The following is a 144,179-nucleotide window of genomic DNA, read 5'->3' on the forward strand; positions in this document are numbered from 1 at the left end:
GTAACAGCAACAAAAACATGAACAAACACTGAACGATTGTCTTTTTATTTATTACCATTAACAAAGATTAATAAATGTATTGTTCCATGTTATGCCGTGTTTCCACCGAAATTACATTTACAGAACTTTTTTCCCAGGGACTTTTTTCCCCCCAGGCCTGTTGCTTTCTGCATTTCCACTGTGGTGTAAAGTACCGGGAAGATTAGGCAAATAGTCTGGTGATGTAGGTCTGCACGCGTTTCTCAATACGAACGAAGTATGCTGATTTTGGACTTGCATCCTCGGTAGTTTAGACTTTGTGCATTAGACTCTGGAGTGTGATGTCCGCGACGACGCAAATCCGGTAATTCTGCAAACAGCAACGTACTTGATAACATCAGTCAGCTGACCATGGCTACTGCAATTTTCCTCTCTGTATATTTACAATAAAACGAAATAGGATATCAAATACCACAGCCATTACAATGAAACAAAATATTTTATACATTTGCCTTTTTTATTTTCATTTTAACATATAGATAAATTTAATATTTATGTTTAACCACTAAAGAGACATCAGAGCCAGTGGCACATATCAGAAGGTCTAGCCGAGGTGAGGCTGCTCTCGGCGGATACATGAGGAATGAGCTCCCGCTGATTGCGTGGAGCTCACTGTCTCAGAGATCGGCGAAACACATTTTTAAAAAGGTGCTGTCTTTATAAATAAACCACAGATTTGAGTTTTAAACAACTACATTCTCGCCTGAAATACTTTTTAAAATTACATTTCATGACACAATAACAGTAATATTTTGAAAATGATCCGAATAAATGGTGGTTGAACCCAACCAATGCTGCGTGAACTCAACCAATCAGGATGTTTAGCGCCCATGTCCCGCCCCCGAAAGTTCTGGAACTTTGAAAAAGTACTACCTCGCCAGCGGGAACTTTCTGAGGGGCATTTTTTTACCCGGAACTTTATTTAGTTCCTGGTTCCTGCAGTGGAAACACTAGGCCAAAGGCACTAGTTCTTGGGTAAAGTTCCTGCGGTGGTGTATACCACGTTTGTATTAGTTTGTATACCACGCACAAGGTTTATGCACATAGTCCAAGTCTTCTTCCCTATTTTTAGTCTATCTCTGTGGCAGAATTACAGCGCCACATGCTGGTCTGGCATGTATACTACATCGTTTTGTGGTTTTGTGGACGCAGATATTTCTTGAGACGAGGAAAATAAAAAAAGATTGTTCAATGTTCAATGAAGTTAAGAGATTTAGGCTACATCCACACGAAGCCAGAGCTTTCCCTAGGATGTAGCCTAAATCTCTTAACTTCATTGAACAGTGTGCAAGGAACAGAATAAAGTAGTTTGCTAAAAAACATTGCCTTCTTTTAATTTCATTTATATTTGCACATATTCAAACCTGGCACAACAAGATATGTTGCACCAGGTTTGACGTCAATGATTTCAAACACTGTTAGTTCTGTATATTATTCCTACTGGTGTAAACTTATGTGGAGCAAAAACGACAAAGAGAATAGCAAGATTTTCTGCAAATAAAAGGGCGAGGAATTTTTGCACCACCAAACAGATGTGCTTAAATAATGACTATTTGATGAATTTGCCAATGGTTAGGAAACCAGATAGTCCTGCCCCTAACTCATGCAATTGTTTCATCCAGAAGTTTACATTGTTACATTGTTGTTTCAAAAGTGTTATGTGCAAGACTTTAAAACAGCAAACTTTTCTTGGTTTAGATAGAAACATTTTATTTCCAAGATCTGTGAGTCATCGCTGGACGGCTGAAGAACTTTAATGGTCTGGAAACTTGTCATTTTATTAAAGTCACTTTCTTCAACAGTCTGAAAAGGCATCTGATGGTCATAAATCCCACACACATGAAAGCGTCAGCCTATGTGTATCCACTCCTCTGTTATGTGGCTTTCCAGTGTATGATTTTATTGCTTAGTGGTTGCTCTTGCATATTTCACAAGACTTCATGTTCTCATTAGGAGTTTCTGTAAAGATCTCTGACTTTGATTTGGAGAATTAGGAAAGTTCTGCAGTTTGAGACATTGGTGGGATCTCTTGTAAAACTTCAGAGTTAGATTTTGGAGAAGTCAGAGAAGCAGCAGATATCAAATATATACAGGTGCATCTCAATAAATTAGAATGTTGCGGAAAAGTTACTTTATTTCAGTAATTCAACTTCAAATTTTAAACTGAAAAAACTCATGTATTAAATAAATGCACACAGACTGAAGTAGTTTAAGTCTTTGGTTCTTTTAATTGTGATGTGTTTGGCTCACATTTAACAAAGACCCACCAATTCACTCAACAAATTAGAATATGGTGACATGCCAATCAGCTAATCAACTCAAAACACCTGCAAAGGTTTCCTGAGCCTTCAAAATGGTCTCTAAGTTTGGTTCACTAGGCAACACAATCAGGGGGAAGACTGCTGATCGTATTGCATTTGGAAACCAAGGTCCTAAAGTCTGGTGGAAGGCTGGAGAAGCTCATAGACCAAGTTGCTTGAAGTCCAGTGTTAAGTTTCCACAGTATGTGATTATTTGGGTTGCAATGTAATCTGCTGGGCACTGCACCCATTTACCAAATTTTTTTGGTGCACTTCATGTTTCCTTCTGCTGACCAGCTTTTTGAAGATGCTGATTTCATTTTCCAGGATGTGGCACCTGCCCACACTGCCAAAAGCACCAAAAGATGGTTAAATGACCATGGTGTTGGTGTGCTTGACTGGCCAGGAAACTCACCAGACCTGCTGCACCTGTATGTATAAGTCTCAATTTGCCATTAGAGTGCCTGCACACTAGAGAAATCTCTGAGAGTGCATTTGACGAAGAGGAATATGTAAAATCCATTTGTGTGTGTGAGGATGATGGCATGACCCACATTATTTCCATGTTGTCATCTGCTGATTTTGCCTAGCTTTCTATCAAGTGATGTATAGATATTGTAGAATTTGACTGGATCCATAATCTTTTATGTCAGCAAAACTGTCGAGACCCGTTTCCAATGGGTTATCCAGTGCATATATGTTTTCTGAGGTAATGTACTCTATTTGATGTTAAGAAGACTTTCTGTCAAAAAGGTGTGTGTGAGCGCGCGCGCGCTTTAGGCCTCATTCTGCAGCAAAAGCTGCAAAAGCTTTGATCACACTACTTCAGTGTTTTGTGGAATTACATAACAATCTCTACTGGCTCCTTCTCTCTGTCTCTGCGTGTTTGCAGTTTTTCATGCCATCTTCTCTTTTCTACTGCTTGTGTCTGTCTTTCTCCTCTTCATTCCGTCTTTTGTCCCTGTTAAAAATTCCTGTGCTAAATTCCTCTTTTATTCTGCCTGTCTTTCTCTGCCTTTCTATCAGTCTCATTTTTGTGTTTAAGGGGATACTTCACTTAAATTCTGTCAAAAATGATTTACTCATCCTAATAATGATCCAAATTAGTATTACTTTCTTTCTTCTGTGAAACCCTAAAAGTGAAATGAATACTGAGATTGTTGAGATCCCAAAAAGGATTTAATAATAATAATAAAAAAAAAAGAAAACCAAAAGGGGGCTCATCAACTTTGGAAGTAACAGACTTAAAGGTGTTGTTCACTAAAAACTGACCCTCTGCTATATTTTGTAAGTCACATTTATTTGTTCATTCATTTTTTTTTTTTTTTTTTTTACAATTTTATGTAATGATTAGTGCTATAGCCAAGTTTATATTGATTAACATGACTAAAATAATTTTCAAAAATGTAATAAAAAATAAACACTTATAAAACTTATAAAAATAAAAGCTTATATTATTGTAACTAGTTGCTAAGGCAACATTTCTAATTTCCGTTTTATTTATTCTGTTTAGTCTAAATAAACTACAATTCAATACAAATGATGTAATTTAAAAATGTGTATATATATATATTAACTTATATATATATAACTTTAACTAAAATATAAAGTAAAAAATATTAAATAAAATTTCTGATATAAACATAAGCTATAATAGTAAATCAATGAAACTAAAATAACACTGGCTACAACATGTCAGAAACTAGTGTTCAGTTCACATTGGCGGCACGCTCTGTTTTGATTGGCTCAAGTTTCAGCTGCTGTCCACTGTGCTGGAATGACTCTCGGCACGGTTGACCCTTGATCCCTGAGGGTCATCGTCCATTACCACATGAAACATAAATGTCAGCAGCCCTCCTGCTAAAAGCATTTGTCTTCTAGTGGGTCATCGGTCACAGCCCACCTGCTTTTACCAGGTCTACCTCACATACACACACAGATAAATGCATCCAAGCCAACGAAAGTCTTCCAGGGGCTTTGAACTACAGCAGACACATGTTTAAAGAGAAAAGTCCTGTGGACTGGTGTCGGTAGTATACAGTCAGAGACTGGGCAATAGTCAAGAAGTCATTAGTGTGAGAGAGATTTTATGTATATTAAAAAAGCTACAGTAATATATATGCACGGAAATCTTCACTTCTACCAAGTGATATGTTCAAAAATTTCCAAGAACAGATGCATTAAATTTCAAACATCAGGTGATATATTCAGCTTTGGTTTGTATTTTGAGCGGTAATGGATTAAAGTCATCTGCAGAGTTGGAAGCTGATTGGTTTATCTTAATGAATGGCCTAAGAGGATGGAATTACACGTGGAATTGCGACTAATGATGCCTTGGAGTGTTGTGGTTATTGACCCATCAATCCAACAAACACTCTTTCCCTGGAGCATGACTACAGTGCATTCACTGTCCATTCATCTGCCTAATGCTTTCTGTCAATACTCACACAATACTACCAACAGGTTGATTTGATTGTTGGAATGTTTTGCGTTCCGTTGCATTCTAGATATATTAATGGTTTAAGTGAATACTGCTCTGACTTGTTTGTTTTACTCTGAAAATCATTGAAAAGCAAATACATACATAGGTTATATAATCAAAATGCTTGAGAAGTGATTTTTGGAGTTCCAGTTCTTGCAGTTAATTTCTGTGTTACATAACTGTTCAGATCATTCTGATATTTGTTCACAAATATAATCAGGCAAACTAATTTGAGTTTTGACATTAAAAACATTATTTTTCAAATTGATTAAAGCCATTGTCCTTTATACAGTAAAAGAAGATATTTTGAGATGTTTCAGTATGATTTTGTATATAATATGTTAAACAAAGATGTTTGGTTACCATCATTCTTCAAAGTATCTTCTTTTGTGTTTATGCAGAGGAAAGAAAATCAAGTTTGAATGCCAAGAAGAGTGTACTTTCTCCAGTTCAGAGAACCACCTATCTAGGCGTAGTCTGGGATTCGACCGCGATGCAGGCACGATTGTCCCCTGCTCGTATCGAGTCGATCCTCATCTCAGTCGAGAGAGTCAGAGAAGGCCAGGCACTCACTGTCAAACAATTTCAAAGATTGTTGGGTCTGATGGCAGCTGCGTCCAACGTGATACCTCTTGGCCTGCTGTACATGAGACCCTTACAGTGGTGGCTCAAAACCAAGGGATTTTCCCCGAGGGGCAATCCACTTCGCACTATCAAGGTCACACGGCGCTGCCTCCGTGCCTTAGACATGTGGAAGAAACCTTGGTTATTGAATCGGGGCCCGGTGCTGGGAGCTCCTTGTCGCCATGTAATACTAGCGACGGATGCATCCCTCACTGGCTGGGGTGCAGTCATGATTGGCCACCCTGCCCGTGGTCTGTGGAGCGGTCGCCATCTGACATGGCATATCAATTGTCTAGAAATGCTAGCAGTTTATCGTGCACTGAAGCACTTCTTCCCAGACCTAAGGGTTCACCATGTGTTGGTGCGCACAGACAACACATCGGTGGTCTCTTACATCAACCACCAGGGAGGTCTGCGTTCGCGCCCCTTGTACAAGCTGGCGCACCAGATCCTTGTGTGGTCTCAGAGCAAACTCCTCTCATTAAGAGCAGTATATATTCCTGGGAAACTAAATAAGGGAGCAGACTTACTTTTGAGGCAGGGGCCGAGGCCCGGGGAATGGAGGCTTCACCCCGAGGTGGTGAAGCAGATATGAAGAGTTTTTGGCAGGGCTCAAGTTGACCTTTTTGCGACTCGAGACATCTCAATGTCCCCTTTGGTTCTCTCTAGTTCATCCAGCTCCTCTGGGACTGGACACTATGGTACAGACCTGGCCGATGCTTCATCTGTACGCCTTTCCCCCTATTGCTCTGCTCCCGGGAGTTTCTGGCGAGAGTACGCCGGGACGGGGTCAGTCTGTTATTAGTAGTCAACTTGGTCCTGCCAAAAACTCTTCATATCTGCTTCACCACCTCGGGGTGAAGCCTCCATTCCCCGGGCCTCGGCCCCTGCCTCGACAGTATGTCTGCTCCCTTATTTAGTTTCCCAGGAATATATACTGCTCTTAATGAGAGGAGTTTGCTCTGAGACCACACAAGGATCTGGTGCGCCAGCTTGTACAAGGGGCGCGAACGCAGACCTCCCTGGTGCTTGATGTAAGAGACCACCGATGTGTTGTCTGTGCGCACCAACACATGGTGACCCCTTAGGTCTGGGAGGAAGTGCTTCAGTGCACGATAAACTGCTAGCATTTCTAGACAATTGATATGCCATGTCAGATGGCGACCGCTCCACAGACCACGGGCAGGGTGGCCAATCATGACTGCACCCCAGCCAGTGAGGGATGCATCCGTCGCTAGTATTACATGGCGACAAGGAGCTCCCAGCACCGGGCCCCGATTCAATAACCAAGGTTTCTTCCACATGTCTAAGGCACGGAGGCAGCGCCGTGTGACCTTGATAGTGCGAAGTGGATTGCCCCTCGGGGAAAATCCCTTGGTTTTGAGCCACCACTGTAAGGGTCTCATGTACAGCAGGCCAAGAGGTATCACGTTGGACGCAGCTGCCATCAGACCCAACAATCTTTGAAATTGTTTGACAGTGAGTGCCTGGCCTTCTCTGACTCTCTCGACTGAGATGAGGATCGACTCGATACGAGCAGGGGACAATCGTGCCTGCATCGCGGTCGAATCCCAGACTACGCCTAGATAGGTGGTTCTCTGAACTGGAGAAAGGTACACTCTTCTTGGCATTCAGTCTCCAACCCAGCTTCCCCATATGTGCGAGAACGACATCTCGATGCCGAGCCGCAACCTGCTCTGACTGAGCTAAAATCAACCAATCATCGATATAGTTGAGAATGCGGATGCCCTGCATGCGCAGGGGAACCAGAGCCGCCTCTACACATTTTGTGAACGTGCGGGGCGAGAGTGCAAGGTCGAAGGGAAGTACTCGATATTGGTAGGCTTCGCCCCCGAAGGCGAACCTCAGAAACTTCCTGTATTGTGGAAGGATGGATATGTAGAAGTATGCATCTTTGAGATCTATTGTGACAAACCAGTCTGAGCTACAACATGCTTTATCGTGAGCATTTTGAACTTCAATCTCATAACTGAACGATTTAAGACCCTCAAGTCTGTAATCGGACGCAACTCCCGCATCCTTCTTTTGAACTATGAAATACTGGCTGTAGAACCCAGACTCCCTGTCTTGAGGAGGGACCACCTCGATGGCCTCCTTCTCTAATAGGGTTTTCACTTCCTGTTCCATAACCAGACCCTGCCTGGGGCCGACTATCGTCGGAATGACCCCGTTGAATCTTGGCAGTGCAGAGCCGAACTGAATACGGTAGCCTTTATCTACTGTATGCAGGACCCATTGAGATACTTTTGGCAGTAGTTTCCACGCTGCTAAATAATCTACTAAGGGAATCAGTCTCTCGAGACTGATCTCTGGTGTAAGAGGCCCCGAAGGGGCGGCGAGCATCTCAGCTCCGCTACGCACGCGGGTGGAAAATACTGAGAACATTGCTCGCTGGAGGCCGCTGCGCCCTGGTACTCTGGCAGGGTTGGCAGACTGGCCCCTAGAAGGCGCTGAGGCGAGACGGGCACCGTGTAATGCGGTGTACGCCGCTCTAGCCCAGTAGGGGCCGCCCTCTGCAGTCGTGACCGAAACGTATCAGGACTTCTTAACCGAGGGCCTCCCAGCCTGAAGTACGGCCCTCAAATCCGCCTTAGGCTGGGAAAACCCTGGTTCAGAGCATTGCTTCAGCCTCCAGTCCCGACACAGGGGGAGTGCGGGCGGCAACACTCTGACTATAGACTGAGAGGGCTGCTCCCGCCCAGCAGCCCCTCCAGTATATACAATTTCTCAGAGTGAGATAAATGTCATTTTATATTCCTCAGAATTTAATGCAAACAAACAATCAGACGAGTAAACACGGTCTGCCTTGTTAGTATAATTCATATCTAACTTCTCATAGTCAGATAGATACTGAATTTAATTCCTCAGAATTAATGCAGTTAACCAGTCAGACGAGTAAAGACGGTCTGGTTTTGGTAAGGTTCACATCAAAACTGAAAATGATGTAATACACGCGTTGCCTCGGCAACACGCGAGCCGCTTAGTCACACAAACAATATTAATCTCCTCGGAGATAAGCAGCTGCGAGTTCACAGAGGGGGAAGGAGCCGCTGGGCGTGCTTCCGAACCTCGAGAATGAACTCTAAATCTAGGGAATACGGGTGGAGATAGGCAGAGCCGTCTTCACCCCGTCCTTAGATATGCGAGAAGCACAGTCAGCCCCCTTATTTTTTCCCGAGAGCTGACTGCGTGAGCTGCACTACTCATTAATGCTGCTCGTTATACAGTGAAACTGATGCTTGTGTAACTGTTTGTCTGTGCAATTGATGTTTATGCAGCTTATGTTTGTGCAGAAAAAAAGGCGGTGCGTCACGGCCGTCACCTGAAGGGGAAGGACCGCAACATTCGGGCTTCCGAACCCGGAGATCAGGCAGATCTGGCGGGTGAGGTAGGAGATAGGGACACGCCCGTCTCCATACCCTCCAGCAGATCTTATCTGCGAGTGCAGGCGCCGCTCCGCCTCGGCGAAAGCGGGACTGACACCGCGAGGAACACTGGCGAAGACTCCCCCTTGAGAGAGTCCTCCGGGATCGAAGCGTCCACACTGGCTTGTACCAGTGCAGGCAGTCGGCTCCCTCAAGAGCGCACAGACCGTGTATTCCCACTCATGATGAACACACAATCTGAAACGCGATCTGGATTTGCCTTTCAGATGTCTCGTCTTAGCTTTACTCTTTGACTATTGCTTACTCTATGAGGAGCTTATAGTGACAAAGAGCGCTTGCTGAAATACGCGAAGCTGAAGCCAGCTGCGTGGCTAGTGCCTTTATAGCTTCCTGGTTGCTTACGTCACCCTGCCTATGACGTCACACTCTTCTATTAGACAGATTGGATATGATATTCAGCGTCGCTCACGCTAAACGCTTTCCCCAAAGCGTTTTCGACGCAGCTCGAGTTCCTGAAAAGGAACTCTGCATTTGAGCATTCAATAGGTAATACTTAAACTAATAACAAAAAATACTTACAGTAGCTGATTCAGAAGCGCCAGATTGTCGTAGCAAAGTCAGAAATACCTCCTCTCCTAGGTTCACAAAATGGTTGTCCATAAAATGTTGCTGTTCTGTTGTAAGTAATCTTAAAGATTCCTAAATGCATCTACTTTCGGAAGTCCAAAAAGTGCTTTTGCTTATCGCCTAGAAACACACAGCATCTCCCTGACATGACTGCTTCAACACTAACTTCTGTTACTGAAACTACGCTTTCTTTCTTTGTGTGAACATTTGGGACTGCCTTTTGCAAATATGTCCATATAATGATGTAGACATGTTGGAATGAGTCATTTTAGGGGGGCATGTCAGAGTCTTAACCTTTATAAAGAATTTGAGACCTTAGTCTTTGCAACTTTTCAGATCTTCTTTGTGCACCTAGACCTTGTAACACTCCAAAAAGAAAGGAAAAATTGAAATCGCATCATACGACCCCTGAGCATGTTTTTTTTAACAAAAGTATGGTATAAAACTGGTTTCATAAAACAGTTTTTTTTTTGCATGAGAAAAAATTACTCCCAGTCTTTAAGAGTTCTGTAATAGTTCTTTAATATCTTTTGTCTTGTTTGTAAGCATCATTAAATGTCCATTAAATGTTTCTGTTGCTTTTTTCTTCTCTTAATGAACAGAGTGTGTGTTTTCAGAGGGGGTCCTCTTAATGCGTTTTTTTTTATACAGGACTAATGTTTAGGCAGTGTGCAGGGCAGTCTTCGGTCATCAGAGTAAGGACCTCACCTCGAAACCTGACACCATTAGTGTGGGCCGGTGATTTAGACTCAAACACGCAAATCTACATGCAGCAGTTATCAGTATTCAGAGAGATCTGCTATTTTCAAATGTACACCCACATACACACACATGTATGAATATGATATGCAATTTTTTTTTTTTTTCATGACCATAATCAAGAAATCAGATCGGATATTATCATTATTCTGCAGAATGCCACACACACACTTCATGACCCCAGCATCATTTGTCTGATAGGGTCTGTCTGTTGTGTGTGTGTGATGGAGAGGTAATTGTTCAGCTCTAGGCTGGAGGGGTTGAGAGGCAGTTTTTTCCGAAACCTAAGGCAGCTGCCTTTCTGCCCAGTTAGTCAATGACTTCACAGGCAGAGTTTTTGTATTAAGGCACCTCCTGAGGAAACAGCTTTCAAACTGGTTTTGAAGGCACCATAATGCCACCTCTAATGATCTAGAGCAAATCCAAGTGGGCTTTAGATATAAACAAGCCAATCTTTAATGGAAACAATGCCAAGCCAGGCTCACTGGAAATATGTGCCTGTGGTGCCATTTCTACAAAATGATATTATGTTGCTTCTGGCACGATTTGCGGCACTTTTAGTGTAAAATATTTAGTGAGTGGTGCAAAAGGAGTGCTTCGTTTCATTCAGATGAAACTGAAACTGCTTTATTACATTGTTTTTTTGTAGCATTTCAGAAATTAAATGTCTGGTAAGGTGCTAAATGGTTAATGTACTGTCGTTTAAAAAATATACTGCCGCCTACCTTAAACCTAACTGATAGTGTTAGCTTAGCTAACACAAATGTGATGTACTGTAAAATTTAGCTTACTTCTACCATGTCTTTTATCACAAGTGCAATGCTGTACCAGGTGAGCGTCTGAGCACATTTACTATATCATACAAGCCATACATATGGAGCTGGTTATGTAAAGAAAATGCTAATTACATAACCCCGTAATCAGAATTTTGAAAAGGAATACATTTTGTTGCCATTTTGCTGCCACTAGTGTTTATTTTAGCTGGAAGCTGATGTGAAATGTATGTATAGGTACTGTCTGTTTTTGACGTTTGCACTAAAAAGCAGGCATGTAATTCCAGTAATTTAGAATCATAAGTTGAATTATTATTATTATTTTGTGTGTGTGTGTGTGTGTGTGTGTGTGTGTTTGAAAATCGACATTTAAGAATTAATTATTTGTTGTTGTTTTTTTTTCTACTAACTGCCGAACTGCATGCACATGAGCTATGTTTCCATCCAGAGATTCAAATTAAATATATGCGCAAAACTGGAATAATTTGCATAAAACATTTGCGAAAAAAGCACAGTTTCCATCCAACGAGTCAAAGAGAACAAAATCACCCCTTCCTGGTAAACTGGCAGTAAATATCACTAAGAAAGCTAGGAGAAGCCACTGAATAGAACAATGTTCATATATTATTACTTGCGCCTTAGATGAAACAGTAAATGCAGTCATTGATTTTGGAGGTGGATGCCAACTGTTTAAGAATGGAGTCATGTAAGACAATTATACAGAAAAAAACTTTGATGGCAGACTTTGATCAGGCATTGAGAATGACCATAACAACATATAGATAATGTGAACAAGATTAGTCTGCTGCTAGTCAAGTTATCGTGTCTCATAGCGAAATTCACGTGACTTTTTCAATGCACATGGAGGAATTTATTCTGTAAATGTGTTTCAATCTTAAATTATGCATTTTTGTTTTCTGATCGGATAAAAAAATGATCCTACTCAAATCCTACTCAAAAAATGTTTTATCCAATATTCCATAATGTGCATAAAAATAGGTGGATGTACACATAGCTACTGTGGGATATCTTTGATAGCCAACAGTACATATACATAGGCTACATATGTTGATAAAACTTCTTAGTATGCTCCTTATACAGCTTTTATCTCTTTCTGGAGTTTGTGTCTCTTCATGTCTGTTTGTATAGTAGTTATTTGTCTGTGTTTTATTTGTGTGTGTGTGTGGAAAGATTTTTACATATCTCATATATGGCCCTGCATTAACACACATACACACAAACACATTGGGAAGGCAGGAGATGTGAGTCAGCAGACAAAGAATGAAGGTAAAGGAGGATATCTTAGAGTACAGATGAGATGAAATTGTAGCATAAAACAGAACCAGATGAGACTCTATGAGAATAATCAGCACAATCATTTGTTCACATCAGTTTGTAATCAAAAATGACCTTTTAGTATATTACATCGTTTTTGGGCTTATTGTATCATACATGATTCATCAGTGAACATTAATCCCCCAAAAATGTTTTCATAATCTGTTTAATTTTTTTTTATACATATATATATATATATATATATATATATATATATATATATATATATATATATATATATATATATATATATATATATATATATATATATATTATAGAAAAAAATGTCAAGGAGTTATGGAGTTACATTTTAGCTGAATTATTTTCCTTTTTTTTTTTTAAAAGCAATATAAAAATAAATACATACATACATACAACCATTGTACTGCAAAATAAATAAAATGATTTTCTGGTGGAGCCAATGAAAATATGAACAGGAAAGTAAAAATCAGACCTACTAGCAGAAAACATCATTAATGTTGAGCATTGAGATGAATTATATATTTTTTCTGAAATATATACAGTATATTTTTTTCTTTTCAGCTGATGTCACAATGGCTAGGATAATATTAACCAATATTACCAGTGCATAATGTATATAAATACTGTAAACATAGTCATAATGGTTTAATAACGTTAATAACAATTGGTCCTTAATGTATTAATGATGTAGTAATCCCTTTTATAAAAGTAATACAGCACTTACAGAGTCTTTGAAGGGCAAATGGATGATGCAATCACATAGTGTAACTATGGTGAATGTAAAAAAAAAAATCACTTTTTGCTAATTACTGTCATTGTCACTTTAACACTCCTGACTAGCACATGAAACCGAAATCCAAGAAAGTCTAGAGAGCTATCCCTTACATTCCCATTTGTCTCATTGACAGTTTCTCAGCTGGTGTGTGACCTCCAGATTTATGTGACCTGCATTTACTGCATCTGCATTTGGTTTACTTCATCTAAACTTCTAAATGTTGCTTGCAAAAAAAGAAGGTAGTTCTTTAAAATACATCCATTTAGTCAAAAGACAGAGTCTCTACGCGAGAAACAGCTGAGATATTAAAAAGACCTTATTTGTTGTTATTCTTCTTACCTACGGGTTCACAGTGGTGATGGATGGATTGATGGCACTGACAGAGGAGTGTCAGGAAAGAGAAGAGAAAAAACAGGCAGTAAACTAAAGAAATGTGTGTTTGTAAAGGTATTTCCTTCTGGAGAGACACCAGCTCACTGAATCTAAACCACATGGTCTCACTGACTGGCATCAACAAACACACACACATGTTTGTTTTTGTGAAAAGTGGAGACATCCCATAGCCGTAATGGTTTTTATACTGTAATACTAGTATTACTAGTATACTATACTTTTAAACTCATTCTGTATGGCTTATAAGCGTTTAAAAAAATGGGGACATGGGTTATCTCCTCATAAGTCACCCTCTCCTTGTAATAACTGTGTCATACCCATGTCATTATACAGAGTTGTGTCCTGATATGTCACAAAAACATGCCCACACACACACACACACACACACACACACACACAAACACATATGTGTTTAAGCACATGTTGGACTCTTGTCCACCCACACATAAAACCAGCAGCAAGTAAACACACATGCACACTCAGTGTATAATTGACTGTGAGCTGATGTATTATTCTGATCACATTACTCTAAGGGTGTGTGTGTGTGTGTGTGTGTGTTTGTGTGTGTGGAATTGACTGTACGTGACACTGTGCCCAAACAACACTCAGCGAATGATAGTTGGACTAATACAGATTTTTTTTGAGTCTCATAAGAGCTCTAGGACAGGATGAGTGGATTTCATTCCAAAATCAAGAAAAAGTTTGGAGAAAGACCTTGGATTTTTTAGGGTGTGTGTGTGTGTGTGTGTAATAGATTTGATGGACTTGGCTTGTGCTGAATGCTGTATAATGCTTCAGCACACAGTCAATTCTCTCATTCTTTGTCTCACAAACATGCTTCTGCCCATTTCTTTGACACAATTGTAGGACTGAAGATCATTTAATTGGTCATTTTTTATTTATTTATAATTATTATTATTATTATTAAGTTTCTAGTTTAAAGCTACTAGTTTTCCAAGCATATAATTTATCAGGTGAGCTAAGTACTAAATAAAGCTACAGTATAATAAGCAACAAAATGTATTCTGGTCATGATTTTACCATGGTTAAAGGAACACTCCACCGTTTTTTGAAATAGGGCTTATTCACATTATTTCCTACATTTAGATAGGTGGGCAAATGCATTTTTGCGTCAGTGCATGCATTGTTTTAGTTTGACTGGGTCGGCGTTAGCTTAGCTTAGCTTAGCACAATGAATGGAATCCTTTGTTGCCAGCTAGCATGGCCTGAGTAAAAGTGATCAAAAAAAATAAAAAAACCCACCTAATTACTTATTGTGGCCTGCGTATTCACAACGAGTACAAATAGCGATCCAGATTAACACTAGGCGATTTCCTAGGCAGATACTGACTTGGGACTATATAATGGGGAAGCACAGGCGAAGCACTGCTGCTTAGGCGAAGCACTGCTACTTCGGCGCAGAGATATCACGCAACACATGAAATCCCACGAATTCTGTCAACATAGCGGCGTGCAACGCGTCAAAAAAACAGAAGAAGAACAACATACCGGCGTGACCTGCACCGAGTGTCTTCGCTTTTGGATGATTTATTTTGAGAAATTACAGCAAACATGGTTATTACCTGCATAGCAAAAGGTTGTGAGAACAAGCAAAGGACATACACGAATGTAATGTTTCACAGAATTCCATCTAATGTGGAACTGAGAAATAAATGGCTAGCAGCTCTGGAGATCTGTAGTTCAACGCTTCTCAACAAAATAAAGCAGTATCGTGTTTGCGAAGAACATTTTGCACCAGAGGACTACTTTGAAAAAATGGAATATGGGTCCAGAAAGACGGTACTAACGTTACGTCTGAAAGATACGGCCGTCCCATCTATTTTCAAACACAGGAAGAACAAAGTGCACATGTAAGTTGTCTTTTATTTCTCTTCCTATATAACCTATATTGCCTGTGAAAACATCAACTCTATGTGAATACAGGTATAATATGGGTCGATCTATACATGCGTCATGATTAAAATAATCACTTACTCTGTGGACAGCTGTCCATTTGGTCCATTCGGCGTGCGGCGTTTTTTCCAGTTCACTTTGTCACACCGAAAAAAAAAATCGAGTACTGCAGAATGGATCAGCGCCGTGAAATCCTCTGTAGATGTGACACAACTTCGGGCACGCTCATCTTGATCTGACGTGTTGAGTCTGGTCATCAATGGCAAAAACATGTCCCACTCTCTACAGCACAGACACTCTATTTCCGTCGGCATAGATTGGCATATTCCCCCACATTCACACCACCAGTTCATGTTGGCTCTCATCACGAGCGATCGCAACCTCCTCCTCCTGTCGTTCTATTTCCAAAGCACGCAGCTCGTCTTCTGTAAACTCTGGTTCAAATAGGTATGGTTCTGGTTCTTGACTGTCTGAGAAGTCACCCTCTTCGTCTCTCTCAAAATCAGCCATGTTCATCGCCATTCGTGTACTGTAAGGAAAATAGCCAGGCAGCTACTATTCACGCCGGTATGTTGACGGAAGTCGTGGGATTTCATGTGTTGCGTGAAATCTCTGCTCCGAAGTAGCAGTGCTTCGCCTGTGCTTCCCCATAATATAGTCCCAAGTCAATATCTGCCTAGGAAATCGCCTAGTGTTAATCTGGATCGCTATTTGTACTCGTTGTGAATACACAGGCCACAAGAATTAATTAGGTGGTTTTTTTTTTATTTTTTTGATCACTTTTAGTCAGGCCATGCTAGCTGGCAACAAAGGATTCCATTCATTGTGCTAAGCTAAGCTAACGCCGACCCAGTCAAACTAAAACAATGCATGCACTGACGCAAAAATGCATTTGCCCACCTATCTAAATGTAGGAAATAATGTGAATAAGCCCTATTTCAAAAAACGGTGGAGTGTTCCTTTAAGAGGAGTTCTTTGACACCACTAAAACCCTTTTAACCATATTAAAATATTGACTGCGTGCTTGGACTATGGACAAGAATGGGACCTTGATCATGTCACTTGTCGAGTAGAGGTGTTCAACTACTAGATGAGATTTGTTTTATGATTAAAATAAACAGTAAATTAAAAAATGGCCTGTGGAGTAACATAGCTTAGTAGCATGCTAATGAAAATCAATTTTGAGGTTCTTCTCTGTATGCAGGGTGGCACCTCACTACATTTTGTAAGAGTCTGTCTTTACAGAAGAACTCAGCTTGGATAAAGCAACATGCTAGACTCTTTCTCATACACAGAACACAAACAAACACACACACACACACACACACACACACATACTCAGACACAATGGACATTAGTCTCTCAGCTTGTGTCAGACTAAAGGGGATGGATGAATGAATGCTACAAGGGAGGAGGGATGAAAAATGGACCTCGTCCTGTTTTTTTTCCCCCAGCCCCCTTCCTCTCTTTTTCCCCTACCTCTTCCTCTCCTAACTGCTTTGCTTTTCTTTTCTCCTCCAAACATTTCTCTCATACATGCACAAACATATTTTCACCATTGAAATATCCGCTCTGTCCCACTTGTCTTGCTGTCTAGGCAAGTGCAAAAAAGACTTGTCTCACAATTGACTTTAATATTAATTAAATTAATATTTATTACATTTGCATTACACTATGCATTATGGGTTTTTCTTTTCCGTGAAGCATACACAAGATGCTGTCCCAAAATTTGCCCAAAATAAGGTCTTTTAAGGCAGAATAACTTTTTTAACTACATTTTGGAACATCCTTCAAAACTGGAAGATTGGAAGAATTTGATGTGAAGTATTTTAGTTCATATTGACATTTGGGTTTTTGATTGCAGACTTTGATATCTTGGCAGATCTGCACACAGTTTGAAACATTGTTGAGATATGTTTTGAAACTAGATGAGACGCATGACATTACTTGTCTCTTTTTCTCAGGAGAAACTTGAGAAACAGAGTACTTAGCTCTCCATTTAATCTTGAAAGACACAGAATTTAAAAAGATATTATTTGTTATATTTCTTTTTGAAGGGAAACTATCTATCTATCTATCTATCTATCTATCTATCTATCTATCTATCTATCTATCTATCTATCTAAGAATTAAGAATTATGCTTTTATTGGTCACAGAGCTAATTTTCTTCAAAAATCCAAAAGCCAGTGAACAAATACTATTGGATTTTCTTTGTCAAGGGAACCAGGGTGTTAACTTCTGGCTTTGCCTATAATATTACGTTATCCCTGTGTTACTCTATTATTTCATTATTACAACTAATGCAGTACAGTACTTGGCAATATTTTTTTTCAGTATTGTACATTATGATACAACCCCACAAACAATAGTGGTGTTTCCAGCTTCGGGTAGCTGTAAAATATGAAATAACACATCAACATTCATTCATCTCGTTTGACACCTCTGCCAGCAATTAAATCAAATTTCTGATTGAATATCATGTTGTATTTGGAAACTATAGCAGTAAAATACCTTTTATTGTTGACTTTAGTTGTCCAAAACATTACCTTCCTAATTTCTTTGACCTTGTTTCTGAATTGAGGATAAGGGGTCTGTTACTGGGGACAGTGCAGTGTCATGATAACTCTTTTGATATGCTATCCTGAAAAATACATGCCAAAAACTCTAATCTAAGTCTTAAAACAGCCCTTGTCACACCTAGTTTTATAGCAGTCATTTTTTTTATTATGGAAAGTTTTAAACATAAGCATTGGGCCATGCAAACGAGCCCTTAGTGTATACTCATATGTGTCTCTGCAGTGCTGTAACATAATATCTTACTACCATACTACTCATACTATTTCTGCAGTATAAGTGTGCATACTGTTCTGAATTTGCTAGTTTTTCAGTATGCGTACAATTCCCAAATGACCTAATATATACAGCAAATTGTGTTGTAGACCTATACAACAGAGCAGCCTGTGTGAGATACTGTATCCCACAATATGCTGGATTTTCTAGCCCCAGTGTGATGAATGAACTGGAATGCATTAGCAAAGTTTGGAGGGATGTATTATGTTACCAATTATGGTCCTATTTTGTATTTCTACTATGTACTCACATAAAACTTGTGTACTTATTGTGTACATACCTACATGTAGTTCTACAAAACTCTTGTGAGATTTACATTTTAGAGAAGAGAAATGTCTGTTAAATAGCCAGTCAGGCAAACATTTTTGGGAAGAAAAAAAAGATACAATATTTCAGTCTATTATAAGTTCTTTGTGCTCTGTGATACTGGTGCCATTGTGAATCATTTGCTTATTGGAGCGGTTTTAGAATTGCTTAATTTTGTTATATGATCTGATATTGCGAGTGTTGTGGGCCTCACTCAAATACCGTCAACCCATGCTGGGAGCTTTTGTACGCAATGCTGTGTGTATTTCCCAATGGATAAGCCATGCTGTTTGATTACCCATGATACCGCATGTGTGTAGTATGGTCACGCCGTGTGTATTGTTTGATAAGCCATAATCATAAATCCTAAAAGCTAATCACTCGCCCACTCTGCACCCAATCACAACACAGCCACATTACCCAGCGCTGGGCACTATTGAGCTATCCATCAAGAGTTGTATCAGAGAGAAAGATATTGTTTCCTGTTGACTTTTTTATGGGGCTGTCAGCTTGTGGGGGTTAGTTTTGTTTGTAACGTGAGGTTGGGTATGTGCTCAATTCCAATTTTTTTTTAATTATGTCATAATTTACTCACACTCGTGTTCCAAACTCTATATTTTTAACAACCTTGAAGGTGCTCTTTTCCACGTAAAGAAAGTATATATTGACCAGGGCCAATCAAACTCAAGAAAAGGAAAATATAAAATACAATTAAAATCCATTAAAAATAGAAAAGGAAGGTTTTTTTTTTTTCAGGACATTTTCTATTAAGTTTATGGATATTAAGTTATTACAAGTGTAATTACACAAATTAGTACTGAATAATGTTAAGTATATGTACTTAGGGTTAAGGTTAAGGTTTGGATTAAGGTTAGTTGCTCGTAATCATGCATAATTTGCTGTTATTACTATGACAAAGAGTAGTAACATGTAACTGTAACCTTCAAATAAAGTTACCATTTTGTAATTCAAAACAGGGGAAAACATCTGTGGAAAAAAAGTCTTCTAACTAAACAAAACACACCAAGTCTGACTAGCGGCAGTTTCGATATGATTGTTATTTGGAAAAGAGCAGCACTAATATTCTGCTAAAACATCTCTTTTTGTGTTCGACTGAAAAAAATCATAGGAGTTTGCAATGATATGAAATTGTAATGATGACAGAATGTTCAGTTTTGTATGAATCATCCCTGATGCTTTTTATTCTGGGCTCAGTGCTGTTCTGCAGTTTTGTTTTGTTTTGTTTTCTCTCTCCCCTTGGGTGGGTGGGGCTTGTATGCAGCAGTCTGCTTATCCCTTGACCAATCATCTGGCTCATCTGGGTTGGTGCGGGGGCGGGCAGGGCGGGTGGTGTAATGACAGACGCCAGTGCGTGTGAGTTAAGGGTAGCGCTGGCGATGGCAGTTGCGGTGTCATTAGTGTGCGCCCTCGAGGAGAGATTAGTCTGATTTATGGTGAGCGACGCTAATGGAACAGATATGGCTGCTCTCGCACCCTGCCATCCACGCTAATGAAAGTTTTGTGCAAATGTGAAAGAGAGCGCGGCAGAGCTGAAGCTTTCACCAGCACAACATCACCTCTTTGTTTTAGTGTAATTCAGTCTTTATGTAAGTGACTTCAGGTCGAATATTTCACTCTGTCATTAGTGCGGTGTCCTTTTAGTGTGTGTTTTTCTGTCTTGCGTCAACTTTTAATAAAGCAATAGGTGATTTTGCTACAGTTTAAAAGAAGAAAAAAAACCCTCCATGATAAAATCGTTGCAACTCTGGCAAAATTGTATTACATTGCTTCATATTTCTCTACACTTTCCAAGTGACATGTCCAGTGAGTTGGGCTAAAAGCGTGTTCAGTTTAGTTGAAACTCATTGATGAATGTGAATTTGACAAAGTTTTATTACGCTAGTTCTTGCACATGTAGTGGAAGTTCGTAAATTAAATGTACAATGACTGGTGTTAAAAGGTTAATGCTTAGAGCCCGACCGATATGGATTTTTGGGGGCCGATGCCGATATTAACTCGAAAAGAGCCGATTTATAAGCCGATATTTTGATTTTAAAAATAATCTGGATATTAGACCCATTTCCTATAAACTGCATTTACACAACATTCAATAGCAAAATATCTGCCTGTTCTATGTATGTGGGCTGTATAAACCATTTTCCAGAATGGATTATGTTAAAAAAAAGCCTTAGATTACAGTCTCAATGACTAAACAATTGCACATCAAAAGTATATATTTTTTAATGATCAAAAAACAGTCTGGTTTTAAACATTTAACACTTTTACTTTCTTCCAGTTGAAGCTGGTTTTAACAGTCTGTGTGTTTACTGTAAATAAATTATAATACTAAAGTTAAAGTATTTGCAGAAGTAGTCCCACACTTTGCTGCTACAGCATTCACCTTTTTCAGCCATCTGTAGGCAGAAAGAGAGACGGAGAAAGAATAAGCATGTGTATTAATAATATCACCATGTATCATTACTCATGTCATCATTAGAATTATAATAATAATAAACTGGGATCTCCTACATAGGCAAAAATGAGAAATATATATATTTTTTTTTATTTGTCAAGCAATAGGTATTACCTACTTATATTTAACAATATTATTTCAACATTTTCCTGTTATGTCTGTAAAGCTGCTTTGAAACAATATGTTAAAAAAAAAAGCGCTTGTTCAGCTCACATTTATTTACATGTCCCCTCTGGTTTAATCATTTCTGACGCACCTACTGTAGTTACTGTAACTACACTATATTTGCTCTCACAGACACATTCACAACAGACCCGTATATCTTCTCCTCTTCTCTTTGTGCAGTCTGAATCAAAACATCGTCTTGCCTACTATTACCGGAAGATTACGGAATCAATTCGAAGTTGAATGGTTAACGTTAGTGCCATGAACACACCGCTGTCAATTTTGAGAAGAACCCCCTTCAAACAAGTTAATAGCAAGCATTTAAGGGGCCTGCTAAAAAGGAAGCTATTAGTGTTAGAGTAACGTAACCAGCCTGAATTCACCAAATTGTTCTCTGGACCTGAGGGTAGCCTCTTCTTCCTTGCTTCTCTCTTAATTCTCATCAGCAGGACTAGCGCTATCGCTCGCTTCTTACAACGGGACAGATACATGTTTGCTGCTGACCGAAAGGAGGAGGAACAGACTATGAAAGAGCTCCCGCTAAACGTTTTTAAAACTCCGCCTATGCCATAGCGCAGCGCAAATCGCGTTGTATCTGAAGGGCAACGCTGAGCCCAGCGGCAAGCGCCGTGCATACCGCGTCCTGTGTGAAAGGCTCAATTACGCGGTCATTATGTGGGAAACACACCGCAATAGAATAAGAATAAGTTAAACGCTAACGTTATAGTTTGACCTCCTATTAACGTTCGCGCTCTTCCACTGATAAACATGGTATTAGCTTTGTGGCTAATCTAATATAGCAATGCATTAGCGGCTGTAAGTGATGTTACAGAATATTTAGAAGTAATAATGATAGGACCGTTAGCTAGAACTACCACACAGTTTTTATATACAGGGTATGAACTAAATCTACAATCATTTCACATGACGAACGACAGACTCACCGTCAAAACAGTTGATCGCTTTCTTCTGTAGTGGACTTCTGGCGCTGTTGTTAACTCTGGAGCTGCAGAGGTCCCTCTGGTGGGCACACTATGCAACACTCATAGCATGAGTGAAGCATGAGACTCTGTTTCTCATGTTTCATCGGCCGTTATAAATGCCGATGTATTTTAAATGCAATTAGCTTATATCGGCCGATAATATCGGCCGGCCGATATATCGGTCGGGCTCTATTAATGCTCTCATATGTTTAAAAGTAACACACTGCCTACATTAACCCTATGTTACCTATACCACAGAGTGAAAAGCAAATGTGAGATAAAAACAAATTTAATGCAGAAACCATGCTATTTTATCATTTTAGCTAGTATCTAAATGTGTTTGAGCTTGTTTATTGAGTCGTGTTTAATGGGACTGGTTCATCATAGCCCTCCACATTGCAAATAAAGCATTGTTCCAGGTGCACTACCGGGCAAGTTTACTATATCACAAAAACCATGTACTGTATATGGAGCTGGTTATGTGATGCAAATGTCAAAATGTATTTGTTGACCTATTCTGCACTATGGTTAAAAGTGTTTTGGGGGGGTCAAAACATAGTATTGTGCAAGGAACCATGTGAAAATAAGCATTTATTAATTGTTAATTAATTTGATAATCTGAAAAGCTTTTAAAGTGTTTATTTCAGCTGGAAACTCCATCGTATTTGGAGTTTTGCAAAAACTGAAGGTGAAGGCACATTTTTCTAAAAAGCTTGTGTTATTATTGGTCTCCATGCTGATTGGTCAAAACAGAATGAACCTTTTTCAAAATTTACCAATATCACAATATTATGAGGCTTCCATTATGTATATGAAACAGAACATATGGGTGGGACATGCTGCCGCAAACTTTCAAGTGAAAGAAAAGTAACTGGCCATAACTATAAACATATAATATAACTCTTACTACAGTATATAACTATTTAAAAAAAACTACATACTGAAAAAAATGAGTTATTTATATTGGTCAGCTGACTTTAGAGACAGAACTTGATTGGTTCTCATGGGTGCTGAATATAATGTATGTCTTTTGTGTTTTATGTTGGATGTATCAAGTTGTTTGGAGGTTGTAGCCAAAAGTGACTCTTCTGTTGAGGGAACGTGGACAAAAAAAGGTGGGGCTTAAAGCATGATCAGTTTTTCCAGCTGGATGAGATGCGTTAAAAGAAAAGTATGCTGGAACTTAAAGAGAATTTGATTGGCTGGTGTGCGAGTGTGTGTGTTAAGGAAAAGGGTTGACAAGAACAACCGTGTTTAGTCAATTTGAGAGTCCTTTGGGTTTTAAGTCCTCATAGACGGGATTATTTTCTCATTCTGTTTTTCCTCATCTGTCTTTTGCACTGTGTGATGTGATTTTGGGATGTGTGGGGGAGTTGGACGTCAACAAGGCTGATGGGAATGTGATGGATTGTCATCGCAGTGTCAGTCGTGGTCACATGATGAGTATGTGTATGTGTGCATGTGATTGATTAATCTGTATCCTACACAGAAAAAATACACAGACCAAAGCAAGTCTCCATCGCTCCAGGCTTCTTCCTGATTAAAGTTCAGCGCTCCATCCATCTCCCTTTCCACCACTCTCTCTAGGATGGATGAAGCTCACAGGAATGCAATATTGTTTGCGGCGAAAAGCGATTTGCATCTTAGCCGTCACCCTCTCTGCACAATACAATACAGATAGAGACACACAGAAATGCATTTAGAGGCAATAAACCGCTGGCCCATCTCTCTGCTTTATCTCTCACATACTTCCTCCATTATTGTAAATTTACTTCTCACTCATTCGCTTGCGGCTTTTTGCTTTCTTTATTCTTTTGTTCTCTCTCTCTCTCTCTCTCTCTCTCTCTCTCTCTCTCTCTCTCTCTCTCTCTCTCTCTCTCTCTCTCTCTCTCTCTCTCTCTCTCTCTCTCTCTCTCTCTCTCTCTCTCTCTCTCTCTCTCTCTCAGAGGATCTGTTTCAAAATCTACTGAGCTGCCTATTTAGACAGCTATTTAAGGCATTGTGGACAGGATTATTATAGAAAAAAATACTTAAAATAGAATAAATGATTACTGCAAAAATAGATAGATAGATAGATGGATAGATAGATAGATATTTGTAAAAATCTCATTTTCGTCAAGTTTAAATTTAAATAGAAAATTAATACAACTATGTAGACACTAAAAGTAGAGAAACTATATATATAATTTTTATTATATATATATATATATATATATATATATATATATATATATATATATATATATATATATATATATATATATATATATATATATATATAATTTTTGTAATTTAGTTTTATAAAACTTTTTTTTAAACATAAAATTCTGTTAATTTATTTCTGTTAGATATGAAAAAAAATCTACATTTTACAACCTGTTCAAGAACCTTGGTTGGGAAACACATATATGTTGTATGTCTGACTTTGATAAAATGTTTATACGTGCAGAAAGATTTAAATGTGTTGTTAAAACTACACTTATATTGTAGCTGACTAAAAATAACAAGGCTAAAATTACAAGAGGTTCACCAAACATTTCTGAATGGTTCATAACCCTGCCACAAGCCCTCCAAAAATAATTATTATAAAAAAATACAGAGGAGCACAGTGAATTAGGAAAAGGAAGTGCACAGATTTGGACAGAAGAAAAAAGAGATAGAGATTCCACGCGCATGCAGTGTTCTAATCACTTATGCAGCAAGATTACCGTGGTAAAAAAGTATTTTACATGAAGACAGGCGTCCTGCATGATGTCATCAGACACTCTTGTTTCATTAGCTGACATGAGGGCAAACCTCTTAACTGTATGATCTCAAAACAAATGCATACATATAGTGGCAAAATAATAAACCATACACCTGTTATTCAGGTCATGCAATCTCCTGTTAAGACAGCATAGCGCTCACCCTCCCAACTGTGTGATCTCTCATCTCTTACACGCACATGCACTATATTTTATATACTGCTGAAATTAGGTCATTCTTCTCTCTCATCTTCTGTTTCACTCGTTTTCAGTGAATTGTCATGAGATGGGCTCTCCCACACACACACACACACAAAATAAACTATTTAAAAAAAAAAATATCAGATATGATACATCAGGCTTTTGAGGAATGTATATTTATTCATATCTCAGTCATTGTTGTATTGCATTTATATATTTAGTTGAGATGTAGAATATATTTGTGTGCATTTTATGTGGTGCATTTCAATAAATTAGAATCTCATCGAAAAGTTAATTTATTTCAGTAACTACTCAAATTGTGAAACTCGTGTATCAGATAAATTCAATGCACACAGACTGAGGTAGTTTAAGTCTTTGGTTCTTTTAATTGTAATGATTTTGGCTCACATTTAACAAAGACCCACCAATTTACTCAACAAATTAGAATATGGTGACATGCCAATCAGCTAATCAACTCAAAACACCTGCAAAGGTTTCCTGAGCCTTCAAAATGGTCTCTCAGTTTAGTTCACTAGGTTACACAGTCATGGGAAAGACTGCTGATCTGACAGTTGTCCAGAAGCCAATCATTAGCTCCGTTTCCACCGCAGGAACTTTACCCAGGAACTAGGGATTTTGGCCTGGTACTCGGTGTGTTTCCACCGCAGGAACCAGGAACTAAATAAAGTTCCGGGTAAAAAAATGCCCCTCAGAAAGTCCCCGCTGGCGAGGTGGTACTTTTTCAAAGTTCCTGAACTTTCGAAGGCGGGACTTGGCCGCTAAACATCCTGATTGGTTGAGTTCATGCAGCATTGGTTGAGTTCAACCACCATTTATTCGGATCAACATTTTCTAAATATTACTGTTATTGTGTCATGAAATGTAATTTTAAAAGTATTTCAGGCGAGAATGTAGTTGTTTAAAACTCAAATCTGTGGTTTATTTGTAAAGACAGCATCTATTTAAAAATGTGTTTCGGCGATCTCGGAGACGGTGAGCTCCACGCGATCAGCGAGAGCTCAGTCCTCATGTATCCGCCGAGAGCAGCCTCTCCTCGGCTAGACCTTCTGATATGTGCCGCTGGCTCTGATGTCTCTTTAGTGGTTAAACATAAAATATAATTCAGCTGCGGGGTAAATCTAACAGGTTTTCTTTGGTCTGTATTCAATTTATCTATATGTTAAAATGAAAATAAAAAAGGCACATCTATATAATATATCGTATCATTGTAATGGTTGTATATCCCTGAACTAAGTACATTTATGCAGCTGTTATTATGTTTAAATGAAAACGAAAGGAGGCAGTGGTATTTGATATCCTATTTCGTTTTATTGTAATATACTGAGAGGAAAATTGCAGAAGCCAAAGCGAGCATTGTTCACGCAGCATTGATTGAGTTCAACCACCATTTATTCGGATCATGTTCAAAATATTACTGTTATTGTGTCATGAAATGTAATTTTAAAAGTATTTCAGGCGCGAATGTAGTTGTTTAAAACTCAAATCTGTGGTTTATTTGTAAAGACAGCGTCTATTTAAAAATGTGTTTCGCCGATCTCGGAGACGGTGAGCTCCACGCGACCAGCGAGAGCTCAGTCCTCATGTATCCGCCGAGAGCAGCCTCTCCTCGGCTAGACCTTCTGATATGTGCCGCTGGCTCTGATGTCTCTTTAGTGGTTAAACATAAAATATAATTCAGCTGCGGGGTAAATCTAACAGGTTTTCTTTGGTCTGTATTCAATTTATCTATATGTTAAAATGAAAATAAAGGCAAATCTATATAATATTTCGTTTCATTGTAATGGCTGTATATATACACATATCCCTGAACTAAGTACATTTCTGCAGCTGTTATTATGCTTAAATGAAAACGAAAGGAGGCAGTGGTATTTGATATCCTATTTGTTTTATTGTAAATATACAGAGAGGAAAATAGTAGCCATGGTCAGCTGACTGAAGTTATCAAGTATATGCTGCTGTTTGCAGATTTACTGGACTTGCGTCGTCGCGGACATCACACTCCCGAGACGAATGCACAAAGTCCGCACTACCGAGAATGCACGTCCAAAATCAGCGCACTTGGTATTGAGAAACGCGCGCAGACCTACGTCACCAGTCTATTTGCCTAATCTTCCCGGTACTTTACACCGCGGTGGAAACGCAGAAAGCAACAGGTCTGGGGGGGGGGAAAGTTCCTGGGAAAAAAAGTTCCTGGTACAAATGTTCCGGGTAATTTCGGTGGAAATGCGGCAATTGACACCCTTCACAAGGAGGGTAAGCCACAAACATTCATTGCCAAAGAAGCGTGCTGGTCACAGAGTGCTGTATCCTAGCATGTTAACAGAATGTTAAGTGGAAAGAAAAAAGTGTGGAAGAAAAAGATGCGCAACCAATCGAGAGAACCGCAGCCTTATGAGGATTGTCAAGCAAAATCGATTCAAGAATTTATGTGAACTTCACAAGGAATGGACTGGGGCTGGAGTCAAGGCATACAGACATGTCAAGGAATTTGGCTACAGTTGTCTTATTCCTCTTGTTAAGCCACTCCTGAACCACAGACAATGTCAGAGGCGTCTCACCTGGGCTAAGGAAAAGAAGAACTGGACTGTTGCCCAGTGGTCCAAAGTCCTCCTTTCAGTCGAGAACAAGTTTTGTATTTCATTTAGAAACCAAGGTCCTAGAGTCTGGAGGAAGGGTGGAGAAGCTCATAGCCCAAGTTGCTTGAAGTCCAGTGTTAAGTTTCCACAGTCTGTGATGATTTGGGGTGTAATGTCATCTTCTGGTGTTGGTCCATTGTGTTTTTTGAAAACCAAAGTCACTGCACATGTTTACCAAGAAATCTTGGAGCACTTCATGCTTCCTTCTGCTGACCAGCTTTTTGAAGATGGTGATTTCATTTTCCAGCAGGATTTGTCACCTGCCCACACTGCCAAAAGCACCAAAAGTTGGTTAAATGACCATAGTTTTGGTGTGCTTGACTGGTCAGCAAACTCACCAGACCTGAACCCCATAGAGAATGTTTGGGGTATTGTCAAAAGGAAAATGAGAAACAAGAGACCAAAAAATGCAGACGAGCTGAAGGCCACTGTCAAAGAAACCTGGGCTTCCATACCACCTCAGCAGTGCCACAAGCTGATCACCTCCATGCCACGCCAAAGTGAGGCAGTAATTAAAGCCAAAGGAGCCCCTACCAAGTATTGAGTACATGTACCGTAAATGAACATACTTTCCAGAAGGCCAACAATTCACTAAAAACTTTTTTTTTGGTCTTATGAAGTATTTTAATTTGTTGAGAGTGAATTGGTGGGTTTTTGTTAAATGTGGGCCAAAATCATCACAGTTAAAAGAACTAAAGACTTAAACTAATTCAGTCTGTGTGCATTGAATTTATTTATTTATTTTCACAATTTGAGTTGAAATACTGAAATAAATGAACCTTTCCACAACTTTTTAATTTATTTAGATGCACCTGTAGTCTGCTTTAATTTTATAAACAGCTCATCGATTTAAAAGATGAAATGCAAACTTTTCTTATAAATACTCTTGGCAAACTTAAATAACTTTTAAATAAATTATTTTGCCTAATAATTTTTTGGAAGAAAAAAAATCTGACTATTATTTCATATGACAATTTATACAGGGTTAATAAATGACAAATTATGTATGAATGTATGATGAATAAAATATTATATCATAAATAAAGTGATGGCTATAAGGTGTTTGGCACAACACAGTAGTGACTATATTAACTACATAACAAAGCCTCAGATGTTATGGTTATTAAATGGTTATTACATGATAGTAACTGTTTTATATTCTAAATTATTATTTCAAAAATATTATTGCTACTGACTAGCCAATAATATAGTATTTATATGTAGTCTAGGTTCTTTCAAAACTATGAGATATATTTATTAATATTGATTTAGTTATTTTCAGATTTTTATTGTCCAGTCAGGCAAAAATTGGTTAGTTTGAAATATAGAGCCTCTCTTTAATAAAACACTTGATATGAGATATCATGTTAACAAAATCTGCCAATAAATGTAGTTAATTAGCATAAGTGTTGCTAATATCTGATAGACTATGCATATTAATGTAGAAATTAGGTTATGTTATACTTCACAATGACTTTGCTCATCCAAACACATTTTAAGAGCTGAAGCTCTTTGTTTAATAAATTAGCATTACCAATTTTCAAACATGAGCATGCTAAAAAATCATTCTACCCCAGGCGCTTTTGCCAGATGAACTAATTATCAGATTTTTGCTCAGGAGGTGAAAGGTGAGGATCAAGGTTCCGCCCTCCCTCTGGTGTTAATCTGTGTCAAAATATGAATCCCAAAAAACATGCACACTCGTGATCCTCATGTAAGTCACGGGTCGTGAGCTGCGACCATCACATTTAATCACGTTCCTCCCAGAGTGTGAGCGACTAATGAGATGCAGCCATCGCCAGAGGAGTTTGACCTGCAATCTGCCATAATGGCTGCTATCATCAGCGCACTGTACGGATGAGCAGGGCTGTCGGGTGAGGAACTGGGCTGAGACATCATTTGATTGATTGATTTAATCAGAAACGTAACCGTTCTACTTATGATGGGGGAGGGACAACATCAATGAGGTTCTCGCGGACCAATCAGATTAACTGAGTGGAGAGGCCAGAGGTCAAGATAAGGCTTAATACTTTCTGTGTGAATGTAAATTATTTTAACCTTTGGTAAAATCTCTGGGATTACAGTATTCACACACACACACACACACACACACACATATATATATATATATATATATATGGGCCATTACAGAATTGGTCCAAAGTCAGAGTTGGAAACGTCTTGAAAAAAATGTGTCTTTTCCCAAAATCTTCAAGTTTTGGAATATTAGATCTCTTCCCAAATTTGTCACTACCAAAACACAGTAATGATATTTTAAATACAACCCGAATTCCGGAAAAGTTGGGACGTTTTTTAAATTTTAATAAAATGAAAACTAAAAGACTTTCAAATCACATGAGCCAATATTTTATTCACAATAGAACATAGATAACATAGCAAATGTTTAAACTGAGAAAGTTTACAATTTTATGCACAAAATGAGCTCATTTCAATTTTGATTTATGCTACAGGTCTCAAAATAGTTGGGATGGGGTATGTTTACCATGGTGTAGCATCTCCTTTTCTTTTCAAAACAGTTTGAAGACGTCTGTGCATTGAGGCTATGAGTTGCTGGAGTTTTGCTGTTGGAATTTGGTCCCATTCTTGCCTTATATAGATTTCCAGCTGCTGAAGAGTTTGTGGTCGTCTTTGACGTATTTTACGTTTAATGATGCGCCAAATGTTCTCTATAGGTGAAAGATCTGGACTGCAGGCAGGCCAGGTTAGCACCCGGACTCTTCTACGACGAAGCCATGCTGTTGTTATAGCTGCAGTATGTGGTTTTGCATTGTCCTGCTGAAATAAACAAGGTCTTCCCTGAAATAGACGTTGTTTGGAGGGAAGCATATGTTGCTCTAAAACCTTTATATACCTTTCAACATTCACAGAGCCTTCCAAAACATGCAAGCTGCCCATACCGTATGCACTTATGCACCCCCATACCATCAGAGATGCTGGCTTTTGAACTGAACGCTGATAACATGCTGGAAGGTCTCCCTCCTCTTTAGCCCGGAGGACACGGCGTCCCTGATTTCCAACAAGAATGTCAAATTTGGACTCGTCTGACCATAAAACACTATTCCACTTTGAAATAGTCCATTTTAAATGAGCCTTGGCCCACAGGACACGATGGCGCTTCAACGACCATGTTCACATATGGCTTCCTTTTTGCATGATAGAGCTTTAGTTGGCATCTGCTGATGGCACGGCGGATTGTGTTTACCGACAGTGGATTCTGAAAGTATTCCTGGGCCCATTTAGTAATGTCATTGACACAATCATGCCGATGAGTGATGCAGTGTCGTCTGAGAGCCCGAAGACCACGGGCATCCAATAAAGGTCTCCGGCCTTGTTCCTTACGCACAGAGATTTCTCCAGTTTCTCTGAATCTTTTGATGATGTTATGCACTGTAGATTATGAGATTTGCAAAGCCTTTGCAATTTGACGTAGAGGAACATTGTTTTTAAAGTTTTCCACAATTTTTTTACGCAGTCTTTCACAGATTGGAGAGCCTCTGTCCATCTTTACTTCTCAGAGACTCTGCTTCTCTAAGACAAAGCTTTTATAGCTAATCATGTTACAGACCTGATATCAATTAACTTAATTAATCACTAGATGTTCTCCCAGCTGAATATTTTCAAAACTGCTTGCTTTTTTAGCCATTTGTTGCCCCCGTGCCAACTTTTTTGAGACCTGTAGCAGGCATTAAATTTTAAATGAGCTAATTAAGTGGATAAAAGTGTAAAATTTCTCAGTTTAAACATTTGCTACGTTATCTATGTTCTATTGTGAATAAAATATTGGCTCATGTGATTTGAAATTCCTTTAGTTTTAATTTTATTAAAATTTAAAAAACGTCCCAACTTTTCCGGAATTCGGGTTGTAGAGGGGTTACATTGATTTATGAAGATTTTGCTTACATCTAGGTTGTAAATAAATATATTTGGCTATTTTATTAAAATGTTTTCAGAGATAAATCCATACCAATTACTTTTTTTTTTAAGTGTAATTTATGAGTTGTTGTATTTGGAATCCAAATTTTCTTTGTAAAAGGCAAAAAGTTGATCATACTGATTTCAAAGTTAAGTATTCATTAGTTTAAATTTGCATTGAACCTAAAATCATAACATCCTAGTTGATAATCAATATACTTTATTTTTGACAAAACATCCCATTGACAGTAGTGCTTTGGTAGCAACCACATCACATTACAGAATTTTAACTTGCATACTAAAATACTACTAAACTAAAATCATAACTGTACTAAAATTTTGTTTATCTCTTGCAAATATGAGGATTATGAGTTCCCTTTTTTCACTACCGAAACAATGATGACGTTTCGTTGTGACTGTTTCGGTAGTGACAATTCTATGGGATAACACCCCCCCCCCCCCAAAAAAAAACAAACAAACAAAGATGCCACTACTCGGTAGTGACTGTTTCGGTAGTGTAAATTTCTGATACTTCTAAACCTAGCTCAAAGATGCTAATCAGCACATGTTTAGCTAGCAGTTCAGAACAGTGGTATACATAAAAAAAACTAAATGTTATGGAATAACTCTCAAAAAAGTGTGCTTAATTGCAAAAGAATGGTGTGCGGTAGTGACATTCCTTAAAATTACACACATATTTTTCAGACTTTTGAACGCATTTACCTCAAAATGATGAGAACTATCTACTCACACCTTGTAGTTAGAAGAGAGGAGGACACGGGAATATAAAAACTTGCTGAGAATTTGTTATAGCACTTGCCTATCATTGTTCTTTTGTTGATTTTGATTGCTTCGATAGTCCTTATTTATAAGTCGCCTTGGATAAAATTATCTGCTTAATGACCAAATGTAATGTAAATGCAAATGTAATATATGAAATAAATATTGAAAAAAAATGAAGTACATATGTTAATTGATGAACCGAAACATAATGCCCCAGAGGTGTTCTATTGAATTTAGGTCAGGCGAACATGGGCCCATTCAATGGTATCAGTTCCTCCATCCTCTAGGATCTGCCTGCATACTCTCGTTACACGAGGTCGTGCATTGTCGTGCTCCAGGTGGAACCCAGGACCCACTGCACCAGCACCATATCTGACAATGGGTCCAATGATTTCATCCCGATACTTAATGGCAGTCAGGGTGCCATTGTCTAGCCTGTAGAGGTCTGTGTGTCCCTCCATAGATATGCCTCCCCAGACAATCACAGATCCACCAACAAAGTGGTCATGCTGAACGATTTTACAGGCAGCGTAACATTCTCCAAGGCCTCTCCAGACCCTTTCATGTCTGTCACATGTGTTCAGGGTAAACCTGCTCTCTTCTGTAAAAAGCACAGGGTGCCAGTGGCAGACCTGCCAATTCTGGTGTTCAGTGGCAATTACCAATCGAGCTCCACGGTGCTGGGCAGTGAGCACAGAGCCCACTAGAGGATGTCTGGCCCTCAGGCCACCCTCATGAAGTCTGTTTCTCATAGACATTCACACCAGTTGCCTGCTGGAGGTCATTTTGTAGGGCTCTGGCAGTGCTCATCCTGTTCCTTCTTGCACAAAGGAGAAGATACCGGTCCTGCTGATGGGTTAAGGACATTCTACGGCCCTGTCCATCTCTAAGGACTACAGACTATAAGGGTTTTTACAGACACTAGGATTAATTTCAGCTTGAAACTGCAGTGTATTCTAGGTATGTTTTTGTAGTTTTACAGAAATATAGGTATAGTGGAGGCATGCTTTTCCAATGTTATAATGAGTATTATAACAGAGCAAACGCTTCAGGATAAATTGGTGATATAACACTCCGAAGTTTCCCTTGTCTTCTGTTCACTATTGTCTCTTTCTTTCTCTCTCCTCTCTCTCTCTCTCTCTCTCTCTCTCTCTCTCTCTCTCTCTCTCTCTCTCTCTCTCTCTCACACTCACACACACACACACACACACACACACACACACACACACACACACACACACACACAATGTTAACAGGACTCCCCAGTGCTGGACCTCTTCCTGTCTGGCAGTGCTCCACTGTGTGTCTTTAGATACTAGTGTAAACAAACCAAAACACACACACAGGTCTCCATATCTGTTGCCTGAATGAACAATATCATTAGACTGATGCAACATTGAGATACATAAACAGTATTTGCAATATTTACTTTGTCAGTACAAATGTATTTAATTTCACCAAAATGTACACCCTACAGGTAGTATTTTGTGTTGGTTCCCACGGTTTATTGCATTTAGGGATGTGGCAAATGGTAGAATGTGACAGTCATTCAGTACACAAGTTGAGTAATTATTGGTTGCACATAGATTACTTTCTATTTCTCAGAACAGATGCATATTAGTGCCATTTTAAGCACAACACATTTTCAAGAGCAAGCTGGATGCTTGCTGTCTTACACAGCAATTACACAAGACATGCATTTCTGACTAATATTATTAGGATGTATAAAAAGGCCTACAGTGTAGCACAGTGCTTCCCAAACCTGTACTGGAGGACCCCCTGCCCTGCAAATTTTGTGTGTCTCCCTAATCAAACATACCCAATTTTTTAGTTCTTGCAGTCTCTACTAACGAGCTGATGAGTGGAATCAGGTGTGTTAGATAAGGGATACATGCAAAATGTGCAGGGCAGGGGGGCCACCAGGACAGGTTTGGGAAGAAATACACAGGGTGTGTGTGTGTGTGCGTGTGTGTGTGTGTGTGTGTGTGTGTGTGTGTGTGTGTGTGTGTGTGTGTGTGTGTTAGAAGAGCAATGATATTGTTGACTCTACAGCTTACATACAAGAATCAATCAGTTAGCTAATTAATAGTCCCTACTTGGAGCCCTGGGGATATGGGAACAATGGAGTCTCACATACACACAACACATACGCACAAGGCACACACATACAAGGTACATGGGCTATTTAATAATAATATGAACTGTTCATTTAGAAATGTAGGTAATCTTTTCTTTGACGTGAAATACATTGTGCACTGGGAACAGTCTTAAGTGTTTTAAAAGCATTTGCCCTCAATGTTCATAGATATAAATGAATCTTGATTCTTGTAGTGATGATGGTTAATTAAAACAAATCAAAAGTTATACATGAGACAACTAGTGGACATTTAGAGGTTGATTGTACATAAACGTGTATTATTCTTAAAAGGAACACTTGCGTGTGTGATGGGGATGGGGGTCTTACTGAAACATGTTTTTCATTAACAAAAGGGGCCTCGTCTTAAGACTATGACGGACTGTGGATACGCCTTCACACTTCTTTTCCTGGAAGAGTGCGTATGTGTACCGCAGGTCAGTGCCCTGTTGCTCAGCTGAAAAACATCATCTTTATCACTTCCAGACAAAAACACAACACATCTTCTGCTTCCAGACCATCTATGTGGTGTTTGCGTATGCTCTCAAAACATCTTCATTGGAAAAACTTGTCACTACACTGTAAAAAATGACTGTGATTTTAATGGTAAAAAAATTGTGAAAATGCTACAGTACAAACCTGTTAAATGGTTAACTGTAATTTCCTGTAAACTTAACAGAGATAAAAAGCGTAAACTCGTGTTCCCAGAATTCTCTGCGTTGCATTTTGCAATTTGATATTTTTTCTTTGAAATAACTATGTTTCTTCTTATTTTTTTTCTTATCTGTTATGTTAATTAGGGTTGTATGTTACATATAATGTTGTTAAGTTAATGTTTATTGCATATTTCAGTTTAATGAGTCTCACCATGATGGTATTTAGTGTCTGTGTGAATGACACTGTGCACCTTCTATGTATCTTATTATTTAAAAGCTGCTTGTGATGGGCTTTGTTTCATCACGTGACTTTCTCATCACCACCTGCTTTTGGTGGTTACCAGTTTAATACAAAGGTACAAAACAGGTTTCAGTACTTCAGTAAGTTGGTATAATAATATTATATCATTACCGTTAAATTACGGTATTAAACTGTAAATTTAAGGTAAAACCGTTAAACCTAAAGCGGTGTAGTGTTACCGTATTTTTTACGGTATAATTCTGGCAACCACAGCTGCCGGCTTACAATACAAGGGCATATTATTGAAAAATAAACAAGTATTTATTTTTTTATTTATGTTCTTTTCAAAATACAATGATACAACACTTTTAACATAGTGTATCTTATAGATTTTAATGCTTGCATCTCATAACCAGCTCCATATGTATGATTTTTCTGACATAGTAAACTTGCTCGGGACCTAACCTGGTACACCATTGCAATGCATGTGCAATGCATGTACAAGTCCTGTAAAACACAAGTCACAACACTCAACACTCAATAAAAGAGGTCAAGGCTTTATAAAAGCAAGTTACAATGGAATGTTCGCTTCAGCAAATGTGTTTTTACCTCTTATTTGAGTTTTTAACACTACTAGGTTTATGGTAGGTTTACTGTAGTTAGTACACTATTTTTACAGTTTTAACTGCACACAGAATCTTTACTTGTCACACAATTTCTGAAACCTTACACTTGAATACCAGTACCACACACCAAATCTGCAAAGCCATACACTAATTCACTGCCTTTGATTTAATTATCAAATTAATAAAACACTTTTTGCAAAACACAACACAGTTCTCTATGTAACACACACAAATCTAACAGGAATGAATGTTATGGCAAAGGTGCTTGCAAATGTTTGCATTTGAGTTTGAGCATTTGTTTGTGGTATTTTGAATGCAGTGCTTAATTTAGCAAGAGATGTGAGGCATTTTGCATATGCAATTCTTGGATTTGTGTTGCAATACATACAGCAACATACATAAAATATTGACACACAACACTTGAAATGACACTATACAGACATGTAAATGTGTTGTTACTTGTATTCAGTAAAGCGCTCTAGCTTATAATTTTATATCTAGTGGATGATAAAACCGGGAAAAATTCCAGGAACACGCTAGTCACATTTTTCAGAAAATATAATAATATATTAGAAAAATTGTAAATACAACAACAGTTTCAAATATACGATTTGATGTACATTTATAGTGAATTTAAACTGTATGGAGTCTGTGTGAGTGTGTGTCTGTCTGAAAGAAACAGATATGGTTTGCTTTTTCTTTATCTCTGTTTGCTTTCTTTCCGCTCTCTCCTCATTTTCACCTCACAGATTTCCTAAGATTTCATGTTAAGCAATATTTTCCGTTCAGCCAGCTGTGTCAATAGCCACGCCAACAGAGCATGTTTTAACACACACACATACATCACATACACTCAATAAGGTGGAGTGGTAAATATCGGAGAGCATTTGACACCCTGTACCTTGTCCTGTTAGTGTGCGTGTGTGATTACACTTCCCGCCTCAATCGCAAACATTGACCTTTTCAAATGAGTACAATATGTGATCTGTGTGACAACACAAGACTTCAGGTCAAAAGCTCTCTGTGTCATTCTGTATACAGTGAGACAGGCAGCAGAAATCCGTTTTTGAAAGCCTCATTGACATTTCACTGTTTCAATAAAGAAAGCGCTTGAAAGAATGATGAAGGACACACAGAGAAAAATAAAGACATAATTAGTCAAAGTGACCTACATAGTTGTGTGTGTGTGAGAGAGAGAGAGAGAGAGAGAGAGAGAGAGAGAGAGTGTTTATACCTGCTTAATTATTGTTATTTACTTTTATATATACTGTTGCTGTTCTCACTTCTTGGTTTCATTGTTTATTTGCATTAAAAAAATTATGTTTATGATATTTGTGTTGAATGCATGATAATATTTCACAGTACAATTCAAAGGTCTGAAGTCTGTATTTTTTATGTTTTTGAAAAATAACTTTCCTTTGGTTATCAAGGCTGCATTTGTTTAATCAAAATACAGTAAAATAGTAATATTTCGAAATATCATAAAATAACAGTTTTCTATTTTAATATATCTTAATGGGATTTATTCCTGCCATGGCAAAGATGGCAAAGAAATATGACACTTCAGAAATCATTCTAATATGTTGATTTTGGTGCTTATTATTATTACATTTAATCATTTTTTTATTATTATTATTATTATTATTATTATTATTATCATCATCATCATTAAAAATGGTTGTGCTACTTAACATTTAATCTGAAAAATAAACATAATACATTTTCATCATGGTAAATAGAAAGTTAATAAAATAGAAATCTATTTGAAATGGAAATAATTTATAACAAGACAAATGTCTTTACTGTTACTTTTGATCAATTTAATGCATCTTTACTTAAGTATTGATTATTGCAATTAAAAAGTATTAATTACTAAAGGAATTACATGTATTAATTACTTAAAAATAAATAAATTCTACTGAGCAGTACTACTGATACAGGAGATGGTGATGCTGATGAAAGCTTTTTATCAATATATAATGCGACATTTTGTCCAGAGCTGTTAAATTCAGTCCGGTGTTGCTAAATTCAGTCCAGACCTTCTGTATCTGGTCCTGAGATGCTGAATGTTGTCTAGTGCTGCTGAATTTGGCTCAAAGCCGCTGAATTGCATGCGATACTGATAAATTCAGTCCAGAGCTACTAAATTTAAAATTGCTGAATTCAGTACTATATACCTGAATAAGTTGAATAAGGCTCTCTTTTTGTGTATCAACACCCAGATTGCCTCTAGACCTCTAGTGATCCTGCTGCGATCATTCACACACATCACAGATCATGTCTAGTGTGTTTCTGCAGGTGCATGCGCGCTGGCATTTCACGTAATTAAAGGTTGACCTTTCTAATAGAGGCACAAATGTCAAGGGGTTCTTCTCATCTGACAAGCAGGAGTGCCTAGAGGGCGTTGTCAGTGTGTGTGTGTGTGTGTGTTGAAGATGTTGGGAGAGCATCGAGATTTCACACTGCCCTATATTCGCATTTCCTGTTTTGAAGGCACTTTCAGTTATTATAATGACAAGTGCAAACACACACAAATGCCGGAGTGCAGAAACATGTGCAATCTATATTAAAACACATGACTCATATTTGTTTATTTGATCTTAACTTCATGATATGCTGTGTGTCCAGGATTCTGGCTGAGTGCTAAACATAGCTCGCAGTGTGTTGTGCGTGCACACTGCACAGACTGTGTCCTTGGCTCTGATCTGAAAGGCTTCAGCAGTGCCCAAATGAATGAAATATAAGTTTGCATGCAACTGTGTGTGAAGAACATGTGGCATGTGAGTGGGTTGTTCCCTGTAGACACAATTTGGACACTTTTACAGTCTCAAGGTCTGTCGGTGGTATTTTAATTACATTTCTGGCTTTTGCTGTGTTACATCACTTATATAAACTTACATCAACTCGACATGCGGCCTTATTCAAATAAATATAGCTTAATTATTTCTCATTACAAAATACAGGACCGGACTGATAAATAAATAACATGCATTAGCTTCTTTCAAAACATTTTAATTTAGTGCTTGTTTTCCAAAACTTGAGTTTCCTAATAAGGATTCGTAAGTAGATTAAATAATAAAAATGTAAGACAAAATATGAATAAATAATTAAAATATAAAGATGTAAACGCTTACATTTCTTTACATTTGATGTCAACGTTTATTTCTAGTAACAAAAGTTTTTTTTTTTTTATGGTTTTAGTTTTTCATATACATATATCATAATTAAATTGATGTTTTACATTGAAGGTGTTTGGCTGACAAAAAATTTGGGTACTCCAAATTTAGAATGTACTTACTGATCTCAAATTTTGAATCTTTATGTTTTATGTAATGGCAAGTGTGTGGAGTTGTTTGACTAGTTGTATAGTTGCTTCCTTAACATCACAGCACAGGTTCATGACCTTATTTTTGTGTAATTGTAGAGTAGTTCCCACATAAAAAAGACAGGCCTATAAACATGTTCTCAAATTGATGAAATATCTATGACCACACCTGGCCAACATAAAAAAGAGGAACACATGACTTGGTGTCCTTTGGACATGTGTGTGTGAGGGTAAGATTAGCGTAAGCACTCTTCTGAAATGATGTGGTGTTCTGGAGAGAAATGATCTTTCTTATGGTGTCTGCAACACCTGATGCAAAACTCAGTGCTCTGACGGCATCACACACATCGAATATAATTTATTTGAATTGCAGGAGGGGTGTTTAATTTGGGTGTTTATTAGGTCCTTTGTTTATTTTTTCAGGATACCGTTAAGGGATAAAAAAGTGAACCACAACCTTACTTTGTACAAAAGCATTCCATATTTTACTTGCAATTAATCTCACTCTCTCTTTGTCAACCTGTAGGAGATCTAACAGAAGAGGAAAGTGGAGCACATCACAAATAATGACTCTTGGATTCATTAAACGGAATCAAATCATTTTGGAAATAAACTCAATAGGCCTGTGTGACATGGGAAACAACCCCTAAAGAAAACCCCCTGGCAACAAAAGAGAGTCACTCCTCCATTGATCTGTCTAGAGACACCGTTTTCTACCAGTGTCACTGGGAATAAGCACATCCACTCTCTCTTCTGAACGCTCTTATGGGTCAATAATCTCCAGAAAGCATCAATTTGAACATCATTTTGGATTCTTCTGTGTGATTGTGGGCGAACTCTAGTGGTAGCCATGTCTGGTAAGGGCAACCCCAGCCCACACCTGAATGGCTTCCCAATGGCCCACTATTCCTATTTCTTTCCACACATGCTGGGGGGGCTTTCTCCAACCTCTCTGCCCACCCTACCCCTCAGTGGATACAACACACCTTCACCAGCCAGTAAGTATGACATCAATCCCTGCTCAATGAATCGTGATTGATTGATTGATTGATTGATTTTAATGTGTTGGGATTACATTTTGTATTGAGAGTTTAGATTAAGACATTCTTTTGTTGAGTGCATCACAATTAGTTTTTACATGACATTTCTTTTTATTTGTAGTATATATCCTAAACTTTCAAATGTTCGCAGTACATTTTAGCATTAATGTAGTACTCTGTCTGGAGTCTGAGTCCATATTTTCAAGGTCTTGGATTTATCATGGACTTTTTGGCATTTGGACTTGACCCTGGACTGTTATCTGTGATGGTTTGCATGTCTCTAGACTTAAGCACAGTGTGTGTGCACTGCAGAGGTTTGCATGACATTGACATGAAATGGGGATTTATTAACCATCCTGATCCATTCATTATTGATTTTCATTATTTTTTTTAATTATGAAGAGGTCTCATCTACTTCTAGCTTTCTATATGCTTTTAAATATAAAGGTTCTGTATTGTCATCTGTGGTTCCTTGAAGAACTCTTAACATCCATGGAAACTTTTAATTGCACAAAAGTCTCTTTATATGGTTGAAAAGGGTTCTTTACAATATTCTTCATACTAAGAAAAGATGGTTCTTTGGAAGATTCATTGGTAACCTAAATGGTTATTCAGTGTGAGGGCTGGCCAATCCTGATCATGAAGATCTAAATTCCTGCAAGGTTAAGCACCATTCTCTTAAAATGTGACACCAATGCCATAGAAGAAACATTTTTGGTTCCACTTTCAGTGAGCAATTCTTAAAAGAACCATTCTTTTTATGTGGTCTCAGTCTGATCCAAACAAACTCTTGAAAACAGGCCAAAGACATCTAAATGCACCAAGAACATTATTAATGAATATTCAGTTCTTTACAGAACCATTGATGCCAGTAGAGAACCTTTATTGTTGAGAGTGTAAGCCTGATAAAACACAATTCAACCAGCTCATTCAGATCTTCAGGAGCACTTAATAATTAAAGACACGAATGTTGGAAAAGGGTTGTAACTGATCTCTGCAAGAAGGTAGATCTCCAGGAGTGTAACTTCTGGATTCTGCTGCTTTCAGTTGTTTGTTTGAAATGAACACTTTGGGTTTGCCTGAATATCTTGAGTCATGATTTGCAGGTAATGCTTCTTGTCAATGTATACTCATTGTAACTCTGCCGAAACCTCGAAAGACTATGGGTTAGCTGCATGGCGCCTGACTCCAGTTAGCTTTCTGAGACATCATTATCCTAAGGATTCACATTTTTTCACCCTGCACTGTGAACGTTTACAGAGATTATGTACTAACAAACAAGTACAGTGCTGCATGCTGCCGCTGTGATCCAGACTCAGGCTGCTTTGAATGTTTGTGATGGTTAATTGAAAACTACAGGGTCAGAACTCGAGCTAGAATGATTTGAATGACGTGACTTATTGAACTTCTGGACGATGAATCTCGTATTGGCGGCTCTTCAGAAGAAACAGAAGTGCGATACGAATCACTTCCTCTTTGAGGCAAAAGAGTGTGTATATGAGGCTTTCATGGCAAATGATGTTATGTGCAGTGTTTACCAAGTGAGGTGCTTCCTTCCCTTTCACAGAACAAACATTTCCTGCCTGTAAACAGCAGTTGGAGTGCAGGACACAAGCTCTTCCTGTGTGCACTGCTTTGTCTTTCACACATACGTTCACTCTCACTGTTATATCACTGTTTTTAACCTATTATTAACCATTACACTAATACATTTTTTATATATATCTATTTATATTTTTGGTTGAACTGCACATTTAATGAACTGTGCTAGTTTTATATCTCTTCTATCACTCCACTGTATCTTTTTTCACACCTACATTATAGCACAGTAAGTATATTTAACTACTATGTACTAACATTTACATACACATCTCTAATTAATTACAGTATAATTACACTGCTGACCTAAACCCAACCTTAAACCTTACCATAAAACCAGAAAACTATTATAATATTATCATAATTATTATTATTTGATGTAATTACATAGTAATTAAAATACATTTTATTTATTGGGGAAGTCGTGGCCTAGTGGTTAGAGAGTTTGACTTCTAACCCTAGGGTTGTGGGTTTGAGTCTCGGGCTGGCAATACCATGACTTAGGTGCCCTTGAGCAAGGCACTAAACCGCTCCCTGGGCGCCACAGCATAAATGGCTGCCCACTGCTCCGGGTGTGTGTTCACAGTGTGTGTGTGTGTGTGTGTGTGTTCATTGCTGTGTGTGTGCACTTTGGATGGGTTAAATGCAGAGCACGAATTCTGAGTAAGGGTCACCATACTTGGCTGTATGTCACGTCACTTCAGTTTTAAACATTTTAATTTTTTTTATTCATGTTGTATTTTGTACTTTTTCCTGCCTTGTTACACTTGTATTGTTCCCAGTCAAAAATGTCATGCCACAAAAATTACCATCTTTTATCTTGTACCAACTATTGGTTAAATATTTATTTTATTTTATTTTATTTTATTAAATTTTATTTTTCATTAGCACAGGTGTTGTATTTCTTTTTGGAACTGACTGATCAGAGGCCACACTGATCAATCATTGACATTGATTGAGCTTATGCAACTCAGTTTGAGCGAACAGTGCCAAAATTATCGCCAGTTTTATCACTCAAAAACTGAAAACACAAGCATAGATCATTGAGGCCTACAATCCCTTCCAAAATACAAGTTGACAAAAAGACAGAATTCAAGATTTAGTCATAATATACGTAGCATAATGAGAGATTTACAATACATTTTTTTTAAAAGGATGGTTATTTTTGACTGGGAACACCAAATTAGATCAATGGTTTTCAGCACAACACAAGCGATAAATGCAGTTTAACTATTAAAGCTTGTTTAGTTTTAAAGTAGCTCAACATTTTCATGTTGTAATATAAAACTGTTGCAAAAGTGTGTGTTATTTGCTCTTTTTGGTTGGAATGTTCTATGTGTCAATACTGGTGTGGCAAGGTGGATGTGGTGAAAGTGGTCACCTTAAGGTATGTTTGTGTTAGTGGAGCAGGTGGTTTTGCTCGGTCTTGGTGGTCCCTGTTGAGAGGGGGTCCATGTGGGTGGTTGAAACCAGACTAAACGTGAAAAGGAACTCTAACACACAGTCACGATAGTTTACTAATATTGAAAAACTCATAGCTGTCACAGCAGCTCCAGTGTGCTTTGCGTTTTTGTTTTGTTGTTCTATTTATTCTTAGAAGCAGACTGTTTTTGCATTGTGTAAATTTTTTTTAAAATGGATCTGAATTTTTGAATTTGACAGATTTAGTATGGTATGTGGGGAATTGTGTTTAACAGCTGCTGGGTGTGTGTTGTGCAGAAGTGCAGAAGCATCGAGAAACGGATAGCTGTTTTTTTTTGTGCTGTTTTTATGTACGGCATATGGTATAACTTGAGACACGTTGCTGCATATTCACATTACTCATATTTCACTCTATATTTCATTTCATCCATGTACATATTCATCTGTGAGCACTGCATAAAGAGTGTCAGGTTTGCGAGACCCTGGCCCGTGTCCAAGATTTACTGAACAACATTGCATGTGTAGGATGTGGTGGTCTTCTTTAATGAGATGCCGAAATACTTTACCCTCTCTGGACATTTTAAATGTTTTTATATTTTTTCAAATTCATGTCCTAGTTCCATATGACGTTTACATATTTTCTGGATTACAGGCATGTGGATCAGAAGATAAAGCAACTACCAATTATATGTAGGCTATTTATCTATTTGTGCTTCAGATTATTTTCTTCTGTAAATCTGTGACTGCTCACCCATTTCACACAAGTGTACGTCAGTGTACTTTGCATTGGAAAGAAGATCCTGATCAGTTTATTTTTTTGTGTTTGATTTGGATCAGTGTTAATATTATTCAGGTAATTTACTGTGTGTTACCTAACTACTTTATAGTGCAACCATTAACTCAACTATATTAACAGTTTTATGATGTTATAAAGAGGTCTGCTTAAATAACAGGTCAGGGTCAGGTCTTTCTCTCGCCTAATACATTAACAACCACAGAGGGCGTTAACTAACTTGAAATGTATTTTAAACACCATTTTTTATGTTATTTAGTCCTTGTGTGAGTATCTAGTTTTTTAGTGTTAGTAATTTAATAGTAAACATTCAGTTAAATACCAATGTTTATCCCTATGCTTTTAGCCACATCAATTAGCATGTGTTAGTATTTGTATTATAAATTATATTCAAGCCAAAATATGTGTTTTATAAATTATAAATGATATATAATAGTTCCGATTTTTACATTTATGCTTTACTCATTATACGTATTGCTAAAGTAATATTTTAAATATTTTTTTTTCTTGAATATTTAAATGCTCAGTTGCTCATAAAATTGACTGAAATCATTTTTTAAAGTATGCATTTCACAGTTTATCAAAATCTTCTTTTTGTCCATCTTACCAAGTTAACAAGCCACGTTTTTCAAATTTATGACCAATGAAATCCATTTAAGCGTCAAAAATAACTGGTCTAAACTATAGTAATTTGTCCTGGTGAATAGACCTCAGTCACCACCACACAGAGCTTTTGACCCAAAGCAATATTACTCAATTATAAACATAGCTGAAGATGAACAATGTTGACAGTGTCTGTCCACAAAAATACCCAAATGCAAATGCATTGGAATGCAGCACTGAACGAGTATTTATTTATTTATTTTATTTTTTTATTTTAACATCTAGTATGTTCTAATATTGCCAATAACAATTACTTTTTAATTTGAATAGTTAAGTGCAATTTATGTGGAATCTTTATTGTAATTTAGCATTTTTGGTTAGATACAGTGTAGATACTGACATAATGATCATACTTAGAAATAAAAAATTAAGATTTACTTTCAAACATTTCATAAGACCCTGTGATGTAAACCAAACATTTGCAGCTTGTAGCCATGGAGACTGATATTGTTGATAATAGTATAGTTCTACTATATCAATGCAAAAAAGCTTATGGAAATGATTGGCTTCATTTTATAGAAATAAAAGCTAATCAGAAATCTCTTCAAGATAAGAACTGCAGTTTATTTTCCCTGATGTGTTTATCTTGCAAGCTGACAGTAGCCACACACACACACACACACACACACACACACACACACACACACGCTGATCCTTCTATACTGGCCTTTCCTCCAATGATTATGCAAATTGTCCTATGCTCTCCCTCCTGTCCTGTCTGTGAAAGAATGAGCTGTCTTTCTGTAATCCTAGATGATTCCATTCAGTGGTGAATCATTCTTCCTCTTTCTCTATCTCTCTCTCTCACACACACACACACACACACACACACACACATTCTCACACACAGACACAGGCCTTATGGGGATTTAGCTGTAAATATAGCATAAATACGCTATCAGAAACTTCAGTGTACTGGCATTAAATACAGCCATACTGAAGCTACAGCAGAAAATATAAGTGCTGATTTGGTCTATTTGGGATGTAGTACAATGTCCATTTTTTATATTGCCTCTCTGCTACTGCAGCAGATTTTTCAGAATCTGACAATTTTATCTGCAAACCTATATTGACCCCTAACTGCCCCCCAAAAAAATCCCCTTAAAATCACTCGCTGAACTCACATTTCAATAGCATCTTCAATCAGAAAATGTTCAGGTTGGTCCAGCCAGTGCGCATGTGCAATGTAGGCTAGACTACGTTTCACATAAAGAGTTTCGTGTAAAGACCAAGCAGCACAGAGCGGCGATTTGTACTTTTGTTTGAATGGTGGTGATTTACTTTACTAGCGACTATATATTTGGTGTTAATAATACCCGTGGTCAAAACTGATGTGTAGGTTTGTTTGGATCACCGTCCTTCTTAAAGTTTTTCTGTAAATTTGTCTTCAGAGTGAGTCATTTCATCGTCTTTTCTGCGCAGTTGTAGGCCACTCCTCATTGGTGAAGATCAGGTGAGCTTGACTTTACAGACCTAAAGGTGAACGATCACTCCGAGGCTCTCATAAACCTGTAGAGCTGTCTCTCTCTCCTCTCATCCATCATTTGACCCTTCCCTTCAGAGACAGGCAGTGAGATGTGGGACGAGTGAGAGACGAGAGCTCCGAGGCACTCTAAATCTCCAGCCCCCTTCACTGAAGAATCAACCGCCAGAGGAAGGAATTTTCTCTGTCAGTCTGCTCTCCCTTTCCATTCATTTTTTGTCCACACCTTCCTCAGGAGTGAGGGTGTCCTGCAAAAATGAGAGAAAGAATAAGAGATGGAAACTTTCAGAAAGGGGCCAAAGCAAATAGTCCGAGTGTGGAATGCTGGGAAAACTGATGTTTGCACAGGTCTGACTCAAATTCTCCAGTCTGACTTACTAACAACAGTCAGACGAAACAAAGGATTTGGTAGTGACATTTGCTGTATAGTTCATTCAGCTCGGATTACATGTGTCCTTATGTTCCAAAATGTGTTATTTATAATGCGTTTTCAGCATTGCCACAAATGCGCACACGTAATTTGCAGACATTAGCATAAAGTCTTTCACTTCAGGTCAATTATTGTCATGGTGGAACAACAAAATGAAGACAATTTTGCTGAACAAGTTAGTCATAGTTAAATTGTCAACCTTACTAACCTTACATATAACTGCACTTTAGAATGGAACTGTGCGCTAGCATTCTTGTTTGTGTTTGCATACTAGTGTGAAATATGTTTCTGGCCTAACACTGGCTGTCTGTCCTCTTAACATTTGTAAAACATCTGTTGTGTATCTGCAAAAGTCATGTGCAGTCTTTGTTAGTTTAAGCCCTTGAAACAAACTTTGCAAAAAACGTATTGTTCTTGTGCTTATTTGATAAGATCGGGAAAATGATTGTATCTTGATACTGTTTTAAATATTGCAGATAACAAAGTTAGTACAGCATACTTAAAGCTATAAGAGAGTTTGATAGTACATGCCAAAATGGTCATGGTTTTTGGTTAGCTATTTTCGTTTGACATCTGTTGAACCCTTTTGCTAAGGGAATTTTGGGTTCTAAATAAAGGGTATCTTCAAAGCTTTATGTTTACATGTCGTGTATGTTTATTTAATCTGATTTTATGATATATGTATATGTGGTATATGATCTAGCTCTAGGGCAGTAAATTAAATAGATATTCTGTAGTTTACCCAAAATAAAATGAATCACCCTTGGCCTATTCACCAGACGTTCTGGTACATTTTATACACTTAAGCCCAAAGTATACTTCGATTATTATGTGTACACTGAATACAGTGTGCGTAAATTTGCCTTGGCCTATGTTTATACTTCAGTATTGCTAGACAGTTGTCAGCATAATCGTACTCGGTTACTAAACGTAACCTCGGTTCTCTCTAGAAGAGCGAACGAGTACTGTCTCTTTTCACGAAATACTGAAGCAAAAAATTATCCTTAATTTTGTATTTTTGTAAAGCGCATTTGCAGCAGTACACAGCCTTAGGCGAGACGGCTCGTTCGCTCATTGGCTTGTTCTGCGGCAACTGCACAGCCTATCGAGCGTAGGCTGATGCAACATCAGACCAATAAGGGCGCTTCGCGCCCTTCTTGCCACTTCCCGCCGAAACGGGTGTGGCCCAACCTATAAAAGGAGCTCGAAAAGGCTGACTCACCTGATTTATTTCATCGCCGAAGCGAACCAGAGTGAATCGTGCGCACGGCAGAGAACGCAGTACTCGTTCGCTCGTCTAGAGAGAACCGAGGTTACGTTTAGTAACCGAGTACGTTCTCTTACGAGAGCTCTCTCGTACTGCGTCTTAGCTAAGACGCTACGGGAACCCAATGTAAAACGCCGTGCGCGCAGGGATCACACACCAATAAACCTGAAGCAACGTCCAGGATTTACAGTGCACAGTCACCTGAGGGAGTCACAGAGAGTCCAGGACAGAAAAGGGAAAAAGCCCTCCGTCCTATATCTAGCAGCATCCGTAGATGCGGCAATATGACATCACACAGCCGAGGCAAGGCCTGACCAATGTGGCAATGCGGGTCTTACGCAATACTGCCCATATAACAGTCAGCAGCGCATAGCGCTCGTGAACTCAGAATTCCCCTCAGGGCCCTGATTCAACTATACCGACAACAGCCTTGCTTGCAAGGCGGGGACCTCCAGGTTATAGAACCTGATAAATGTAGACGGCGAGGCCCAACCTGCCGCCATACATATATCCTGCAAAGAGATCCCAGTAGACCACGCCCACAACGAGGCGACGCCTCTTGTGGAGTGTGCTCTGACGCCCAACGGGCACTGAAGGCCCCTGGAAGCATAAGCTAACGCTATGGCGTCAACTATCCCTCTGGATAGAGTCTGTCTCAAAACAGCCATTCCCTTGGAACGTCCACCGAACGAGACAAACAGCTGCTCCGTCTGCCGAAAGGCAGCAGAGCGAGACACATAAGCTCTTAAAACCCTGACAGGGCAAAGAAGACTCGAGTCTCCATCCTCCCCTGACACCGGCAGGGCAGACAGGGAAATAACCTGAGCCCGAAACGGTGTGTTGAGGGATTTCGGCACATAACCGTGCCTAGGTTTGAGTATGACCCTTGAGTCATTGGGCCCAAACTCCAAGCACGACTGGCTCACCGAGAGCGCGTGCAAATCACCCACACGCTTCACAGAAGCGAGAGCCAACAAGAATACTGTCTTGAACGACAGATGCTGAAGGCTAACCGATTGGATAGGCTCAAAAGGGGGACCCTTCATGGCCTCCAAAAACCGCCGCGAGGTCCCACATAGGGACTGACGGAGGTCTGGGAGGATTCAGCCTCCTAGCTCCTCTGAGGAACCGGATGACTAAATCGTTCCTTCCTATTGATTGACCGGACGCCGTTTCAGAAAAACGCCGCGATGGCCGCCACATAAAACTTTGAGCGTGGATGGGGCTCTGCCCTTATCCAACAGCTCCTGTAGGAAGGGGAGGACCTCCGTCACCTCACAACTAAGGGGTGAATAACCTCGAGCTGTGCACCAGCTGGAGAACACCGACCACTTCGAGGCATACAGACGTCGTGTCGACGGAGCTCTAGTCTGAGTGATGGTATTTAGCACTCCCACTGCGAGATCAGCGGGTAACCGTTGAGCGCCCACACATGGAGGGACCACAACTCCGGTTGAGGGTGCCAAATCGAGCCCCTGGCCTGCGAGAGGAGGTCCCTCCTCAACGGTACCGGCCACGGGGCGACATCTGCTAACTGCATCAAATCTGGGAACCATGGTTGGTTCTTCCAAAGAGGTGCCACAAGCAGTATTGAACATCTCGTTTCTCTCACCCGTTCTATCACCTGTGGAAGGAGGGAGACGGGAGGGAACTCATAAAGCGGGCAGCACGGCCATCTCCGTGACAGCGCGCTTTCGTTCTTGGAAAAGAACGCGGGGCAGTGAGTGTTTTCGTGGGACGCAAAGAGGTCCACCTCTGCCATGCCAAATCTCTCCCACAACAGCCAGACTGTTTGCGGGTGTAGAGACCATTTGCCCGTAGGAACATTGCCTCTGGACAGCCTGTCTGGACCCAGATTCTGCAGTCCAGGCACATGCACTGCTCTCAGCGAGCGCACGTTGCGCTGAGCCCAAACCAGGAGGCGTTCCGTCAGCCTGCACAGGTTTCGGGACCCGAGACCGCCCTGGCGATTTATGTAGGACACCACGGACATGTTGTCCTCACGGACTACGAGGTGGTGATCCTTGATATGGGGACAAAAGCGCGTCAGCGCGTTCTCCACTGCCAGCGTTTCCAGGCAGTTGATATGATGGAGCTTTTCCCGTTCTGACCATAGGCCAAAGGACGGTCTGCCTTCGAGCAGCGCTCCCCATCCCGAAGTGGAGGCGTCTGTCGACACCATTTTCACACTCGGGGAAGTCCCCAGGCTTACACCTGATCGGTACCAGCCGTTCGCTGTCCAAGGTGCTAGAGCCGCAACACAGCTCTGATCGACCTTGAAATGCAGCCGGCCAGACGCCCACGCTCTGCGCGGCACCCGAGCCTTCAGCCAGAACTGCAGGGGGCGCATACGGAGCAGGCCCAGCCGCAGAACCGGAGACGCTGAGGCCATGAGACCCAGCATCTTTTGACAGTGTTTGAGCGACACGGTCGCGCCGCAGCGGAAAGAACTCGCTGCGTGCTGACGCCGTCATGGAACACGAGTTCAGAACTATACCCAGAAACAGGATTGTCTGACTGGGGTTCAGCGAACTCTTCGCCCAATTGACACTGAGGCCGAGCTTCTCGAGGTGATCGGGTAAAACGGACCTGTGGTCCACGAGCTCCGCTCGTGATCGGGCCAGAACCAGCCAGTCGTCCAAATAATTCAGCACTCGTATGCCTCTGAGTCTGAGAGGAGCGAGCGCTACATCCATGCACCTCGTAAACGTACGAGGAGCCACGGAGGACTGTAAACTGGTATCTCTGGCCCTCGAAGGCGAATCTCAAATATCGCCTGTGGTTTGACCCTATCTTTATTTGAAAATACGCGTCTCTCAGATCTATTGACATGAACCAGTCCCCTCTGCGAATCTGCGCGAGGAGTTTCCTGGTCGTAAGCATTTTGAAACAGCGTGTTTTATCAATGCCTTGTTCAGCTGTCTTAGATCCAGTATGCGTCTGAGACCCCCGTCTCTCTTGGGCACCAGAAAGTATTTGCTGTACAGCCCCCCCCCTCGCTTTGAGCTTGAGACACAGGCTCTACAGCCCCTTTGCTCAACAGTTTTGATATTTCGGCCCGAAGTATGTGTGCTACCTCTGTTTTGACCGTAGTTTCGACGCGCGCTGAAAAGCGCGGAGGGTGTCAGAAAAAACTGTAGCGAGTAGCCTCTCTTTATAATGCCTAGCACCCAATCCGAAACCCCTGGAAGCGCTGACCATGCATCTGCATGAATGGCTAAGGGCTGGATGCGAAGCGCGCTCTGTTGACCGGGCAACGGCGGCGCTCGGGTGTGCTGCGCATTTGAGGCGGGGAGCGCGCTGATCACAGCGGGCAGATCACTCCTCCTCGACCCCGTCCCGGTGCTTAACTGACTGGGGGAAGGCTGAGCAGGTCCCGTGGGACTCGATATGTCTGCGAGTAACAGTGGGCTGCATATGTGCACATTTACCACTTTCAACTCGCTGTCTGCCTGTGCAGAGCGTACGTGCACGGGCCTCGTTTTTACAGAAGCCACGCGCCGTATGTGACATAGTGTATGTGGGCACTGGGGAGTGGGCACGTTTACTATGCGGCGCGCTTGACCGATCTGTGTCGATCTTACGTGTACGAGCCCTGTGTGCAGGGCTGTGCTTACATGTGGAGATGGGCACTGAGGAGTGGGCATCGTCACTGCATTTATAGCACCATCGGCCGTGGCCGGACAAGCGTGCACGGGTTTTGTTTTTTACAGAATCCACATGACGCGTGTGACATAGTAATTGTGGGCACTGAGGGGTGGGCACGCTTACTATGCAGTGTGCGCGATCGACTTGAGTCGCTTTTATGGGTGCAGGCCCTGTGTGCAGGGCTGTGCTTACATGTGGAGATGGGCACTGAGCAGTGGGCATCGTCACTACATTTATAGCACCATCGGTCGTGGCCGGACGAACGTGCACGGGTTTCGTTTTTACAGAAACCACATGACGCGTGTGACATAGGGATTGTGGGCACTGAGGAGTGGGCACGTCTACTATGTAGTGCGCGTGATCGACTTGAGTCGCTTTTATGGGCGCGAGCCCTGTGTGAAGGGCTGTGCTTATATGTGGAGATGGGCACTGAGCAGTGGGCATCGTCACTACATTTATAGCACCATCGGCCGTGGCCGGGACACCAGAAATTACACCTTTTTCGGGAAATATCTGGGTAGCCATGATAACGGTTTTCGTGTGCAGGCAAGCGGGCAACCGTACAGGCTTGCGCATTGCAAAAAACGCTGAAACAGTCACAATCTCTGGAACTGAAACAGCGGCTCGCTTAGGTGAGAGCCCGCCCACAGCAGAACTCGTACACCGGCGCTTCGATGAAGCAGCCATCGTGTGTAGTGGCGACGCAGCGTCATGCAGCATGCGTAGATGGCTTTCCTAGGATGGCTTCGGGGCTCCCGGCCTCACCGTAATCCTCTGCCGCGGGCCCCGCGGCGCGGGGAGACGGCCGGTAGAGCGAGAACGGGGGTCTCGAGCTGCGTTGCTGAAGCTGTTGTGATAACGGCTTTTGTGTGCAGGCAAGCGGGCAACTGTGCAGGCTTGCGCATTGCAGAAAACGCTGAGACAGTCACAATTCCTGGAACTGAAACAGCGGCGCGCTTGGGTGAGAGCTCGGCCACAGCGGAACTCGTACACCTGCGCTTCGATGAAGCAGCCATCGTTAGTAGTGCCGACGCAGCGTCACACAGCAGGCTTTAGATGGCAACACCGCTTTTGCCGCCGTCCAGCAGAGGGCGGACAAAGGTGCGTCGCTATCGCCTGTTCCACCGGCGGAAGTGAGTGGTAGTTCCTGTTTTTAGCATCATCAGTGTGGAGAATGCTAGTGAGACAGACGAACGAGTTCGTGCTGAATATGGAGCGTTCCAAGCCTTCACCTGAAGACGGTTCCGGAATCCCCTGGAAGCGATGCTTTTACGGCGCCTCAGCGCAGCGGAGAATGCAGGCTCAGAGAAAAAGGCCAGGTGAGTCCTCAGAGTCACCATGGCAACAGCTCGCAGTGGGGGCATCCGCCGTCAGCGAGCGCGAGCGCTGCATGATCTTCACCCAGGCAGGAGACACAGATGACGAACCGGTCTCCCTCGCTGAGTGGGGCTCTGACGAGCCGCAGGAAGGCATCTTAAAAAAGACGCAAGCTCTTTTCGCAGAACAAGCCAATGAGCGAACGAGCCGTCTCGCCTATGGCTATGTACTGCTGCAAATGCGCTTTACAAAAATACAAAATTAAGGATAATTTTTTGCTTCAGTATTTCGTGAAAAGAGACTTTTCCCATAGCGTCTTAGCTAAGACGCAGTACGAGAGAGCTCTCGTAAGAGAACTAGCTAATATTTCTATTAAAATTATGTTTGAAATAATGTCTGTTGCTGTTGGTAAATAACAGAAGTGACATTTTACAACACAAGTACGTTGTCATATTGTCACAAACTATATCCTAATATCAGTGTTGGGAAGGTTACTTTGGAAATGTAATAGGTTACAGATTACAAGTTACCCTGTTTAAAATGTAATAGTAGTGTAACTTTTTCAATTACTTTATTAAAGTAATGTAACTAATTATTTTTGAGTACTTTTTGATTACTTTTCTAAATTTGTGAAAATTAAAGAATAATAAATAAAAGCATATACATCAACTTAAATACAGTTATCTAATAAGCATGTGACGTATTCTTTGTACTAAACTCCTGAAACATTGGTGTTTTTTTTAACTGCTGTCTCTTTGTATATGATTATAGTTTTCTCAAAATAAGTAAAATGCACATGAAGTGACACAGAGCAGTTTTAGAAATTATGCTTATGTGCTCGTGTACTCCTATATTAAGACGGCAGAGGTTGAAAACACTGCGAGCTTCAGTAGGCCTATGTGTAGTAAATGAAACCATGTCTTTGCCATTCATTTACAGGAGGGGCGGACTGGGAAAAAAATTCAGACTGGAAAATTCAAACTCATACAAACAAATTCATGGACAAAACAATTTTTTGTATGGACCTGATCTAAAAAAAGGTTTATATCTTTAATTTGGGGACATGCAAAATAATTAAAAGTTCTCTCCTGAACTGCACCTTCATTTTTTCTATTTTTCTCTTCAGTCTCTTTATTTTCCCCTGTTATCCATCTCTCTCATTACTTTAATACTCAAGATTGAACAAAACTATACTTTACAATAAAATACTCTACAATACTTCAATATCTTTATAAAAAAATCCTAATACTGTACACAAGTCATGTTTTCCCTTACAAAAATTTACCATGCTTTTATTAGCCTATATAAAAGTAAAATAACCTTGTTTTGTTTGTTTTGTTTTTTTGCAAATGGATTTGTATTTATTTTTAAATAAATACATTTTTAAAATAATTTTAAATTTTTGGTTACCACAGTAAATCAATAGTAACCATTTTCTCTGGATTTATAGTTAAATATTAAAATGTAAATTTTCGTAAGGGTTGTGTTGTTGTCTGTATAGCTCCCCCTAAACCTATAAAAAAACTGATTTTTTTTTTTCAGCTAAATTACTACTGTAGCATTAAAACATGTAATAATGATGTCCTTTATATAGTATTTTGAGTGATGACTGATGAGCAACGTGCTGCTGCTTGATTAAATAAATAAAAAAACAAAGACATAAAAGCATCTTTACAGATGAAACTGACCTGAAACCCTGAACAGTAGTTCTGCTTCTCTGCTCCAGCTGTGCGCTTCCATAGTCTCTCTCTCTCTCTCTCGCATGTATTACTCTGAGTCTGATCCAAACCATTTGGCGGAGGCGCAGAGAGCGCGCGAGTCACTTCATGACTTATTAGAGATTCAATTATCAAATGGCGGATTCGCAAATGATTGCTTTAGTACATTCCGCCTGCAATTATACAATGACAATATTAAAATAGAGGGCAAAATCGGCTGCCAGGCAACCGGGAATTGCCCCGTTTCTCCCGGTGTCCAGTCCGCGCCTGATTTCCACAGACACGCAGAATGTGCAAGTCATATATTGCATTTTTGGGGCTTAATATTGACAGACACTAGTCCATGTCATGTTTTGATTCAAGTGTACTGACCTACTTTTGATTTAGTCATCCAAAATGTGGCATATTCCGTCCGCGTTAGGCATTCCATTTTTATGACTGGATTCTACGAACCAGACTGTGTTTCCGCATCCCGGAAATTGTTAGGGCGGTATGTCTCAGAATAGTCAGTGCAAATTTGGGAAAGAAATCAGTAAAATCTGTATGTGGATGTGTGTAAATATTCAAATGTAATCCCCTTTGTAATCGTTAAAATTTCATAAGTAACTGTAATTTAATTATTTATTTTTTTCGTAGTAACTGTAACTAATTACAGTTACAATAATTTTGTAATTAAATTACATAACGCCGTTACATGTAACTAGTTACTCCCCAACACTGCCTAATATGTAGTGAGCCAGGATCCTTACCAGTGCCCAAAATTGTGTACACAGTGTACTAATACATGACCTAGAGATCAAGTGAGCTGGTGGAAACACACTTGAAGATCTTCAGGATCACTACAAACACCAGACAGGTGTGTGGAAGTAGGTTATAGAATTGCGAGACATAAAGTCAGAATTGCAAGCCCACAATTCAGGATTTTTTTATTATTAATTTTTCTTTCTCTTTTTTTCTCAGAATTGTGTCATATAAACTTGCAATTCTGACTTTTTTCTCAGAATTGTCATAAGCTTGCAATTCAGATTGTTTTCTCAGAATTGTGAGATATAAACTTGTAATTCTGACTTTTTTTCTCAGATTTGTGTCATATAAACTTGTAATTCTGACTTTTCTCAGATTTGTGCCATAAAAACTTGTAATTCTGACTTTTTTTCAGAACTTTTCTGAGGAAAAAAGTGATAATTGCAGGTTTTGGATCTCACAATTCTGAAAAAAAAATAAAAAATAAAATAAAAACAAAGTCAGATTTGAAAGATGTAAATCGATATTGTGAGAAAAAAAGCCTGAATTGTGAGAGAAAAAGTGGCAATTAAAAAAATATTGACTGGCGGAAACGGGCTTCCATAGAATCCTGTGTAGAAGGGAATCACAGATATCATTGATAGCATTAAATAAATTGCAGTTTGTGGATGTTTGTTGATGGCCTAGACAGTTTAAATGCACCCTAGAAAAATAGCAGAAATAGATAAAGGCAGGGCTGTGTGAAGTGTGTTATTCCAAACTGTTTAGATAATTGAAGCATTTACACAGTGTGGGTGCGAAACAAGCCATCTGGTTTGATTTACGCCAATATTGCTTTAATTAGTGAGTAAGTGTGAACGTGTGTGTATTTCTGTATGTGTGTTTTAGCACACGATTATGCAGCTGTTGTTGTGTGTGTGGACAGATAGCACAAATACTTGTTGTGTTGTTGGACTTGTCAGGATTGTTTGGACTTGATACGGTGGATTTATTTTGCTGATGGTTTGAATTTGGTTTGTTGATGGTGCCTGGAGTTCTCTGAGCTCATGTTTAAACTCAGTAGGATTTGTGTTTTTCGAATAAAGAATTGTTTGCGAACAGGAAGGTATCCTGCTAATGTTTGAAAAGCTCTTTGGACTTTGGTTTTCACTTACTGTAACAGGAATAATGGATTTCTCTATTCGCTGTCAGGCAGTGTTCTGCATTTATATATCTGCTCTTCTGCTGTGTTCTGCACATGCTATATATGTCTTGCTAATTGAAAGCAGCTTTTAGTATGTGTATGCTGATAGATGTGTATGTGTGTGTAGACCGTGCTCAGACAGTGTAGACATGGCTAATTTTCCTCCATCCGCATGAGGCTGTTCACTGCTGGATCTAATTGACCCTCTGCTCCTCATCAGCCATTTCTCTGTCCTTCAGTTCCTCCTCTTCATTCCTTCCTCTCCCTCCTCCTCCCATCCTCTTGTAGCTTTTCTGTAGAGATTTTAGTATATAAGGCTTTGTGTATCATTTTTGTGCATGCAGAAGCATGCATGCCAGTTATTAGTGGTTAACTAAAACTGAAATTTTGTTAATTTGTGTGTGTGTGTGTGTGTGTGTGTATATATATATATATATATATATATATATATATATATATATATATACTAAAAATTCTGAAGTAACACTGACGCATAGCTGTTTATTATTTGTGTGCATTTAATAAGAAATTAATAAGGAATTTTACTAAGCCTGTAGCTGCCTGGAAAATCAGTTAAATGACTTATCATGCAGTATATTACATACAGTATGTATACGCATATCCCCCCAGCCCCCCCACCCCCCACCCCCGAGCACTAGTTCAGCTTCCTCTGTGTCTTATGGGACTTCAAACGCTTTGGGCACTGTTAGAAAGGAGAATTTATTTTCCGTAAGCCTCTGATTTATTAGACTGAAAAATGAAACCACAAATCAAACAGATATTATTCCTTCCAGCTTTAGCAGGAACAAGTTAAATTACTAACAGGTCTAGATGTGTAGGTCTTTGAGAACGAACGTCTCTGTTCTACAACATCATGGGGAAGAATTTTAAAGCATCATGGGGGCTCCCAACAAACGATACCTGTATTTTGGCCAAATTCAAGGCAATCCAAGCATTCATTCTTGACATTTAAAAGGTACGGTAGCAAAATAGGCTGTATACTTCTAAGGAACAGGAATCAAAATACTCATGAACTTAATTACATTTTTGGTGCAAGAAACCTTGACTAACATTATAAGTGGACCTCAGCAGAAGAAATAAAATTATAACAGTGTAACCTATAATGACCCTTTTCAATGAACAAAAAATTAACTTAAGTTGCTGAAAGAAACTTCAACGGCAGATAACAAAAAACTGAAGAGGAGTTTGTGTGGATAAAGAGGGGATTGGGGACTATGGGGGAAGACAGAAGAGGAGAGAGGGAATTCTGTCAGTAGATAAATTAAACAAAGGAAGCAGCATGTGATGGCTCTCACAGAGACCGTTTGTCTGTATATGTATCTATGATAGTGAGAATGTCCTTTTAGTGAGTTTTTCCTCACTGAGTGCATGTGTGGGTCTTTAGTTTTTTTAAGTAACCCTGACTGTGAAATCATCCAGTCTTAAACTGTGGGGACATCTCAAAACTGTGTAGTTAACATACTAAATAATGTCTTAAAATAAAGTTGTCTGTAGTCAGTAGTTCTCAACTAGTGTGTAATACGTTTGGTCTGGTTCGCTAACAGCAGGGAAAATATGGCTACATTCAAATCACAGGAGTATACATACAGTAATTAGTTTGATACATTATTAGTCAAAGGAAGAATTGCCAGCTTGATATAAACTATTAATATTGAATGACTGAGATATAAAGTATATTCAAAAGTCACAATGATATAGTGCTATTAATACATGAAATCTTTATCTTTAGTGATTTGAGTTTCTATTGACCATTAGTCTCTCTCTCTCTCTCTCTCTCTCTCTCTCTCTCTCTCTCTCTCTCTTCTCTCTCTCTCTCTCTTTCTCTCTCTCTCTCTCTGTGTGTGTGTGTGTGTGTGTGTGTGTGTGTGTGTGTGTGTGTGTGTGATATCCTTTAAGCCAAATTTATGTTTTTTTATGTTTTATTAATTGCGTCCCATAGTTTATAATGATGCACACATACTACACACTCCGGCATCAACTATTCCATTAATAAACATATTTCCAAAAACGCACATATAGATATACAAGCTTTATCATTTTTACTTGACAGTATACAAAGAGTACAAAAGCGAAATTATGTAATTACAATTACTAGTGCAGTCAGATAAATCATGAGCGAAGGATCTAAAACTGAAAAGGCATTGGTTTTTCAACAATTAATTTTTCTTACAGTATATACAGGATGTTGAAATATATAAAAAATGAATAAATGACCAAAGTAGCTTACAGTCATAAATATACACAAATTTAGTGGGCTAGAGTTTTCCAGCTACCCTTAGATCACACTCTGGGAAATAATTTATCCAAGTGGAGCTGTCCAGACTATCTCTCTCTCACTCCTGCCATTTTTCTCTTTCCAGCCAAAGGGGAGGAATTATGGATGACAGAGGAAGAGAAGGGAACAAGGGAATGGAAAACAGGAGGCGGGTTAAAAAAGTGATTAACATGTAATTATTGTGCTAGTTTGATTTAGAGTGGCGGTTTTTCCAGAAGATATTGGGAGTACCACACACACACACACACACACACACACACACACACATCTGATTTAATTTCTGAAAATATACACTCACAGTCAGCTGCTATATTGTAAGTGCTGGAATGATCTCACTACTGATACTGGTGGTCAGTTCAGTGTGTGTGTGTGTGTGTGTATGTTTTTGTGACATATCAGGACACAACTCTGTATAATGACATGGGTATGACACAGGTATTACAAGGTGAGGGTGACTTATGAGGACATAACCCATGTCCCCATTTTTCAAAACGCTTATAAACCATACAGAATGTGTTTTTTTGAGAAAGTAAAAATGCACAAAGTTTCCTGTGAGGGTTAGGGTTAAGTGTAGGGTTGGTGAAGGCCAATAGAATATACAGTTTCTACAGTATAAAAACCATTACGCCTATGGGATGTGCCCAATTTTCACAAAAACAAATGTGTGTGTGTGTGTGAACATTATTTCCTTTTTAGATTTTAAAGAACTTTAGATTTTGTGTAACCATGTCACATGACCTTTCTACAGTCTTTGTGTCCAATAATACATATTAAACATGGCAACATATTTGGAAAAAATGACTCTTTTTAAACAGAAGTTCACTGAAGTGAACACTAGGGGTAAAAAAAACTCTAGCATTCTAGTGCCACTCACCGGACATTTCATTTCCAAACTTCCGCGATAGATACTAACCAACCAACGTAATAAAATGACGTCAGATTCATGTTTACCTGTTTTGGATAAAACCAGTTTAGTGTGTAATATAATGTGGAAGAATGGAATATCATTTCACAGAAATGTCGACACAGGCATGTTTTCCTGTGAGTAAATATTATAAGTCTAATATTATAAGTCTAGAGTGATAGAATCATTGATTTCATATCATCACCATGTAAAGCCAATAAACTGCAAACATATCCAGAATTGTGTCCACCAAGAAACCTACACCCATTTCAAAGAAAGAATTAGAGAATACCATAGTTTTGAATGGAAAATGTTTATAAGTGCTTTACTTAAAACATCACATTTCTGCTATTAAATCATCCAATCAACCCATGAGACCAGGTAGCAATCAACATACCCCATAGTGCATTGCTGTAAACACAAAAGACCTAAAGTTATCACAGATTGTTGCTTCCAAACTAAATCCTGTGCTGCTCCTAAAGTGGTCATTCACTAGAACAAGAGAAGTGTGAGTTCATGGTAGTTTGACAGGAGCTTATGTTTCAGAATCTTTCTTTCTATCTTAGATATTCATTTAAACACTCACATACTAGACATCACACAACATGGTGAAAACTATAAAAAGAGTGTGTTCATCATGTTGTCAGAGCATGTGTGTGTGTGTGTGTGTGTGTGTGTGTGTGTGTGTGTGTGTGTGTGTGTGTGTGAGAACGCAGAGCGGAAGTTGCATGAGGATGAGTAGATAAATGATATCCTTTTGTGTCACACATCTAATGGTGAGAGGTCAGCAGTGTGTGTGTGTGCATTGTGAAAGGATTTTTGTCTAAACCTTTTTCGAGGCCTGACTGAATATGTGCTTATGCTGCAATTCTTGCATGTTGCGTTGCACTAATGTAACTCCTAAAACTCTAAAATATCATCACAGTGTTGCATTGGGAGAGACACAAGTGATTCAACTCATGTGAAACTAGAACAGCTGTCTTTAATCATTAGGACAACAATCAGTTATACTTTTAACGCTATTATATTTTAGCAAAACCCCAAAAGAAAATTTACTGCAGTTTCCAGCTGAAATAAACACTAGTGGCAGCAAAACACAAATGATTACATGAAAGATTAGTTAACAATAAAGATTTTTCTTACTTATTCTTGCAGAGTTCCGAACTGCTGCTATGTTTACAGCAATCAATGTAATGAAATGTTGCCAGATACACTTTCATCTGTTTCAGAAAAAACTGAATACACTTAAAGCAGCACTTACTGGACAGTTTTACTTGTTGTTGCAAAACGTGCAAGACGCAATGTAATATTATTTTGCAGTAATTATACCACAGGCACGTTTTCTCAGTGAGCCTGTCTTGCATAAAATCTATCTTCAATTTAAAGACTCTTGTCTTAATGTATCCCAATATGGCGTTGTTATGTTAATTTGTTAGCTTACAGCTACTACAAATGCAAACATGATGCTAATTTCAGACAATTTTGAATTAAATGCTTCAAACCAACATCTGTTTAATTGAACTTTTGACTCAAAATCTTATAGATGCTGAGATATAGACATTATGATTCCCTTTGTGAGACAGGTGTCCCCATTCTCCCATACATTGTATTTAAACATTTATTCACTATTTTAAGATTCAATTATAATGAAGATGACCAAGCAAACAAAAATACAAAGGGTCAAGATCCAATTAGTCAAGGGTCAAGATGAATCAATTTTGAATTTCATGAGAATTTACAGAACGTTTTCAGGCACTTAAGACTTAAGACAGCCAAATATATCCAATCCAAAAATGCCATTCACATACTGTATCTTATATTTATGTAACATGTATGATATCCCATTAAAAATCATTTTAAATCTAGTTTGGGATCTCTAGTTGTCTATTGCCTACTGAATTATTGACCATGAAATACGATTTTTTTTATTTTTTTTATTATTATTATTTTTTTGCATTTGAAGGTAATAAATTGATATTAAATGAAATAAATATTAGACTAAATATATATTCAATTCCCTATTTAAAACAAATAAAAAAGATCTCACTGGTTAGGTTTTTAAAAAAAAAATGTATTTGCTGTATGGGGAAAGGCATGTTACCTTCCCCCACGCAACAACCTGGTTTCATCAAGACGTCCTTCCCTGTTTAATTTAAATATGCTCACTCTTTATCTTAACTGTATCTCTCATTCTCTGTTCTATCAGTGGCTGTGATCGGCCGGGGTTCACTCTGTGTGTGATGGGTTTATTTGCTCTAATGATCAGCTTCACCGTCAGTGGGATGAGCTAATGAATTCTAGAGTGTGTTTGGAGCGGCTCAAATCTGCTGATATAGCGGCCTGTGTCCTTTCAGTTCTTATCAAAGACATTTAAATGCTAATCAAGGGCCATAGTGACCCCCAACATGATGCCCGATGTGCTTCATGGGGGCCGTTATCTCAAGTGTCCTGCAGTTAAGTGCGCGTCATGAATGCGAGTCATGTTAAATTAGTCTACTAAATTAATTTACTAGACACTTAAACAGAAGAAGACGTAGTGAGTCTATGAATTACTTCGATGGTCTAGGATGAGTTCGCTCTGCAGCTAGAAGACCACACTACACACATTCTCACTATCTAACCCAAACACACACACACACACACTCACACACTCCTCCTCTTCTTTCTTCTTATTGATATGCTGATCTTCTTCTTTTCTCTTTAATGAAGAGGTTTGGAAGTTATCCATTTCATTACCCCCAGCCCGTCCCCCACAAACACCCCCCGGGCTGTGGGGTATTTGTCATGGGGCAGGGATGAGGCTTTGTTTGCTAGATTTCTGATGTGCTATTAGCATCTGAACTGATTCTGACAGGAAAGGCTCATTTCTATAGCTCACACTTATCCAGATCACACACACACAAGATAGAGTCATCAGTGCTACTGTGAATATCAGCTTAATGTCAAATGCATTTAAGTGTTTTGTCACTGCTAAGTGTGCAGGTCATTTCCAGTCTAATGTTAGTGTCCCATCATTTGCACTTGCAGTTTCTAGTTAAGATTTAATAGTAATTTGGGAGGGGAAAAAGTCTACTGATGAAATTACAATGGAGTGGCTTTTAGCTCATGACTGTTAGAATTAAGGCTAACATCTATATGCTAGTGGACTCCTAAAAGTTGAGTTATCTTTTAGTGGATAAACATTTTGAAAATCTAGTGTTTCTCTTCATTTTGTCCAATCAATTGCTCTCAGGAATGAGAACGGTAAATAATTATAATAATAATGAACAGGTCAATGTCTACATACTTTCCTGCTGAACAATGACATTTACAAGTTTGGAAAAATCATTTTATTAAAAATACAAATACACATTCGTCAAAAGCCTGATGTGTCATGTTCAATACTTTTAATTTTTCTATTTAAAAAAATCGCATAAACATTAAAGGAAATCTGAGATGCTTAGGTACAGTAAATGTTCATTTTGAAATATGAATAACAATATAATGTCACTTCATAATAAACATTATAAGCAAATAGACATGTGAAGGTGAGCATTTTTAGAATTATACTACAAGGACTTTGAAAAGTCCTACAGTTCTGCAAGGATAAGCGATGTGGAAAATTGATGGATGGATGTAAAAAAATATATAAACTATAAATTAATTAAATAAATTAGTTGCCAGAAGGCTTGTGGCAGATTGTGTAGATCCGGCATATGATCGAGTTAGTTATTAAAATTCATGTAGCATAATGTATAACAAATAAAATTTATATGAATATAAAAATAACGATTTTATTGTAAGTATCTTAAGTTTTTGCATAATGTGACACATATAAAAACAGCAACTTCATTGATGATAATGGGATCAATCTAGTTTTGCATCAGTCTTTCCAGATTGATCATTTCTGTTTTGAAAACTGTACTTGGTGACAGACTGCACTGTTTACTGGTTCGTGACTAGCAGATTTTACTGGTCCGAGCCTATTTTTGTGACCCAGAACTGCTTTTTCTGCTATGGAGATTTGTGGAAAGGATGTAGATTGGACACCAGCTCTGCTTTCCCTGTTGGAAAAGTGGCTTCTGTCACACTTACTGTTAGTGCGCTGTGTATCAGATGTGTTTCCATCACCCGGGGCGAGTCTCAAGTGCATGTCATATCGGGGGTGTCGGGGGTGGGGTTGTCCATGTCATAACGCAGAGGGCACTAGCACACACAGGAAATCCATTTAAAGCTCCCCCCTCCCCCCATCCAATTCTCACAATGGTCAAAATCCTCTCCAGCAGCACTCAAGCTGAGAGTATTTCTTTTTAACTGCTCTTGACAGTGTTGGCTTACCCCAGTTCAGCATCACGAGGATGGGCTTTTACAGCCACTTTGCCATGGATAGATGGATGAATGGACAGAGTGAGCGTGTTAGAGCTTTAGCAACCTTAGCGTCTTGTGAATCCGCCACATCAGTGTGAAACAGGATCAGTGTGAAACAGTACTGAAGTAAACCCAGAGCTCTTTTTCTCTCTCACCGACTATAGCCCTATTTGAACAGAACTGGTTTTCCAAGAGGTCAGATTCATGTTTCCCAGACGTACTTTGTGATCTTAATCCCATCTGAATTGAACAAGTCTGTGTCTCTCACACAATCTTGAAAAAAAAAAAGACTTGTTTTTCAGCTAAATTGGGCGTCCTCTAAGAAATCTAATCCCGTTCTGGATAGGAATGTCTGTGACTGTTGTACATTACATTTTTTCAGAATATCTCCATTCATACTAAACTATTTATTTTGTAACTAAAGCTACATTTCTGCTCTGATGCACCATCATTATAGTTTTCCACCTTGCTCATGGAGACCCACCGTCCTTGTTTATTTCCAACCTGCTTCAACACACATTTCCGTGATTTTCAAGCAATCCTGAAGGCCTTGATAAGCTGGATCAGGTGTGTTTTATTAAACTCTGCAGGACAATAGATTTCTAGGATAAGGGTTGACCTCTAATCTAGACCTTTTGATAGCTTTCTTTACAAAATTACAGTCCGTAATGATGGCATTCAACCTGATCTCAGAATAAAATGAAACTATTTTATGAGGTGGCATTTGCGCACAATTTTTGTAGTGGGAATTGTATGAAAATGTACGATTTTTAGAAAACAAAAAAATTTAAGATCCAACCATAACATTCACATTCAGACCATACAAACTTAGTTAAAACTTAAGTTATTCCAATTCTATCCAGTTCTCTTTTCTGAAATATCAGATGTTCTCTTAAACAGTTCTCTTAGCAGTTTTGGAATGACAGTGGTGTTGATGAGTAAATAATATCATTTTTTATTTTTAGATGGACTATCCCTTTAATACCAAGTGTAAGGGGGCTACATTTGTGACATATGCTTTTTCAAGTAAAGTTTGTTTAGCTAAAGGTGTATATTGGTCATTACAGCATGTAATGGCTGCCGTACATCAGCCGTTTGCCATAAAGACCTCTTGCCAGAGCTGCAGCGTGTGCCATAAATGCCTGAGTGTGCTCTATAGGGCACATTAAAGGGGCCATGCCTCTCTGTGTTTGAAGAATGATGGGTCAGAGAGAATAAAAGTGCAACGTGAGGCCATGTGGAGGTCTGTTGTTTGTGAAGATTTATTAAACACACCACCCTGTTAAACTGCCTGTTACAGCTTTGATATACTTAGTGATGTTCTGATGACCCACTCCAGCACTACTAACATTCTCACTTTCCCGTGTGAGAGGGAGGTATTTGTATGTGCCATTTTCCACTTTTTAACCCTTAAAGACTGTAAAAAAACATTTTTAGGGCACCTGATATGCCTGCAGCTTTCTTTGTTTTTTTAAGGCCTATTCTATTTAGTGAATTCTATTTAGCTATTTAGTGAAAACAATTGCACAAATTGTCTTCTGCAGTGAGAAAAATACAGAGTGCAACAGAAAGAAATAGTGAAAATGATCTTTATGTACTATATAATTATTGATTAACTTGATATACATAATATAAATGGATTGATCCCCAGGCTGTACTCTGTGTCAGAATTGATTTTACCGGGACATCACCAAGTGACGCAAAGACAGAAATTCCAGTGCTTTATCCGATGGGTACCTCTGTTTCATCCTTTTTTTGGTTTGTTTTATGTCAAAGTCGTGTGTTTTTCTGTGCTTTTTCAGAGTTCTCTGATGCAAATGTGTTTTTTTGGGTTTGTTTTCATACACGCATGATCGCATTTCCAAAGAAGCATCGTAAATGGTAGTTCAAAAGACCAAAACCTATGTTTATTGGTTGAATGCCAATCCGGGCATGGGGGTGCGTAAGCGTAAGCATCAACAACCGTACCTGTTTGGCTCAGAGGAACAAAATGCATTGGTTTCTTCTGACGAATCAGTATTGTCAAAATGTGATGACATAATCACATACACTACGGAGCATCTGAATATTCAAAAAGACAAATACATATCTATATAGATTTCTCCGAAAAAGGTATATCTCTGCTTTACAGCACTTTTTAAAGCATTCAGATAGGACTACATCTATAGATCACTAACTAAATAAATAAACCCATTATCTGAAATAAAATAAACATTAAAATAAATGTATTCTACATCCCTAACTGTAACCAATACCTGAATTTAAAGGGTTAGTTCTGTAGCACACGTGTCAAATAATATTGAACTTGTTACTAATATTCACTATAGGCCAGTAGGTTCGACTATGGAGGTGTAATAACGACAACACTGGTTAAATAATAAAGTAAATCTTTGTATTTAAATGAATGATTGGAAGTAATGGTCGATATTAAAAAAAAATAAAATAAATTGAAATAAATTAAATAAACAATTTGTGACAGTCTTTTGATCAGTATCAAACCACAGTTGTATGGATTAAATTCACAATCAATGAACAATTTCACTTGACTCTGTTCGTTCAATTAGTTGGATGTACCCTCTAGGCTATAAGAATATCATAAAATACTACACCTTCAAAATCAATATCAAATACAACCCTATAAACCTTTACAAATGGTCACAATTGTAAATGTTGACAACTCACTGAATCACATTCAACAATAAACTCAAACGAATTGAACAAAATACAAACAAACCGTTCAGTAGACAGCAGTTCAATGAATCAGTTCAAAAGGTTGTTTGAGAAGTTCAGTTCAAGTTCTTTTAGAGGCTCAGATTCAAAAATTCGTTTCGAAAGATTCAATCCAAAAGATTCGATTCAAAAGATTCAGTTCGGAGAATCCAAAGTTCCTTAGAATCGTAAAATGATTCTATAGTTTCAAAGAAAAATCTGTTGTGCAGAAAAATAAAATCCTCTGAGCAGTCTTTCAAAAACAAAGCTCAGTCCTGTTTAGGAAAAAAACTATCAGGCAATCAGAACTTTCCTACCCGAATCCACAGGTGTTGATTTGAACTCAAATCTTAAATCATTCAATGTTCATCTCACTGGGAAGGCTCGCCATCTTAGATCGTCGCGCCGAAATGAACGCAGTTCCAGCAGGACAAAAAAAAACCCGACCTGAATATGTAACAGGCAGTATTTAGTTCACAATACACATTAGGTTCACTGCTTTTAGGTTAACAACAGTAATTAGTAGCACTTGTTATCCTGTTGAACATTTTGTGCTACACTTCAATCGTAATTAGACCGCTTAGATAACATTATACAACTTAAAGAAAGAAAACCACTCGTTCAATATGATCAACAACAAAATATGAACATTACGAACTCATATACACATACTCTTACCATTACATAACTTTTTGCTCGTTAACATCAGACCTTATCAGCATTTCATACCAGCAAAGAAATACGTTTTCACTCTCTCTCAATTTAAACACATCTGTACACAATTAATTACATTTATGAAAGTTTACACATTTCAAAATGTGTACTCCCCAAATCCAAAGAAAATAGATCATATAAATGTCTCTTTTTCAATCCTCTCTGTCGATCTGAACTTTTACAAAAAGTTATGCTGCTGCTCGTCTCGCAGTAATAAGTGATGTAAAATGGCTTCCCCCATACAGAACTAACGTGGTGGGGCGGGACATCAACAATAAATCTCACGCAATTGGACAATCATTAAGATGTCAATCATTACACTGAAATGCGTTTCGTTTTGATTTTATCATTTTTCTTGCACTCTTTAATAATTTTTGGTTAGTTTTAACAACTCTTTATTTAATTCCTTTTTATAATTAATTTGTTTAATTATAAAGGGTTACAGTTCACCCATAGATGAAAATTGGCCAGTTATTTCCTCACCCTCAAGCCATCCTAGATGTATATGACTTTCTTCTTTCAGGCAAATCTAATCGGAGTTATATAAAAAATTGTCCTGGCACTTCTAAACTCTATCATTGCAGTGGGTGGGTGTTTCTGTTGAACAGTCCAAAACACGTCACATGAAGTTCGCGCATCTGTAATGAAACATGCCTCACACGGCTCTGGGGCTGAAGAAAAAAATGCCACTTGTAGCGGATCCATGCATTTTGGTTAGAAAACTATCCATATTTCAAATGTAATAAACACTTTTCTATCACTTCCGCCATCTGTCAAGTCAAGTCACCTTTATTTATATAGCGCTTTAAACAAAATACATTGCGTCAAAGCAACTGAAAAACATTCATTAGGAAAACAGTGTGTCAATAATGCAAAATGATAGTTAAAGGCAGTTCATCATTGAATTCAGTGATGTCATCTCTGTTCAGTTAATAGTGTCTGTGCATTTATTTGCAATCAAGTCAACGATATCGCTGTAGATGAAGTGACCCCAACTAAGAAAGCCAGAGGCGACAGTGGCAAGGAACCGAAACTCCATCGGTGACAGAATGGAGAAAAAAACCTTGGGAGAAACCAGGCTCAGTTGGGGGACCAGTTCTCCTCTGACCAGACGAAACCAGTAGTTCAATTCCAGGCTGCAGCAAAGTCAGATTGTGCAGAAGAATCATCTGTTTCTTGTGATCTTGTCCTGGTGGTCCTCTGAGACAAGGTCTTAACAGGGGATCTGTATCTGGGGCTCTAGTTGTCCTGGTCTCCGCTGTCTTTCAGGGATGTAGAGGTCCTTTCTAGGTGCTGATCCACCATCTGGTCTGGATACGTACTGGATCCGGGTGACTGCGGTGACCCTCTGATCTGGATACAGACTGGATCTGGTGGCTACGGTGACCTCGGAATAAGAGAGAAACAGACAAATATTAGCGTAGATGCCATTCTTCTAATGATGTAGCAAGTATATTGGGTGTTATGGGAAGTTTAGAGGATTGTAATGTAAAAGGAGCTAATTCAAATACTGAGGTGCTAAACCATTCAGGGCTTTATAAGTAATAAGCAATATTTTAAAATCTATACGATGTTTGATAGGGAGCCAGTGCAGTGTTGACAGGACCGGGTAATATGGTCATACTTCCTGGTTCTAGTAAGAACTCTTGCTGCTGCATTTTGGACTAGCTGTAGTTTGTTTACTAAGCGTGCAGAACAACCACACAATAAAGCATTACAATAATCTAACCTTGAGGTCATAAATGCATGGATTAACGTTTCTGCATTTGACATTGAGAGCATAGGCCGTAATTTAGTTATATTTTTGAGATGGAAAAATGCATACGTGTATGACAGTCAGCAGAAGTGATAGAAAAGTGTTTATTACATTTGAAATATGGGTATTTTTCTTAAAAAAATGCATGGAATCGCTACAGGATGCCTTTATTCATACCCCGATCCATGTGAATGACATTTTGTTATGGATGCATGTGCTTTATTTAGTGTATTAAACAAGGGTGAGTAAAACACATGCTAATTTTCATTTTTGGGTGAACTAACCCTTTAACAACTACCTTACCAACTATTAATAATTAGTTAGTAGTTTATTGAGGCAAAGGTTAAAGTTTACCATAATAATAAAAATCCTCCCAAAAGATATTGTTATAATTAATTTATTCTAATCTATCTATAATTAATAGATTATAATTAATAATATAATGTATGTAAGAGCTACTACTGTAATCAAAAACAAAAATTTTACAAATTATAGAAACTTTTTCTTTTTTTAAAGATTTTTTTCCTTCCCATTTTAAAGTATATTTTGGTTTAGTTTATTTTAGTTGGTATATGGGTCAAAGACGAAAAAGTGTTTAAGCATAAAAAAAGTGTAATACTGCTTTAAACTGTTGTAGTCCCCCCCCCCCCCCCCCAAAAAAAATGCAAAAAAGTTTTCTGTTTTATTTAATTGCAATATTGTTTTTGTTTTTCTGAGCAAAAAATAAATAACATACATTTTCCCCTGATTTACAGAAGATACCCAGTAAAATGTCATTCAGTGTAACAATCTTGTCAGGCATATTTACAACAAAAATCAACTTATGACATATTAAAAGACTAATTACTTTCACCCCAAATACTAATGAGTTGTAATTTTACCTTTTTTTAACATTTGCCACTATCCTAGGTTTTGCCCATTTGTCAGTAAGTTAGTTTTTTACTAATTTAAAACACAATAAAATTTAGTATGCTCCATTATTCTTTTAGATATTTTAATATGTACACGTCAGAATAAGCATGTTGTTTGAATTTTTGCATAAATATTGTGTTACACTGTATGACAATATAACATTATTTCAATCAAATTTTGACATTTTATTCTCCAAAAACTTATTTGAAACCTTAAAAGTGGACATTTTACTTACATTTCATGTGCTTTCATGTCCTTTAACTCTAGTCCTCGTTTGAATATTAGTAGTTATTAGTTACAATAACAGTTAGTTATTTCACTTTCTTCTCACAGTTCTTTATGTGTTAAAAAGGGTTCCCACATCACCAATCCCAGATTCTTGATGTCATCCTGCCTAGTTAAACCATGTCTTAAAATCTAATCCACAAGCTCAATGATCCAAGAGCAGACTAGCTCAGAGCTCATCCCTACAGACATAGTTCACAACTAGTTTCCTCAGTCTTTCCTCCTTTTGGCACTAAAAGATGAAAAGCTGTGTTTGGTTTGAGGAGGGATTTATTGGTATTAGACGAACACAAACTGTGTGGTGCTTAGAAGCGATGTGCGTTGGAGGAAATCAGACCCAAATGATGTTGCAAAAACTCCAATTTGTCGTTCAAACAGTACAAAATGCCTCAGAAATGGTTATTATTACTGCATTTAAACAAAACATATACATTTTTGTTTTGCTGAGGAAACCTATTAAACGCAGTTATATTACCATAAATTCATGAAATAGTCTTGAAGTTCACTTGTTCACATTTACTTTAGAATAGAAAAGGCTGATAGTTCTACAGAGCTGAGTTTTTTACATTTACATTTATTCATTTAGCTGACGCTTTTATCCAAAGCGACTTACAGTTGCTATATACGTCAGAGGTCGCACGCCTCTGGAGCAACTAGGGGTTAAGTGCTCAGGAACACATTGGTGTCGAACCAGGGCCTCTCACACCAAAGGCTTGTGTCTTATCCACTGCACCAAGACCACCAAGATATTTATGCATATATACACAAGGTAGAAACATTTTAGATAAGATCAGATTATAAACCAAATTAATTCTTAATTTTAAGATTCTAGATTTAGATTTAAATTAACCTGAAGATCCCGGACGAGCCCCCAATTCATGTTACCCAAATTACTCAGCATAAATAATAATTTTGTGGTCTGTCTCAGTTCAACATCAGTGCAAGATTTTATTTCTATGTCTATTTTTATTTTATTTTTTCTTGTCCAGGGAGAGTCCTTCTGAGAATGAATTTGGGTACTGACAGCAACCTTGAAAAGAGCAACCTAATGCATTTGAAAAAGCTGCATGTGGCTGGTGACAACCTATGTGTCCTGTAAAATGCTTAACGCTATTGTCCTGGTTTAAGGCACCTTTCTTAACTTCCAGGAAATAATATATTTTAGGGTGGGTTATAAAAATAGTTTAACACCCTCAAAGGTACTATCCACAATTACTGCCATTAGCTTGGCCCATAAACCCAACTTTACAAACTCTGGCTGGTCTGGAATGGGGGTGGGTGGCTTTGAGCATGTCTCTTATGTAATCTGCAATGTGTAAATTAGGTTTAAATTAAGAATTTGTTTTTTAAGATAAATGCACATGCACATGCTTCTCAGTAGTGATATATTTTTCACAACACGATAAAAAGTTTTGCACGTCATTCCCAGTGAGTTACAAAAACTCACGCCCAATTTCCTCTTGCTGATGAAGTATGAAACTCACTCACCATACTGTAAGATCCACTGGGTCGGTTGCAACATTAAGCATTAATTGATTCAATCTAATTAATGTAATAATTCATCCATTTTCCAAACTGTACTGTATATATGGGTGAGTGACTAGTTGCTTTTGCTGTTTAATGGTGGGAAATCCATAATGACAAGCAACTAAACCAGTTGGTTTATGAAATACGTGCTTACAGATAATCTAGCATTCAGCTGCTGTGATTGTAGAGTGGTCCAGGTCTCAGTGTACTGAAAGACTGGAGAAGGGAAAGTGCTGTAGAGGAATGCTGAGTTTGCTGTCTTATCAGCAGGTACTGCATTAAAACACTGTTTTATATTCACCCTCTGCTTAGAATCACCATGACATTTGACTCAGGAGTACACAACACTTGTTTTTTATTGACCCAAATTCAGAACATACGTACAGTGGGCACATGGTGATCACATAATGTTATGTATTATCTTGCATTAGGTAAATACATATTAAAGCTGGTGACATCTGCGAACATGATACTAGAGCTTTTCTTAGAACAAAACTTGTTTTTACGGTGACTTTTAATAAGCTGGTGTTGCAGTGATTTTTAGTAGATGAATGAAGTCGGTTTCCCTCAAGTTCATTGTGTTTTAGCAGCGTATCTACATCATCACATAAACTATTGAGTGTGTTCCAATAATGCATGAGGCTGTTCCTGGAGAGCTAATGTCCTGCATAGTTTAGCTCTGTTCTCAATTAAACATGCCTAAACCAGCTAATCAAGGTCTTCAGATTCACTAGAAACTTGTAGGAAACTGTGTTGGAGATGGTTGGAATAAAACTCTGCAGGACAGTGGCCCTCCAGGAGCAGGATTGGACGCCCCTGCAATAATGGGACCATGATCCGCAAAGTAGCACAATCTTGCCTTCATTTCAAACTGTGCATCTGTTGGTTTATCATGTCAGGCTTAAAAACCTTTCTGTGAATCATTTTCCATGAAAACTTTATTTAAAATGAATGCCACTTGGTTTTGTATTTTGTTATTTAATGCAATGACATTTAGGATCCAAACACTTTTGGGGGACACTTTCTTGAATCAGTTTGTGAGATAAAACTGGATATTCAGAGTGATATAAGAGTGATATAAGCACTTACAAAAGTTTACTGAGCCACCTCCAAGATGTGGCTGTTGTTTTGTGACTCATTTGAGGCTGTTTCTCTGGAAACTTTCAGCGCATCATTCAAAGGAAAGCGCAATTCTTGCTGAGTGTGGTTATGCAAGGCCGGTGAACAAGGTGGAACTCCTTTGTGTGATGTCAGATGAGAAAGGCATGGAAGCGAATCGGTGTCATGGAGTGGGTCATGGAGAGGTGAGGCTGACTGCTTCCATGGGTTCAGCGAAAGTTCAGCCGCATAAAATTAGGCAAATTAGTAAGACGGCAATGGAGAGAGAGAGACAAATGAGCCACGTGAGAACTAGAGAATGGCCAAACTAGTTGAGAATAAGGAACTCTGAAGTTGATTTAAAAAAAACAAAACTTAGAGGATGTGCATTATGTAATTCAGAAATTGTGAAATATTGACAATGAGTTGTGAAAATACATTATTCATGATCTGCAGACTGCTTCTATTCTGTTTGGAGGCTCAGAGATCCCTGCTGCAAATTTAGTAATTTCAACAGTAACCTTGACTCAGTCGAATGTCAAATCTATTATTAAAGGACTGAATTATTTAACACAACGATGCAGTACTATATATATATATATATATATATATATATATATGCCCTTTTTAAATAAATGTGTCTCTGGACTACAACAATTTTTGAACAGAGATTTATACATTAAGAATAAATAAGCTTTCCATTAATGTATGGTTTAAGGTGGGTCAATATCTGGACGAGATACAACTATTTGAAAATCTGGAATCTGAGGGTAAAAAAAAAAAAATCTAAATATTGCAAAAATCAACTTTAAAGTTGTCTAAATGAAGTACTTTGCCATGCATTTCTACTAATGTGGTAGGAAATTTACAAAATATCTTCATGGAACATTATCTTTACTAAATATCCTAATGATTTATGGCATGAAAGAAAAATCGATAATTTTGCTGTTGAATATTGCTACAAATATATCTGTGCTACTTTTGACTGGTTTTGTGGTCCGGGGTCACAAATGTGTTTTTTATTTAATTTTAATTCATTAACTTATTTCTTTATTTGGTCAATTTACCTGCAGATATAAAACAAACTGAAACACTGAAATATATGGCACATTTAGTTCGGTACACCGACTACAAAATAATCTAAGTTGTATAGTTTCATTAGATGTCCTGGAATAAAGATTGGATCATGAACTTTGTTAACCAAATGTATTTTAGTATAATGCTTTGTTTGTTTGCTTATTTATATATATATATTTGTTTATTAATGTATTAGCTTATTTATTTTCATTATTTATTTAGGTAGATTTTTAAGATGAAATGAAACTTTAAAGAACTTTCTGAATCTAAATTTGCACATACTGGCTATTGGATGGTTTGGTAAGAACACCTAAAAAAGCTCCTGTCAGATAATGGAAATGAATAAATGAATGAATAGCTGGGGAGTTAAAAGCCCAACGTATTGAAATAATAGACAGTTGAAAAATATGATTATTATTATAATTTATTTTTTATTTTTTTATTTTTTACAGCTAAAAAAACTTACATGTCATCTTTAGTTATTTAGTTTGACTTAGAAAAAGTTATTGAGACGCAATGTGGGCGGGGCTTTGGAGACGGGCAGAGATTAAAGGGCAGATATTTAAATGTAGGCGTGGCTAGAACGCAGTCACTTGCTCGTCATCATTAATGGGCGGGACACACAGACTGCTGCTCACTCGGGTCAAGATCCTTTCACACTCTCAGCAGCTCCGAGCGCGTGAACACAAGGTAACCGCGCGGATTAATAACACACGCGCACACCAGCTCATTAAACGCGCGTTTGTGTGCTGTTTATAACCAGGAGGACACTAAACATTCAGAAAGGATCCTGTTTAAAATCGTTGCACGAGTTTTATGGTATCAAGAAAATAATCACATCACTAAATCGGAGCTTCGCAAATAATATTGGACCAAACTCACCGCTCAACACTGGACATTTGATGGATTTACTGATGCCTCGTTCGTTCTGTATTTTATTATTGTATTAACCGATCAAGATTTGAAGTAAATGCAGTAGCTATATATGGTCTAAAACATATAGGCTACATATCTTTCACGTCATATCACGTCTTTAGACATTTGCGCTTTTGAGACATTGTTGAGCCTGTATGAGAATAGGCTATATTTTTTGCAAAAAGTCTTTCCGCGGACATTGATTTCACTGATCTCTGACCATGCACAAGCGCTTCAGCTTGAGTTTTACTCGCTTCTGTAGTTCCTGATCTCCTCTGGGAATATCTGGGATGGCTCCATCTCTGTGTTAACGCTCTATGTGAAGTGTACAGTCGTGGATCAGCTGTTGTCTTGAGGAATCGAGTCCGACCTGATCATGTATGAGAGTGTGGATGTGAACCCTTTCCTCATGATGGATTACTATAATCAGAGCAGAGGATGTCTGATCCCGGACAAGATGCCCCATCCCTTCAGCTCATCCATCAGACATCAGCACTGGAGCGGATCCAACCACTGTACGTGCGTTTTCATTCAGCTAAACACTTTGTTTGTAGAGTCTCTTAAACTAAACCACATTCTAAGTTGTCTGATTTAATTCCATTTGTTTCAGTCATTCCTATACTGATATTTAAATCCAGCTGGTTGACCCACTTACATACACACACAGAAAGAGAGAGAGAGAGAGAGAGAGAGAGAGAGAGAGAGAGATGCTCTTGTCTGCATATTAGCAGCATGCAGATCTTTACTTTGGATTTAACATGCCTGTTTATTTCTTTCCATTATCAGTCTGGAATATTTTAACAACCAGTCTGTAAATATAGCAATATCTAGCAAGTCATATAAAGCACATGGCTCTGAAAACATTTAATCACGCAGATCTTGGCTCTTGAGAGCTGTGCTTTTATGACAGCTCGTTAACATGCTGAGCATTAATGGAACAGAGAATATGAATGAAATTCAGAATAAGGTTAATGGGAAACTTGTGGATGTGGGATTGTGCTGTGCTTAATGGTGAAATAGTGTTTTATGGGTCATATGTGAGAGATAAATGTGATGAAGAGAGAAAGTAAGTGCAGTAATTTTGCTTGAACCAATTTTAAAAGAGTCCATCTGCTGTATCTCTGAGCCGTTGTGGATGGTGACCCAGGGTGCACAGGGTCACGCATCCATGACCTTTGACATAGAAACAGGGACGTAAACACTTAAATCTTACCAAAAGAGTGTCAGAAACAATAGTATACTAAATGTTTAGCCAAAAGATCACGTACATCAGACTCTCAGGCGGCTCAGGGATCCTCAGTACAAAAATGCTAAATTCTGTAATAACATTAACATACATGACTACATTATGCATAGTAGTGTTGACCTAGTTTCGCAGTTAACAACTTTTACATGCTTTGCCTCATCCTGATTTTTTCAGCTATTGTTTTGTCCAACAAAGAGATTTGCATTTGTTTACTGATGCTTTTACACTCATCTACTGAAACTATGGCCGCCTTTAGAAATACATTTTGTAAAATGAGTATTTTTTTTATGTTATATAAGAAATGTCTATAAGTTTTTAAGGGATCCCAGCAGTCTGTGGACCTCCAGTTGTTCACATAATCATACACTGGTTGTACTGTTTTGGTCAAATAGTTCCATAGCATCACTTTGGTAAAGATAGCATTACAGTTAGGTCAAAAGTACAAGTTTGTTGGAGGTGTATGGATAAGATGCTTTATGTTAGGGAACTTTGAGCCACCAGGAGACCCTCACTCTTGGCTAGCTCTCTGCAAACACTCTCTGCAAGCACGAAATTACATAAGAAATGGTGTTGTGCAATAGCATGTGTGCCATTACATGCATCATTTACCTTATTAAAATAGTGTTTGAGTTATGATAAATTGAATTTTCTTAATCTGTTTTGCAACAGCATTTCATATACAAAGTTGACATTTCCAATTCATAAAGAACTGCCTAATGTTTTTTTTGTTGTGCATCACATTGTATTTGGATTTTAAAATATAGTTTCCCATACCCTTTGTGGTTGTTGGCATATCTTAAAGCACAACACTGATCACTCACTACCACAGGCAAAAAAATAAAAATATAGTTAGTTGAATCACGTTACGATGTTTAATTCAAATCAAAACATTATGCAAGTAAGTAGTCACAATATAGGAAGGAGAGGTTGAAGAAGGTCTGTCTTGAATGGTTTAGCTACTTAATCGCTAAAAATGCTTCTGGAAACTTACTGTTGCCTTGGATGCTTGGACTTACTGTCCAAGATGTAAATAAGTCTGTATCTTCGTTGCAACAGATTTTAAGAAATTAAGCATTAAATCACTTGCTCACCAAAGGATCCTCAGCAGTGAATGGGTGCCGTCATAATAAGACTTCAAACAGCTGATAAACACATCTCAGTAATCTACAAATAATCCACATGACTCCAGTCTATCAATTAACATCTTGTGAAGTGAAAAGCAGGATGTTTGTTAATCCATCAAGACGTTTTTAACTTCAAGCAATTGCTTCTGAGTAAATATGAGTACTTTAATGGAGAAAGTAATCTAGTCTTAATCAGGGGAAAAATAGGCACAGATCAAGCAACGATTAAACAGTTGTAAACAAATACATGTTGGTGGATTTTAAAGTGAGAGCACAACAGGAGATGGATTGCTTCTCAGGATTTGGTTCTTACAAGCATGACATTTTTCACTTCTCGACTTTCATTCTGACAGCACCCATTCACTGCACATGATCCATTAGTGAGCAAGTAAGGTAATGCTATGTTTCTCCAAACCTATTTTGATGAAGAAAGAAACATCTACAGCTTGGATGGCCTAAGAGTAAGTAAATTTTGAGCCTTTTTTTATTATGAGGTGCACTTTTTTTCAATGTTTTTTGATGAAATATTCCTTGGCATATCCCAGTTGATACAGGCTCATAAAACAGCATGTATCTTACATTTACATTGAGTCATTTAGCAGACGCATTTATCCAAAGCGACTTACAAACGATTACAATGGAAGAAATCAAAAAACAACAAAAAGAGCAATGATATATAAGTGCTATAACAAGTCTCAGTTAGCTTAAACTACTGTACTGTACATGTAGCAAGGGCTTTTAAATAAGGTAATAAAAAAAAAACAGAATAGAAAAACAATAGAGCAAGCTAGTGTTAGAGGTCTTCTATATATATATATATATATATATATATATATATATTTATATTTATGTACATATACACACATACATATAATTATATAATAAATGAAAAGAAAATAGAATACAAAAAGATTAGAAAGGTAGTTAGATTTTTTTTAAAAATAGAATCAGAATAGTGAGTGCTAAAAAATTAATTATATACTTAATATCTTAACTGCAGCATGTAGTTTTTTTTTTAGCATCATAACATGAATTGAGCAGCAATATGTTTGTATCATATTCTTGCACGATAAAACCCTCATAAATGAGAGTGAGAGATGAGGGTGTTGATGTGTCCGTATGGTCTCAGTCATCAGACTGACGGCTCAGGGTCTTTACAGGGGGCGATCAGGATCAAACACACTAGATCTTTGATAGTCGGCTTCTCTCAGTGCTGAGGTGGGGTTTCCAGAGAGATTACAAGCCTCAGCGTGAAGGAATGCACTGCCTCTTATTCACATGACAGTCACACACATACACACTCCCCTTCACGCTGCACCCACGGACCTTTGTACACACTCCTTTTACACATGCACAATTCTTACTTGCATCTATTCTTAAATTCTTTTCATGTATAGCATGCCTTTGCACACACTTCACATGTCAGTGCATTGTTGTTCCATAATAAATATGACTCACATCCATCTTTCAAAATACACCTTTTTAGAGTTTTTATGATTTACTTTTTATTTTAAGCGTCTGATCTTATTTAACCTGTCCACATTCTATCAGTCAAAGCAGTACAAAAATGTTTTGATAGGATCACTGCTGCTTCTTCAACGGGGCGTCTTTAGAGATTCTCGTCTAAGGTCAAATCTCAGGTGGCTTCAGGCTTCATCTCGCATGGACATTTGATCTAGGCCTGTTCCACTTCTTTATTTTTACATTGTCTGTTTTATTGTGTGGTGTTGAATGGTACTGATGCTGAAATGCCTATGTTGCCGATCACATTAACAGTTCATTATGCATCCCCTGGCTTTCAACAAAACATCCCATAGCAGCTTTTCGAAGTCTAAACAGATGGCTTACTACATCAATCATTACAATGAAAGACAATGTTACATGATCCTTCAGAAATCATTCTAATATGCTAATATGGCCCTCAAGAACCTTCATTATTAGTTGAAAATGGTTGTACTGCTTAATGAAGTGTGAAAACCACAATAGGATTCTTTAAGCAGAAAGTTTGAAGAACATTTATTTGAAATCTAAATCCTTTGTATAATTTTAAATGTATTTACAGTTATTTTTAATCAGTTTAATGCACCTTAGCTCAAAATATCCCATAGTGACCCCAAACTGTATTTACGGTCATAGCAGCATCTATCATTTTCATGGAATATTAAAACTAGAAAATAAGGTAACACTTTTGTATAGGTACCAATTCTTACTATTAACTCTATTTGCTTATTAGCATGCCTATTATTAAGATGTTTATTAGTATAAGCTGATACAAGCTGTTTATTAGTACTTAAAAAGCACACATTCTGCATGAGCATATTCTACATCCCTAACCCTACCCATTACTAAACTTAACATTCACTGTACTAACTATTAATAAGCAGAAAATTAAGAGTTTATTTAGACAAAAGTCGTAGTTAATGGTTTGTTAATGGCGAGAATTTGATCTTTTTTTTTACTACAAAAAGTAAGATGTTCTCTGACCTCCATTAACTAAATTGAATCAAACTCTGCAAAGCTGAATACTTTACAAGAAATAGGATAATATTCAATGTGTGCAGTGTACGTGCTCAAATGTGCGTTTAAGGCCAAAAAGAAAGGCATCCTGTCCAACTTTGCAGACTTGTGCAAGACTTACATTTTTCATGCAAGAATGTGCATTAAAATACATGATATTAAAGTAAAACATCTCTGACTGGACCAGCTGAAAGCACTCACGCACACACACACACACACACACACACACACACACACATGCACTCATGTCTGCTCCAGATAATTGAGTTTTGCTTTGGCCTTTCTGAGAATCAGAATTCTGTTGTAAAGAGGAGGACATAATTATTTGAAACTCATTTGTGTGAGTGTTTGTGTGTGCAGGCTGGTGGAAAGACAACACTTGAACCTGAATACTTTCATCTGAACTTGAATGACATCTGGTAACATATGCTGACATATGATTGGCTGAGAGCAGGAAGTATTCTGGTGCCAAATGAACCACATGTTTGCAGAGTTACACAAGTGTTCACAGAAACAAGGAGACGATGTGTGTCTACTGTTGACTGTACTTACTTTGAAAAGGTCCTTGTGTACGTAGTGAAAGGGTTCTCAGAAGTTCTCGTTGTTCATGGATATTTTGCTTTGCTGAGAAATCTACTGTAAATGGTTGCAGAAGGATTAGGTTTAGGTTTGGTTTCTTTGGGTGTGCGATATGTATCGTCTACGATAATATCGTAATTGTTGTTTTAACAATGTGGAAGCTGACATTATACAGAAACACGCCTTTAATGCACCATTTCACACCAAGATTTAAAGGTGCTCTAAGTGATGTCACACATTTTTTAGGCCAAAACATTTTTGCCACATCCAGCATCTCCTCACTATCCGCTAGCTTCTTGTCCCCTGAACACACTGTAAAAAAAACGGGGTCTCTCTAGACACCACAGGCTCCACAAACAACAAGAAAAACAAACTGGGCTCACCCGCACCACAAAACATAACAAACTGTTCCAGCCAATAGCCGACAAGAAAGATTTGGGGGTGGGGTTTGGGGGGTTAGTGCACGGATGAGGAGGAGGGAGGGTCTAGCTAGCCTCCGTTTTGTTTGGCAACAATTTGAACGTCAACAAGAAGTTACTACTCCCGGCATCCCTTAGAGCACCTTTAAGAAAGTAGAATGACCATGAAATTCAATATGCCTCTCAGTCTTTTTCTATTATTTCTGTTTAATATAGTTATGAAGTTTTTTGTAATATCAGCACGATTACATATGTGATACTGATTTATGCAACATTTGAGTAAGAAGTTAATATTGTGCGGATACAATAATGTCAGTATTTTCTGTTTGTGCTCTGTTTCGGTAACAACCGTTTCAAATAGAGCCGTTGGTGTTTTGAACCAGTGGTGTTTCGTTGCTGAATAAATCAGCATCTTTGAACAAATTAGGGATTCAATGATTCATTCATAAAGACACTTGCTTTGTTCTTGAATGAATCAGCAATTTGAACTAATCAATTGAGTGAATGACTCAATTAGGGCTGCAACTAACGATTATTTTGATAATCGATTATTCTGTCGATTATTTTTACGATTGATCGATTAATCGGTTTATGTACTTATATTTTAGTTTTGCCCATTTTCCCCCAAGTAAATTATAAATAAAGGGTATTTATCATTCAGCATAGATTTTTAAGAGATTTTAACCATTTTGCATTGTCATATCCTCATCAAAAATATACCTGGAGTTGTTTTATTGTGTGTTTGTGGTCCTTTGTCGAACTCTTCTGCAATCAAAACACTGACCCATACTCTAGCAAATTTCACAAGGAGATTTCAAATAATGTTTTCACCATGGCAGTCCTTAGAGCTCCTAAAGTAGTTTAACATCCTGAACAAAGCTTATTAAGGAATCTTTAAGAACATATTTTCACGAAGAATAAGGATAAAACAGAATAAAATTGCAGTACATTGCATTTTATTATTTACTGGGAAACAGCTTTATAGCTTTTGCTGTGAAATTGTAAACAATCCATCGAATAAAGTGCCAATGGCATGAAACCTGAATGGAACTCACAATTTAAAGTAAAATCCATCAGAAGGTTGTCCAGAAAAAAAAAATTGAACACACACAAAAAACCTGCTTTGTGAAAAAGAGCAGTGAATACTTAGAAAAAAGTGCATTTCAAATAACGTTATATTTAAACATTTTCCTCTCTCATTCAGTCATACTGCTGCATTAGGCTGCACGACTGAATTATGAACTGGTAAACGACAAACTGATCACAGAACATGTTTGTAAAGCTTTAAATGTTAAGTGTTAAAAAGCAATGTTATCAGCTTTTACAAATAAACATTTGCAAACAACATTGTACTGGAGAATCTGCACAAATAAAAGTCTTAGGGGCCGTTCACATATCGCGCCTAAAGACGCGTGGAAAACGATAGGCGCGCTGCTTTCTCCTCCTTTCCAAAGCGCTCGGGCAGAAGCGCCCCTGAGGCGTCTGCCTTTGCTAAGCAACCATGTGGTGCTCTCTCATTGAAGACGCGGAAATTTCAGCAAAGGATAAATGGATTTGCAGCTCTAAAAATCGCTTGCAGTAGCTCTGCTACTAAATTTATTTCAAAATGGCAATCCATATACAACTATGATCAGCAGTTCCTTCATCTTTGCTGAGCTTTCAGCGTTGTTACGGGAAAGGATGAAGCTGATTGGTTAGTTCTTGTCACATGACCCGCGGTGCGTTTGCCGCATTCTGAAAAGTTGAGATGTTTTTAACTCTATGCGGTGCGGACGCGCCTGGAAGAACGGGCGGCTCGCGTCGCTTCCATTATGAGCGCGCATACCGCGTGCCTACATTGGAAATAACGAACTTGAGCGTGCAAAAGTCGCGATATATGAACGACCCCGTAAACAGTTCAGTAGTGCAGAGTTTACAGGTTACTCTTCTTTTTTGAAGGCTCAAAGTAAAGTACTCCCACATCCCGCTGACTGCTGCTGAATGCTGCAAAGACGCTGTTCGGGAAGCACGTGACATAAAACGAGGCCAGCTATTGGCTATTCGCTACTTCTCCTGCTGTACTGGCTGAGTAAAACCTCCGGTGGCTCATTACTGCCACACTTTGGTCACCGCAGATTTGAAATATGCACGAAATGAGCTGCTTACGGAAAATAAAAGTTATTTAGCAACTAATCGATGACCAAATTAGTTGACAACTATTTTAATAATCGATTTTAATCGATTAAATCGATTAGTTGTTTCAGCTCTAGACTCAATGATTCACTCATTAAAACAATGACTTTCCTCCACTTACTAAGGGTTCTAGTTTATTTTGATTTTTTTTTAAATATATTCAATATTCAAAATATGAATATTAATAATACAGTATTGCATATGCATATACTAATATACTTATTAATATTAAATCATATCTAGTATAGCATCAAGTATGCAGTGTAAATACATCTGCTGTTACATAATGCTGCTTTAAATGCAGCCTCTGTGCCAAAAATGTAATGTAAAAAGTATTTTGTTGCTACAGATTATTTTATTTATAGTGTTGTTTTATTCTGATGGAATTTATCACTATTTTTATCTAAGAATTCAGCATAAAAGATGATGCATACATATAATATGGTTAGGAAAAAAGTTATACAGGTAGAAATTATTCTGTAATCAATTAAAAGGGACAAGTATCATCTCCTAATGAAAAAGTTAATTTCTGTCACTTATTACTTATAATTCCGCCTAAATCTGCCAAAGTACCAACACATAAAAACACTCAACAAAATATAGTCTAAATATCAAACAAAATCCCCAAAATATCAAGTTAGCACTTTTTTGTCTGTGTAATGTATTTGTAGCATAGGAGTGAAAGCATGTTGTGTAGTTGGCAACTCAGTGTTTTTGTGAATGACTTTGCAGCATAAGTGTGTCCTGCACAGCTGAGAGGATGCAGGTGAGACATAAAAGCTTGCACCTCCATTTATACATCCAGTGTTGTCATAACCTGTGCAAAAAACCTTCCTGTTGCTGACAAATGTGTGGTTGCATAAATCACACATTTCAAATGTGATTGTTTCATTGATTTCTTGATTGTCGATTGGCACTTGTTGGGCTCCATACTAGTGTATCACAGCAGAAATAATCTTTTAACGCTTTTGTGTCTGTTGATTGTTGTTGAGAATTCCATATGATGTTACCCTCAGCAAAGAATAGTCAGCTGCAAATATGTCTTGACCCCAAAAAAATTCTAACAAAACGTTTCTCAGTGGTTTACAGTAGTATCAAATGTACTTAAAAACATACTAAAAGTTTACCAAAGTTTGACTCCAAGAAAGGCCCCGTTTTCAAAATGGCAGCCGCCAGGTCCTTAATATGACCATTACTCCTTTGTATTCCTCCTAGACCAGAAATATTGGTGCCTGATACATGTTTTGGCCATGTAATATTCTAATTGGCATATTTGCATGATAGATAAGTGATTACAAGTCCAATTATATATTAACGCAATTGGTTATATTTATGGGAAAAATATATGTACAATTCCCCTTAAGTACAGGTACATGAAAAAAAAAATAGAATATCATGGAAAAGTCCTTTATTTTGTTGTAATATAATTTAAAAAAGCAAACTTTTTTATATTTTAGATTCATTGCACACAAACTGAAATATTTAAAGACTTTTTTGTTTGAGTTCTGATAGTTACGACTTACAGCTTCAGTATCTCAAAATTAGTTTTTTAATTTTCTAAAAGATCAATCAAAAAAAGATTTACAAAACAGAAATGTTCAAGATCTCCAAAGTAGGTTTAATTATGCACTCAATAATTGGTTGGGGCTCCTTTTGAAATTACTGTCTGTGGCAATGCTAGTTGTTTTGATAATGGCCTTCAGCTCCTCTGTATTGTTTTTCAGATGTTACTTATCTTCCTCTTCACAATACCCCATAGATTCTCTGTGAGGTTCAGGTCAGGTGAGTTGGCTGGCCAATCAAGCACAATAATATCATGGTCAGCAAATCACTTGGAAGTGGTTTTGGCACTGTCACTTTGTTATATGTTTTGTTTCTTTTGTCTAGTGTCGGCACTTGGCCTTGTTAATTGTTTTCTCTGCCATGTGCTCCTTTAGCCCCTCCTCCTTGTTTCCTTTTTACCACACCCTCTTGTTAGCCTGGTTAGTCTTATTGTGCTCACCTGTCCCTCATGTATTTCCCTCCCTATTTATAGTGCCCCTTACCCTTTTGTGTTTGCTGGTTCATGGTCATTCTCACCCCCTCTGTCTGTGGCTGAATATGTGTCCGTGTCTCCTTGTCTGGTTGGTCTTGTGCCCTTGTCTAGTCCTTGTAGTTCTATGTTTTTGTCTTGCTCCTTATTTTAGTAATTTGTTTGTTCTTGCTTTTGGCTTTTATTTGTAATATTTATTTAGTTTCTCTAGTCTTGGTTCTTGGTTTTGTTTGATTATTCTTTAAGTTGGTTAAATTGGTAATTTCTTATTTTGTTACTTAACCTTTTATTAGTTCATTTGCTTATATATTTCCTTGTCTTGAGTTTAATTTGTGTTTTTGTGGAGCTTTGTCCTGTCTAGTCTTGTGTTCGAGTTCCTGACCTGTCCCCTGGTTCTACCTACCTGGCACTTGGTCTGTTTCAGAGTCAGTGGTTAACAAGTGTCTGAGCTCTGCTCTATGGTGCCTTGTGTGGTCTTCTCCATCAGCCTGGTTTTGCTGCCCCCTCTGTTGCCAAGTATTCTGCCAGTTGTTTCCTGAAGCTTTCCCAGTGGCCTCCCCTAGCTGTTCCTGTGTACTGTTTTCCTGTTGTGGTATCTATTGTTCACTTCACTACCCTCTTGTACCAGTCTGTTTTTTCAATAAAACCTTATTACCTTACACTGCAATTGGGTCCTCCCTCCTAGATCCCTGACATAGGTGCTAAATTCCTGCTGCAAAATTAAATCAGGATCTCCATTAAGCTTGTCAGCAGATGGAAGCATAAAGTGCTACAAAATCTCCTGGTAGATGGCTGCATTGACTTTGGACTTGATAAACCATAATGAACCAACACCAGCAGACGTCACAGCACCCCAAATCATCACTGACTTCAGAAACTTCACACTGGACTTTGGATTCTGTGCCTCTCCAGTCTTCCTCCAGACTCCAAACCTTGATTTCCAAATGAAATGCAAAATTTACTTTCATCTGAAAAGAGGACTGTGAACCACTGAGCAACGTGAAATGCTTCTGATGTTTTTTTTTTCTGGTTCGGGAGTGGCTTGGTTTTAGGTAGGTGACAGCTGTAGCCCTTTTCCTGAAGATGTCTGAGCGTGATGACTCTTGATGCGCTGACTCCAGCTTTCAGTCCACTCCTTGTGAAGCTCTCCCAAGTTCTTGAATCTGCTTTTCCTGACAATCTTCCCAAGGCTGAAGTCATGTTGCTTGTGCACCTTTTCCTACCACACTTTTTCCTTCCAGTCAACTTTCTATAAATATATTTTGATACAGCACTCTGTAAACAGCCAGCCCTTTCAGCAATTACCTTCTGTGGCTTACCCTCATTGTGGAGGATGTTGATGATTGTCTTCTGGACAACTGTCAAGTCACTAGTCTTTCCCATAATTGTGGTTGCATGTTCTGAACTAGCTAACTATACTCATAATTAATAAAACTAATCAAGCTCAAAATGGAATATTCAAATTTTTCCTAAGATGTAAGTCGTAACAAACAGAATTAAAACAAAAAAAACTCTTGAAATATTTCTGTTTGTGTGCAATGAATCTGGAATATACAAAAGTTTACTTTTTTGAATTAAGTTACAAAAAATAAAGAACTTTTTTTTTTTTTTAAGTAGTCATGGATGAATTTTGTTTGAGCAAAATGGTATACACTGTGCTGCCAACAACATTACAATGAGTCAAGCAATATCAAATGTCAGTATTTTCTTCTACCATCTTCTGAATTGCCGATAATAACACAATAATCAGCAAGTAATTAATGCCAGTCCCTTATTTAACTGGCTCTACTTCCAGCTCCACTCCACACACAAAAAAACAAAAAACTATATATATATATATATATATATATATATATATATATATATATGTATGTTTAGTCATTGTACTGCCAAGGTCTTCATTCATTCATATCCTTTCTCTCAGATAACAGCATCATATTTCAGCATATTTTCAGATGTCATACACTAGTGGACCTCATCTTGTATATTGCTTACAAAAACAAATGAATATGTTTAAATAATGATGCTGGCCATTTCCACTGCACTATTTATGTTAAAGCTGCCCACTCTAGCAATAATTGATGCTCATGGTCCTTAAGCTATCAAATCCATACACTATACTCTAGACAAAAACACATGCTCGTAAAGCAAATAGACCCATCTCTGTTCTGGAGAATTCATGGGAAATAATTGAAGGCTTTGAAAGGGCCGATTTGAGTGCTTTTTGCTTGGCAACATAATTGGCCTACTTTCTTTCTCTATGACGTCAAAATCAAGAGATGGTAGCAAATCATGAAACTGGAACAATCTAGTTCATGTCAGAGCTGTGTCTTTGTGTTGTTTTTGTACTCTAAAGCAATCACTTTTTGTCACGATCCCCACACAAGAACAGAGGACAAGTAGATCCAATAGCAGTAAGTTTTAATAAGGGAAAACCGTACATCAATATCCAGTCCAGGCAGGGGTCAAAACCAAAGTATCAATCAAACATAAACAGGCAAGACAAATGGGCAAGAACAGACTCAGGATTGGCGTGATCAATAGAAGGACTCCGTAACACATACTAAAACAGACAGGGTATATATACACAGGGAAATGACAATGCTAATGCAATGAGGAGACCGGGATCGTGGGGAATGTAGTTCAGGAAGTGACAGACACCGTGGGGAAGGAGGACATCTAGTGGTTACCCAGGGAACACAAACCAGACACTGTGACATAACCCCCCCTCTACGGAGCGGCTACCAGACGCTCCAAGACATGACCGACAAAACAAGCGACCAGGAGGGAGGTGGACTGGTGGAGGCTCAGGGGTAGGGACGGAGGGCCAGGTTCATAGAGGGGAACAGAGACAGGAAGTGAAAAAATACAATAAATAAAATAAAAACAACAACACAAGGAGACCAGGGTGGGTCAGAGAGTTCCGGGGCCCAGGGCAGTGCCGACAGGGCAGGAATCCAGGGTGGAGCAAGTGGAACTGGGGACCACTGGGACGGCGCAGGTGGAACCGGAGCCCACCAAACCGTACGGACGAGACAGAAACCCACCAGGGCGGCGCAGAGGACCACCCCAGCCGTGCGGTCGAGACAGAGGCCCACCAGGGTGGCGCAGAGGACCACCACAGCCGAGCAGACGAGACAGATGCCACCCAGGGTGGAGCAGAGGTCCACCACAACCGTGCGGACGAGACAGAAGCCCACCATGGCAGCGCAGAGGACCACCACAGCCGTGCGGTCGAGACCGAAGCCCACCAGGGCAGAGCAGAGGACCACCACAGTGGGATCGATAACCCAGGAGAGCAAGTCTGGTCAGGTAAGGCTGAAATAGAGAACATGAACAAGTTAAGGGTGGCCTCCGTGGCCACGACAGGATCAGTCGAGCACTCAGAGATTTCGGCTGAGACGTGGAGAGGCTCTGGTAGTTCAGCAGAGTCGTGGAGAGGCTTTGGTAGTTCAGCAGAGACGTGGAGAGGCTCTGGTAGTTCTGCAGAGTTTAGACTGGATTCAGGAAGATCAATGGTGACTTGACTCTGCTCATGAAGATCATTGGTGACTTGACTCCGCTTATGAAGATCATTGGTGACCTGACTCCACTCATGAAGATCATTGGTGACCCGACTCCGCTCATGAAGATCATTGGTTACTTGACTTTGCCCATGAAGACAATTGGTGACTTGACTTTGCCCATGAAGATTATTGGTGACTTGCCTTTGTCCATGAAGATCACTGGTGACTTGCCCTTGTCCATGAAGACCATTGGTGACTTGACTTTGCACCTGAAGGTCAATGGTGACTTGACTTTGCACCTGAATATCAATGGTGACTTGACTTTGCCCATGGAGAACACCGGTGACTTGACTTGACTCCTGAGGTCTCACTGTGGTAGTGCTTAATTCTGGAGTGTCAACGGTGACCTGACCTGACTCTGGAGTGTCAACGGTGTACTGACCTGACTCTGGAGGGTCAACGGTGACCTGACCTGACTCTGGAGGGTCAACGGTGACCTGACCTGACTCTGGAGGGTCAACGGTGACCTGACCTGACTCTGGAGGGTCAACGGTGACCTGACCTGACTCCGGAGGGTCAACGGGAACCTGACTCGACTCTGGAGGGTCAAGGGAACCTGACTCGATTATGGAGGGTCAACTGTGGCTGTCATTCCGTGTACAGGCGCTGGACAAGCGGCCATCTTGTGCCATGACTTTGGACCGGCGGCCATCCTGGGCAGTGGCGCTGGACCAGCGGCCATCTTAGGCAGTGGCGCTGGGCCGGCGGCCATCTTGGGCAGTGGCGCTGGGCCGGCGACCATCTTGGGCAGCGGCCACCTTGTGCTGTGGCGCTGGGCCATCCTGGGCAGCGGCGCTGGGCTGGCGGCCATCTTGTGCAGCGGCGCTGGCTCGGCAGACGTGCGCCTCCTCTCCCCTCTCCGTCCGCAATGGCGAGACGGCGGCTCCGATCCATCCCTCACGAGCCCAGGAACGAACAAGGGCCATGGTGGAGAGCGATGCCGGACCTCCTCTCGACCTGACCTACAACCAAGGTTAGATGATAAACTGAAAATATTATGCCATGATGATATTTATGTTTGTCTGAAATGGCTTAAATGTAAATGTCAAAATTTTAATATATATAAAAAATCTAACGTCATAAGATCAGATTAGATTAAGGAAATATTGTTTTTGATTTTACTGAAACGTTTTATTATGGAACATTTTTTATGTAAATGTACTTGCAGCTAATGCCATTGTTGCCTAAGCTTAAATCAGTTTGATTTCTTAAACATCCCTTTTAAGCGAGACAAGGAAGAATTTTATTGGGCCTTTAAGTTTAAGTTTGTTTACATACTATATTTGTGTGTACTGTGTATATTTATTATGTATATATAAATGCAAACCCATGCATTTATATATGAAGGTATTTTTGTATTTATATATAAAATATTTATATTTATATATATAACAAATTATATACAAGTGTTTACATACAAATACAATACATGCAAGTATTTAAATATAGATATATATATATATATATATAGAGAGAGAGAGAGAGAGCAAGTTATATACACGGTACACAGACACACACATAGTATGTAAAGAAACAAACTAATTTTGAATCGATTAATTATGATTAATATTTTTTGTCCCTAATGATATTGCTTAACCAGCAAACTCCTTGTGAATATATTTTAAATGTGATATACCACCCAGCCAAAATGATGTTTGTAAAAAAAAAAAAAAAAATTATTTCAAATAAAGCAACCCTTGTGGCTTAAGCTTTTTCATAGGTACGGTCAATGAAACAATAATCTAAACAAATAAAAAAAAAATCTGCCTGCCTTTAACAGTGCAACTGTGAAATATTTGCATTCTACCCGATAACATGACTGCTATTTTTAACATTGTAAATGTATTTTGAAATAGCTGATATATTGTCCGGTGGAGTGTTTCACTGACAGTTAGTTACACTTTCTACCCGGTAACATGGCTGCTATTTTTAGTATTGTCTCGTGGCATGTAATGTTTGACTATTGATTTTCAGGGCAGTAGTTAATTGGTTTTAGTTTGTCATAAATAGAATGGATCAGACGGACCACTTGTTGACCCAGTGAAGTTGTGATCCGTTTGTCTTCACTGATGTTAGACAGATCATGTAAAAAAATGCCTTGGGTCCTGATGCTTAAAACACTCTGTCACTGCAAGGCAGTGCATAATCTAATAGTGAGATAAGTGTGTGTGTGTGACTGCTCTCCCATAGGGCCTGTCTCTACCCCGCTAACACACTTAAGCTGGGCTTAACCAACCCAAATCTGATTAATACCCCCTCCCGTCCTCTCCCAGCGCCCTTTGGGCCGCTCATAATGAGAGCTAAACAAGCCCAGACCCAGACCTGAACCCATAGATGAATAAACGGGTGATTACCACAGGCACAGAGAGAAAGGGAGACATATTGTCTGACAGGAAGGAGGAGTTAAAGGCTCCTAAAGATGCAGAGAGAGACCGAAGAGGAGAGCAGGATAGAGGTTGAGTTACAGTGTTTGTTGGTTGTCAGAACATTAGGAATGTAACCTCAGCTTGAACCTAGAGATAGACCGATAGACAGAGAGAGAGACGACCGGTTACAGGGTCAGCGTATATTCGGGGCTTAGCCCAGACCTCCTGGGATGTTTTTAATTAAATGGTGGAACAGGACACTCTTAAATTTTGAAATTGTTACATCTTGGAGCCAAATTACTGCATTTGAGAAGAACGGGATACCTTTCTCCAAATACATTAACAAACAAGAGAGTCTAGTGTTAATTTGTAAATTATTTGGCTGAAATATATTTTCTGGTATAGACTGAAACCACTTTGGAGGGCTGAAATCACTGACTGAAATGATGACATTTAAATTAGTGTCTATTTTGTGCACACTGTGTGGGTACACTACAGCAGGTAAACATATCAGCTGTGCAGACGCTAGTGCTGGATTAACAATATCGATTTCTAATCTTTAATCAATGTTTAGATTATGCTGTCTATCTATCTATCTATCTATCTATCTATCTATCTGTCTGTCTGTCTGTCTGTCTGTCTGTCTGTCTGTCTGTCTGTCTAAAAATACCATCTTGTGGGCCGGATGTGGCCCGCATGCCGCATATTGAGGAACCCTGGTATAGAGTATTCCATAATGCAATGCACTTAACTTTTTATGTTGTGTTAGAAATGCCAAATAGCTCATTTTGTTGGTGATGTAGTACGATTAAAAAAAAAATATTTGATCCCCAGTATTACAGCCCAAGCCATGACACAAAGTTACGGAAACTAAACAACCGAAAGCAATATATGTCTTCCTTAGAAGTAATGTTAGTTCTGTAATTCAGCGTTGGGTAAAACACCATTATAATCTCCTTTTGAATGCTGCTTACTTGGTAACAGCAGAGATGTTGAAATAAACATACGCACAATCAGCTTTTCCACATGCACCGATAATCAAAACTTCTACTTAGCGCTTGCTTAATTTCTGCAGATCAGTTTTTGTAACTGTATTACTTAATCCACCTGTTGCTTTGGCCTTTTTTAACAGCTGCTTGCACCACCTGCTGGTGAGCGACTGACAGCAGATGGAGATCATGCCTCTGTGCTCTACTGCTATTCCTGCAGCTCCCGGATGTTAAAGGGCGAATTATCTGCCGAATTTTAACCACTGAATTTGTGGAAGCGAATTTGGAAAGTGAAATAAAATGGACCGAAATTTGCCTGTCGAATATTATACATCGTATTTTTAAACCGATTTAATATTTTGGAAGTGAATTCTGGAACGAGAATATGAATTATTGATTTTTTTAATTATGAAAAGGTGTGTGAAATATTTTGAATTGAAATATTCACAGCTTAAATGAACAACTATATTAAATTTCAGGACCTAACAATGCAAGCCCTGGAAATTCAAGGCATTAAAATGCAAGTACTGTTAATGCAATGCATTATTTTTCAGTTAGTGCTATTCAGCATGCTTTTTTGTTCCAAAGACATAAGTCATTATTTTACTTCCATACTATTGTTGCTTTCACTATGGGCAAAATAATATTCAAACTCACATTAGACACTTTTAACATTGAATAAAGCACATAATCATTACCTGAGAGTATCACTGTCATATTTTGTATGCTGTTTTTGCTGCGACATCGCAGAAAATAAAAACCATTTCTAAAATAGAATTCCGTCTCGCTTATTGTCACGTGTCGCTGTCACGTGTGGCTAGGACAAAAACTACATAGAAAATATATTTTTTATTGCGCCGCGTCACGTCTGGTTGGGACACACGGTGTTTAAAAAAATCTAAGTATACAAATATTAATGCTGACAGATGTCATAACTAAATCTGCAATAAGGTGAAAGTGGAGAGAAGAGTCTGGAGATGAGCAGGAACAGTTGATTTGCATGGCAGACATGGAGATTAGGGCTGGGCGATATAGCTGCAAACTGTATCACGATATAAGTGTTTCATATCGGTCGATATCGATAATTATTGATATTTTTATGACCTATTTCAAATAAGGACCAGGAGAAAAATATATTTTATTTAAAAAAAAAATATTTTAAACTTAAAGGTTTAATTCACCTCAAAATGAAAATTTCCAAACAATTTACTCACCCCAATGCCATCCAAGATATCCATGTCTTTCTTTCTTCAGTGGAAAAGAAATTAAGTTTTTTTGAGGAAACAATAGCAACTGAGTTGGTTGCCATTAAAGTCAATTATATGAAAGACTGTGAGAGCCGGAGGAGGGTCTCTCTCTCTCTCTCTCTGCTCCTTCTCTCAGTAACATGCGCGGGTGCCTGTCAGAATTAGCGCAAAGGTCAGTCATCTTATCTACATCCCTCACTGATCAAATATGGCTTTCCACTTATCACTCCACAAAAGTTCTGTTACTGAAGAATCCAACACAAGACAACGATATGGCGCAACCAAACTGTTACATGATTGGCTGGTAGCGTGTAACTCCCTACGTTGCTAGGTTACCAGAGAGCGAGTGCCTTTGTTCATGCAACCAAACTTGCTTCGTAACCTCTGGTTTCTTCTGACGAAGAAAAAAATATATCAAACATTTTATCGAATGCATTTTTTATTGATATCGATTACATGTCCGTAACGATACATATCGTTACTGTTTTATGGCCCAGCCCTAATGGAGATCCACATTTTTTTGTTTGTTCGCTTGTTTTTAATTGTCAACAGGCAAAGTTCTTCAGTATCTAAATGCAAAAATGTTCATAATTGTTTGAATAAAATAGACTACTGGGGTAAAAATATGAATATTTATCTTGTGACCCCTTTGAATATTTTAACATGAGCAACTATAATATAATAATTGTAATAAAAATAATAATAATAATAATAATATATATATATATATATAGGTCAGTTGCCGTTGGCTTGGCATTGATGGAAGAATTTGGCCCTCAGCGAAAACTAATTGAGGAACCCTGCTCTATACTATATTCATATATGCATTGTTCTTAAAGGGGTCATCGGATGCTACATGCACTATACAAGTTATGTGTTGGTGTGTGTACGCAACCATCCTATAATGATAAAGATCCCACCAAGTGTTTTTATTTTTTTTTAATCTCTTTAAATCATTTCCCCTTTCACGGCTAAAGTAAACAGTATCATGAGAACGGCTCATCACCCCTACATAAGAGAGGGGAGGGGTCAGCAGAGCTCATTAGCATTTAAAGAAACCTGGACTAAAACGGTTTACTGAAAAACAAAGCTGATTTGACAGGGTAAAACGGGTGTTGTTTTATACTACTATTAAGGAATTTTAAACAAAGAATGTTATAGACTTTTCATTAAGAAGCATATCAACTTGTGGAAAATGGGCATCTGATGACCCCTTAAAAAGAGTTTGCAAGTACAGCAGACGCAGTAAATTTCTGTTTGTTCTGCTTTAGTTATTTCTAAACATTTGTAACATTTGAATGGAACACCATCAGTATGCTGTATGTCAGTAAGACTTATGGCAGCAGTCAGAAGAATGATTTCTGGAGTAGGTTGCACCTCTGAATGATTTTCTTAGTGAAAGAAATGACAAGGCATGAAAGGTTAGTGTGAAAAACAAGATGATTAAAAACATTCAGGGCTTCACTAAAAAAATTCAGAAGCCTGCACATGGAGAAAAACAAGGAGAGAGAGAGACAGCAGAAGGGTTGTTGTAAATGAGCAATAATGTGGTGTGTTATATAAGTGTTCTGTGTGTAATTCGGTTGACATGAGAGAACAGACTGACATAAACACTGCAACACTCACACTCACACACACACACACACACACACACACACACACACACACACACACACACACACACACACACACAAATACACACACACACACAGTGTGCTCGTTCTATTTTTCCCTGTCTCACTTCATTCATCTCTCTCTTTCTGTCTCTCTGTTGTAGTGGGTGTCCTGAGTGCATCTATTTGTTTGCACACACATTATTATGCAGTGACACCAAATTAGGATATGCAACAAAATGCAAAGAGGGACACCAAAATCATGTCCTGGATCTTTGTATTCTGGTTATATTTTTTTTTCTGCATTTAAAAAAAATATATACATTTAAATGTTGGACATTTTGCTCAGTCGTATTATATTTAACTGTGGTTTTAGAATGTTCCTATTGTTTTCATTGTTAAAATGTGTTATCCTACGCCAGTTTATTGTGCAGATATAACTATATGGTCTTAAACATACTTGAGACAAGCATGTGACACATATGCAAAAGCTTCTAGCTATTCAAGCTAAATTTTTACCCATCGTTTACAACCCTCTACATTGCGAGTAAATCTTCACTCTGGGTGACTAAATGATGTCTAATATTAGCCAAAGGCTAATAAATTGTCATATTTTGCTCACCAGTATGTGAGTTGGAGGCTAAGTATAAGTTTAGCTCAGATGCATGTTCACTCGCCGAACACTCTCTGGCTGAGCGTTTCAGAGTGTCACTCTCCATCAAGCGATCAGTGATATTTCTCAGTTCATCTCAATGGATGCACAGTGTACCTTTGTTTGACATACCGTAAACTGTACTATAAAGGTGCACCACTCTCCGTCGCTTTGGTGAGAGCAGAGAGAGTGAGAGAGTCTTACATACATGCAGAATTGATGCACTACATGTAAACGATATACTTTGTTGTATTTTTCTGTCAAAATAACGGAGTTCCTATGATTTTTTTTTCCAGCTTTTAAGAACTGTTGAGTTGTCCGGTAGTGGGTGGAGCTAATGCGCAAACAGCTATCTCATTAGCTGGTGGTCACCTATTATTGTCCCCATTTTGATTTTCAGCAAATCAGTTCAAGCGAACGCACACAACCTGATTAATATACATGAATCCTGTAGCTCGCTAATCCTTAGTGCGTTTTATAATGTGCTTATTAGTAGAATTTGTGTTATTATTATTATCATCTTATAAGTATTATTGTTAGGTTTTGCCTTTTTTTAAATTTTTTTTTTATTTTACAGGAACACTGAATGACCAACAAAGAACCACCACCAGTCCAGTTAAAATGTTCAGTTAAAATATCTATGCATTCATACATGGTAACCAAGTTTTCATTCTAATTACTAAATAATTAGAATTAAAACTAAATAATAATACATTAAATAATACTTGATTATCATATTATAATGCTTCACTGACTGATGTTAAGAGTGTACTTTCAGATATTTAAAAAGCAGTATATATTTTAAAAATATATACAGTGTGTATATTAGCATATCAGTCTGGAGAGTAAACAAAAAAAAAAAAATTTACTAGCCAATGGCGATTCAATTGCCAAGGTGTCCGTAGAGGGTTGGTTTAGAATTTACTTCATAACTCAAGTATGTGTTAAATTTTGTATCATCTCCGCAAAGGAATGCCAGGCATGTACCTTGAACATCTTCTAAAGTATGTTTCTGGTTTTTCAACAGTTGACTTCCTGAAAAGTGAAAACACTGGCTCTGTAGTGCTGTCAAAACATTGTTCTGTTGACTTGAGCGACCGGCATGTCACCTTCTGACTCAGCCGGTGCATGAGTATGGGTGGGACTTACTGTAAATTGGTAAAAATAGATGGAGGCGGGATGGGAAATTTTCTCTACTTTCTTACTAGTAATTATTCAGATTTTAACTGAAAATCACATGATTACATGAACATCATAGATAAGTGGATTGTTTGCTGAGGAAAATATTGGCACCGCCTTCAACATTTGCCAATATTACAGATGTTAATTTCATCTAGTCTAGTTTTTTCAGCAACCATTTAAAAGTGGCTCATGAATGAAATCAGATGATGTTGGCATGAGCAATCACCTAGAAACTACCCAGGTGCCGGATTACCACTATAAAAATCTATGTAACTGCTATTTTTAATATAATTAAAAAAAGTTAGGAATATTTTGTATTGCCAAAAACTTTTCTTAATATTTTCTGGGGTTATTATTATTATTATTATGTAATCTGCTAGGCAGAGTTTATCAGCGAGTCTTCGGCAAGAGCCACCAGATAACACCAAAACCTGTTGTGTTCTTGAGAAGAAGAGGCATTGTGTATTACGAATGTTGTTGGCTCTTTGACGGCCTGCTTTTGTTCCTCTTGTATAGGTCACTTCGAATCTGCTAGATGCCTAAATGTAAATGAAAATGTTTCAAGAATTGCATTTAAGAACATTGTTGCAAACTACTTAGAGCTAATTACAATATATATTTTTTAAGAAGATTGTCGTGAATTTGGCCTCAGAACATGGCGATGCATCCTGACAGCCACCAAGAGCACCATAGCACTGTTGATGGGCAGTTTAGTGCAATTTCCTCAGACAATGTAAACATCTAATTGATTAATATTATTTTTCTTATTGTCTCTTATACTCATCATTATGAGTGTGGTCTTCAGGCGTCCACAGACTTTTGGCCTAATTCATATTGGACTCAGGGCAAGGCGTGGGTGTTGTATACTCTCCTCCATCCGTCCACTCAAAACAAAGCTTTAGCTCTTGGTACGTCCCGGATGTTTTGCCCAGCGATGTGTCTGTGCTTATCTTAGCTGTCATAGCCACATGTTTGAACTTCCATTCTCTTCAATTACATCCTGCTCTCATTCTGATTCTCTCCCCGTCCACGGCTGAGTAAGCTTTTCATTCCGTCAGTCTGTTCCAGGACGTCTCTCTGAGTATTTCCTGCCAACAGGGAGACAGGCAGGAACATGAACATTGACACTGTGTGTGTTGGTGTTTGTGTGTGTATGGTTGCTGTTTCAGATATGTGTCTGCAGTCGTTCTGTGTGTGTGATGTGCCCGGCAGGGCCGACAGCAGTGCTGTGTAAATAAGAGTTCTATATTTAACTTGATCTCACAAGTTGAGTTGCCCTCTGCTACAGCTGGGACATACACACACAGACACGGGAAAGAAACTGCAGCCAAACCAGCAAGAGAAACTAGCGCATACTTTCACCTCGGATACCCTCTCCACCTTTTCTATAAACAAAGAAATGCACACATTGTGTCCTGCTGAGAACAGCATAATATTGCTATTATTTGTAGGCATATCCAGGAGTCCCTAAGTCACATGCTTCCTGCAGTATGCACAGTTTTCAATTAGTGATTGATCTCTAAATTGTGTGTGAATAATTTCGATTTTTTTCAAACCTTTATCTATCCTTTTTTTTGGCTGATATTGCCAACAGTTAATTGGACAGAGGAAAAGCAAGACATAGAGTAACATTTTTAATGTTATAGTATGTTGCAATACTACTGTTTTATATGCACTTAAAAGTGCATTATCATCACTAGTGAAATATATATATGTGTGTGTGTGTGTGTGTGTGTGTGTGTGTTTTATATGATATGATTTGTGGTGCAGTCCTGGAAGTCTTCCTTTGTGACACATTTAAAGACAAATGAGATGCAATTATTATTATTAACAGTATAATAATAAAATCATGTTGGATACACATAGTAATTAATAAATTAATACTTCAATTATAAATGTAAACAATATAATTATACTTATTATTTAACAATACAATAACAAATGTTGTTAGATAAAATGAATTTATAAATAAAAACTCAAATATATAATATAATATAATATATTATTAAATATATTAATAATAATAACAGTTAAATATAATCAATAATATATTAATAATGTAATTAACATAATATAAATAATTGTGACAATTTCTTTAGATAAAAGAAAACGATAAAACTGAATAACAATATTAATGTTAGATAAATATAATTATTAATAGTATAATGAATTATAATGATATGAATATATCTTATTAATTAATAATAAATAATAATAACTGTTGTTATGATAGAAAAAAATGCTAAAACTAAATATATGAATAGTAAATAGTAGTGGGGGAGTAGGAGTAGTATTTTATTTCTTTTATTTAATTTAAATGGTTTTATTAAGAGATGTTTAACTGATTTATAAAAAAATGTATCGGCTGAATGTATTATAGAATTTTTGTCTTTTTGTCTTTTTTACTTTTTGTTAACTGTATACCTTGTAAAAAATATTGTTAGATGACCATGAAAATAGCCTTGATGCTGACATGGCATTAAAAAGTGAATAAATAAATCAATATTTATTTATTTATTTATTTATTTTTGTTTGTTTGTTTTTGTTTGTTACTACTACCACTACCAGGTTGACTACTACTACTTCTACTACTTGTGTTACTAAACATGTGTAAGATGTTTATAGTTCCCGTGGCACAAACTGCAGGAAACCCATCTAGAATCCAAGCCAGTGCTGTCTGTTCACCTTCCCATCAGTGGTTTGAATGGTATTTAACAGTGTTTATCTGTTGTTCTGATGTGCGATGGCTGGCTAATTATCATCAGCACAAATGTGTTACACGTGTTTAATGAATGTGCTAAGATAATCTGCCTCTTTGACAAGCTCAGTTCCTCTAGAGAAGCTGCTTCAGGACGTCTGTGTCTTTGATCTCTCTTGTAATGTAGTCACACACAGCAGCGCAGCGCAGTGCAGCGATGTGAAGCTCCGGGACAGGGTTCAGGGTCAGGGATGTCTCCTAGAGGAATAGGAAAGTCTGCATTATTCAACATGGTTTGGATTAATTTGGGCCGTTAAATGTTTTATGCTTCTGAAAAACTATTTTCAATAAAGGCTTTATTTTAATGACTCCATGCTTGACAAAGATAGTATTAAAATTAATTTGTATGAAAATATGAACATGAAAGTCATAGAAAAAGTGTGTTCAAGTCACAGTCTGATTAAATAGATTTTTAATGTTTTTTTGAATACTGAAATAATATACACACAAAGCAGAAAATGTCATGTCATTGATCCATAAACACTCTCTTTCACAGCTATCGAGACCCAGAGTACGAGTTCTGAGGAGATCGTCCCAAGCCCACCCTCTCCGCCCCCTCCTCCTCGTGTCTATAAGCCCTGCTTTGTGTGTCAGGACAAATCTTCAGGGTACCACTATGGCGTCAGTGCCTGTGAGGGTTGCAAGGTGAGTTGCTGTGACCCGTTCTCATTCCACCCAAAAGTAGCAACACTACAACTTAGCTTATTAGTCAGCTGTTTTTAAAATACAGTAGTTTCAGCTTTTTCAGTAAGCTTTTCCCCCCAAAAGAATTGAAGACGAATAACAAAATACTGTTTTTAGACACAGTATAGTAGTGTTAGTGAAGTACATGTACACATAACTTCACAATACTAGAACGTTTTCACGCTCTCCCTCAAAAATTCTTATGTAGTTGCTTATCACAGATATGCATTTTTAAAAAGAACTGCTTCAAAATGTACATTTTCCAGTATAGGACCAGATTTACTAATAGCTTTTGCCTGCGTAAACCTTTAAAATATTTAAATATTACCGTCAGGATTTGCTTAAGATGCGCAGTGAAGAATTTGCATTGAAAAAGGCATTAGCAGTTATTTTTGTGCCTGACCTTATAGAATATGCATTTGTAGGAGTTTCCACATTAAGATGCAAAATTTATGGGAGGAACAGTATTAAAATGAACCACGCAACGCAATGTACTAATGTTTGTGCTCGTCAAATTACTGGTATTTTGCACCATTATATAATGCCCAAATAAAGAACATCTTAAAGTAGGCGTTAATTTGCACTGCTCTTGGTAGATCGCGCTGGTCATTATGGAAATGATCCGGCTGCGTCTGTGCTCTTTAATGTTCGCATTGTGAGTAAAACCCCACAGAATTTTCCCCTTCCATCTACAATTTTATGAAATTGTGCTCTAACGATAAGTTGCCCTGTTTAGTAAATCTATGTAAATACAATTTACGTTGTAGAGCAAAATGTCCAAGAATCATGAATTTACCAGAGACTGTGTTTTATTCAAAAATGTAAAAACCATATTATAAAAACGCATAGGAAAATCCAGGTGTTGATATAATGGCTGCAACATTACCTCCTTCATTAGCTTTAGCGGAAATGTAGTTAACCATTTTTTGCTACCTTGTTAACTTGTAGTGTAGTAGCTATTTCAATTCAAATTCAAATCTTTATTGTCATATGCACAGGAAACTGTCGTCACACAGTACAATGAAATTCTTATTCTGCGCCTCCTCCTAGCAACATTAAACATCAATCTATTTGTTATTAACTTGATGGGTTGTCCACTTCTATGTCAAGCTACTGGAATTTAAACTTTTCGTATGGTAAAGTAGTAGTTCAAGTACTATTGTATATAGCTACTCTACAAGTTTTAACGGACATGTTCAAGAATATCTGAATGGATTGGAGTGAACTGGCACAGATTCATTCTAGTTAACCATCCTGACCCGTTATACACATTCCTTTTTCTCTGTTCTCAGTGTGAGACTTTTGACCTTTCTTGTGTCCAGAGTGCACTGGAATCAATAGATCTGGATGAGACTTATGAATGTTAAAACCATTAAAGCCCCTTTCACACTGCCATTCCAGCAAATACACGGGTAAAGTGTTCCGGCAATCGTTCCCGGGTCGCTAGATTTTGCACTTTCACACTGCCAGTGATTACCCGGGATATGTGCGTGCTTTCACACACAACCCGTAAAGATCCCGTAACGACACGTGACATCAGGGCGTGACGTGTAATGTACGAGTCGAAAACGCTAGGAACGTTATACTTTCACTGAAGCAAGCGAACGCTCTCGGCGTCAGCGCGGAAAGTGAGGAACAAACTGATCTCTGCTTCATTACAGTTTGCACATATATTTTTGTCGCGAACGTTGATCTTCCTTCAAAACAGCCGTTAAAAGAGTCAAGCGATAACGCGCGTCATCACTTCGACACGGCATTAGATCTGGCTTTTGTTCACACAGCGCTCGTCCCGGGTTGAAACCGGCAATGTTACTAGGTCCCCGACCCGGGTTCTATGCCGGAATCAATCCCGGGATGTGTTTGCTTTTACACAGAAGGCGACCCGGCAAGTGTGAAAGGGGCTTAAGAGATCACCTTCAGCAAGCTCACTGAATCGCCTGGCTGCATGTGTCCTCATCCTTGAGTTCTGTCATTAGTGATTTTTGCTAAGGCCACTGTTGCCAATGTGACTTCAATACACACACACACACACACACACACATATATTTGTATATGCAGTATATACATCTTTGATATGGTTACTTTTAAAACGTATTTCACTGCAGATTGCAAAATACATGCTTTAAAAAGTCATTTGTAATGCATTTCTTTTTAGATCATTCCGTTTTAACAACTTAATCTAAATACTTTGGAATACTTAAGGTAATGGGCTTGTTTAAATGTTAACAACCTGAATTGCATAAAATCAGTATCACCTTTGCAATCATTGCTAATATTTGTGAAAACGGCATTCTTCTTCCTCGATTGATTGCTTTACGATACCATATGTTATAAATATAGAATAACAATAACTCATACAGACAAACCTACGGTGACCCAGTAGTGCACAGAACAAAGAAATCACCTCAACACACCACATAGGAATAATCTACACCTACACAAGTATATTTTTGGGTTTAAAGGGATATTTCATCCAGAAATGGAGGTCATAGCAATCATGTTAATGTGCCATATTTGATGTGCTTTATGTATGTGCATTGAACAAATAAATAAAAATAAATAAATAAAATCTTTTTTTTCATATAAACCTATTATGTCTCTTTGGGAGACTTGGATTACAATGCTTGATTCACATGGATGATTTTTGCAATCCCTTCATGAACTTTTTGAAGCTTGGAAGTTTTGGTCTTATAGGGAGTTCAATAAAAATATCTACTTTGGTGTTTTAAAGATGAACAAAAGTCTTGTGGGTTTGGAATTAGAAAATCCTTGTAAGGATAGTTTGCCCCACAGCTTTCTGAAAATAAATTAAAAAAAATAAAACACCAGCAACACTTTACCATCATTGCTATGAGTTTTGTATGGGAAATGCACCATGTGAAAGTTAAAATCTAGATGTTTTGACATATGACTGGCACTTTCTTGCAGCTCTTGAAGTTTGTCTCACAATCCTAATAGTGTTATATGTGTTTAGGGTTTCTTCAGGCGAAGTATCCAGAAGAACATGGTCTACACGTGCCACAGAGAGAAGAACTGCATCATCAACAAAGTCACCCGCAACCGCTGTCAATACTGCCGACTGCAGAAGTGCCTGGAAGTGGGGATGTCCAAAGAATGTGAGCAATGCAGCAGTAATACTCCCTCCACAGCTGAAGAATTCTTGCCAAAATATTAAATAGCAAGTAGCAATATAAGTACACACACACACACACACACACATACACACTCACAGTCAGTGCCTCCCTCTGGCTATACCAGAACACGTCTCCACACTGCTAGGTGCTGTCATACTTGAGAAGTTAATTGGGAGAGGTGAGAAAATACACACACTCACAAGTCTACAGCAGAGTTGTGAGTGTGTGTTTGTTCAGAAATCTTCCAGACATATTTGACACGCTCTCACCATCAAGTGGATGTGAGTCTCCACTGCAGCAAGGTACACAAATAGTGCATTTTATTGCACTGTTAATAGTGCAGAAAGAAAGAAAGAAAAAAAGAAATATAGCTAGGGTTGGTAATTTGCACTTTAATTTATTGTGATGAATAATATGAAATAATAATTATTAATTATGCACCAAAATGTTTTTTTACTAATACTAAATGATTGTTTATCAAACCTAAATAAATAAATAAATTTAAATAATAAATGTCACTCAAAAAAGTTTTACTCACTCAAATAAGGACATTTCTATTAACCTTTTAATTATATGATTGTCTCTACACAAATCTGTTAAATATTTAAACTTTTTATTTTTGAGAAATTGTATATTTGTTAATATAATTATTTTGAAATGACTTATTAAAATATTTAAATGGTGGATGTAGTAACTTGTTTTATATACACTTTATTTAAACATAGATTAAATGATTGTTGTTGTTAAATATTGTTTTGGTTTTACATCACATTATAGAAATAAGGTTTTTATTATTATGAGACAAAAATGAGATATTACAATCATTAAGTATTTTCAAACTTAATGATCCTGAAAATAGTCTTCATGTACTTTATGGGTTAGTGAGCACTTTATGGGTTAGAGAGCAAGCATTTGTCCTTGACAGGTTTCGTGTAGTTCTTTCAGTGATAATGTGCATGTCAAGCTTGACATTATGGGCAAGTCTGAAAGATGCATGCACATAAATGTCTAGCAGGCATCATGATGAGACTGTGTTGCTGTGCAGATGACCCATCAAATCCTTCACAATGACACCACACACGCTCGTTTCATTAATGTGAGTTTATATGAATTCACACCTCTTGACTCCTAGTAAATTTACAATGTGATGCACAGCAGTATTTTCACTCTTCACTTCCTGCATACATTAGAACGAATACATCTGTAATAAAACACACCCATGCATTGATTTTTTTTTTGTGCACAACATGCTAGGTTCTCTCTGCTCCAAATGCATTAGGCTCACAACTCATCTGCCGCTGCTGAGGAGGAGGAGAGATTATGAAATAAGAGGAGTGGAGAGCGCGGGAGTAAAGGGAGAAAACATTGACATTTTTATCTTTTCATTGAATTTCATCTTTGTGATGGACGATCTGTCAGCACTTTAATTTTCTCCTCTCATATTATCCTTGTCAAGAGCCACACACACTTGAACCAGACATATGTGAGCATTAAGGGCTGTTCACACCAAGACGAATGTTTGTCATGAAAATTTGTTGCGATAAACATTTTAATTTGAATCAGCAGTTCTTAATGCATCTGTTCAGACTGACATGAACGTATGCCCATTGTCAATGTAAGAGAAGGGATTTAAAGTCTTTTCCATCACACTGTGGAGAAAACATTTGACCAATAAAATTTGCGCTTTTGATCATGTGCCGACAGCCGCTGCTGTTACATTAAACTATGACCTGGTGGCACTTAGTGGATATTGAGCGACTAGACATTTTTATTATTTTTTTTATTTATTGATCCATTAAATATTTAAGTATTTTTTAATTATAATATAATTCTGTTTTAAAGCTTTACATAGACTCTGTATGTATCCAAATACGGTAAAGGGCGTAACAATTCCGTCACATGCTTGAAATATTCGGCCAATCACAACGCACTGGATAGCTGGTCAATCAGAGTGCTCCTCGCTTTACAGAAGAGATGAGCTTTGTAAAATTTGACACGTTTCAGAAAGGCGGGGCAGAGAAGGGAAACAATAATGTATTTGAATAATGATGTGGGTTTTTTTACTTTAAACTGCGTAAACACATTGCATTACACCAAATACACAAAATAATGTTATTTTAAGCATCGTCGTGTGAGCCCTTTAAGTTTGCAGCCCTAATTTTGATTTATTCATGCAAAATTAGCCATTACACTGTAAATTCCATTATTATACTTCAGTGTTTCCTGCATCTCTGAAATCATACGGTCCTCCTTCAGCATATTTTGAAAATGATAATGAATCTTACTAATATAATCAAACTGAATTATTATTACTGTTTCAATTGTGTCATTTAGTAAAGAATCATAATTGATTCATTCACAGAGCAGATATGTACACCCCTATCAGTGTATTAATTGATATTTACACCCTGTCTGTATTGTGGTGTGTATTATTTCAGCAGTTATGTAATGAGATCACGATACACAGGCCCAAAAACCTTTATGCAAGTGCGTTAACGTAGGCACTTAAGTTCAGTTTCACACATTGTTTCAGTCTGAAATTCGTCAAAGCACACTTCATATTGCAGCTCAGTTTATGTAGATCTGTTTTAATAGTACAGACTTCTGAATGTAACTCTACTGGCCTCTTGGATTTGTTACCACCACAGTGACTCAAGAACGCATGTTAAGTATATACAACTGAACTGTGTACTTGGTGATTGCATACTTGTGCAGACCGCATTTCTGGTCATATCGTCAACGATTGCAGTGTGTAAAAATCACTTTTCCAGAAACACACAAAATACTCATCATACTGCTGGAGAAAGAGATGTTTCTTGTTCTTTCTTTCTCTCTCTCGCTGCAGGTCTCTGAGTAACGCTTGTGCATGAGTGATGGTGCAGCCAGGCTAATAGTTCTTTAATGACTTCATTAAATTGTGTTTTGCGGCTTATGATCGCTGTGCCAATCTGTCATAGGGGCTAATGTAGGCACGTTAAGATAGCCCACTTTTATTTAGGAATTAATTCCGCATCTCCAGAGGCCTGAGAGAGGGATGCAGTGACGGTCAGAGTGTTAGTGGAGATTGGAGAGAAAATAATGCCATGGCATTAAGTGTGTGTGTGTGTGTCATATAATGAGATTAGATTAGCTCTGGGTCTAATGAAACCTGTGGTGATCTATCAGCATTATGTACGACTTCATCCACCCGCTCTATTCATCAAACTACTAACACACACCCTGCAGAGAGAGCGAGAGAGAGAGAGAGAGAGAGAGAGAGAGAGAGAGAGAGAGAGAATATGTTTGAGGTGGGACTGATGGTGGGGGTGTGATGGCATTTCTGCTTCCTGTCCTTTTTCTTCTTTTAACGCCTTTTTTTTTTCTCTCGCCTTTCCTCCCCTCATGGTTTGTCTTCACAGATGTGATGTGTTGGTTCTAACACGTTTCCTCTATCTGTCTGTCTCATCTCACTCCATTACTGCTGCTTACTGCATTTCAGACAGCCTTTCACTGTTACTCATGCAACTTTACTCTATTTTTCTCGTTCATCTCATCCCGCTTTCTTTCCTATCTGTCTTCTTATGATCTCTTTTCTTTTCTGCCCTCTTCATTTCTTTCTAATGGCATGATGACACATCACACTGTGTGATAGCAAACTTATGTTATGATAGTTACTTGTTTTAAAGGTGCTATAGAATGCATTGATACAAAATTTTAAATTATTCTCTGATGTCCCCAGAGTGTGTATTTGAAGTTCTATCTCAAAATACCCCACAGATAATTTTTATAGCTTGTTGAAATTGCCACTTTTAGGGTATAAGCTAAAACGCTCATTTTGTGTGTGTGTGTGTGTGTGTGTGTGTGTTTTTCCCCTTTAAATGAAGATGAGCTGGTGCTCCTGCCTCTCTTCTCAGGAGAGTGTGGAGCTTCAAGAGCTCATGCTCACCGGCAGGACGGTGTTACGGTTTAACTGGTGGTCACCGTGTTACTGACCTCACATTGCTTCCAAATGAAATTTTTAACTACCACATTCCTATTCACAATCATTTTGGAAGCACGTGACGGCAGCATTAGTGAAAACAGGCAGAGACAATGGTAGCTTTAGCAACATTAGCCTAACAGAGAGAGACAATAAGTTTTTTTGTAAAACAAAATATGTGTGATCCTTTTTCTGGAGTCTGGACGTTTGAGCACGGTATCGATCCCTCTTTCAGAAGCAATCTTTGCACAACTTCCGCACTGAACTGACCCTCATTTGTGAGGCAGTATACGATGTTAGCACAAACGTATAGGACATTTCTGGGTTTTTTTTCGGGATATTTCCTTTGAAAATGAAATGTAACCAACGTGTCCTCAGTGATCTATGGAGACTCCTATGTTAATTGGTGCATCCCAACACACAACACTTTTAATGGCTCTTTGGCGCTGACATTGTACCTCCAGCAGCTACAGCAAGAGAAAGTAATGAAGGGCCGCTGATTCTCAGTAGCTGCATTTCCACTGTCGGGCCAGTGCGAGGCAGGGCTTAAAACGGGCCAGGTGGGGCTAATAGCCTCGGGCCAGTAGCACCGAGGCCAGAATAGCACAGGGTTTCCACAGTCGAGCCTGAAGCTCCGCCCGCTTCACTAAAACACGCCCTTTACACGCCTCTCAGGAACAACGTCACGCAACCCCATCATTTCACCGACAAAGAGAAGTTATCAGAAAACTAAGAAATAAGTCACTGGAACTAGCGCGATCACAAAACGAACATGATAAAAGTGCCCGTGTGTTTGTATGCTTTGTTAAATATTCAAATTCAAAAGCATCAATGTTTTACTATAGAATAAGTGATACATTGATCATAATGAATTCATTTATCAGGACTCAAAATAAAATCACACAGAAATAAATTTATTTGTATTTAATTTATTTATTTTAAACACTTATAAAAATAGCCTGCTTATTCAGTCGAGTCCGTTTCTGTTTATTTGTAGCCACAGTAGCCTATACGTCACATTTAGAATGAATGATAATCTCTCTATTTTTATAAAAGCTCCCGAACAAAAAAAAAAAACATTATTATATTTTTATGATAGGCAACGTGGAGCTAAACTCTCGAAACGAGACTTATGACAGATAATATAAGTTACTAAATGAATACACGAATGTGATTGAGAATAAGAAGCTGACGTTTACTATGTTTACTATGGTAATGTTAATGTTTATTGTGCATAGTCTTTTACATCGCTTTTAAATATTTCTTCCTTGTATGGTGATCATAATCCACATCGGATCAAGTTATTTCAAACACTCGCTGCTGACTAATAGTGAGTTTTGATATCAACTTATTTTAAAAAGTCTTTAATACTGGTGTTATAGCTGTTATCTTTCTGAAATGATCCGCGCTGGCGCTCTCCAGACGCGGAGAAACTCTGCCTTTGTTCATAACCACTCCTCTAGCCTCAGCTGGCCCGCTTTGGCCCAAGGTTTTGTCGGGCCAAAAAACCCTTACCATTGGCCCCGAGGAAGCCTCTACGAGGCACAATCAAGCGACTGGCCCTGGCACGCACTAGCACGCCCGGTTTAAACCCAACAGTGGAAACACGGCTAGTCAGGGCTGTGTATATCCTAGGGCAGAGAGCGTCACAAATGGGCTGGACTTTCTTAGACTATGACTTCATAGTTGTGAGAAATCTGGAACTGCCATGTTCAATAAATAGTAGTAGTAATGATAATAATAAAAAGCATTTTTTTCTCCTGAAAATACATGTCACTGATACCTACAGTTATTATCATTATTATTACTATTATTATTATTATTATTTCTGTATGCAAGGCACATGCAACTTAATATTTTTAATGAGAGGGCGAAAGGTTACATAGATTATTTGTTAGTGTAAGATTATTTGATAAATGTTACAGTTCTTACAGAAACATGATTTAATTCAATTATTATTATTATTATTATTATTTTGTACAATTCATTATAACAGCTTAATAACAGCTTAATATATCTGTGTCAAAAGTAGATTATGATATACATCTTTGAATGTCATCTGAAGATCAAGAAGTGTTATTAAAAAGAAGAAGAAGAAGAATTAAGAATCATTGACAGACATTAAAATATGTACAATCAATACTGACCTATGTCATCTGTCTTTTTGTCTGTGCAGCGGTGAGGAATGATAGGAATAAGAAGAAGAAAGAAGAGAAAAAGCCAGAATGCACAGAAAGCTACACGCTGAGCCCAGACACAGAGCAGATGATTGACCGAGTCAGGAAAGCCCACAAAGAGACCTTCCCCTCGCTGTGTCAGCTCGGCAAATACACCACGGTAAGAGCGTGTGAGGGCTGAATGATATACTTAATGTTCCCTTTTTGTGATGATTTTTTTTTTTTGCTGTTTATAACCCATTTTTTATTGTATTATTCATCATTGTCACTCTTTCATTTACATGTTTCAGGAAATATATGTGTAGGAAAATATTGTTTGTTACAATGTGTTATATTGGTCCATATACAGTAACTGAAAATGATTAAATACACCATTCATTCAGGATTTTTCTGTATATTTATACAAATTACTGTAATGTCCTACCTGAGAAGTTTGACGTATGTAGAATGGCCTTAAACAATTACGTAAACAAACTGCTGTCTAGTTTTTCCAATTCATTTAATAAACATATATTCTAACACGCATGGCTCATTTTGCAGTAAATACTGCTTCACATGAACTCCATCTCTGTAAATGCTATAAATTTGAAAATGTGCCAAGATAAATCCAAAATAAAAGCAAATAAATGAAGACAGCCATAAATAACCATTTTAACTTATTAATGTAATTTCACTGTTGTTCTGTAAATTATTATTATTATTATTATTATTATTATTATATGTTCTTTTTTGTTTTAGTGTACAATATTATTATTAGTATTAGCATTACTAATATATTTCTTTATTAGACATTTTTGTCTCTCACTAATCATGTCTGATCATTCTTCCTTATAATGCATTTAGTATTTAAAACTATTTTTACTGTATTTATTTATTTATTTACATTAAACATTTTAAATGTACTTGGCAACTTGTTTTAAATGCTGGCTTAAAATATCGAGATAAATCAGGAATATCCTAAGATATGCATTAAATATCATCAAAAGGCTGATAATTATTGACATACTTTGGCTTTATCACCAACCCTAGTGAAATCATTGTATTGCACGTAATGTGGAATTTTGACTTCTTCACAACCCAATAAAATCTACATCTGTGAGAATATGACCTCGCTGTTTGGCTCTGTATTGGTTTTTTATTAATGAGCTGACACTGAATGATGAATCAATACTGTAATTACAGATATGTGTGTCAGTTTGTCAATAACTCCCAGAACTCTGCGCTGATTCTGCTTCTGTTTACAAGCAAACTTCACTAAAGCAGACAGTCAGAGTTCATGTACCACTCTTTCATTGCCTTTATTGATGCTGTTATTAAACATTTACCATAGCGGTCTGTGGTAATTTTGTCTCAAAAATGGTTTCTCTCTTTGTATAGAGTAACAGCTCGGAGCGGCGCGTGTCACTGGATGTAGATTTGTGGGATAAGTTCAGCGAGCTCTCCACCAAGTGCATCATAAAGACGGTGGAGTTTGCCAAGCAGCTGCCAGGATTCACTACCCTCACCATCGCAGACCAGATCACACTGCTGAAGGCTGCTTGCCTCGACATACTAGTGAGAAAACCCTCTTAAACTGGCTTTTGCAAAGCCTGCACTGGTTCAGACCTTACAGCAGGCTACATTGCATCACTAAAGCTGAATACATACATTTGGCCTGTTGAAGGTTGTAGGTTCAAATCCCACAAGCATTCTCTTGTGGAAAATTTTTTTTTAATTATACTGCCTGTACACTAGTAATATACTTCTTTGAAAATTATGGAAATTAAAAGGTAACTTAAAGGGATAATTCACCCAAAAATAAAAGTTCTGTCATTAATTACTCAACTTTATGTTGTTCTAAACCTGTAAGACCTTCGTTCATCTTCGGAACACAAATTAAGATATAAGAATACTATCTGTGTGCAAAGAAAACTTAAATAATATAATATATTCAACAATTCTTCTCACAGAGTTGTCGACTTATATATGCGTCGACTTATATCAGCGTTGTTTACGTTTAGGAGAAAACGTGCGCATGCTGAACGTAAACAGCGCTGATTATGTTTTAGGGAAAGCGCACACATGCATCATGGTACTCTCCAAAATGGCGGAAGACAGTAACTCTGGGAGAAGAATTATTGAATAAATTGTTATCTTTGTTTTCTTTGTGCACTAAAAGTTAACTCGTAGCTTCGCAAAATTGAAGTTGAGCCACTGATGTCACATGGACTGTTTTACCGATGTCCTTGCTACGTTTCTGGGAATGGGAACATTGCAGTTGCATTGCTGTCTATGCAGGGTCAGAGAGATGAACGAAGGTCTAACAGGTTTGGAACGACAAGAGGGTGAGTAATAAATGATAGAAATTTCATTATGGGGATAACTATCCCTTTAAAGACATAGTTAACCCAAATAATTCCAAATTATGTCATCATTTACTCACCCTCAAGTTGTTTCAAACCTGTACGAGTTTCTATCTTCTTTTAAACATAAAAGAAAATATTTTGAAGAATATGGGTTAACAAACCTTTTCTTGTCCCTGTTGACTTCCATAGTATGAAAGAAAAAATACTATGGAAATCAATGTCAAGTATTGGTTACATTCTTGTTTTGTGTTCAATATATGCAGAGTTCAGACCAACACATCTCCTCTCTGTTTTTAGATTCTGAGGATCTGTACCCGTTACACACCTGAGCAAGACACCATGACGTTCTCTGATGGGTTAACGCTGAACCGAACGCAGATGCACAATGCCGGCTTCGGTCCGTTAACAGACCTGGTGTTCGCCTTCGCCAATCAGCTAATACCTCTAGAGATGGATGACGCAGAGACAGGGCTGCTCAGTGCTATTTGCCTGCTCTGTGGAGGTACAGTACACACACACACACTGTGTATAATGACCTACGGGCTGCTTATTAAAGATGCTGTTATTTTTACGTATAATTGTGCTTTTAAAAGATTTGACAGTATTAGTTAGTGCTTTTAGACAATAGACCTTATGTAATAGGTAAATGCAATAGGTCTTTTTGGTGTATCTTGCATAGTGAAAGGACACATACTGTGCACTGTGTTATATGCTGGAGAAATATATAAAGATTGAAAGTTTTAAGAAGTCTCATAATCACTGAGGCTGTATTTATTTGATGAGATAAAATAAAAACCATAACACTGTGAAATATTATTATAATTTAAAAGAACTGTTTTCAATTTAAATATATTTCTAAATGCCGTTTATTCCTGTGAAGTCAAAGCTGAATTTTCTGCAGCCATCAGTCTTTAGCCAGTAGTCTTTAGTGTCACATGATCTTTCAATGTTTTTTGATACATGGACCTCTAGTGCTATGCAGTGTTTGGTGGTGGTATTGCATCTGCTCATATAACATATAGTGAAAAAAAAAAAAATATATATATATATATATATATATATATAATATACAAGTACAAATATTTAATGTACAATTATTACAATTGTTTTTAAAGAAACGAATGTTTTTATCTTGTAAAATCTTCATAATTAAAGTAAAATAAATAAAATACTTATAAAATCCCTTTAGTATTTATCTTGCAATTTAAATGATATGATAATATAAAAGTGTTATCTAATGTTTATTTTTATGATATTTAAAAATAATTAAAATAAATATATGTTTCTAAAAAATTTACGGTAACAAGAATTCTGTCAGAAAATATAGATAATGTAACAATACTAAAAAAAAATCTTAATTAAGCAAGGTTATTTATTTATTTTATTTTTTTTTATTTTGGGGTGAAATACATGAATAAAGTTCTTGACAGGTTTCTTAAGATTCACCTCTAAAGCATCTGTCTCCTTTTTTTTTTTTTTTTTTTACTCCATCTGAATGTGTGCCTTTAAGCGCTCAACCTATGAACTTTGTAAGCTGAATTTGGAGTCTTTGTTGGTTTGTGCAGATCGACAGGACCTGGAGGAGGCCGATAAGGTGGACATACTGCAGGAACCGCTGCTGGAAGCACTGAAGATCTACGTGAGGAACAGGAGGCCACACAAGCCTCACATGTTCCCCAAGATGCTGATGAAGATTACCGACCTGAGGAGCATCAGCGCCAAGGGTGAGTCCCATTCATTCACATGAATCATTTCTGGATGAGTTCTAATCCTTACATGTCCATTTATTGCAAGAAAAATTAATGTGCAGCTACATGAAATTGAATTTTCCATCTCTCACAGGTGCAGAGCGTGTGATCACCTTGAAGATGGAGATTCCCGGCTCCATGCCTCCTCTCATCCAGGAGATGTTGGAGAACTCTGAGGGTTTGGAGAGTTCATCAGGCGGGATCAGTTCACGGGCCTCTGGCGCTCCTCCAGGCAGTTGTAGCCCCTCCCTTTCTCCAAGCTCCGCCCAGAGCAGCCCACCCACACAGTCACCATGACAGTCATCATTGTTGCCATCATTAGCCACTTACCGACTACTGTGTGCCCTCCCCGACACGACAGCAGACATGTTCAAAAGCATACGCTCATATTGTCGCTCCTCTGCCTGTGTTCTTCAGAGACTAAGGGGAGATCAAAGGTGTGTTGCCGGAATTTTGTTGTTTTCTTCCTCAGATCAGACTGTGATTGTATTCCTCCTCGATTTTGCCACTTTGTTTGCTGAGTCCCTTTGGATGAAGGGAGGAAAACCGCTGGAGGGTAAAAACAAAATGCGCAAAAATGTATGGACTAACGTGTAGAAGGAATTAAAGACTTTTCTTCTGTTTCGATTCTTATGGCCTGGACGTCTGTTTCAAATGACCAGAGACTGATTTCCTACAAACTAAAAATATATAAATATATAGAGAGAAAATGTGGAATGACTGTGATTGAGAACAGAATGCAATGTGGACTTAATGTAAAGATGCAAATGTATTTCCTCACTTTTTCTCTTTATGCCTGTGAAAGTGAAAAGAGTGAATTGTTTTATTTCAGACTGATGATGATGTTTTTCATGGAGAAAAAAACATTGAATTAATTTCCACTCACAAAATTGCACAGAAGATATAAAAACGGTTGCAACAAACACCATTTGTGTGATGTGTTCTTCTTGCTCTTTTTAAGCTACTAGCAAATATCTTAAAGATGCATGTCATATTTTAATACAGTGTGCTTTGCTTAATATTTGGGAAATAAAGTGTCAAAAAGTATCGCTGATTAACAGCGAGTTTTTTTTTTCAGAATCAGAAAGAGCTTTATTGCCAAGTAGGCTTGCGCATACAGGGAATATGTGACAAGCTTCCAATACACAGACAACACAAAGACAAAAAAAAAAAAAAATGAATACACATATGTAAATGTAAATAAATATTGCAAAATAAATAAAAAAATACATTGTATGAACAGTTGTGCTATAGATGATAATTAATAGAATAGAGTGAGATGCTGGGATATACTAGGATGGAGTTGGTAACAAATATAAGGAAATTGCACATTTTTATTGCGTAAGTGGGGAACATTTAACTGTTCATGAGGTAGATTGCCTGGGCGAAGAAACTGTTCTTGTGCCTGGCTGACCTGGTATTTGCGGCTCTGAAGTGCCGGTCAGATGGTAAAAGTTCAAAAAGCCGATAACTTGGATGTGAGGGATCCATAGTTATTTTCTGAGCCCTGTTCCTCACACTGGATGAATAAAGTTCTTGAAGGGTGGGCAGGGGAGCACCAATAATCCTTTCAGCAATCTGAACCGTTCTCTGTAGTCTTCTGATGTCTGATTCTGTAGATGACAGTTACTAATGTGCACAGGACAGACTCCATGACAGCTGAGTAGAACTGTTTCAGCAGCTCCTGTGGCAGGTTAAACTTCCTCAGCTGGAGAAGGTACTAGTACAACCTTTGTTGGGTCTTTTAACAATGGAGTCAATGTGATTGTCCCTCTTCAGGTCCTGAGAGATGGTGGTTCCCAGGATTCTGAATGACTCCATTCTGTCTATGATGGTGAGTGGGGGAGTGCAGGGGGTTTCTCATCTCCCCGTCTGTAAGAAGTCTCATCATCATCCTGGATGAGACAGATGACTGTAGTGTCATCTGCAAACTTCAGGAGCTTGACAGAGGGGTCTTTAGAGGTGCAGTCGTTGGTGTACAGGGAGAAGAGCAGAGGGGAGAGAACACATCCCTGAGGGGCACCAGTGTGGGTGGAGCAGCAGTTTGACATGAATTTCCCCAGTCTCACTAGCTGTTGCTATCTGTCAGAAAGCTGGTGATCCACTGACCAGCTAGCTAGGAACAGAGAGCTGGGTCAGTTTGGTCTGGAGGGCTGTTGGGATGATGTTGAAAGCCAAACTAAAGTCCACAGACAGGATCCTCACATAAGTCCCTGTTTAGTCCAGATGTTGCAGGATGAAGTGCAGTCCCATGTTTACTGCATCATTCACTGAACTGTTTGCTCAGCAGGCAAGCTGCAGGGGTCCAGTAAGGGTCCAGTGATGTCCTTCAGATTAGCCAGAACCATTTTTTCAAAAAACCTTCATGGCAACATACGTTAGAGCCACAGGTCTGTAGTAGTCACTAGCCGTGTTTCCACTGTTGAGCTTAAACCGGGCGTGCTAGTGCATGCCAGGGCCAGTCGCGTTTCCAATGTCACTTCCGGGGCTTGATCGTGCCTCGTCGGGGCTTCCTCGGGGCCAACGGCCAGAGTTTTTTGGCCCGACGAAAACCTTGGGCCAAAGCGGGCCAGCTGAGGCTAGAGGAGTGGTTATGAACAAAGGCGGAGTTTCTCCGCATCTGGAGAGCTCAGCGCTGCGGATCATTTCAGAAAGATAATAGCTTTAACACCAGCATTAAAGACTTTTTAAAATAAGTTGATATCAAAACTCACTCTTAGTCAATGTGATTATGATCACCATACAAGGCAGAAATATTTAAAAGCGATGTAAAAGACTATGCACGATAAACATTAACATTACCATAGTAAACATGCTAAATGCAACCACTTGGAGAAATCAGACGTAAGCTTCTTACTCTCTATCACAATTGTGTTTTTATTTAGTAACATATTTTATCTGTCATTAGTCTCAATAGTTTAGCTCCGCGTAGAATATGTCATCAAAATAAAATAATGAATTTTGTTCTGGTGCTTTTATAAAAATAGAGAGTCAGCTATAACACCAGCATTAAAAACTTTTTTTTTAATAAATTGAGCTCAAAACTCACTTTCAGTCTGTCATTAATCTCGTTTAGAGACTTAAAAATCATAAAAATATAATAATGTTTTTTTTTGTTCGGGAGTTTTTATAAAAATAAAGAGATTATCATTCATTCTAAATGTGACGTATAGGCTACTGTGGCTACAAATAAACAGAAACGGACTTGACTGAATAAGCAGGCTATTTTTATAAGCGTTTAAAATAAATAAATAAATAAAATAAAAATACATTTATTTCTGTGTTATTTTAATTTTTAGTCCTGATAAATTAATTCATTATGATCAATGTATCACTTATTCTATAGTAAAACATTGATGCTTTTGAATTTGAATATTTAACAAAGCATACAAACACACGGCCACTTTTATCATGTTCGTTTTGTGATCGCGCTAGTTCCAGTGACTTATTTCTTAGTTTTCTGATAACTTCTCTTTGTTGGTGAAATGATGGGGTTTCGTGACGTTGTTCCTGAGAGGCGTGTAAAAGGGCGTGTTTTAGTGTCACGCAGCGGAGCTTCAGGCCCTTGAAGCAGGAAGGGACTTCACACAACTCCAGAGATCTGTTGAAGATCTTTGAAAAGATGGGGGCAGTTGGTCAGCCCAGGTTTTCAGACAGGCTGGTGTAATACCATCCGGGCCTGGTGCCTTTCTTCTTTTGTTCTTCCTGAAGACCTGGCGCACATCATCCTCACTGATTGAGTGGAGGGTTGCAGAGGTGTTAACGGTTGTGTAGAGAGATGGTCAGAACGGGTGTGGGGGGTTTCAAAACTACAACATAACTCATTCAGGTCATTAACAACTTGTTGGTTTGCCTCAGTGCAGGGGGATGATGTCTTGTAGTTTGTGATGGCTCTCAGACCTTTCCACACTGAAGTTGAGTAATTGGAATTGAACTGATCTTCCAACTTTTTAGCGTAGGTCCTTTTAGCCACTTTGATCTCTTTATTCAGTGTGTTCTTGGCTTATTGTACAAAACTCTGTCCCCATTTCTGCAGGCATCCTCTTTGGCCTGACGAAGAGTTTTACTGTAAACCATAGCTTATCATTGTTTCTGGTAGGAATGCATATCCTCATAGAAACTAATATAGGATGTTACAATCTCTGTGAGTTCACTGAGGTCATGTGCGCTTGCAGAGGAATGTAAGTTCATGCTGACAAATTGTTTTGAACCACTGATACAAACTCCAAAAACACTTTTATTTTGCTCTGATTTTGTTCAAAATGATATCACACCTTTTTGTTCTTTGATTCAGTATATTGGGTCCATAATTTTAGAGAGCATTTGATTGGACAAAAAGTAGTGTGACTAGACTATTTTTTATCTGTGACCATAAATGTTAACACAATAAATGTATATATCTTCTAGTTAGTAAAAACACCCTTCAAACTGTTAACATCAAACTGTTAAGAAATCAACAGTTCCATGTCTTTGTTGAAAATAAACTCTGGCCATTTGTTTCTTATGTTGGGATTCTAAGGAAGGATCACAATCTAACACTCTCATTTAGCACTTGTAATAACACATATCTCATATCTCCAACCCCAATTCCAGAGAAGTTAGGACATTTGGTAAAAATGTTCTATGCAGTGATGTTGCTGGGCTCTCTGGGCCAATCTCATCATCTCAGAAAGTCAAAAAGACAGTAAAAATGTGTGTTGTACTCAGATGAGTCCACATTTAAACTTAATAAACAGTCTCCTGTAATTACTGCATAGAAACTAAATTAAATAACATCAACAACAGTCAATAGACAATGGTGTTTAGTTTAGCAAAGTTACAAATCTTTATCACCTTTGGCATCACAGATGTTCCAGATAATTTTTTCTTCTCAATTTCACACTGGAATCTTCACCACTGCATTGCAAATGCTGACAATAGGGTGAAAATGGAATATTCTTTGAACATCTCTTTTCTTCAAATCAAAGACAGAGTGATCCCAGGCAAGCAAGGCGATGTTGTTCTGTTTGCATCCAACTATGGTAACACTTTGTTTTGGAGTGTCCTTGTACGTTATACTGTATATAACAGTAAATTAAACAACTAACCCTAACCTTATAACCCTTGACCCTGTATTCTCATTATTTATTTGTTTAATCACACTGTGAAAAGGACACAATGAAATAAAATGGAACCAAACCTTAATTTTGTTTCAGACATCAATTCCAGTATGCTGGATTCACATTTAAATTGTAATAAAAGCCAAGAGCACACATGACTGATGAACCAACCTCATTGATCAAGCATCGCATAGATTTTAAAATATTGCTTATTACTTATAAAGCCCTGAATGGTTTAGCACCTCAGTATTTGAATGAGCTCCTTTTACATTATAATCCTCTACGTCCGCTACGTTCTCAAAACTCAGGCAATTTGATAATACCTAGAATATCAAAATCAACTGTAGACGGCAGATCCTTTTCCTATTTGGTGCCTAAACTCTGGAATAACCTACCTAACATTGTTCGGGAGGCAGACACACTCTTGCAGTTTAAATCTAGATTAAAGACCCATCTCTTTAACCTGGCATACACATAACATACTAATATGCTTTTAATATCCAAATCCGTTAAAGGATTTTTAGGCTGCATTAATTAGGTAAACCGGAACCGGAAACACTTCCCATAACACCCTATGTACTTGCTACATCATTAGAAGAATGGCATCTACGCTAATATTTGTCTGTTTCTCTCTTGTTCCGAGGTCACCGTGGCCACCAGATCCAGTCTGTGTCCAGATCAGAGGGTCACTGCAGTCACCCGGATCCAGTACGTATCCAGACCAGATGGTGGATCAGCACCTAGAAAGGACCTCTACATCCCTGAAAGACAGCGGAGACCAGGACAACTAGAGCCCCAGATACAGATCCCCTGTAAAGACCTTGTCTCAGAGGACCACCAGGACAAGACCACAGGAAACAGATGATTCTTCTGCACAATCTGACTTTGCTGCAGCCTGGAATTGAACTACTGGTTTCGTCTGGTCAGAGGAGAACTGGCCCCCCAACTGAGCCTGGTTTCTCCCAAGGTTTTTTTCTCCATTCTGTCACCGATGGAGTTTCGGTTCCTTGCCGCTGTCGCCTCTGGCTTGCTTAGTTGGGGACACTTCATCTACAGCGATATCGTTGACTTGATTGCAAATAAATGCACAGACACTATTAACTGAACAGAGATGACATCACTGAATCCAATGATGAACTGCCTTTAACTATAATTTTTGCATTATTGACACTGTTTTCCTAATGAATGTTGTTCAGTTGCTTTGACGCAATGTATTTTGTTTAAAGCGCTATATAAATAAAGGTGACTTTGACTTTGACTTTGACTTTGATCCTCACAGATCCAACCAAACTCATATATATATATATATATTTATTTGTTTATTTATTTTTATTTGTTACTTACTTATAATTATAATACTTATGATAATACAATACTTTTAGTTCGAGTGATTCAACGACATTATTGCTGAATCAACACCACAGTATAAAGCTGGTTCTAAAAATGTATTTCAGATAAAATTGTGCACATAAAATATCGGTGACTTTTATAATGACACTACGACTTTTATGTCAAATAGACACCATGATATTGCATGATTACACAGACGAATACAATGGTATTTACTTATTTTACCTAAAGCTACTTAAACAAATGTGCTATGGTATTTTTACCATGATAATACTATTATTTTGGTCATGTCCAACAAAACATATATGATGCTATCATGGTGCCATGTCCAAGAAAGTACATACATACATACAATATACATAAATACATACATACATACGTGTGTGTGTGTGTGTGTGTGTTTATATATATATGATTTTTTTTTTAGCATTTCCAGCTCTGTTTTTCAGTCTCATGTATTAATATAATTGTCAATATGACAGCTTTGTCTATCTTTGTGTTCTGTACAGGCACTCTCGGGCACGTAAATATGAGAGTGAGCTGCATATGTGTCGTCTGGAGGTTTTAGCAGTGGAGTTCAGTGACTATCATCCACTTAAAGCGATCACGGTACATCTGCAGCTCTCCTAAGTGTCCATTAAATGCTTTCATTAAAACATATATTATTATCTTGTTATTAGAGGTCCAATCTTCTTCGAGTAAACTCATTGAGTGTGTGTGAGAATATGTATTCTTTTTCTTAAATTCCTATTTCAGGAAACCCACCGGCTCACCTTCATATAGCCTTGTCCAAGTCATACACAAGCCATTAACCCGTGTCTTATAATGCGGCTAGTTAACAGACTAAAGATGGCATAGCCTGACAGTTATATGCACAAAGTTTGAAGCTTGAAATATCACCTTTGGTTATATATATATATTAAATATTGATTATATACATAATCTGACATTTATCACTGTATATTAATTACAATGACACATTTATCAAAATTAAATCAGTTAAAAGTATTTTTTTAACTAATTATTTGTGCATCCTTTATTGCATGTTTGTTTGTTGTGTGTCAGATGAGGCGTCAGACTGTTTAAAGTAATCTGAAAATGGAAGGGCATGTTTATAGTAATGTACTTATGTTTTTTGTTGATTAAAAAAAAAAGAAAAAGCAAAAAAGAAACCATTCATAGCTAGAGCTAGCAGACTACATTACAATATGCTGTCCCATTTAGAACACTGATTATCCAGATTTGGCAGTCTGGTGAGGTTTGTATCTGAGGGGCTCATTCCAGATAGCAAAGTTTGGGATTTCTAAATCTGGATTATTCTGATCCACATGAAACTTTTAAAAGAACTAACTGGGCCAAGTGTATTCTTGACCAAGACATCAAAGCTCTGGTTATGCCAGGAAGATAAGATTTTAAATAAGTGAAATTTAAAATACTTTGAACGGAAGTCATTTAATAAACATGTTTGATCATCTTTTTTTTTTTTTTTTTTTCAGGTGACAGATTCTAAATCTGGCCGTGGTGTGCGGAAAGGCAGCACTTCCTCCTCATCTTCCTCCTCCTGTAGTTCTGCGGCTCCGGATCCGCTCAGCTCAATGTTGGATGGAACCGACCCGCTGTCTCTCTTCGCTGCGGCGTCTGAGACACCGACTCTCCCACACAGCGTCTCTGCTGGGGTAAAATTCACAAAAGTACTCAATTATTAGCCTACCATATGAAAGTTTCAAAGGTACTTCAAGAAATCTCATGGTATGAATAAATATGAGCTGGGATGGAAACGGAAGGAGAAAGAGGAGGAAGTGGACTCAGACTTTGAGCCGTGGTCATCTAAACGTGAAGAGATCCTGTCTAGGTTCACCACCACAGAGAAACTGTCTATAGTAGGTGCAGCACTTTACAGCTCTCACTCACATTTGTCAGATTATAATGAAACCATTGTTTCTCTTACAGAATCTCTTCATGGGCTCAGACAAGATTGAGTTCATCAGTTTATGATATTTTCTTGGTTTGTAGCTATTCCAGTTGCTCAGGAAGTGCGATGCTCCATTAAACCACCATTCATTTTCACATTGAAATATGTTTTATTATTATTATTAATAATTATGAAAAGAAAAAACTTTGCAATCACTATATAAAATACTTTAATAAAATTCTATTGTGATAAATTGTTGGTCCAACCTGACCAGTGCTGATGAGTTATCACTGTGCTGCTTCTTTGCATTGAAACTGAATAATGACTTTGACCAACCTTAAAGGGATACTCCACCCCGAAATGAAAATTTTGTCATTAATCACTTACCACCATGTCATTCCAAACCCATAAAAGCTTTGTTTGTCTTCGTAACACAATTTAATATATTTTGGATGAACACCGGGAGGCTTGAGACTGTCCCGAAGACTGCCAAGTGTTCAACCATAACATTATGAAGTGACGAGAATACTTTTTGTAATTGAAGAAAACAAAAATAACGACTGCTATTAGTGAGCTAATCTCACTAATAGCAGATGGACTATTCTGACGATGTCTTTCATACTTTTCTGCACCTTGACAGTGTAATTTACTTGGCAGTCTATTGGACAGTCACAAGCCTCCCGGTTTTCATCCAAAATATCTTAAATCGTGTTCCGAAAACGAACAAAGCTTTTACGGGTTTGGAACGACATGGGAGTAAGTGATTAATGACAACATTTAAATTTTGGGGTGGAGTATCCTTTTAAAAGACGTAATAGACACATTAAATAGTTTGGTTTGTGTTAAGGTAAAGCATCCAGTCCCAGCTCAGTGGTGTCAGAAAAGGTGCGCACTCATCTGGAGGAACTGGATGACCTGGAGGAGGTGGGTCTCGTCTGGAGATGTCTTTGTGCTTTACTGTTCGTTAGTAGACGTGTTAATGAATATGTGGTGTATTGTGTGTGCTCAGGGCTCACAGAGGGAGCTCTTGAACCTGTCCCAGCAGGACTATGTCAACCGCATCGAAGAGCTCAACTAGTCTCTGAAGGAAGCCTGGGGTTCAGACCAGAAAGTCAAAGCCCTAAAAATAATCATCCAGGTATGAAGACATGTTAATAGGGATGTAACAATTAACCGCGAACCGGTTGAAAATCGATTCAAATATGTGACGATTCAAATCGGTTGAGATGCTAAACAAATCGCGATTCAGTTAGGAGTAGGAGTTTATATGAATGCATGTCTTTAGGAGAATTTAGATAGTAATTTTTCTTTTCATCTAGCCTCTGTATAATGCATATTAAATGCATTTGTGCAGCGCTGTGAAAAAAAAAAAAAATTAGGGGGGAGTGCTATTTTGTTCATAGCAGAAACCAAGGAAAGGCTAAAAGCGCCACCAGCTGGCAGAGAGTGATTATGCGTCTTGTTAAGCTCGTCCGCTGTTTCGTGCAGAAATTTTTGTATATAGTTTTCACAAAACTGAAGTCAAACCATTGTTTTTGTTGCAAAATTTGGAAATTATACAATCTTATTTAGATTAAAAACTGATTATGTTACATGTATGCAGCATTTTTGTTTGGATCATGGTGAAAATGCAGTGGTTGCCTTATTTTGTTTATATGAAGTGCTATATTATTATATTATTGTAGTTATTTTTCAGTTTCACAAAGAAATGTGCAGCATTTTGTCAAAGCAGTTATAAAAGGATACATTTAATTTATAATTTATCTTAAATCTCATTTTGTTTAAAAAATAAAATCTTGAATCGAATCGTGAAATCAAAATTGTGAATCGAATCGAATCGTGAGTGGAGTGAAGCGTTACATCCCTACCTGTTAACGCATAAACCATCAATATAAACTCAAGGGATAGAAGATAAAAATCGAGTCTGTTAACTTTAACAATGCACATTTCCGGTCTTGTTGTAAACGATTCATCAGTGCAGAAAAAAAAAATATTCTTCAAAATATAATGATGTGCTTTCCTTTTTACGTTGTTTTTGTGTCTCAGTGCTCCAAGCTGCTCTCTGATGCATCAGTAATTCAGTTCTACCCCAGCAAGTTTGTTCTTATCACAGATATACTGAACACTTTCGGTAAGTGTTGCTCATGTCAGTTATTTTTCTGTTCATATTTTACTGACAACATATTTTTTACCCCATTCTTAACTTTATAAATGACAAGCTTCACCATTTACTTTCTTCAGTGCTGATCAACTTGAAAAGTGTATTTAAATGCAGCAAGATAAAAGGCAAATGTTTATTTGTTACTCTTGTTGATGTCATATGTGTACAGGAGGTCTGGTGTATGACAGGATCTGGTCCATGTGTGCTGACCCTCATCCTCTACCAGGTGAAACAAAATGGATCACAACGCAGCATGTTCTTTTGCCACCTGTGTGACTTTGTTCATGTATTTTCTCATTAATGTCGTTCTCAGATTCGTTCTCCGCTGATGATGTGAATGACACAGCCAAAGAGACGTGCCTCAACTGGTTCTTTAAAATTGCCTCCATCAGAGAGCTTGTCCCCCGATTGTATCTTTTCAGCAGGATTTTGACAGTTTTCCATGTCTTATTTCAGCATTTAAGCATTTTCAACAGTTCATATATAAATGTTGAATTAAGTAAATTAAATAAGCGTGTAAAAACAAACAGCAGTGTTTTAAAAGCACCACCACTTGTACTGTTTAGAAAGTAAGTCTATGATGTTTTAATGATTAAGCCTGTGAAGCATGACATAAAATAGTCTGAAAAATATAATTTGGCAATAGAACAACAGTTCATTGAACCTTTGGACAGAATCTTTTTATTTTTAATTTTTTGATTATCATATTTGATACATCAGGCTTTTATGACTCATATAGAATGTTATAGGATAATTTTTTTAACTCATATTGGAGGAGGAAACAACTCATTATTCAGAGGCCCATACAAAGCAGAAATATTTAATTTGCAGTTACTGATATTTATATGGCCAAAAAGTAAGGTGAAATTCTGTTAGCTTGTAATGTAAATCTTGCTTTAGAGCAAAAAGATATAATTACAATAAAAGGCCTTTTCATTACTAAAAATGTGACAAAAGGCATACAGAAGATACAGAAGAACAGCACTATTATTAGCTTTGCAGATGTTTGATTGTCAGCCAAAAATGTCTCAAAGTCAAAACCAAATAACTATGTGCAATTCTTGCATCTGACCTACAGGTGTACGATTATCAACAACTTTGTTTTACAGTACATCCCCTTCTATGCAGACATTTCCCTTTTGGCCACAGTGTTCATTTGACAGACCTGTTATTTTCTGGCTGTTATTATTAGGTTACTTTTATTATTAAATTAATATTACTATTAATTTGCTTCGCAACAATTCATAGCGCATCACCGCTAGGGGTGCGCGATAAATATCGTCCGATAATTAATGCGCATCTCTTCAGTAAAGCCGGTTCTCTAATCAGCGGTAAATTCCATCAGGTGCGTGATTTCACATAGAGCAGCTGTTACTACACGGAGCCGTTGTTAACTGACAAGGTGCGCAAATTCGCGTTCATTATCAGCGTTGATTTGCGCAGCTAGTCAGTTTTACTGACGAGATGCGCATTAATTATCGGACGATATTTAACGCGCACCCCTAATCACGCATAACTGACACGCTGTGACTCTCAGCTTGTGAGGAAAATAAAAAATTAGGCTATTAGCTTAGGCTACTCCTCACTGAAAATGTTTTTAAAATGTCTTTTAAAACAGGTCTAATATCACTATGTTCAGGCAACAAGAGAAACATTAAAGAAATAAATTCAAACAGTTAGCATATATATATATATATATATATATATATATATATATATATATATATATATATGTATCTATATATATATATATATATGTATATATATATATATGTGTATATATATATATATATATATATATATATATGTGTATATATATATATATATATATATATATATATATATATATATATATACCACATATTAGGAGATTGTCCTGAGATTGTCCTCGTCTCTGAGAGAATACGCGCTGTTAAGGTTATCACCAGCAAACTGAAGCACTATAATAACCCTCATAGCTTAACCAAACGCATTCTATATGAGAAACATCTGATTTATATGCATAAAATAAACACCATATTACAACGTACAATTGCACAAAAGACTTTGAATGCACAAGTGAACTTAATTGGGCTAGTCGTGTGGATCCATTGTGGATGCACTCTTCCCTTAACAATATGATAAAACACGGGGGAACAAAGATTCAGTTACATTATTTTACAGTAGCTAATAATCTCATTATAATATGACAAACTTGCCCTGCACATTGCAATTCACTGTATTTTCCTTTTCAAAGTATTTCCTATGATATTTCAAGCAATTAAAAAGCATCATGGTGAACATTGCACATCTGACGTGTCTCTGCAGGAAATAATTCATTATTTATCGGCTTTAAGATATCGGCCAAATTCTCTTATTGGTTCGATAACGACAACAGAAAAATGTACATTTATCGGGCGGATATGGTGGCCGATATATTGTGCATTCCTAGTTATGATACAGTTGTTGTCAGTTTTTATTTGTGATTTCAAATATGAAAATGAATCATAAACTTGGAGAATTTGATGTTTCCCTATTCAAAGAGATGCACTTGCATGCCCGAGAGGCATTCTAAAGATGGCCGTCGAGTGACATGACTTGCCTTAAAGGGACTTTGGCAACATTAAAGAGTCTGTTCAAATAAACTTGCCATGTTAGATGCAGCTTCTTTGCAACTTTGGCATTTTACAGATGGCTTTTGTTGTTGTTTATCTTATTTTATTGGTAGGAGCCTAAAAGTATTTTAATTTATTAAATTGATTCAGTTAAAGTATTTATTTTCAATTCATAGTTTAATAATAATAATAATAATAATAATAAAATCTTTATAAAGGTCAAGAAAGAGAGAAATTTTAAAGAAAAAATTAAATCCAGGATACAAATAATGCAAAAAAAAGTTTCGTACCCTGTTGGGAACATTCTTTCTAGTCACAAAAAAATGTGGAATTAGTCCAGATGTGATCAAAATGTGTTTGTCTTTTAAAGGTTTTGCTTACAGAAATGATGGACAGATGCAAGAAGCTGGGAAACAAGTAAGATCTGCTAACTCTGCTGACAGTGCTTCTCTATGAACCCTTTAATTCCAATTTCAAAAATGTTTTTTTTTTTTTTTTTAATGCTAGGACAATTTTTAATTGTTCAGATGGCATGAGATAAGTGGCCAAAAATTTAGAAAATTAAGCTTGAGAATCATTGTGAATAGTGTTGGTGCCTTCTTTTTGTGTAGTCCCTTAGGACTTTGTGAGAGGCAGACATTCTTGATAATTAGTGTTGGTTACTTAGGGAAGAATCCACATTAGTATTGCTCACACTTATGAATTTCTTAAGACTGAATATGAATCTTCAGCAGGTAATTCCTGCATTGGTTGTGCTACAGGGACGATGATCTGTTTTGTTGAAAAGAGAGTGACTTGCAAATTTTAGCTTAGCAGATGGACGAAAAATCAAACAGCCTAAAATAATCCCATTAAAACCAGATTATCACAGAAATTTGGTGGTGGGCGCTTTTGACCAGTAAGCGACCACCCAGAACAAACTAGCTTTGTGGTTGTGAATTTTGCATGTCCATGCATCTTCAGAAAATGTAAAAATCCAGTACTGAATCCACAGCTGCAGCATTTATGTTTGAATTTGTAATATTCATTCATTTTCCCATAGTGCTCTCCTGCTGAACTCTGTCATGTGGGCATTCCGGGCAGAATTTGTCGCAATGAGAGCAACAGACTTCATTGGCATGATCAGAGATTGTGATGAAGCTGGATTTCCCAAAGTGACAAAACACACATCTATAGTCTACAGACAGGCCAAAAACTCAGTGACTATGTCATAGTTTATATTCATATTTAAATTTTGTGCAGCACCTGTTGTTTGCGTCACTGGGTTGCAGTCTGTCTGTTGCTGACCCTCCAGAGAGTGAGAGACTCTCCATACTCAATGAAGCTTGGAAGGTCATCACTAAAGTGCGCAGTCCAAGGGTAAACCCCTCTGTTGGTGTCTAAATGTTTTAAAGCACACAGTATAGAAAGAGAATATGTAATATTAATTGAGCACAAAATGAATAAAATCCACATTTACTGTGTTCTTCAACTCAGGATTAGATCAGCTGTGTTGAGATCTGGGTGGAGTTTACCTGCCGTCACTTCACAGTGAGTTATCTGTAAAATGTGAGAATTTTATTTTATTTTTTTTAGCAGAATGTTTCAATTTGTTCCCCATAGAAACTAGAGGTGAATACAGTTCTTACTGACATCATCAAACACATAACTCCAGACAGAGCTTTTGAGGATGCTTATCCACAGGTACATAAAAAAACATACATATGCTGATGTCAGAGGGTCTTGATGAAGTCATGGAAATTCATCTTATTCCTATGTGTGTTTTAGCTGAAGTCAGTGATAAAGAAGATCCTCACCTACTTCCATGATTTCTCTGTGCTCTTCTCAATGGTATGACTACAGCGAAAACAGACCTTTAGCAGTTCTTGAATTTGAATCATTCAGAATTGTAATCTGAATTTAAGTGGAACTGCTGTTAGAACAGAATGTTTTAATCTATGACTGATGGTCGGTGAAATGGAGAAACAAAACAATAAAAAAGATTTAATAATGACATTTTTACAATTAACTTTGGTCACACTTTGTATTAAGGTACAATTCCCACCATTAACAAACCATTAACTATGACTTTTGCCTCAATAAACTCCTAATTTCCGTCTGATTAATAGTTATTAAGGTAGATTTTAAGATTAGGTATTGGGCAGGATTAGGGATGTAGAATATGTTCATGCAGAATATGTTCTTTATAAATACTAATAAATAGCCAATATGTTAATAATAGGCATGCTAATAAACAACTAGCTAATAGTCAGTGCTGGCCCCTATACTAAAGTGTTACCTTATTTTTTTTTATATTATTTGTTGCTGTTGTAGTTAAATTAAAATCTATCTGTTTTGGCTAAACATAGCTTAGAGAAATAATGCATTCTACATATCAGGTAATAATTAGGCATAATTATTCATATTATACTAATTCTTATTTGTTTTGTCAGAATGCTAGAATTTGACTAATGGAATTCTTCTGTTGTGTGTTGAATTTCTTTCCATTTCAATTCATTAAATTATTCATACTTTTTGGGTCAATGCATCACAAATTCTTTCAGATTTTGTCCAAAATAAATACATGGTAATCTCAATAAATATGAGTAGGAATCTCAAATAAAGTAGGATGATCATACAAATAATGTATAATGATGTATAATGTTTTGCTGATTGCAGGAGAAGTTCTTGCCCTTTCTGGACATGTTCCAGAAAGACAGTGTGAGGGTAGAGGTGTGTAAATCCATCATGGAGGTCTTCATCAAGTATGTTTGTCACTCACTATTCAGTATTAGGACAGCTCCTCCTCTGTGTAGCTAAACACGTTTGGTTATTTCTAGCTCACGTCATGTAAGGTTTTATCTCCTAGTTGAGGCTGATGTATTTTCTGTTTAGACACCAGCAGGAACGAACAAGAGATCCAGTCATCCTTGACTCTGTCAAGTGAGGGAGATGTTTTTTTTATAGTGTTTCACTAATAATGCAGAATTAGAGAGTGTTACATTGACGGGTTTGCATGTGGTTTCGGTGTTGTAGTGCTCTAACGCTAGATGATGAGAAAAGAGCTCTGTCTCTGCTGATCAATGGATTTATTCGTATGGTGAGTCCCTGTCTTGGAATACATATGATAATCAAAAACATTGATTTGAAAAGTAGTTATCTATTTTGAGAGATCATCTGACACAAATATGAACTGGAATCGTGTTTACTTAAGGGCAGTCGACCCAGAATTAAAACAGTATATATAATTCAAGTAATCACATACAGCATCATAAATTCATCTAGTTTAATCAAATGAAAATTGCCATATATCAAGCCATATATCGAGAAAAAAGCTGTCCAAACCTGCCTGGCATTGCGTGTTTAATTCAGCCACATTGGAGGGTTTTCGAGCATGAAAGGACTGTTTAAGGTCAAGCCACAGCATCTCAATCAGATTTAAATCCATACTTTGACTGGGCCACTCCAAAACCTGTTTTGTTTTTCTTGAGCCAATTTAGAGGTGGACTTGCTACCATCAACATGCTCGACTGCTGGTATGATGTTCATTTTATGAAATGCTATGTTGGTTTTACACCAGATTTAATGGGACACACACCTTCCAAAAAGTTTAACTTTTGTCGCATCAGTCCACAAAATATTTGCCCAAAAGTCTTTGGGATAATCAAGATATTTTTTGGCAAATGTGAGACGAGCCTTTGTGCTCTTTTTGGTCAGCAATAGCTTTTGCCTTGGAATGCTCCCATGGATGTCATTTTTGCAGAGTCTCTTTCTTATTGTTGAATCATGAACACTGACCTTAACTGAGGCAAGTGAGGCCTGCAGTTTTTTAGAGGTTGTTCTGGGTTCTTTTATGAGCTCCTGGTTGAATCGTCATTGCGCTCTTGGAGTAATATTGCTAGGCCGGCCACTCCTGGGAAGGTTCACCACTGTTCTAAGTTTTCTGCTTTTGTGGATAATTGCTCTGACCATAGTTCGCTGGAGTCCCAAAGCCTTATAACCCTTTCCAGACTGATACATGTAAATTTTTCATGTAGTGCCAGGTAGGTTTGGACAGCTTTTTTCCCTTAATAAATGAAATCATAATTTAAAAACTGCATTTTGTATTTACTTGCATTATCTTTGTGTAATATTGCAATTTGATGATCTAAATCTTTTAAGTGTGACAAATATGCAAAAAAAAAAAAAAAACTTTTCATGGCACTGCATCATTTAAACTGTACATTTTATGGTCAGAGTTAGCAACTACAACATAACATATAGTTTCAATGTTTTATATATATATATTGGTCATTTTTTATCAGGTGTCATTTGGGAGGGACTTTGAGCAGCAATTGAGCTTTTGTGTGGAAGCCAGGGCAACTTTCTGTAATCTGGAGCCAGTCACCATTCACCTGATTCATGTGAGCAGCCTGTGTCCTAATGGATGTTTTATGTTTTTATGCCAGGGATTTCGAAATTTTACATTTTTCTATATGCTTGAATTGCACCCTGAGATTTTATATACCATATTTTTCGGAGTATAAGTCGCATCAGTCCAAAAATACGTCATGACAAGGAAAAAAACATATATAAGTCGCACTGGTGTTAGCGCAGTCGATAAGACGCATGCCTGTGGTGTGGGAGACCCGGGTTCGAATCCACTGTGAACCGCCAGTGTGTCCCTGAGCAAGACACTTAACCCCTAGTTGCTCCAGAGGCGTGTGACCTCTGACATATATAGCAATTGTAAGTCGCTTTGGATAAAAGCGTCAGCTAAATGAATAAATGTAAAATGCACTGGACTATAAGTCGCATTTATTTAGAACCAAGATAAAACATTACCCTCTACAGCCGCGAGAGGGCGCTCTATACTGCTCAGTGGTAGGCTACAGGAGCACTGAGCAGCATAGAGCGCCCTCTCGCGGCTGTAGACGGTAATGTTTTCTCTTGGATCATTTCTCTTGGTTCATGTCAAATTAATTTTGATAAATAAGTCGCACCTGACTATAAGTCGCAGGACCAGCCAAACTATGAAAAAAGTGTGACTTATAGTCCGGAAAATACGGTGTGTGTGTATATATATATATATATATATATATACACACACACACACACACACACACACACACTATGTGTGTTTGTAATTACATAATATAATGAGTGTATTATATATATATATATATATATATATATATATATATATATATATATATATATAACATTCTAATAATAATATTATAATAATAGCTTGCATCTCATGCGTTCATGATATGTGTTTAACAGAGCTGTAGTATCTGATCAGGGTCATGATAGAGGATTTATTAAAATACATTATTCATATTCAGTCTTCAACTCTGTTTTAATGTTCCTATGGGCTTTATTGTAGTAAGCAGATTGAAACTGCAAGCTATAAAGTCTAACATTAGTCTAATGGAGTGCTGAGGGACTGTCTGTCATGATGATATATAGGTCTCTCTTACAGACGGTGAATCAGTTAGCCATGGAGACCAGACGTGTAATGAAAGGCAATCACTCACTTAAAACGGCTGCTTTTGTCAGGGTTAGTTATTATTCTTTATCACTTTTACATAAAAGTGGTTGAATCTTACGAGGGACTTTTTTCAAGTTGTAATTTGTAAATTGTAATTGATAGGCTTCAGGAGATTCCCTCTACCATTGGATCTGTTTTATCCCATTTTAGCCCATAAGTGACTGAGTTTTTGCTTCCTGTTGTGTGTTTATTTGCAGGCATGTGCTGCCTACAGTTTCATCACCATTCCGTCCCTCACCAGTATCTTCAACCGTCTCAATCTCTATCTGCTTTCTGGACAGGTAGCTCTGGCCAACCAGTGTCTGTCCCAAGGTGAGTGCTGGAGCCTCTCTTAGAATGAAGAAGCTCTTGTACATCGTTGTTCCAGCCTCTCATTGTGAAGGATAATTAAAATACACTATTATTCAAAAGAAACCATGATGTTGTGAAATAAAATGTAATTTATTGTTGTGATAGAACAACAGGCATTACTCCAGTTTTCAGTTTCACATAATCCATCAATATGCTGATTAACTTTTAATATGATCAAAACAGAAATTAAGATATTTTTGATGAAATCCAAGAGCTCTCTGACCCTCTGTAGACAGCAACACAAGTGAAGTGTTCCCAGGTCCAGAAACGTAGCAAGGACATCAGTAAAATAGTTGTAACTTGTTAAATTTGTTAATGTGAAAAATGTCCAGATTTGTTTTTATAATTTTATAAACCTTTCTCTGTTCTTACAAAATAAATCTTATGTAGTTATTTGAAAAAGAGCAATGTATACATCTTTTAAGTGAGCATGTTATAATGTTCATATGAGAGCACATGGACATACTGTGCAGCCCATTTGAAAATTATATATATACAAAAATCCAAGTCAATTTTATTTCTACCAATTTCGCTCTCTTTCTTTCTTGTACCTAACATATATATAAATAATGCTAAAATATTTTTTATTTTAATATATTTTTGTAATATTCTTTAGTTTAATATTTTCAAAACATTCTCATGATTGTCACTAGTGATGATTTTGTAATATAAATAAATAAATTTATGCATTTAACAGACGCTTTTATCCAAAGCGACTTACAGTGCATTCAGGCTATCAATTTTTACCTATCATGTGTCCCCGGGGAATCGAACCCCCAAGCTTGCACTTGATATGGCAATGCTCTACCAATTGAGCTACAGGAACACTATTATAACATCTAATAAATTTCAGTTAATACTTACTAATACTAATACTTACATTTCAATTTGAGTATTTGTTGATAATGATTTTGTAAATCAATTAATCTGTAAAGATTAAAAAAAGATTTCTTTGAAACAGTATAAACTAAAAAGTGAAAAAATAGATTTATATACAACTGTTTCTGGATTTCAGCAATCATTGAAATTGAAAAGAAAATAAGTTCAGTTGTTGTACTTATTAGTTAAAAGTCAAATGTAATGTTTTTACTTCTATATTTCTGGGTTAGATATTTACACATTTAACAGTAAAATGTTCCTGCAGTACCTGTACAACAGTACCGTATTTGCCTCTGTATGTCAGGACAATTACATTTATGTGTAATATAATTATATTATTATTTATGATTTAGCATGGCTATGAGATATTTCTGTATTTATGTTTGTTTCAGGGAGTGTGCAGACGGGGCAGTCTGGCTTTCTCTATGTTTGGCTGTCTGTTGGCTCATGGTGATCTACACAACAACAAACTCAATCAGCTGGCTGTCAACCTATGGAACCTGAGTCACAAACACGGCTTTTGTGACACGCGCACATCAGTTAGTCATATGCACAATCGCATTAGCACTCAGTGGCAAATACAATGCCCTGACCTCTCTCTCCTCCTCTCCAGGTTCGGACTCTGGAGTACATCAAACATCAGGCGCTGCAAGCAGACATGAGCCATCTCTCCGACATGACAGCAAGTCTCTCTCTGCAGTCCAGAGCCTGATGCACTGATGGAGGCTTTCCAGTCAGAATCCCTGAGATGGTTTGACATTCATACATTTCAAGTGTTCTTCAAATGATTACTGAAACTAATCTGTAGTTTCCTATTGGCTCAAACTTCTACAGTCCCAAATCTAGTCATGATATATTAATATTTCTAAATATTATTTGATTGTCTATAATGTCAGTTTGCACTTGTTTTTGTACAGTTTGTGTACCTAACCAGGTATTATGTAATAAAATGCTTTAAATCATGACATCTTGTGGATTTCGTTCGAGGACAAAAAAAGAATTTCTATGGCTCCGTACTGCATGTTATAGGAAAAACATTTCCGTGATTTATCTTGATAGAAGCTGCATAAGCTCCATCAGCTCAGTAGGTCTTGCTGTATGTATCACAGACAGTGTTATTTTAGTATCATTGAATATTACGGTTTTTAATATTTTGAATTAAACGGCTAATTCTGTAATAATTTACTCACCTTCAAATTGTTCAGAATCTAAATTGAGTTTCTTTCTTCTGTTGAACATAAAAGCTCAAAAGAAATCGCTGAAAAAATATGACAAAGGAAAAGAAAGTTCAACACTCTTCAGCAATAAAACATGAAAGTGATGTCTAGCTATAGTCAATTTTGCTGATTCGTATAGTTGAAATGGATCATGGAAGGTCAACAGCAAAGGTCTGCACTTACTCCCGATTTCTCTCAACATGAGGACAGGAGGAATATCAGTCAATAAATAGGAATCAGTAACTGGCGTTACTCATTTGACAAGATATTTAGATATTATACTTAGATATTTTCTTGCAAATTATTGCGTTTTTTTACTATTCACCTGCAAAAATCTGATTACGTAACTTGTGCTACTTGTAATTAATTATCCCCAGCCAGTGTTGCGGAAAGTTACTTTTAAAAGTTATGCATTACAATATTGTGTTACTCCCTAAAAAACAAATTTATGGAGAGTAACGCATTACATTACTTTGGCGTTACTTTTTATATTTGAGCAGGGCTTGATTGTTTTCAATATAAGAAGTTTTATTTCTAGCGAATGTAAGAGGCCTTTCACACCAAAAGGTGCAATGAATAAACCTCAGGCTGAAGGAAAGGTAAATTCAGGTCTGTACAGTAAAACGCGGGAGGAGAAGAAGGTTCAAAACGCTTTAGCAATAAAAAAAAAAAAAAAATGAAGCACAATTGTTATTTTATCTTAAGTCATTTTTGCTTAGTATGGATGAACTTGTTCATCAAAGGTTAGCAGCAAAGACATTGGTTAATAAAATGGGATTAGATACATTTGTGTTAACCTTTAATTATTGCAGGTTTAATTGATGCAGGTTTGCGTCATATTCTGAGTTTGCTTTTTTTTGCAAGTGAGATTAACTAATGCACATTCACATTTAGTCTAGAACTACATGTTCACACAGCACACACACAATGCCTCTATACCTCTGATTTCTTCCAATATGGGACCAGGAGACTTGTTAGTCAATAAATGGGAAAACAAAGTAACTGGCATTACATTTTTGCAAAATTAACTCAGATATGTTCCTGTAAATTAAAAAAGAAATGCGTTACTTTACTAGTTACTTGAAAAAAAGTAATTGATTACGTAACTCACATTACTTGTAATGCGTTACCCTAACACGTATTAACTATTACGTGTTAGCCTCACAACAGTTTTCCAAAGAATTGTCCAAATAGCTATTTGGTTGACATTAACCAATACCGCTGTATAACCCCCCAAAAAGCTGTAATTAGAAGCACTTGTAGCTTCAGGTTGTTTAAGATCTACAGCAATGAAGACAAACAGGACATTTCTATATGTTACATCCATTTTCTATTGTTTTATTACGTTCAATCACACCTCAGCAGAGAATGAAGCGGCCCCCCTGGTGACCGAGACATTACGGCACATTCACACGAACATGCATTCATTAACCCGCTCGCGCACATTTGTGAGATCTGTGCTTTTCTCGTTCTCGCACACACAATGTAACTGAAGTGGTGAAAATTTCCCGTCAAGGATACCGAAATCTCCCTAGCTGTGTAGACATACACAAAACCAAGCCTTCTTTTGAGCTATCATACTGTAGAATTTGTCAAAGTATTTTAGAATGGATTATAAATTAAGAGCAATTTAATTACTTTTATTAATACATTGAGCGACCACCACCCTCAGTGGCAGGACAGGAAAAGTCCCTCTCACAAACGAGGGTCCCTGACACCAATAGCTCAGTAGAACTACAAATGGAGGGCATCACAATTACATCTGAAGTGCATCTGTTTCTGCTCTTTTACGAATTTTGTTCAACAGTCCGGGAAGTTTGATATTGTTGCACCTTCATTCTTTAAAAACTATACACAGAACAAAGTCCAACAATAACAGGAAAGAGTTAGTTATTGAAAAAGAGCGCCAAACGGATGTTTGATTGGTCATTGTTCACATCAGTGAATGGATTGGTATGGGGTTGGTTTATGATGTTATGATCAGTCCAGATGCTTCAGTCCAGCTCTATGGGGCTGCTGTCCTCTTGAGCTTCCTCACCCTCTTCCTCCTCACCTGAGCCCATTAGACTATTCAATAGGTTTCCTATTACAAAGAAATCAAATCAGAATCTTTTTTTTTTCTTTTTAACTCTTCACAACATATCCTTAGATTAAACTGTGCTGTGTATTATGCTGAACAAAAACAAGTACAGAAAAATTGTCTGACCCATTTTATTATTCCACCTCGGAATTAAAAAAGAAAGAAAACTGTGACACTTTAATCTCACTATTCAGAATTTTTTCCCCATGCAATTCAAAGAAAAAAAAGATTATTGTGAGAGAAGTCGAACTAATCCTTTTTTTTTATATTATTCCATGGCAGAAATAAGTATCCATAGTTCAAATATAAATACCCCCCCCCCCCCCCAAATGTACACCGCTTTTCACAATAAACATTTATTTGTTTTAAAGCAGCTTTACAGAAAATCAAGTTTATAATATCCCATCTTCACGCGTTATAGTCACAGCAGATTTAAGCTGGATAATAATGTAGTTTACATTCAAATATTTTAGCAGTTGAGATTATAAAGTATGCTATATATACTATATCGCCCTTCATTAGTACACTTTGTATGTGAATAAAGTTGGACATAATTACACACGCTGCAATAATACATTTACATTTTGCAATGATATAAAATTTGCTATATCATACATATTGCATTACATGACTATACTGTACATATGCAGATAAAGTAGGATTTACTGTATAATTTAATATACCGCTGAACAACCATATAGCTTTTTTTTTCAATGATATAAAAATCAAGCAGTTTGTTTTATCATTTGCTATACAGTGCATACATTAAGTTTGTTTTATATTTGTTAATAGTTTTATTATTCATTATTAATAATGAATTCAATTCATTCGAGTTATTAATTCAGAATGTGGAGATAATGAGAAATATGAAACCTGCGTTGTTTTGTTCAATTTTTAACAATTTGGTGTAACACCAAGCCTTGGTGATGTGCATCACTGACTGTCATTCATTGTCACTAACTGCTTTAGCATATAACATCATGAATCAGGACCAGTAGTCACACAGAGGTAGCGATGTTTCTTACCTAGCAAACCGCCATATGATGACGACTGTTTAGGTGGCACTCCAAAAAACAGTTGTCCTATTCTATCCAGATACTGAGGTCAAGAGAAGGACATATTGCATGTTATACACAAAGTCCAAAAGTCTCATGCCAAATCCATGCCATATTATAACAGTGAAGGTCAACCTTTAACATGTTTTACTGTGTGTACATTAGCTTAGCATCAAGCAAACATCAAACTATTTTGTAATCTACTGTGCAGACACTGATGTAGAAAGCTTATTAGGTCAAAAGTTGAACGCTTTTATCTCTAGGTACTGAGAAAGAAAAAAGGGAAGTTTGTGATGCGTTTAAGAGCATTACTATTACTAACTCACCTCATTGTACATAGGGTCTCTCTTCAGTGATGGCTGATACTGCTCGCATAACACTGTGAAGACTGTCAACTTCCCACTGGAAATAAACCACAATCATTCAGAGGTTGTGTTAACCGTTTTGTTTCATCATTTGCTTAAACACTGATGGATGATTCAAAATGTCAGATAAAGTTAGTTAGTCTAGCACATATCTCTTCAACTCCAGTCCTAGAGGAACAGTGTTTGGAAGACTTTAGAAACACTCCAGTTTAACCCATGTGTCTAGTAATTCTAAACATCTTTAACAGTTTGATCACATATGCTTGGTTAGAGTTAGAAATATGGTCTATTCCTAAAATAGAGCTATGGTCTGTTGTGTTTCCACAGTAAAGGATGTTAAGAGGCACCAGAAGTGAAGAGAAGGGGAGAAACACATCACATTTTAAAAGCTGGGGAAAAGGCATACGTGAAAAGTAGTGGAGTCTAGAGTAATAAGTCATGGGATACGGTTTCTTAAATCAGGTCACCAGATCATAAAAATCACACCATTGTTTTTTCTCACATTACAAAAGAAAAAGCCAAGAACCTGCACACCACAGCTCTTAGTAAGACTAAAATAACTCCGTCACATATCAAAACGGCACTATTCTTACTCCTGCATAAAAATAGAGCAGCAGACCAGGAAATGTCCACTCAGACTGTCCAAGTGATTATTTGTAGAATTTTGTCTTAGAATTTTAGAATATAGAGCAGGGTTTCTCAACTCTAGGTCCATTTTATTGCAGAGTTTTGCTCCAGTCCTATTGAAACATCTAAACAAGCTAATCAAGGTCTTCAGGATCACTAGAAAGTTACAGGCAGATCATTTCGATCAAGGTTTGAACAAGAAAGTGGACCTTGAGAGACTGAGCTGAATTCTCAATAAGGCATTCAAAAAAACAGAATTATCTATAATAGACAGAAAGGGCCTGATGCTAAGATGCAGAACATGAATAGAGGACAGTATCTCACCCATCCACAGCCAGCAGGAGGAACCACAGGAAGTTCAGCAGAGGCTGCACATATGGAGGACCCTTCTCTATAGACGGGTGCTTCTGTGTGTATGTTGTGAACACCACCAGTGCGCTTGTCTTATTTTTTAGACAAAGGAACCTGCAGTCAAGAAAAGATACTGAAATGTATGCAAATCATAAAAAATAAGCATTCAACAAATTTACTGAATGTGACAATATTAGTTTAAATCACTGCACTTTAACCCATTTTATAAAAGCAGGAGTAGAGTAAAAAAGTAGTTCATACATCATAAAAGCAGTCCATATGACTTCTGCACTATTTTACAATTCTTCTGAATGCTATTTCTATGATAGCTTGTGTGAAACAGATCCAAACTTAAGTTGTTTCCTTTAATTTTCAGTTCACTTCAAATTGTATCAGTAGCTTAGGCTACATTTACATGACAACGATGTAGTCATAAAAAAAAAAAACCTTTCACGATGCCTTACACAACGTTTTCAAAATGATTCACGTTTACACATATCTGCGAAAATGGCCAATGCTGTATAATGTATGCCTGGCCAGTAGTTGGCGCTGTCACCTTGTAAGTAAACAGTACCATTTCATTGTTTTTTTCTCGCTTTGATATGAAACAATACAGGGTACAGCAGGCGCCAGCACCTTTGTGCATGCAATTGAAGAGCATGCATTCCGAGCACAGTACCGCACTCGTCTGGTTGCTGAAGTAAAGTTGGAGTGCGCTTCTGAAACGTCTTCCATTTGATGCTGTCATAAAGACGTTCTGTTTAAATAAACAATGGTTCTAATCACCAAAATAAAAAAAATAAAAAATAGTGAGTGCGATCAGCAGCTGTGAGTGGGGTGGCCAACTGTAGCACCGCCCCTGCATTAACAGAGTTAATTTTTTTTACCCGTTAAACTGGAAAAAATGCATTTCGTGTGTTAACGCGCTAATTTTTACGCCACTAGTCTATACGCAAATACTTCCACAAAGTGTTTAAATGCTGCTCTCTCCCTTTTGGAAATGAGCAGAGTTTGTGTTCTGAATTCTCTAAATGACTGCTTATTAATGTCCAAGTGAAGTCATGTGTGAGCGCAATACACTGCTGCTCAATTGTATGCAGTCTTTGGGGTTAAAAGACAATATGTAGGAACCCAGCCAGCACATTTCCCTTTTAGTCAGAGTTAAACAACCTGACTATTCAAGCACATATTATAGTGGAGAACTCCAAGACAATAGAAGCTTTCACACCAAATAGTTATAGGAACTAGCCACCAGGGCTAAAATGTTCCCTAGGACCATTTTCTTGGTTGGATTTGAACCGACAGTAGGATCTGACATAAGCCTGCCAACAGCGATGACATTTAAGTGCAGAAAAAAAAATCTACTGTACAGTGGAGAACAACATATGAAGTATCATTAACTGTGAAACAAGCAGTGTGTATATTTATTTAAATAAATCTTTAAGTCTTGGTCTAAAATGTTGCAAGAAGCGTGGTGTGTCTGGTATGCATTTTTTACTCTTAGATTTATCTTTGAGAACTTGACGTTTTGTATTAATATGATGTTATATCTCTGAATTGGCATAATACCCATTTATCTGACTGATAATAAATTGTTACATTTAATTTTATTCTAATTTACTCTAATTATTGACTCCAGTAGATTACCTTGTATCCTTGTTACTGCATTCCCTGTGTCAGGTTAATAACGAACTAAAATTCAGTTGAGATGGAGCATAGGGCACACAAACTGTAACTTTAGAGATTCAGCTAACACTTGGTATTAGTTCAAGTGTACTTAGATTGTAAAGGCTTATAGGGAACTTCAGTTTAGGTCAACTGGATGTTGTTCAAACAACCTAAATAGGGTGAGGCTAACCTCTGTTTATTGTTATATTATTCTAGCTAAGTGTACATGGAGAAACCATGGCATGACCATACCAAAACTACTATCAGAAAAAGTAATGTTGGTCGGCTTATCTACAGTATTGGTCATGACCTCTGACTAGAAATAATGTTGCTTTAAGTGTATACAAATCTATAGGAATTAAATTTAAGTACTTTTAGAATGAGCAAGCATAGAAGCAGCCTTCTAAATATTACTCAATAACCTCTGTCTAATAAGACTGAGAATGTGACCGTAAAGTATGCTAACGGCCAAAACGATATCTTTGAGCGACATGAGCACCCGAATGAACGAGCACAAAAATATTAAAGAATAAATAGAATAATCAGATGTCTAGATAAATCATCATATGAATGATATATAATAATTGGCATTCTAACCCAAATGCAAGGTCATAATAAAATAGTCAGATTTGCATTTAACCTAAATGTAATAACTTTTCACGCTGAAAAGACCGAACATGCAAGAAAAACCTTCAGGCACCATTGGAAACCTTCCTTGAGCCAATTGTGTGGAACTTGCAAACGTACACTTACATCACTTGTAGTTCTTATTATGCGGGGTTAGAACCTCCCCCAAATGCATTCCTAGAACCAAAGGAGTTCCCAGTTCCTGTGGTGCAAACACGCCAAAAGTGGAAACTTCCACCATTAGGAGCTATAAAATGCCACTGCTGCAAAAGCTCCTAATACTCAAGTTTTTGATGAAATGGGGAGCGTTCTTATTCTCAAGATTTTTTTCAGAAAGCTGGGGCTGATGGCAACAGCATCAACTTCAATACCACTAGGGCTACTACACATGTACCCTATAGTGCCAAACAGCTACCTCAGCGCTCTGGCACCATGGACCGTGCACAGCATTTATCAAAAAGACATGGACATGATCCAGATTTCAAAATGAAAGAAAAACCTTACAGATGTGTCCAAGCACAGGTTCAGGTGTGTAGTGCAATGGCAGACCAGATTTTGTCCTCTGGACTGATGTAAAGAAAGCATGGCACATCAATTGAAATGAAAGCACTTCCTTTAAATACAGCACTACTACTAAAGCTCTGGCTTTAGTGAAGCAAGTAGTTAATATGCAGGTGCTTTAGGTTCCCTCAGCCTGTTTGGGGTTTTAGCCAGGTGACTTTAGAGTCAATTTAAACCTAGAAAATTAATGGACCTAAAGTGTGTCGAAAGTGCTCTCGACCAACGTTCAGAGCTCAGGTAATGAGGCCTTTTCTTACTAAAGTGTTAGCTGAACAGTCTTCACACATCTTGTGCCTTGTTAGGGCACTGTATATCCATATTTAGCACTATAGCCAGAATATGCTTTCTAAGCAGCTTTTTTTGGGGTGACACTATAGGTTTTCTGTATTGAAACAGAGGTTTATACACTGGGTTGTGGATGCCATTTTATTGGATTATGAATCTCAGGACTAAAAAGTAAGAACATCTTCTACCAGAGAAATGGCTTCCTTCTTGGCGTGAGCAAATGTTGTGTCCATCTTAGTCTCGCATAGCCAGACCTTCAGACTAATGTTAGAAGGTCTGGGAATCTTTGACAGGTAAAGCAACCAATCACATTTCGTTTTGTTCTGTGATCAGCAGAACAGATCAGGTAATGTGGTCGATAACGCACCTCCGTTTTGGCCTCGCCCATCGATCTGGTAACACTTTTACTGTCCTGTAGAGACCTATACTTGGTTTTCTCTCAGTGGCTCCACTCTTGAGCCGGGCCAGGCCAGGCTAGCTCTGTACTTTAACATTGTGTGATTAGACACTGTTCCCCAGAGAGTTAGTTATTGATGCAATGTCAAGTGATTGAAAGGGAACATCTCAGGTTGCGTAACCTCATTTTTCACAAGATGAGGGAATGAGACATTGCGTACAACCTTCTTATGTGCTATGCCTCTTTGCCTTCAGTGAAAAGATTCTGAGAAATTGGTGAACAGCATTATATAACTATTATATATAGATAGATAGATAGATAGATAGATAGATAGATAGATAGATAGATAGATAGATAGATGGATATAACTTACACAGTGAAGACTAACTCATTTACACGTATTTATTTATTGTAGTTTTTTTGTCCCATTGCTTGTATATAACTCATCATATTTTATCTTACCTGTTAGTGATGTCTAAATTATTTAATGTATGTTTAAATAAATCTGTTATGAAAGTCAGCCACTGTGTACATGAATATATTTCAACAACAAATAAAAAATGTATAATTTAGAAGTTAATTTAAAAGCTGCATTGTGTGCAATTTACATGTTTGCATAAAACTTTTTTTTTAAAAGTTGAGTGTTGATTATTATATTTATTATTTATATTTATTTATTTATAATATATTTAAATTTAAGTTTGGTCTCTGTTAATTGTAACCCTATGGTAATGTAAAAGGGATCTAAAAGGGCTAGTTTAGAGCATAAGTTATGTTAAAGAAAGAGCAGTTTGTTCAGTAAACCTCTATTTAATAAATAAAAAACATTAAAAAAATTGTGTTTAATTTACACAGCCATACTGAACCGAACACTGATGTCAAAATCGAGGTACGTACTGAACCATCATGTTTGTGTACCATTACACCCCTAGCCATGCAGATACATCATTTCTCTGCTGTAGCTCTCAAGCACGATGGCGTTCAGCAGGTCACATCAGAATTGACCTTAATGACGACAAGCTATTTTTTCTTCACTTTAAATCAATTTGAAGCTAGACAGCATCAGTCCTGATTCAATTCTGTATACGGTATAGCAGAGTGGCCTACAAATTATTTTTCTTATATTCCTGCTTCTGTATTTTGCAATAGAAATAGTCAAACCAGTCTGAAACTAGATTTTGGTTTAAAAATAGTAATAGAATTTCCAAACTCCAGAACTCACTGTAAGACGGCCTGTGCTACAAA

At 37.8% G+C, this 144,179-nt stretch overlaps 2 protein-coding genes and 1 pseudogene across 3 annotated transcripts in view; 2 read left to right on the forward strand and 1 right to left on the reverse strand.

Annotated features, from left to right (window-relative positions):
* Positions 1-39,994: 39,994 nt before the first annotated feature.
* On the forward strand, positions 39,995-114,766 carry LOC132122063 (retinoic acid receptor alpha-A). 2 transcript variants are annotated; one of them, XM_059531934.1, is made up of 8 exons: positions 39,995-40,486; positions 100,294-100,442; positions 103,456-103,597; positions 109,750-109,910; positions 111,128-111,304; positions 112,393-112,597; positions 113,661-113,819; positions 113,938-114,766. In XM_059531934.1, the coding sequence occupies exons 1-8, from the start codon at positions 40,339-40,341 to the stop codon at positions 114,138-114,140; spliced, it is 1,344 nt and encodes a 447-aa protein (XP_059387917.1). In that variant the 5' UTR covers positions 39,995-40,338; the 3' UTR covers positions 114,141-114,766. The 2 variants fall into 2 exon arrangements, with proteins under 2 accessions (XP_059387917.1, XP_059387918.1); XM_059531935.1 differs by lacking the exon at positions 39,995-40,486 and adding an exon at positions 75,457-75,850.
* A 5,842-nt stretch (positions 114,767-120,608) lies between these two features.
* On the forward strand, positions 120,609-134,413 carry LOC132121859 (VPS35 endosomal protein-sorting factor-like; annotated as a pseudogene).
* Positions 134,414-136,235: 1,822 nt separating this feature from the next.
* Positions 136,236-144,179, reverse strand: part of LOC132122065 (Golgi to ER traffic protein 4 homolog) — a 16,560-nt gene continuing 8,616 nt past the window's right edge. Inside the window, exons 5-9 of the mRNA XM_059531936.1 lie at positions 144,157-144,179; positions 139,370-139,510; positions 138,380-138,455; positions 138,024-138,096; positions 136,236-137,001 (exon numbers count right to left, since the gene is read on the reverse strand). The exon at positions 144,157-144,179 is cut by the window's right edge and continues 116 nt beyond it. Of these exons, the coding sequence (XP_059387919.1) occupies positions 136,913-137,001; positions 138,024-138,096; positions 138,380-138,455; positions 139,370-139,510; positions 144,157-144,179 (402 nt within the window). The 3' untranslated portion in view covers positions 136,236-136,912. The remainder of the gene's footprint in view (positions 137,002-138,023; positions 138,097-138,379; positions 138,456-139,369; positions 139,511-144,156) is intronic.

This window comes from Carassius carassius, chromosome 40 (assembly GCF_963082965.1).
Source record: "Carassius carassius chromosome 40, fCarCar2.1, whole genome shotgun sequence".
Lineage (NCBI taxonomy): Eukaryota > Metazoa > Chordata > Actinopteri > Cypriniformes > Cyprinidae > Carassius > Carassius carassius.

Coding starts and splice junctions, on each gene's coding strand:
- LOC132122063 (XM_059531934.1), top strand. CDS start 40,339: ATGTCTGGTAAGGGCAACCCCAGCCCACACCTGAATGGCTTCCCAATG. Junction 100,443..103,455: donor GTGCCTGTGAGGGTTGCAAG/GTGAGTTGCTGT, acceptor ATATGTGTTTAG/GGTTTCTTCAGGCGAAGTAT. Junction 109,911..111,127: donor AGCTCGGCAAATACACCACG/GTAAGAGCGTGT, acceptor CTCTTTGTATAG/AGTAACAGCTCGGAGCGGCG.